General features: G+C 46.4%; 8 protein-coding genes and 1 long non-coding RNA gene across 26 annotated transcripts in view; 4 read left to right on the top strand and 5 right to left on the bottom strand.

Moving 5' to 3' along the window:
• Nucleotides 1-10,172, top strand: part of LOC146492462 (uncharacterized) — a 23,641-nt gene extending 13,469 nt beyond the window's left edge. The window contains exon 2 of the long non-coding RNA XR_014871959.1: nt 7,015-10,172. This is a non-coding gene — a long non-coding RNA (uncharacterized LOC146492462). The remainder of the gene's footprint in view (nt 1-7,014) is intronic.
• A 22,018-nt stretch (nt 10,173-32,190) lies between these two features.
• On the top strand, nt 32,191-35,890 carry LOC146492461 (uncharacterized). The gene is made up of 6 exons (XM_085148561.1): nt 32,191-32,341; nt 34,014-34,159; nt 34,848-34,912; nt 35,350-35,511; nt 35,594-35,698; nt 35,785-35,890. The coding sequence occupies exons 1-6, from the start codon at nt 32,225-32,227 to the stop codon at nt 35,823-35,825; spliced, it is 636 nt and encodes a 211-aa protein (XP_085004687.1). The 5' UTR covers nt 32,191-32,224; the 3' UTR covers nt 35,826-35,890.
• A 5,249-nt stretch (nt 35,891-41,139) lies between these two features.
• On the top strand, nt 41,140-53,677 carry mindy1 (MINDY lysine 48 deubiquitinase 1). 8 transcript variants are annotated; one of them, XM_085148534.1, is made up of 12 exons: nt 41,140-41,195; nt 42,421-43,025; nt 43,103-43,348; nt 43,485-43,675; nt 45,220-45,277; nt 45,554-45,618; nt 45,732-45,890; nt 48,472-48,574; nt 48,652-48,794; nt 50,675-50,869; nt 50,952-51,092; nt 51,787-53,677. In XM_085148534.1, exons 2-12 carry the CDS (start codon nt 42,710-42,712, stop codon nt 51,850-51,852), a joined length of 1,683 nt encoding a protein of 560 aa, XP_085004660.1. In that variant the 5' UTR covers nt 41,140-41,195; nt 42,421-42,709; the 3' UTR covers nt 51,853-53,677. The 8 variants fall into 8 exon arrangements, 7 of the variants coding, with proteins under 7 accessions (XP_085004660.1, XP_085004657.1, XP_085004656.1 ...); XM_085148531.1 differs by having other exon boundaries at nt 41,150-41,257; XM_085148530.1 differs by having other exon boundaries at nt 41,171-41,271.
• A 574-nt stretch (nt 53,678-54,251) lies between these two features.
• LOC146492459 (phosphatidylinositol 4-kinase beta-like) lies at nt 54,252-72,349 on the bottom strand. Its single transcript, XM_085148522.1, has 14 exons — nt 72,106-72,349; nt 68,361-68,823; nt 67,753-68,207; nt 67,257-67,649; nt 64,122-64,349; nt 63,792-64,040; nt 63,610-63,716; nt 62,700-62,804; nt 62,506-62,629; nt 62,307-62,420; nt 62,077-62,228; nt 60,153-60,285; nt 59,495-59,615; nt 54,252-58,931 (listed from the first exon to the last, which is right to left on the bottom strand). Exons 2-14 carry the CDS (start codon nt 68,806-68,808, stop codon nt 58,750-58,752), a joined length of 2,811 nt encoding a protein of 936 aa, XP_085004648.1. The 5' UTR covers nt 68,809-68,823; nt 72,106-72,349; the 3' UTR covers nt 54,252-58,749.
• A 5,118-nt stretch (nt 72,350-77,467) lies between these two features.
• On the bottom strand, nt 77,468-85,688 carry rfx5 (regulatory factor X, 5). 3 transcript variants are annotated; one of them, XM_085148523.1, is made up of 11 exons: nt 85,244-85,688; nt 83,656-83,810; nt 83,507-83,540; nt 83,342-83,424; nt 83,116-83,238; nt 82,892-83,008; nt 82,725-82,803; nt 82,345-82,543; nt 82,060-82,142; nt 81,838-81,978; nt 77,468-81,747 (listed from the first exon to the last, which is right to left on the bottom strand). In XM_085148523.1, exons 2-11 carry the CDS (start codon nt 83,775-83,777, stop codon nt 80,668-80,670), a joined length of 2,061 nt encoding a protein of 686 aa, XP_085004649.1. In that variant the 5' UTR covers nt 83,778-83,810; nt 85,244-85,688; the 3' UTR covers nt 77,468-80,667. The 3 variants fall into 3 exon arrangements, with proteins under 3 accessions (XP_085004649.1, XP_085004651.1, XP_085004650.1); XM_085148525.1 differs by having other exon boundaries at nt 81,847-81,978; nt 85,244-85,681; XM_085148524.1 differs by lacking the exon at nt 85,244-85,688 and adding an exon at nt 84,115-85,237.
• A 3,950-nt stretch (nt 85,689-89,638) lies between these two features.
• Nucleotides 89,639-92,729, bottom strand: psmb4 (proteasome 20S subunit beta 4). Its single transcript, XM_085148554.1, has 8 exons — nt 92,571-92,729; nt 91,152-91,278; nt 90,996-91,075; nt 90,777-90,923; nt 90,421-90,502; nt 90,127-90,243; nt 89,957-90,045; nt 89,639-89,761 (listed from the first exon to the last, which is right to left on the bottom strand). Exons 1-8 carry the CDS (start codon nt 92,693-92,695, stop codon nt 89,749-89,751), a joined length of 780 nt encoding a protein of 259 aa, XP_085004680.1. The 5' UTR covers nt 92,696-92,729; the 3' UTR covers nt 89,639-89,748.
• Nucleotides 92,730-97,411: 4,682 nt separating this feature from the next.
• LOC146492456 (uncharacterized) lies at nt 97,412-101,333 on the bottom strand. Its single transcript, XM_085148537.1, has 7 exons — nt 100,468-101,333; nt 99,814-100,158; nt 98,905-99,243; nt 98,730-98,831; nt 98,316-98,642; nt 97,615-97,944; nt 97,412-97,539 (listed from the first exon to the last, which is right to left on the bottom strand). The coding sequence occupies exons 1-7, from the start codon at nt 100,493-100,495 to the stop codon at nt 97,460-97,462; spliced, it is 1,551 nt and encodes a 516-aa protein (XP_085004663.1). The 5' UTR covers nt 100,496-101,333; the 3' UTR covers nt 97,412-97,459.
• Nucleotides 101,334-101,392: 59 nt separating this feature from the next.
• Nucleotides 101,393-108,745, top strand: LOC146492455 (BCL2/adenovirus E1B 19 kDa protein-interacting protein 2-like). Of its 8 annotated transcripts, XM_085148546.1 has the most exons (15): nt 101,395-101,509; nt 101,786-101,839; nt 102,430-102,536; nt 102,814-102,873; nt 102,950-103,039; nt 103,113-103,142; nt 103,218-103,268; nt 105,575-105,658; nt 105,742-105,903; nt 105,980-106,213; nt 106,292-106,394; nt 106,691-106,822; nt 107,923-108,009; nt 108,159-108,257; nt 108,375-108,745. In XM_085148546.1, exons 2-15 carry the CDS (start codon nt 101,799-101,801, stop codon nt 108,397-108,399), a joined length of 1,305 nt encoding a protein of 434 aa, XP_085004672.1. In that variant the 5' UTR covers nt 101,395-101,509; nt 101,786-101,798; the 3' UTR covers nt 108,400-108,745. The 8 variants fall into 8 exon arrangements, with proteins under 8 accessions (XP_085004669.1, XP_085004667.1, XP_085004670.1 ...); XM_085148543.1 differs by having other exon boundaries at nt 101,393-101,509; nt 103,116-103,142; nt 105,980-106,394; XM_085148541.1 differs by having other exon boundaries at nt 101,393-101,509; nt 105,980-106,394.
• A 6,717-nt stretch (nt 108,746-115,462) lies between these two features.
• cdc42se1 (CDC42 small effector 1) overlaps nt 115,463-130,000 on the bottom strand; it is a 16,382-nt gene continuing 1,844 nt past the window's right edge. For both annotated transcript variants that reach the window (XM_085148562.1, XM_085148563.1), the window contains exons 2-5: nt 123,421-123,779; nt 119,804-119,908; nt 119,255-119,326; nt 115,463-118,504 (exon numbers count right to left, since the gene is read on the bottom strand). In XM_085148562.1, the coding sequence (XP_085004688.1) occupies nt 119,258-119,326; nt 119,804-119,908; nt 123,421-123,570 (324 nt within the window). In that variant the 5' untranslated portion in view covers nt 123,571-123,779 and the 3' untranslated portion in view covers nt 115,463-118,504; nt 119,255-119,257. The remainder of the gene's footprint in view (nt 118,505-119,254; nt 119,327-119,803; nt 119,909-123,420; nt 123,780-130,000) is intronic.

Genomic DNA, 130,000 nt, shown 5'->3' with positions numbered 1-130,000 from the left:
GTTGGTATATGTATGATTTCTATACATTTTACGTCAGATAAAAACTTTCAGATAATTATTTAATAAAAGTGAGATATTTTAAATGACAATAAGAAAGTATTTCTTTGTGCCCCCCTCTCCCTGTTAATGCCCTACCTGCCCCCCTGGCAACACTTTGCTAGACCCGCCCCTGCACAGTTACCAGCTGTCAGCTACTTAGAAAAGGATCCTGGTGTTATTTGTCTCTCAGAAACAGTTCATCACTTCAACTCATCCATGTCACCTAAAAGGTAAACCTGTTTCTCCATCAGCTGTTCAGCTCTGATGATTCAGTAAGGACATCTCCTGGTTTCATCTTCATGTTTCCCTCTCACCACATATCCAAACATCATGACCAGCAGCTTTACAGCTGTGGCTCCAGCAAACATCAGCTGATACTAGAAATTAATATTAAATAAATTCTAACAACAGCTGATCAAGCTTAAACGTGCTGCTGTTGTTTAACGCGACATCCGCTGGTTTCCTCTTTCTGGCACAAAGTGATAAACAAACAAGAGAGACGATCAGCTGATCATTGATCAGTTTCATGATTGAAGTAGCAACAGGAGAGGGAGGGGGGAGAATGAGAGAAGAAGAGGCAGCTGTGCAGCAAAGACAGAATAACTCCAGCTTTGTGTCTTTTTTATTGTGTCTGAAGTCCGGGACAAACTGTGTTTTTTTCACCTCAACACGAAACGCGTAATATTTTCTCTGAATATGAGACGATTTCGTCTTTTTACCGGACAGTTGGAAACTCTACTAACTCACCTTATGAGTAAAATAAAGTTCACTATCAATAACATCACAGCACCACCCAGCTGTATAGAAACTCCATCATGCTAGCTCACGCAGTACGAGTTATTGTAACTGACTGTAAAAAGTCAGCACAATGAAAATAAACTCCACCTAAACTTGGTTTATATGTGACCCAGATAGACTGCAGGTCATAACTTCTTACCTGAAGTTCAGTTCACCTGACACTCGGACCGGCGGCCGCCTCGGGTCTCTGCTAACTTGTTAATCTTTCGTCAAAAAATAGTTTTCTGCGGCGCCTCTTTCGTGCTTGGCTCTCCTTCCTTTGCTAACATGATGCTCATAGTGCAGAAGCCGGTGCTGCATTCACTGACCCTCGGATATCTGAGCTTCACTGTGAAAACATAATCACACATTTGATATTTCATTGAATTTTATTGTTTTAGCTTCGGGGTGGCACCTGGGGTGGCCAGTCTGGTTGGGGAGGGGTGGCCTGTGCCCCCCCAGGCCACCCCGCTGGACACTGCCGTGAACACATCACTGCAGACACTGTTGGGTTTTCAGATTCCCTTCAGACTAATAACCAGAAACAGCTTTCCATCAAGTTCATCAGTTGATCAGCAAAGGAGGAGCTGCAGCTGACATCACACTGGCTTCGTTCAGCCCTCCAGGCTGTTTGCACCAGTGAAAAACAACCAAATATATGTAAAATAAAGGAAACAGGGTCATAAACTGTTTAGCTACCTGTTGAATTACTGTGCTGTCATTTCCTGCTCTCCTCTGAATCACCGTCTGGTTTCAGAGCGTCCACAAACAGCTCATCCTTAGAAGGCTCCTCTCTCCATCTCCCACTCACATCAGCATCCTCCTCTCTCGCCCACTCCCACTCCTCCTCTCTCGCCCACTCCCACTCCTCCACTCTCTCCACGCCAACACATCGCTTCACTGAGCGGCTGCAAACAGGTTACGCAACAGACGACACAGGTTTGATCTGCAGGAAGTAACCCGACCTCAGCGTTCACAGCTGGACCGCCGTGTGTGTGTGCGTGTGCGCGGGCGTGTGTGTGTGTGTGCATGCACCTGTGCGCGTGCGCGCGTGTAAGTGTGTGTGTGTGTCACACACTCTTTAAAATCAAAGCGTTCGGGCTGCTCAACAAAAATTAAACTGTTTGATGACGTTTTCTGATCAATAACACGTCCGATTCGATCGTTGGCTCCAGGTTCATGTTCAGACTGTATGAGCCACATTTACTGTTTGTTCTGAAACAAAACGCTGTTTCTCACCAGTGTCTATAATAATCAATAATCAGTATAAATACCTAAAATAAGGACACAGCAGAGACTCTGAGCAAACTCAGGTGTAAGCAGTCATTCAGCTACAGCAGTCCTCACACAGAGGCTGAGTGTGTTGTTTCTCTGTGTGTATGTGGGGGGGGGGGGGGTCACAGTCTGTTTGTGGGTCTTACAGTGTGGCTGCATGGATGGGGGCGGGGTCACAGTCCTGTATCAGCCTCACAGCTTGTGTGAAGAACCTTCCAGCATCCTGCTGCTCCTGCAGCTGCTCTACCTGTCACCAGATGGCAGGAGGGAGAGCAGGCCATGGTGGGGGGGGGGGGGGGGGGGGGGTTCTCCGATGATGGAGACTGCTTCCAGGGACGGGAGAGAGACACCAGCCTTCCTACTGGCAGTCCTAACAAGCCTGTTGTTCCAGCTGCCAAACCAGCTGTGAAGCTTAGCGTCAGGGTGTTTTCTGTGGGGCGAGGTGTCGGGGTCCTGAGGGGCTGCAGATGCCTTGTGCCTTTTTGATGCTGGTCTGTTGGTGGAGAAGGATGGGCCGTCAGCTAGGTGCCCACCCAGGAACACTGCTGACCCTCTCCACAGCAGCACCGTTCATGGTGAGGTCAGTGTGGTGATCTTTGCCTGACCTCCTGAAATCGGTCAAATCTCTGTCGAGCTGCATCAGCACGGCTGCCTGATGTGCTTCAAAAGCAAAGCATTAGCTCAGGTGTGAGGGCCACGGGCCGAACTGGGTTTGCTTTCTTTGGCACTGGAGGTATGATGGCGCTCTTGAGTCATGGCACGGCTGCCTGATGTGCTGACGTGTCCTGCACAAGTCTGTAAAGCTCGCGGATCTTATCTGGTCTGCCGCCTTGATGCTGGCCTTTCTCATCTCAGGTGTCCCGGTGGAAGCGTGTGCCTGGGTGGTGTTGTTAACCTCAAACCTACCTCGGGGTAGCCGTTCAGTGGATTCAAACCCACGACCATCCGATCCCCGACTCAGCTGTGGAGTGGCACCGTGACTGTCATGAACATAACTTCACGTGTAGGAAACACGCAGCCTGCTTGCCGTTACGTTATGAGCCAGCCCAGTGAGCTCTGACCTCCACCCAGTTCAAACTTGTCCGAGAACTTTCCGACATTCCTTTGATTTTCACGGTGACGGCTGTTCAAAGGCTTCACGCTGATGGCGCTCTGAGTGAGAGTGACGCCTCTGAGGTCAGCATGATTTGCTCCATCAAATCTAATTACTTATTTTAGGTTTTCACGCATTTTCAGAGCCACAGCTGCAGCCTTCAGGGACTCTGAGGCTCCTGCATTATCAAGCAGAGCATGCTGCTGTGCTTTCACCTCCACAGTGATGAATCAGCTCAACGTGTAATAAAACTGTAAACAGCTTTAAAGCACTGATTCCATGTTCTCAAAAAGTCCACACCTCTTTCTTTTCCTGCAGGAGTTCAGAAAGTGAAGCTGGACTGAATGAGAATGAAGGAGGAGAAAGTTTAGCTGTGCACCATCAGCAAACCCTCCACGGGTGTCCTGCCCTCGCCTCGTTAAAACTGATCACACTCGCCATCACGACGCGATGCAAAGCGATGTTTTGAGAGGTTTTACATCAGTGAATAACTCACCGAGGGATGCATGCTGTTCAGAGTGCTTATAACACGTCTGCAGGTGAACCATCCGAGGACGAGCCCCAAAGCTAAACCACTAAGACGATCTCATTAACCAGTCATCTAACAAAGTGTATGATCCTGTGCACCGTACAAAGTCTGTAAAGGAGGAAAACAGCTTTAGTGGAACTACAATGAGCCATGAAGACGCCCGTCCGGGCTCTCTGACCCTCGTCTTGTTTCTGACGTCTTGTTCCAGCTGAGCGGAAAGCCGCCGGGCATTTTCCACGCTGCTCAGAAATCCTGACTTCAGGACCAGGGGCGATTCTAGGATCAGAGCTTTGGGGGTGCTGAGCACCCAGAGAGCTGCCAGCTAAGATATACTTTACTCATCACAATGAGACTTCTTCCCGTCTCTTTTGGTCCCTGCATCCTCCCTGTCCTCATCATCTGTTGTCCTCGTCTCCGTTATCAGTCATCATAATTTTACCATCTCTGTGCAAGTCTGCAAATTTCTTTATTAAATCATAAGATTCTTAAATTCATCAAGTCTCTCTGTGCCTGGGTCACAAAACATGACATCACTGTTTTGTACATTTTAACAATTTAATCCCACATTTGTGAAACAAAAGAAAAACGCTTTTTAAAAGTCTGTAACAAAACCATCAAATCTGATCAAGGTTATTAAAATGCTGCAAAAGAAGAATGGATTGGAATAAAAAAAAATACATATGCTAACCTTAATTACTGGGAGAATAATGAATGATGCTCACAGTGAGTAAGAAGTAAACTGAGTGCATTTTTTGGACAGAGATTCACTTTTAATGTGTAAGTTTAATATAATACAGATACATAAAAAACACTCCGGAAACAGGATAAATTATTACAAAATATTAAAAAAGAATATAAAAATGGAGGCAACTTTGCCTGTGGTAGTATGTATAAAATGTATGAAACAATCTTTACTGCAGATACTAATTTTACTAATTTAAATACTAATTTTGTGTTGTATGTTTTATGAGTTTCATGCTTTCATAGTGGTCCTTGGGAGAGCTTCACATTTTATCAGGTGGTCCACACTGTAAAAAGTGTGAGAAACACTGATAAGTGTCTGTGTGCTTCTGGAAAACATTTAAAGCTGCTGTACAGAATCTTTGAAACAAGCTTAAAACATGTTTAGAAACAGAGCATCTGCTTCTCTTTACAGCTCCTCACTCCACCAGGATGTTTGTCACTGACAGTGTGCAAATGTGATGTACGTACTGCGGCAGTCACACAGACAACTGGACAGTCCAAAAGTTGGCCGACCTGTTACTGGCTGAGGTTTAGTAGAGTTGTGGCTGAACCACATAAAAATATATCATTAATTTTAATCTCCCCGATCAATGATAATGTTATGTTGGGATGTTGTTAAAGAGGGTCAAAATGTTTCAACCCAGTTTGTTTAGCAGCTTTAATATACCTGATTTTACTCAGATTGTGAGTAAAATCAGGTTTTTTCTCTTTGTCAGTTTAACAGTTTCTGCCTGTCACTGCTCCCTGTTTTCTTACCTGCTTCTTCCTGACCTTGTTCTTTCTCTCCCCTCTTTCCTCTCTCCCTCTTTGGACTGACAATCATACACAAAGAGATTCAATTAGATGAAAAATTACATTAATATGAAAATAATTCTATTAAGATCACTAACAAAAAGTCCTCTCAGTGTTCTTTCAACCAAAAGGCAAATAACCAAACCACATGAACATCTAATAAAAGATATAAACATTGAAACACTGATCCAACATTATTCCTGATTCACGGATCATTTGATTTTACACTTTTACCTGACGTGGATCCTTTTTTTGAAAAAACTTTCTTATATCCATTATGAACGCACGCGCACGCGCGCGCGCACGCACGCACGCACGCACACCGGGAGTTAAAAGGTTAATGGGCATCCAGTCAGTTAGCTAGTTAGGGTAAGGGTTTTAAATGATACTATAGTACCATTTAAAACAGGACAGTGGTAACAACAGCAGGCTACAGACAATGTTAAGTTTTAGGTTTTAAACAGGCTATAAATATTTCAATGGGAGCAACAGGACGGTCAAATGTCACTGATTTCACTACAGAGTAGGACGGATTGTAGGGCAGCAAACATCGTCGGAAAACACGTTTTCAACACTGCAGGTTACCTGGTGTAATGTTTTTCAGCTAAAAGAAACATGTTCTGACTCCTACCAACGATATAAAGAGTAACTGAAGGTTAAATGCAGCTAACATGTCCTGTTTTAAATCAGACACTTACACCTCCGCTGCGTCTCAGCCACCATCGCTCTGGCAGCAACAGCGCTAGAGCCAGAGCAGGGGAGAGCTGGAACAAACCACTTAGGGAGAGGGGGTTATCGATACTTTTGTTGTTAAAATGTTACGTCTCAACCAAGTTCTGTATGCTTTTTATATTTTTAGTTGTGTGTCACACAAACAGCAAATATTGTCCAAAAAAAGTGAGAAATCTTTGGGGGTGCTTTGATTCATTTTTGGGGGTGCTGAAGCACCCCCCTGTTCAGGACGAGGATGGGGGTTTATCCCTACACGTGGAAGCTTGTGCTTTTAGTGTTGAACTTGATTGTCATCAACCTGCCAGGCGGCGGGTGGGTGTCAGGTGGCCGTGGACACCCACCTTTGAGAACAAGGCGACATAGAGCTTGGATGCGTTCAAATCAAGGTCAGAGGTCAAGTTTTGTGTGAACTCTTTTTACTCTAAATTAGGAGGCCTGGAAAACCTCTTTGATAACCTCCTCCTCTCCAATTAGCACTCAGTGTGCATGCTTCAGATCCATGCTGTTTGGACGAGGACTGATCACCTGGTTTGTGGCCTGTAGAGGAGATGCGAATAGCAGAGGTTCAGTCCAGCTCTGTTTGACTTTCAGGTTTTGGATGCAGAGAGCAGGGAAACGCAGCAACATTTGAAGCCTGTTGAGCTTTAATCTGCATGTGGGAAGCAAATGAGGAGCTTGTTTGCAGAAGCAGTGTTTGAAAGGAACGACGCCCACAGACCCGCCCACAGGCTGCTGGCAGGAGAACAACAGGAAACACTGAACTTACAGAGACGTTCACAGCTCGGCTTTATAAAGAGACTCTCGGAAACACTTCTGTCCATCGCAGGTTACAAAGCATCACAATGCACATGCTCCCAGAAAGCACCGATGTTCCTGACCCTTTCTGTGTACGTGGTTTCAGGGTTCAGGTCATTTCTGCAGCTGTGCAGATGATGCTGTGTTTTAGTGTCGTCGACGGGGTTGTAACTTCTCTCTGAAGGGTAGAATAATAAGAGGTTCTTCACATTCCTGTTTCTGCTGTTTATCTCTGCAGGCTTTTCAGACGCCGACCTCGTGACTCCAAGATGATCATCTCCTCTGGACTGAGAAGGAGAATCAGCTTCTGAAGCCACCAAACATTTCTCAACATGGCAGACGACCTCTACAGCAGCACCTTCTCTGCTTCGGAATCAGACTTCTCCTCATCGTCTTCGTCCTCAGCTTCAGCCGCCTTCCTCACACTCGAGCAAAGGGCGGCCTTCGTTTTCGTCCTCATCCTCTTCATCTTCTTGGGCCTCCTGATTGTCCGTTGTTTCCGTATCCTCCTGGACCCGTATCGGAGCATGCCCTCCTCCACCTGGACCGACTACATGGAGAAGGACACCTTTGATTATCGGATTTCCTGACAGGCAGCCTGAGAGGCAGCAACCCTGACAAACAGCAGTTAAACTGAGGCGACGATCGCGCTAAGAAGGTGAAGCACAAACACAGGTGCACATTTTCCCACAAGGCGGAGAGAAACCAGACCGACAGGCCACATTAAAGATGCCTCTGTGACGCTTTGTTGGCTGCTAAATCAGCAACCAGGCCGTGTGTAAAGTTTATTTATTCTACAGAAAGTTGGTGAAAAAGAAAAGGGTGAGCTCCAAGTTTAATAAAAACACGACTTCACTTGAATCGTTGAATAACTTTGATGATGTGAGTGACAGTGTGGTTTGCTTCCACAGCACTTTAGTCTGATGTCAGGCCTCTAACCTGGCCTCTAACCTGGCCTCTAACCTGGCCTCTAACCTGGTGCTGCTGAGGCATTGTTGTTATATATGAACTGTGGGAAACGTGCGCTCTGTGTTTAGCTTCCGGTCGTCGCCTCAGTCTGCCCGGCAGGCAGCACGTCTGGGTAAAAATCTGCACTTGTCTCAAATCAATTATGTGATTGATGTGTGAAAGTAATGAAGACATGACAAGTCCTCAGATGTGGACAAACAGCTCATCAGTCATGCAGGTAAATTTACAGTTTGGAGTTTTGATTGGTTTGAGATGTGCAGGTGCCATTTTAGCTCAGCAGCCATCAACGTTTAGAAATCCCTGCACGCCGAGTGTTACAGGATTTCTACAAGCAGCGAGCTGCCTGCCGCGCAGCGAGTCAGGGCTGCCGTCTCTCATGGAGAAGACAGTTTTTTGGTTTTTCTTTTTGTTCTCTTTCTGAACTTTTATTGACTCAGACTCTGACAGCTGCTCACTGAGGACACGCAGCCTTATCTGGAGGAGGAGGCTCTGCTGATGCGTCTGCAGAGCCGAGATGTTTCCAACATCTCTCCATCGTCCTCCTGCCGGGCTGTTGCTTAGTAACTGGTGATGTCTGCAGCCAAAACACAGAAAACAAATGACCCTCAGCTGCTGTTTCACCAGTCCGAAGCCAACTGTCCGCCACAGCTGGTGCTGAGATCACATCCACAGGTGGGTCTGACCTCAGTCTCTGCATCCAATCACAGGAAAGAAGAACCGGAGTGATGAAGACTGCTCTCACACCTTCAGCCATCCCAGAGGAGCCAATGTGCTTCATTGTGACGTTTCTGGAAGTGTTTTTATGACTTTAACAGGTTCAGTTCACGCTGAACGATGACGTGCTCCTCTGCCAGAGGTGCAGAGCACACCACAGCTTAACCTGTGAACATCTGACAGTCAGAGGTCATCGTGACCCATCCAGGGCTGTGACGGCAGTTTGGGTTCAGCCTCATAAAAAGTTTGTATATTTGAGACTCTCGACCTCAAAAGACTTCACTGCCAGAACACCTGGGTCACATGTTCCCGTCTGGAAGGTGTGGTGATCATATTCAGTTATATGATGAAGGTTTAGTCAAACATGTTCAATCACCTGATCACATGGATTCATATTTCAGTAAAATAGCAGGTTTAGGTTTTTGTGCAGGAAGCATGAATGCTCTGTCTGCCAATCACAGCAGATGATGGTTCACTGTTGCATTTACCTTCATGAATCTCAGTTCAGACTCTGCCAGGTGGGATGAAGAAAAGTCTCCTAAAACACAGGATGAGAAATAACTCCTGTAAATTCTTCTATATGATCAGTTTATTGTGATAATGAACCCAACCATCAAACTCTGCGTCTATTTGGAGATGCAGACTTTCCATAAAGTGGCTGATCGAGGCAGGAAGGAAGTCATGATGTTAGGTGAAGCCCACTGTGCTCGAAGGTTAACCCTTTAAAGACTTTTTGTCTGCTATGCTTTTTGTTTTTGTTTCTGGAAGCACGACCACGTCTCCATTTCCTCTACGTGTTGCAGCCTGTTGCCAGGCAGAGAAGCTCTGCTACACGACAGTCTAAATCTCAACACTGGAGGACTTACTGGATTTAATGGTTTCTTATCAGAAGCAGACCTGCTGACACACTTATGGACGAGCTCGTCACAGTGCAGCGCTGCTCTCCTGACCAGACCTGCTGCTTCGGAGCAGCTTTAGCACCTGAGGGACTTCGAGGCTCGTCGTGCTGTAATCAGAGAAAATAAGTGTTTCTTTCATTTCCGTTGCTGCACTAAATGTTCGGTGCAGCTTTTCCTGCAGTTTGATGGGAGCAGAGAGAACAGCTGTGGAGGAGACGTCTTCCCACAGCAGCAGCTCTGCACTGAGGTGTTTTTGCTGTTCTTGCAGCGGCGGCGGAGGCCCTCGGGCCGCCTGCAGAAGCTCTGCTGTAAAGGGCTTCCTCGTGGTCGGAAGTCTCCTGTCAAGCCTGTGAGCTGAAAAATCCCCTCGAGCAGACAAACAGTTTGAAAATGAAAGGCCTCCCCTCTCCGGGTTTTCATCATGCAGGTCAGCTGAGGTGTGGATGGCAACGCGAAACAGACGGCATCGACAGCCAACTCCAACCCGGTGAGCAGTCAGGCGTCCCTGAAGATGTTTGTGATCCTCAGACTGGGACTTACGGGGTTTCCCGACCCACTTCCTGTGCCTCCGTGGATCCGCCTCCCACTATCCCTCCCTCTTCCTTTCTGTGAAACTCTAAAAGTCTCTGAGGCACTTTGGGGGGGTGCTGCCTGCCGGGGGGTGATTGTTGTCCCTGTGCAGCGGCGGGAGGCCTCTTCTCATCGAAGCTCAGCAGGGTCGTGGATCTGAGATCTTTGGATTTTCTTTTTCGTTCATTTTTAAAGTTTTGGGGCTCCCAGCAACGCCCTCCGTCACATCACAGACAGCAGTTTTGATTTCTTCAGCACATGAGTGAGGATCACTGAAGAGTGAGGATCACTGAAGAGTGAGGATCACTGAAGAGTGAGGATCACTGTTCGCTCTGCTGAAACGCAGAGTCGGTCCTGACGGTGTTTCTGTCAGAGTCACGCTGACTTTCACGGACACGTCCATGTCCAACAGCTCCAAACAGGCTTCAGACTCCATTTAAAATAAATAAAAATTCATATTTGGTCCTGAAATGATTTTTATAGTTAAAAATAAAAGAAGGACTTCAGTCCGACATTTCAGCAGATTTTCATAATTTGATCAACTTAAATTTGTTTTTAAATTTAGCATAAACATGTATCATCTGAAGAAGATTTGATCTCATAGGTTAAACTTTTTTACTATGTAACATTAATATTATTGTTATAATTCAAATATGACTTTGACATCATTATTGTGTAAACAGACTCATATATTCGTCTGAATCACGACTCAAACAGCGAAACACCAACGTGACGACAAACAAACCCGTTTCCTGTTCGAGGCTTCAAACGTTTCCTCACAGAGACGCTGGAAAGTTTCCTGCTGTCGTTTGTTTAACAGGAAGTTCTGCTTTTCCAGCTGGTGGCATAAAGCGCAGAGATCGCCATACGTCCTTTTCTTTCACACTGCATTCAATAATAATACTCATACTGTCTGTAGAGCTTACAGGTCACTGTATGTCACACAACACACGTACGAACACACTCAGCAGTAAACGAGTGCGTTGCTGAGTATATTACTCCAAATAGCTCACAAACACTTTTCTAATCTCTGCTTTTCTTCAGTGTCACAAATGCTCATGACGCACACCTGTGACGATATATCATATACAGTCTGTGCACGTGCACTTCCTGTATCCTGTAACGCACACAGCGACTCACTGCCAAACTAAGCTCCACCCCTCCCGTCCGTCCCCCTCCCGCCTCCATCAGTCGGTTTGCAGGTGAAGCACATGTTGCTGAAGCTTATAAAGAAGAAAAACTGCGATGACGGAGTAACAGAAGTGTGAGTGAGTCGCTCTCAGACTCTCATGACGCTACTGTCAGCTGCTGCAGGAGGCACATCTGTGCAGATGTGCTTTAAAGCCGTGGACACTTGTGCATGCAGTCTCGTGCACCTGCACTGTGGGGACGGAGACGTGGACACACTTTTGTTCTGTCCGTGGGGATTCGTGTGCTCTCTGAGTGGCTCCACATTATTATGCAGTGATGTGTGGAGTACCAGAGGCTCCAAACACGCATGCAGTCTGAGGGGGGGCTCGTTTCCTCACCAATGTGGAGCCGTTTGCACAGCCGCGGTAATCCTGTGTAGTTTATGTCTTATTTGCTAAATGGGAGTGACGCCAGCTCGTTTCCCTGCAGCTCTCCATCCGCAGGTGGAGCTGCAGGGAAACTCCCAGGATTACACTGATGGCTTCAGTTATTATTCCCTTCTTTCTTTGTGGACACGACAAAGACCCTGTGGCTGAGTCCAGGGAGAGCAGCGAGAGTCAGAGACGAGGGAGGCAGCGAGACGTTCATTAAGCCTCCGTGGATAAACACAGCAGGCAGGAAGTGTCGTCATTCGTGCAGCCGGACCTGAGAGCCAAATACAGGAAGAGTGATAATGACGGTGGGCCAAAGTATCCACTATGGTCGTGTCCAAATTCACGGGCTGCATCCAACTGAGTCTACGTGGGCCGGGTCCTCAAGAGGTCGGGTAGGCCGGAAGTAAACGGCTGTGAAATGTGATGGTCCAGCCTTCTGATCTGCGTCAGCGCTGTGTGGGTGGAGTTTAATAAACTCCGTCTGCTCCTTGCTATCTAAAATATAACAGGACACTGGAGTAAACTCTCGACAGTCTCACACTTCTGTTTTCTGTTTGACGTTTATTCAGCTGTGTGAAAACCACAGAGGAACGCACCCGATGGATTAATAAAGTTTTATTTTATCTAATCTAATAACTTTAATCTCAGCCAAACCGATTTACTCACGAACAAACAAAACACTGAAAAAAGCCCAACAATAACATTTTAGGTTGTCTAAGTGACTTATATATTACGTTTAACCCGAGCAGCGAAACTCCGCGGTGATCTGAACATGATGTGCGGGAGTTGTGTCGTTCTCGGCGGCTTCAGTGACCCTCGAGCTCCCGGCAAGCTATCGAGCTGGTGGGTAACAGACATCTCTGAAAACGTCGAAGCACTTTTACAAATATGTGATATCTTGATAAACCGAGCAGATATTTGATGTTTACACAGCTACTTTCTCGCCTGAAAATATGTTAAAAGTTTATTTTGTGACCCAGAAAGATTAATAAGAGTAATTGTAAAACTTAGCAGCAGCCGCCATTGTTGGAAACTGGAGTTTGGCTGGGCCGCGCTATGAATTCTGGGATATGGTGGGCCACGAAGGACACACCCGACCCATCCTTCAAATTCGGGGAAAAGGAGGACGCATTTGTCGGCTGCATTCGGAGGAGTCTACGAATTTGGACAGCCTTCGGCGCGTCGCTGTGACGTAATCGGCCTACAAATGCGTCCACAGGAGGATGCAGCCCATTAATTTGGACACGACCTATTTATCCACAATCTGATAAACCTTCAAAATAAATGACTGAAACATGACATCCTGTTACAGGAAGGAAGCTTTTATTTTTGTAACACTGACAAACAAAATGATCCAGATGTAGTTTGTTCTTCCTTTTTATGAAAACCTTCAAAGTAAAATCTCGGCTTCGCCCTGAAACTGATCAAACTTACAGCTAATGAACAGCTGATTTTGTGCAGTTTTATTTTCAGTGTGTCGTTGTGTTCATAAATGTTCGAGCATAACCTTAAAGTTTCCTCCAAACTGTATTTTTATATCAGAAAGTCTCACATTTCTTAATCATAGGCGAAACTTATAAATAAGATTTCATATAGAATCACAGCTTCAGTCATAAACTGAGTTTTTTCTTTTAATGTTTTAATAAAAAATTCAGCAGCTTTCAAATGAAACATGCATTTTGCATTTTTGTAACGTAAAGTCACAAAAACGTTGAATTATTGATCTAAACATTGTGTGTTGATTTACACAGTAAAAACATGTTAAACTTTGATGATCCACTTCTAGGAAATAATTATTCAAGCAGGATTTTCCAATGTAACAAAATAAATCCCAGTTTAAAAACACTGATGACTGAAAATGGCGCCCCTGAGCCTCCGTACTTCAGCAGACCCGTCGGTTTTCTTTATTTGGTCGAACTCGTCTGGCTGTCTGAGCCCTTTAATTGTTTTCAACCATCTGCTCTTCCTCCTCCTCTCCTTTGTCTCTGTGTCCTCCTCTTCCTCCTTGCCTTACACCAAGTCTGTTTACATTAGAAGCTCCAGCAGCTCTGTCGCTGCTGTTTTTACCCTTTAAGGGAGTCGGACGTCTGTTCTGCTGTCGTGTCTTTCTGTGTTCCAGACTTTGGGGAAGCAGCGACATCTGAGCTCATCTTTGCCCTCGAGCTGTAGCTTCACCCAAAATCTTTGTTTGTTCATGCTGTATTTAAAGGGAAAATCCACCTGTCCTGGGTGGGTGCACTGAGCACTGGGAGGGGGGCAAAAAGAAGCCCACTGACTGTGGGAGTGACGTGAAATGACCAGAAACAGACCAAAAAGCTGCAAAGAGACAGAAAACCACTCAGATATTGTGAAAATACACATTTCTAGTCATACATTTGCAAAGTGTGTCGGTTCAGCTTTGCAGCATCAGAACGAAGATAAACCTGAATTTCAGATTCTTAGTTCTGCTGGATTAAGTCGAGTAATATTCACAGTATTCCTGCACGTCCGATCAGAACATGTGTGCTGCAGTCATACGAATTATTACAGGTTATCTGTAGGATGCAGAGGGGCCTGAGGACCCACGCAGGAAGCACTGGTGGATTTTTCCTTTATGCAGCTCCTGTGGAAATGCCCTGAAACTGTGAAGTCTCTCCTTTTAAATGCAGTTTTTAAATCTTTCACAACAAATGATGTTTTCTATGCTCTGTGTCGTGGCTTTGACAACGTGTCACAGAAACAGCGGAGCGATCGCTGGCGTGTAGACGAATCACGTGTCCTTCTCTCTGCAGTGTTCCTTTACCTGGTGACAGCGTGAACCTTTTAAAGTCCAACAAACAGGTGATTGTTTCTCAGTCTGCACATGAATGTTGTGTTTTATTAATGCAAAGGTCTTAGTTTTGATAAAAACTTGGCGCTTCATGGACACGTGAGCTGCTTTTGTTCTCTCTGCACTCGGAAACAAACGAGTCTGAAAATCATTTCTGCTGTTTTTACATGTTGGGACATGAAAACTGGGAAAAGGAACATAGTTAAAAACACAGACAGACGTGCACACACGTGCACATGTGCACGCGCACACACGTGCAGAAACCTGCTGTGTGGATCTGACACCGTTCGCTCGTCTGAGGTTCGCTGATTTCAAACATCCATCACGATTTTGGCAGCTGTAAACATGAGCTCGGTGTTTCATTGGATCGGTGGGCGCTTCCTCCGTCCACACAGCAACAAAACATCAGAGATTTGGGGGAAAGGTTTGCTTTGTCACTGTGACACGACACTGGGGGACCGATCGGTTCGATGTGGAGGACCGTGGTACGCAGGGAGAGTCACTTTGGTGACGGCGTCTTCTGGATACGGGTCCAAAACTAAATCACGTGTCAGTGACTGTTGGTGGTTATGGTGAGGGGAAGTGGTTCCTGACAATGGGAAGTGGAGGTCATACTGGTCAGCAACCCTCCTCTGAGAGCATAACCATCTCCACAACACCATAAACACGTGACAAGCAGCGAGGGCAGTAAGGGGATGAGAGGTGAGCCGTAGTAGCCGCGGAGCGTTCGAAGGCGTTTGAGTCCAGGATGGGGGTGCATAGGATGGGAAGGAACAGCCTGAACACGTCTGTTATCAGGGTGATGTTATCAGGGTGATGTTATGTTCAGCTCCAGCCTTGAGACCACAGCTGGCGCCGATATGGTAGCCGCATGAAATTATGGTGGTTTCCTTTAGTGTGAACAACTGTGTGTCACTTTCACAGTCGATCTAAACGTCCGCCACTGGTCTCTCAAGCTCCCGTTGGAGAGCCGCGAGCTTCTCCAAGATGTTATCCAATTTCCTCTCAGAGAGCGTAGTCTGGTGGCGTTACAGCAGTCAGGCGATGACGCCTCTGAAGACCCGCCTTCTTGAAGTCTTCCCGCCGAGTTAAATGACGCAGTCTGAGGTTGGCAGGCAGTTTCTGGGGTGAGGCTCCTGAAACGCTCTTTGGTGACGGCGGTCGTGTTGATGTTGAAGGTCTTTAGGGTGCAGCGGGTTGTGAGGGCGATGCAGATGGGTGGGGTTGTTTGTGTCGCCGTACGGTGGGAGGAGCTGAAACATAACCGACACAAATTTCTGATCAAAACTGTTTGCATTTTCGAGAAGATAAGTCTTTATTGTGATTGCACAGTCATACCTACTACAAACACAAAGTTAGAAACTGTCACCACACAGTAACGTAATAAATAAAAAGAATGAGCGCATGTTTATTTTGTTTCTTTTGTTTCTTTTGTTTCTTTTGTTTCTTTTGTTCATTTTGTTTCTTTTGTTTCTTTTGTTTCTTTTGTTCATTTTGTTTCTTTTGTTTCTCTTGTTTCTTTTGTTTCTTTTGTTCATTTTGTTTATTTTGTTTCTTTTGTTTCTTTTGTTCATTTTGTTCATTTTGTTTATTTTGTTTCTTTTGTTTATTTTGTGTATTTTTTTCTTTTGTTTCTTTTGTTTCTTTTTTTCTTTTGTGTATTTTGTTTCTTTTGTTTCTTTTGTTTCTTTTGTTTCTTTTGTGTATTTTGTTTCTTTTGTTTCTTTTGTTTCTTTTGTTTCTTTTGTTTCTTTTGTGTATTTTGTTTCTTTTGTTTCTTTTTTATTTTGTTTCTTTTGTTTCTTTTTTTATTTTGTTTCTTTTGTTTCTTTTGTTTCTTTTGTTTCTTTTTTCTTTTGTTTCTTTTGTTTCTTTTGTTTCTTTTGTGTATTTTGTTCATTTTGTTTCTTTTGTTTCTTTTGTTTCTTTTGTTCATTTTGTTTCTTTTGTTTCTTTTGTTTCTCTTGTTTCTTTTGTTTCTTTTGTTTCTTTTGTGTATTTTGTTTCTTTTGTTTCTTTTGTTTCTTTTGTGTATTTTGTTTCTTTTGTTTCTTTTTTAATTTTGTTTCTTTTTTCTTTTGTTTCTTTTGTTTCTTTTGTTTCTTTTGTTTCTTTTTTCTTTTGTTTCTTTTGTTTCTTTTGTTTATTTTGTTCATTTTGTTCATTTTGTTCATTTTGTTCATTTTGTTTCTTTTGTTTCTTTTGTTTCTTTTTTTATTTTGTTTCTTTTGTTTCTTTTGTTATTTTGTTTCTTTTGTTCATTTTGTGTATTTTGTTTCTTTTGTTTCTTTTGTTTCTTTTGTTCATTTTGTTCATTTTGTTTCTTTTGTTCATTTTGTTTATTTTGTTTATTTTTTTATTTTGTTTCTTTTGTTTCTTTTTTTATTTTGTTTCTTTTGTTTCTTTTGTTTCTTTTGTTCATTTTGTTCATTTTGTTTCTTTTGTTCATTTTGTTTATTTTGTTTCTTTTTTATTTTGTTTCTTTTGTTTCTTTTGTGTGTTTTGTTTCTTTTGTTTCTTTTGTTCATTTTATTCATTTTGTTTCTTTTGTTTCTTTTTTTCTGTTGTTTCTTTTGTTTCTTTTGTCTTTTGTTTCTTTTGTGAGAAAAATGAACATTTTGGGTCATTTTGACCTCAGCGTTACTGAATCTGGTGATGTCAATGAAAACAGCAGAAATCTGATTATTTGATGCAGGGCGGTGTGATCGAATGCTTCGCGGTGTAGTTTTGATTTAATGGTACATGATTTTCAAAATAAAACGTTTCCTGTTTCAGTGTAAGGAAAACACAGATGACACAGAGACCTTTCTGCGTCTTTTACAGCACGGTGAAGCTTAAACTTTTGTCTCTCTGTGTTTTTATCTGCTCTTATTTTTTACGGTGACGTGCTGATGGTGTGTTTCAGTGCGTGAAAAGAGCTCCTCTATATTTTCTACGTGGCTGAAAGTTGTTGTGACTAAAGTGAAGTGTAGACTAATCTTTCTGCCTTCTGTCTGAGCTCTTTACGAGTCTGCGCTCTCGTTTTGTAAAGAAATAAAACTATTGGACCTAAACTGATTTCCTTCTCTTTCTTTGGCTTGATGTTGCTTAAATGTTGCAGGAGCCCTCGCTCTCAGGTGTAAGTACCTCCCTCTCATCCAACAGGCTTCTCTGGGTCTGAGGGCTGATGGACTCTTTGTCGAGTCATCGGTCTGTTGTCATGTGAGTCGTTAAGGTCAAGGTACGAGCGGCAGCTGAATCACCTGCCCAGGGACCTCTAAAATGATAGGTGGCTTATATTTGGTGTCACCTGTTGAGTGATGGTGGGTTACTGTGGATGTAGGTGACCCGTTCCCGTGAGCTTTAAGACTGAAGGAGCCTCTCGGAGTTAAATAAACATCGTGCTACCTTCAAATGAAGCACAGAGGGAGAACCGTTCTCCTACAGACGAGCTCCCTCCATCAGCAGCAGTGAAACTATTCAACATGTTCCCTAAAAGGAACCACACGTTACACCCACAAAGTCTGCAGATATAAATCAGAGGAAAGGTGGTTTAAAATGAAGGACTTTGACATGTGGCCATAAATAAATGAAAACCCATCGAGGACAGCAAAGATGCACCGCGGTTAATATTAAACTAACACTGCACTGGACCGTCGTTGGTGTCGCTGTTAGCAGCTGGCGGCGCTTTAATGATGAGCTCCTGTTCTTCAGTTTCACTGTGTTGACGCGGTCGATCGTTTCCTTTATAACTGTCAAAGTAAAGAGCGCCACACAGACTTATTAGGCTTCGTGTGTTTTCAACACAAACGTTGTTCAGATGTTGTGTGTTTGTGATCCCTCCTCACCCACTGCTCTGGGTTTCACGTCTCAGTTTGACACCTGCAGGACAAACAGAGCGGCTGGAGGAAGACGATGCTGCTTCATCATGTGGACGCTCGTGTGGAGAGCTAATATTAGCCTGTATCTCCATAATCTGCATGTGTGTGTGAGTCATCACGCATGGAGGCTGACAGATGGTCGACGGGTGGATGACAGAGTACAGCGCGCTACAGTGTGCCCAACAAACCCGTGAACTACACCCAGTATCCACTGATGAAGAAACAAACTCCTCCTCCTCTCTGACACGACCTCTGTGATGTCATCGTCTGCTCGCCACACCGCCATCGTGTTGAAGCAGTGAGATGACATCAGGCCCTCACCCATAACGTAGGAGTGTGTTTGCCGTCTACACACACGCACACATGCAAAATCACCACAACCTGGTGGCTTTCATATCAATCCTGTTCCCATGACAACCGGTCCTGAAAATAGTAGAGAGGATGTTTCTGACCACAAATTCACACACAGTGAACATTCAGTGTGTGTGTGTGTGTGTGTGTGTGTGTGTGTGTGTGTGCGTGTGTGTGTCTGTGTGTGTATAGGTGCTAGTTAAAACCACAGGTTTCCAGCTGCACTCGTCTTCCTCCCAGCATCTCGTCATCAGCGGTGGACACTGTGTGATCACAGAGAGCTACTGAGACATCTTTGTGTTTGTGACAAGATTATCCTTTTCCTTTTGTCATCCATCCATCATCTTCTTCCGATTATCCGGGGCCGCCTCGTGGGGGCAGCAGCCCAGAGAAGCCCAGACCTCCCTCTCCTCAGCCACCTCCTCCAGCTTGTCCGGGGAACACCAAGGCGTTCCCAGGCCAGCCGAGAGATATAATCTCTCCAGCGTGTCCTGGGTCTGCCCCGGGGCCTCCTCCCGGTGGGACATGCCCAGGATGCATCCTTATGAGATGCCTGAACCACCTTCGTCTCTGGCTCTTGACGAAGGCGGTCGCACTTTCTCCCTTCCCTTATCTTTCCTGCTTGGCTTTCTCATGTCTTTGGCTCCATCCTAGCCCGGATAGATTTGAAAACTGTGTTTTCATCTGAAAACGTGTCCACACTAGTGCTTTCAGTCGTTTTCACAGAGTTGTGCGTCGACATTGAAACAGCTGAAAACGCTGACGTTCCAGTCCTGCACAAAAGCAGCATGGAGCATGTACAAACTGATATTAATCTTTTTCAGGGCTGTCAAAGTTGAGCAAACCAAACAGCTGCTGCCCTCCGCTGTCTTTGTTTAATTGGTCACATGACTGCATCACATGACTAAAATGCATCATCGTTTTAGAAAGTCTGCGTTTTCAAGTGTCCACACTGTGACGGGGCAGCTCCGTTTTGAAATGTATGGGTTTTTGAGAGCGTTTTCAAAGCGTTTTTTTCTTGGGGAAAACTCCGTCTCAGTGTGGACGGGAGGGAAAAACGGAGAGAAAACGATGCGCGTTCAAACGAAAACGCATCAGTGTGGACGTAGCCTCTATCTAGTCTTGTCTACTGCTCTCCCTCTACCCTGGAAGAATCTCACAGTCTGTTCTCTAAAACCTAAAAGAGGAATTATGGATTTGATCAACTGGTCCCTGACTGCCATTGACACCCTCTTCTCGTTTATGATGACGCTGTTATCCATCCGATCTTCAATGATGGCTCAAGATGTCTCATCCTCCTCCTCCTTTGGCATTTTCCATCCTCCGCCAGTGGCGCAGACCACCAAGAAGGAGAGGGAGGTATCCAGGTGAAGCTTAGGCTTTTCTGGCGGCGGACTGTCGAGCGTGCTTTGTTACATTTGCTCAGAACAGCTCCGTGGAGGGGAATTTGTTTTCCACGTCCCTGCTTGGATACGCAGGGCCCGGCTCTCTGAGACCGTGCTGCCTCAGGACGGTTCATCCAGACTCTCCTGCTGACTGGCTTTTCATCCCCTCGGTGAGGGGAATCTACAAGCGTGAAGGCTCAAACCCCGAGTTTTTACGTCGTTTAACTTGAGCCTCTGCCAAAAATGATGCTTCCACCCCGCTGAACATGGCGCTTTTTAATGCCCGATCATTGACTAATAAATCGTTCGTGCTTAACGATTTTATATCTTCTAAAAAACTGGACTTCTTATTTCTTATCTCAGTCATCCAGGTCGTCGTAGTCAAAGGAGCTTGCAAAGAAAAGCGTCTGGACTTCTTTAAGTTGCTTGAAGACGTTTCACCTTCATCCGAGAAGCTTCTTCAGTTCTAAGGTCAAATGGTGGAGAGTCCCAGATTTAAACCTAGTGGGAGTTTCCCCCCACACAGGGACAAAATGATCACCTGAGCCAAGGTGTGGAACTGGGTGTGGGTCCCAATCAGCCAGAGTTTCAGGTGAGTTCATTGTGAAACCTGGCCCCACCTTATCATGTGATTCCTGAGGTCAGATGTCCCAGGATGTGAGTGGGCGTTAAGGCGTCTGGGGAGGGAACTCAAAACTGGATTATAGATGGCAGACAGTTGGTGTCGTAAACCACCGCCTCTGTTCAAAGATGGTCGCTCACAGTGGACATAGATGCTTCTTTCACTCCTCTTTCAAACCATCTGTCCTCTCTGTCCAAAATGTGAACATTGGCATCCTTGAAAGAGTGACCTTTGACCTTTAGATGCAGATGGACAGCTGAGTCTTGTCCTGTGGAGGTGGCTCTTCTATGTTGTGCCATGCACTTGTGAAGTAATAATAATAATAATAATGGATTGGATTTATATAGCGCTTTTCAAGGCACCCAAAGTGCTTTACAATGCCACTATTCATTCACTCTCACATTCACACACTGGTGGAAGTAAGCTACGGTTGTAGCCACAGCTGCCCTGGGGCAGACTGACAGAAGCGAGGCTGCCATATTGCGCCATCAGCCCCTCTGGCCAACACTAGTAGGCGGTAGGGTAAAGTGTCTTGCCCAAGGACACAACGACCAGGACAGAGAGCCCGGGGATCGAACCGGCGACCTTCCGGTTACAGATACGCTTCCCAACCCCCTGAGCCACGGTCGACCCCCGAAGTGGCTGTTTGGTCTCTCTGGTGTAGAGGTCTGGGCATTCCTCGCTGCTCTGTACAGCAAACACCACATTGTTAAGTCTGTAGCACCACCCAGCTGTATAGAAACTCCGTCATGCTAGCTAGTACGAAAAAGTCAGCACAACGAAAATAACCTCCACCTAAACTTGGTTTATATCTGACCCAGACAGACTGCAGGTCAAAACTTCTTACCTGAAGTTCAGTTCACACTCAGACCGGCGGCCGCCTCGCATCTCTGCTCCTCTTGCCTCCCCTTTCCCTCCTCCACCTGCTGCCTCCACCACTTGCTAATGTTACTGAATCTGTGGAAGCTCCGCGATGCCTCCACACGAAGTAACGAGTAACGAGTCTAAATCCCAGTAATGAGTAACGCGTTCCTGGTTTTGGCATAATAACTAGTTACCGTGCTCGTTACCACAATAACAACATAGTTACTGTAACGCGTTACTTAATAACACGCTGGTCCCTACACTGTGTACGACATACCCACAAGTTTGTTATACATGTACAATGACAATAAAAGACTATTGTGTTTTATTCTAAGAGTGCATCTCACTTTGGAGGAGTGGTGTTGTTCGACACGTCAGCTCTGTCTAGTCTGGGATCACCAGGATGTCTGGGACATGCAGATGCATCGAGAGCTCAGTGCAGTCACAAGAACACTTGTTGCAATAGTGCGGCTCACTGAGGATGGATGCTAAATGTTATGCTACAAACCAAGATTATGTTTTTGCATCATCATATGATGGGGTGAACACTAAGGTGCTGTAGTACACAGGTGTATGTGGAGCATACTACGTCCACTACCATGTCTACACACAGCCAGTGACACTGCAGCACTAGCTGTAAGTACCAACAAAGCCCTACTGCTGATAAATGTGCAGATGTCACCGGCTCTTGAGACCTGCACCCTTTCATAAACACACCACTCAATCCAAAACCTAACTTATATGTACCTGGTATAGAATCAGCTGTCAAACTCACGTTGGACACGTTCCTGCATTTCCTTCCTCAACCTTGTTGGACACGTCTTCTGCAGCTGATGCAGGCATGTGGGGATGGTTCAGGGACCGATCATGATCTTTTGTGAGACTCTGCTCTTCTTGCTCTTTGGGAGCGACTGGTTCACTCAACTCACTCAGGGGCTTTACATCATTAGGTCAAGACACTACAATAATCCAGCGCTTTGACCATCAGAGGTTGTTGGCTCAATGAGATGATCAGCAGCAAAGCATCGCTGGCTCAGAAAGCCATGGAAACGGTGCCATTAAACCTGGAGAAGCTGAACAAAGAGGAACGAGTTCTCCTGTTGTTGAAGATGTTTGGCTTTAAGTGTGTTTCTGCCTCCACTTGTGCTGGGTCACCAAAGAAATGACCCAGCAGTATAATTTGGAAACAGAAGCACAAACTGTAGTGCAAAAATAATTTAGCCAAACACGCTGTCACATAAGCGCACCCTGTGGCTTTACAACAGCATCGAGCTGTAAGGAAGAAATAATCCAGCGTATGTCTCACAGAAGGCTTCAGCAGCAGCTCGGGTCGACTGGTCCACAGTCAGGACCACACATGGGTGTGAGGAACCCTGTGAGCCCGCCAGGTTAACATCCGAACACCACAACAAGCAGAGGAAGCAATCTGTTCTTATCATCTTCATCACTTTCATGCATTTCATCACAAACACCTACTATATCACTATGGCAACCGCTGTGACCATGACCCTTTCTTTCGAATTGCAACCTGGTTCTCTTCTCTGTGCATGGACACAAACTGGTCTGAGTTCAGACGCACGAGGACAGTGGTCAGGTCTGAAGCCTGTGAGACACCCCCCCCCCCCTTTGGACTGTGGGATGAAGTTCACCCAGGCATGAGGGCAGCACGCAGCTCCAGCTCAGCAGGAAGGTTGAAGCTTCCTGCGGTGAGGTCATGGCAGAGGACATTACCCCTTAGTCGGGAGGGGGGGTTTGAGGGTATGATTGCGCTTTAATTATTCCATTAAATGCACTTTAATTTGCATCAGCGGGGGAGCCACAGTCACACATTCAGCCATTCCTCTCTGATAATAATGATGGAGTTCCTCCTTCCTGACTGTGTACGCTCTCATGATTATTTACTGCAGGAAAATTGCTCTCGTTTCTGCTGCTGTGTTATCACACGAGGATTCAAAGCTTTAATTAGGATTAATTCAGCCTGAATAGGAAAATTAAATGGAGGGGAGGGGGTGTCGCTGTATTCTGGGTCAGAATAACTAATAATGAACACGTCTGTCCAAGCTGCTGATACGTGACCCTTCAGCCTGTCAACCACTAAACTGCTCCAGTCACCCTGCTGCTCGCCTCAGTGGCACCGGGGGGGCACACATGAAGCTGTTATCAGATACGTGTATATTTATACAAGAGTGCAAACATCTTCTGTCCTCTCAGTGTTTGCACTCAGCAAACAAACAGGACGTTACCCTGAAGCAGGAAGCCGCTCGCCTTGCAGGGCGCTTTCATTACGGAGCTGTAAACAGTTTCAATCAGGAATGAATGAATTGTATGTAATTGTCATTGTGATTGTAATTATTCAACATGTTTGTACCAAGTTAGTGTAATTAAATTCATTTAAATTCAGGTTATGTTATTCTTCGGCACATCAAACGTCAGTCTTACATGAACTAGTCAAATATTTGTCCGATGATAATCTTGTGGAATGAACAAATGTAAGTTACGTGTGTAGTACATGTTGTGTTCATATTACATAACGTTCAACAAAAACAGATTTACAACAACTACTTACGTAACCCAGAAGTGACACTCAAAAAAAGGAAATCGGTGGTTGTTACATTTACAAAAGTCTAACTTGTCATTTGAGCAAAATCGTTTCATGTTTCTATGGTGAATCCAGTTAAATCATGATGAGATTCAACACCTTAGTTTGTTCTTCAGATGACCTGATACAGTCTAGGAAGAGCAGTTAGTTGCCTGCACTCACGAAATTCACAACATCACGCGAGATTTCAAACCACAGGACAATCGCTGTGGTTATAAGAGGCAGACAACCACACACACCACGTGTGCTGCGGCTGCTGTTGTGGTTTAACCTGAACATGAAGGAAATTCTGCATCAAGCATAGCTTTCCTGCTCTTGTTAGGTTTGGCAGCTCAGTGGCGTGGTGGTGGTTAGCACTGCTCCCTCAGAGAAGAAGGGTTCAAATCCACAATCTGGCCAAGTTTGCAAGGGCTTCTCTCTGGTTCCTCCTCAGTTAAAGGCATGCAGTAATTAGAGCAACAGCTGACTGTGACATATGTCTATGTGATAGACTGGTGACCTGTCCGGGATGCACCCAGCACTCACATTTCCACCATGTAAAGCACGTGACACGCATCAGTCGTAGGAGCAGCACCTTTTATTGAACCACATGTGTCTGTGTGATGAAGAGTGTGAGCTAACTTTGGAAACCCCCCCGAAGACCCTGATGGACTCGGACTCTGAGGAGCCTGATTGGACCTGCAGCTCCACATGAGGTTTTTAAAGCGTCCATCCACAGGACCACAAAGAGAAGAAGGAATCTAAGACCAAAAACCAAGCTGACCTTCATCCTCGAGCCTCTGCTCGTCTTCACATGTAAGTTCTGTTCTTCACGGGTTCAGTAGAGTTGAAGTTGAACGGGTTTGTTTCACGGGCTCACTAAGCACAGTCACACAGTCACACACAGTCACACACAGTCACACTCAGTATGATATGCAGTGAAACGCTTAGACAACTGCTCGTGACCTAAAATAAAAGACTAAGAATAGGAAATAAATATGACAATTAAAATAAAGGGTGAATTTAACGAGGAAAGAATAAAATAAAAATAAAATAACTGTACAACAAAATACACAATATAGAAAATATATGAAGCATATATGAAGAAATGCAGAAGAATAAGAGCAGCTGTACGAGTAACACACGTTCAGCTTTAGTTCAGTGGGTTCCTCCCTGTGCTGTAGCGCTGCAGCTTTAGATAAATGCACCACAGCTGATGAACAGACTTTGTCCCTGTTAGACTTGTAAGAGACAACCTGCCCACACATATCAGGACACTGTGACCAACACAGGGACACACGGATATTTGACCTGCCGGTCGATAGCTGATGTTCTTCTTTCCTCTTGTAGAGGATAGAATCAGCCAGGACAGCTCAGGAGACATCTGCTCACATCTGGATGAATCCAGGTGTGTACATGCACAGAGAGCAGCAGGTCAGCTGATCACAGCCTGCACACTAACAACATCTACTGGTCTAGCTGTACCTGAACTGGGACACACCCTTTGGTGGCTGGATTTACGTACTGCAGGGACACAAACGTGTCCTTAAAATGTCTTTTTGAGCTCAGTCTCCACTTTATAATATTCTGTGTGCAGCTGGAAAACTCCACTTGCACTGTGCCCCACAATCTTTATTTGTCACTGGTATTTAGCTAATGAGTAATCCCAAGGTTGCAACATAGACTGCCAACCCCCGCCCGCTTCCTCTGACACACATAGGGTCTTGGGTGGGGGCCACATAGGCCACAGTTGGAGGCCTTTGGCTTTGCTGGCTGTGCAGCCACCGTCCCTTCTTTTTAATTATAAAGTAGTATTTACAGACCACCACATACAGGAGCCTGGGGGACAGGTGCGTTACCCAGAGGTTGGTGGCTGGGGCTCAATTTTACATGCACCTTATACATTTTTTTTTTTTTGGGGGGGGGGGGTGGGGGGGCGGGACACTGTTGACAAGCTGTCAAGTGCTTATGTTGCAACTGTCCCCTAATTTGTAATAGCACTTCAGGTTTCATGCAATCATACTCATTGTTCACACCTCACATGCTCACGTCCACCAACGCATGCACCCTGTAGGGCATGTTTAACACAGACAAGCAGGGCGGGGAGCAGGCAGGTCTCCTACCTGAGCCCGGGCTGCGTGTGTCTGCATGGTCAGCACTTCCTGTTCCAACACACAGTGGTGGTTTTATGAACCTTATCTGTGTAGCCAGTTTAATTAAAAAAACAACAACTTCTAGATAACATCTTATTTATAGCGTGATCTTGACGTGCATCATTCAAAGCCCTACTTCTGTTGATTCTATTCACTTTATTCACTCACTGTCTTTACTGTTTCGCTAGCTTAGCTTAGCTCGTAGCCGACTCGCTAGCACCACGGCTACTTCACCTGTCCCTCCTGCACTTTCCTGCTCATCGTGTCAGATGTTTAGCTACTCCTCGGCCTCCTTTAGCAGTAATGATACTTGTAATAATAGATTAATAAATCAGATTATAGAATAATAATAATATAGAATAATAATAGATTAGATCATAGAATTGAATCATATCTGTTATTAACCTCTGTCTCTCTTCCACAGCATGTCTTTATCCTGTCTTCCTTCTCTCACCCCAACCAATCACAGCAGATGGCCCCACCCCTCCCTGAGCCTGGTTCTGCTGGAGGTTTCTTCCTGTTAAAAGGGAGTTTTTCCTTCCCACTGTCACCAAAGTGCTGCTCAAAGGGGGTCATATGATTGTTGGGTTTTTCTCTGTATCTGTTATTGTACGATCTACTGTACAATATAAAGCGCCTTGAGGCGACTGTTGCTGTGATTTGGCGCTGTATGAATAAAATTGAGTTGAATTAATAATGCAGCCTATTTGCAGCTCTGGAGTCCAGGAGACTTGGCTTCACACCCTTGAAAAACCCGCAGCTAGCCAGGCCCCTGCAGTCGATGCAGCCAAAGGTAGTTAGCTCTTGTTAAAATGTATTTTTATTTCTATTTTTATGTTTTACCCTGAGGAATTTGGGGGGGGGGGCTGCCAATAGACATTATCATGATAATGTACTGGATCTGAGGCTCTCTACAAAAAACAACTCCAAAAATCTTAGTGTTAGGGAAAGTTGTCTCTCTCCTCTCGCTACCTCCACCCTAGGGTGGTTGCCATGGTGATGTGAGAAGTGACGTCTACACATAGGGGATGTCTGAAACGTGAGCCACATATCCGACCTAAATGCTTCCCCCCAACTTTTTGACATTGTTTTACCACACACAATAAAAATGATTACTGTTGGGTGTGGCTGAGCCAGAGAGACGGCGCCATGTAAAACTAATTTGCAATTCCAGGTGTTTTGATAATACGTTTGGAAAACGTACAGTTTTAGCAGACCTAAAACAAACTAAAACACAGCAAAGAAACAACTTAAACATAAAAAGTCACAAAGAACAACACAGCATCCTCAACGGCACCAAAGAGTAAAACCGTGAAATGTTGAAATAAATTGAATGTAAAACATTACTGATCGTGTTGTTCACATGTAGCATACGTGCTGCTCATAACTGCAAATTCACTTTACACGTTCTTCATTTTTATTGATACAGCACCAAATCACAACAACAGTCGCCTGAACGCGCTTACATTGTGAGGTAGACCCTGCAATAATACAACAACTAAAAACCCAAGAATCATAAGACCCCCTGTTGTGAGGGTATCTGGGTCGAGTGACCCAGTGGGTTTGATTTTGTTTGTTTAATTCTGAGACTTTTCTATTATTATTTAGTTTCTGTATCTCTTGATCCCTAAGTTCTTTAGTATCTCCTGACTTCCAGTGTTAGGTTTTGTTTATATGCCTTCTCTGTGTTCAGTGTTGTCTTTTTCATGTGTCTGTCTCGGTGTCAGGTTCATGTTGCTGTGTTATGTTTCCTGTTTTATTTTGATAGTTCCTGTCCTGTGTGCAGTGTGTCTTTGCTTGCCTTGTCTCGTTAGGTCTGATTTGTCCCAGCTGTGTTTCCCTCCTGCCTCTCATTCCCTCTGTGTATTCCTTGGTCTGTGTTGTAATCTCCTCCGTTCTACACTGTGTGTTCTGCAGTGTTGGGACTAACGCGTTATTAAGTAACGCGTTACAGTAACTACGTTATTATTGTGGTAACGAGCACGGTAACTAGTTATTCTGCCAAAATCAGGAACGCGTTAGTCGTTACTGGGATTTAGATAGGGTCGTTACTCGTTACTTCGTGTGGTGGCTATCGCGGAGCTTCCACAGATTCTGTAACATTAGCAAGTGGTGGAGGCAGCAGGTGGATGAGGGAAAGGGGACGCAGAAGGAAAAGAGACCCGAGGCGGCCGCCGGTCCAAGTGTGAACTGAACTTCAGGTAAGAAGTTATGACCTGCAGGCTATCCGAGTCAGATATAAACCAAGTTTAGGTGGAGTTTATTTTCGTTATTCTGACTTTTTCCGTACTGCGTACTAGCTAGCATGACAGAGTTTCTATACAGCTGGGTGGGTGCTATGAAGTTAATGATGTTGAACTTTATTTTGTTCATAAGTTATTAGAGTTGCCAACCGTCCCGTCTGGTATTCAGAGAAAATATTACGCGTTTCTTATTGAGGTGAAAAGGAACAGTTTGTCCCGTAATTCAGCTACAATGAAAAAGGCACAAAGCTGGAGTTATTCTGTGTCTTTGGTGTACAGCTGCCTCTTCTTCTTTCATTCCCCTCCCTCTCCCGTTTCTACTTCAATCATGAAACTGATCAATGATCAGCTGATCGGCTCTCTTGTTTGTTTATCGCCCACTTTGCGCCAGAAAGAGGAAATCAGCGGATGTCGCGTTAAACAACAGCAGCACGTTTAAGCTTGATCAGCTGTTGTTAGAATTTATTTAATATTAATTTCTAGTATCAGCTGATGTTTGCTGGAGCCACAGCTGCAAAAAAGCTGCTGGTCATGATGTCGGTTTGGTTATCTGGTGAGAGGGAAACATGAAGATGAAACCAGGAGACGTCCTTACTGAATCATCAGAGCTGAACAGCTGATGGAGAAACAGGTTTACCTTTTAGGTGACATGAATGAGTTGAAGTTATGAACTGTTTCTGAGAGACAGATAACACCAGGATCCTTTTTAGGTAGCTGACAGCTGGTAACTGTGCAGGTGCGGATCTAGCAAAGTTTTGCCAGGGGGGCCAGGTAGGGCATTAACAGGGAGAGGGGGGCACAAAGAAATACTTTTCTTTCTTATTCTCATTTAAAATGTCTAGCTTTTAAAAAATAATTATCTGAATCTTACAACAAACGATTGATAGATTGATGCATATATACCATCAAAACAGTGAACATCACTGTCACAACTAGAGATGGATCGATCCGATATTACGTATCGGTATCGGTCCGATACTGACCTAAATTACTGGATCGGATATCGGAGAGAAATAAAAAATGTAATCCGATCCATTAAATATCAAAGAAGCACCTTACAAAACTTGCAACATGGCGTAACTCGGCTCATAACCGTAGCTTGTAGGAGCAGTGTGGTCACGTGATAGAGCGGCTGTGTGTATTTGTAGCCTGCTAGCAAACATTTCATCTCCGAGGAAGTTATCTCAGAGAGAAGTAAAGCAAGTGTGTAGTTCATCTCTGAATGTTTGTAAAGCATTCCCGCGTTAAGCTTAACAACCGATATATAGAGCAACTGCCTCTCTCTCTCTCTCTCTCTCTCTCTCTCTCTCTCTCTCTCTCTCTCCTGCTGCTACTTCAATCGTGAAACTGCTTAATGATCAGCTGATCGGCTTTTCTGTCGTGAGTCCGTCTCTCTTCTTTGTTTTTGGCCCACTTTGCACCAGAAAGAGGAAACCAGCGGCTGAACAACAGCAGCACTATTAAGCTTGATAAGCTGTTGTTAGAATTTATTTAATATTATTTCTACACCAGGATCTTTTTCTACAGCTGACGGCTGGTAACTGTGCAGGGGCGGATCTAGCAAAGTTTAGCCAGGGGGGCCGATAGGGCATGAACAGGGAAAAGGGGGCACAAAGACATACTTTTCTTTCTTATTCTCATTTAAAATGTCGAGCTTTTAATAAATAATTATCTGAATCTTACACCCAAAGTTTTAATCTGATGTAAAATGTATAGAAGTCCATTACTGTATATAATAACTGTTAAGTCTAATATACCCTAGTAAGCTGTAGTACTTTTTCCTTTGGGAAAGTACCATCTGTGAATTCTGCAATTCGGTCGAAGAAAGATGTTGAATCTATTTAATTATTCTTGAAAAATAATTTATTTCTGTGAATTTTTATCACCCTGCATCAAATTAAAGTTGATTACATTCATTAAGCATCATGAGGTGGAGGGTGGTTCCCTATTTTCTTTTGCTGGGAGTTTGCAACCCTATTAGTTAGGTTGCTTAATATTTCTGCTAAGTACTCTTTAAAATACCAGAATAGGGAGGATGGAGCAGGTTTAAGTTTATTAGATTGATCAGTGTTGCTGATCTATGAAATATTTTGGGTGCAGTGTGTTTTTTTTACATACAGGTGTAACAGAATAGCTTTAGTAGTGTTGTTGTTTTTTAACTTGAGTATAAACTTATACAAAATGCAGCAAGATATTAAAAAAAACGTTTTATTGATTAAAAAACACACTATATCGGATTCATATCAGTATCGGCAGATATCCAAATTTATGATATCGGTATCGGTATCGGACACAAAAAAGTGGTATCGTGCCATCTCTAGTCACAACAGCGTTTGTTTTCATTCAAAGGCTTTATGATTTTTCCTATAATGGCCAGTCTCTAGTCAAAACGCCCGGGCCGATTTTTTGTCCCAGTCCAGCCCTGTATGCAGCTCATCTGCAGTCTGCTGTTACCTACATCTTCCTATTTAGAAGGCAGAATTTCCGAGTTCTGAGTACAATCAAAGCACCACGACTGCAGTTTTTGTGTTGGATGTAAAAGGCGCACATGACGCTGTGACGTAGGCTAGAATCATGGCGGCAGTCAATGACGGTCCAGGCGTGGGATTTCTCTCGTGGAAATATGCACATTATCTTTTCCTTTCTATTGGTAGGTGGCACAGTGCACTGAGGCAAGTAAGCAAGCTAGAAGACTGGCAAAGTTATGGAAGCAACACATTAACAAGAGAATTCTGAGTAAAACCAAAGTTACTTTCCCTAGTAACTCGTTACTTTGAAAGTAACGAGTTACTAAAAGTAACTGAGTTACTTTTGATAGAAGTAACTAGTAATGTAACTAAGTTACTATTTTAAAGTAACTTACCCAACACTGGTGTTCTGTCTGCATAGTTTATTTGTCTTTTCAGGTTAGTTATTTTGGTGTTAAGCTGCTCTTAGTGCACTTTTCACCTCCTGGAGTCTGCTCTTTGGCTCCACCATTCCTGCCTACTTCACACAGACATGACTGCCTATGAGCAGCACTTTGGCGACAGTGGGAAGAAAAAACTCCCTTTAAACAGGAAGAAACCTCCAGCAGAACCAGGCTCAGGGAGGGGCGGGGCCATCTGCTGCGACTGACTGAGGCTAGGGAAGCCAGGATGAAGACATGCTGTGGAAGAGAGACAGAGGTTAATAACAGATATGATTCAGTGCAGAGAGGTCTGTTAACACATAGTGAGTGAAGAAGAAACACCCAGTGCATCATGGGAGTCCCCGTGGTTTATCCTGGTCAAAAATGACTCCAAGGTTCCTCACAGTGTTACTGGAGGCCAAGGTAATGCCATCCAGAGGAAGAATCTGGTTAGACACCATATTTCTAAGATTTTCAGGGCCGAGTACAATGACCTCAGTTTGATCTGAATTAAGAAGCAGAAAGTTAGTGGCCATCCAGGTCTTTATGTCTTTAAGACATTCCTGCAGTTTAACTCGTTGGTGTGTGTTATCTGGCTTCAGTGACACAGAGCATTTAATGGGATCTAAAGCTGTTCATTTGTTATGCATTAGGTAAAACCCGGACCATAAGTCACCTGGAGCAGTTTTACAAAATTCTGTGAATGTGATGCAGTCCTTCCTCATCATCATCACAGTCTCTGCTGTAGTCGCTGTGACTGACGATGGCAGCACCAGTCTGAGTGTCCTTGATGGCTGCTTAAACAAACCTGAGCGAGATCGATACACAAACAGAGGTTGTGAAATCACAGGAAGCCCAGAAACATCTGAACTGTGCGCAGAAAAACCTTTGTGTCCAAACAAAGCAGGTTTGCCTCTCCTGCAGCTCGTATAAAAGCTGAGTGGGTCAGACTTGGTGTCTGCAGACCATCGGCATTATGAATCTGTGGCTCAGCTTCCATTTCCTTGCAGCGCTGGTTCTCAGCAGCTCGGCTTTGACACCTGAGGAATGCAAACCGCTGGTGACGCCGCTGTCTATGGAGGACCCCTCTGTGGTAAGACTGTGGTTGCTGCCTCGGTCTGTGGGGTGGCCTGTAGAGTTCACAGGTGAACGTGGTGCTGAAGTCAGACTGGTTCAGACTGATTTACAGCTTCATCATTAAATAACTGCACCTCAGTGTCCACTACAGGATGGATCAAATACTTTTATTTGCACTTTGACGTAGCTGAGTGAAGCTGGTGGAGAATATTTGGTTTTCACTAACAATGTTTGTTTTCACCTGTCCCATTTGGTTCTTTTGGCATCAGAATTATTGTCTAAAGGCAAAGAAAGATGCCCAACAGATTTACTTTACCAAATGGACCATGCTGTGTTGGTCTATTTGATTCACCTTTGCTTTTACTGTTTGTTTTATTTTATTTTCACTTGCTACACACGGGACAGACATGACTGGGGAAAGAAGAGGGAAAGAAAAAGAGCGGGGAAGAGGGACGGGGATAAAAAAACTAAAACCAACAAAATAAGCAGACAAATAATACAAATATCAATCACCTGGATCACCTGTTGAGACAGAAAAAAGAGAAAACAAGCAAAGAAAAAGAGCAACATAATAAACAACATCATCGCGATGATCTATGTGAATATAACAGTAAATATGTCTGTGAAGGTTCATCCAGGTCGTCGTAGTCTAAGGAGCTTGCAAAGAAAAGCGTCTGGACTTCTTTAAGTTGCTTGAAGACGTTTCACCTCTCATTTGAGAAGCTTCTTCAGTTCTAAGGTCAAATGGTGGAGAGTCCCAGATATAAACCTAGTGGGAGTTTCCCCCCACAGAGGGACAAAAGGACCCCCAGATGATCCTCTAATCACCTGATTAGTGGATCAGGTGATTATCTGGGACTCTCCACCATTTGACCTTAGAACTGAAGAAGCTTCCCGGATGAAGGTGAAACGTCTTCAAGCAACTTAAAGAAGTGCTGAGAACCTTCACAGACACATTTACTGTTATATTCACATAGATCATTGCGATGTTGTTTATTATGTTGCTCTTTTTCTTTGCTTGTTTTCTCTTTTTTTCTTTGTCAACAGGTGAGGAATTTTATCCCACAAAAATTTTGGGATAAAATTAAGGCTCCAAAAAATGGAGCTCAGCATTGTTAATGTCCTGTTTGATCATCCTGAGTGACTGAAGCACATTTGAAACAACAGAAGTCGAGCCTTAAAGCCCAAAAATGTGACTAGTATCAAAAGGCTAAAAGTTAAATTACATAAAATCTCTTCCACTTCCATTATAAGTCAGGGTCGCAGGGAGACTGACGTCTATCTCCATTATCAAGCAAAGCAGGCACACCTGGACAGGTGTCCAGCCTGTGGCTAACACAGAGAAGTGTGTGGACAGAGAAAACATGCGAACAGGAAGAACCAGCCAGATTCCAGATCTCCTCTCTGTGAGGACGCAGCGCTAACCCCTGTGCAGACAGCGCCCTCTCCTGTGTCTCATTCAGTTATTGTCAGTAATAGTGATCGATTATTATTATTGTTGATTATGATTAGTGACTTTTTGACTGGTCAGTGAGATTCAAACAGGGATCTGTCTTCTTCAGGTGTGACAGCTTCCTGTTGGGTAGGAAGAACAGGATACGCAGCGCTGTCATGTTTTTGGTTTATTTAATAAAACTCATGTAGCAGGCAGCGTGTCAGCTGACTAGGCCACTTCCTTGTCTGTGCAGATGTATGGCAGGGTGAACTTCCTGGTGGGCTACACCAGTAACGACTTCTACAAAGCTATCCTGAACCTGACCGACAGCTCCTGGGTGAAGATCGGCCCCTCGCCAGAGCGCTCTGGGGAGGTCGTCATGTTGCAAGAAAACAGGATGTGAGCTCATCACATGCATCAACATCTGTTACCATTAAGCCCATCCATCCTGCACCAGAGGGTAGCAGAGGGCAACTGGGGAGACAGGGCAGCAGACGGTAACAACACAACAGGGGGCAGCAGGAGGCAACAGAGGTCAGCAGGGGGCAGAAGGGGGCAACTGGGGAGACAGAGGGCAGCAGACGGTAACAACACAACAGGGCGCAGCAGGGGGCAACAGAGGTCAGCAGGGGCAGCCGGGGGCAACAGAGGTCAGCAGGGGCAGCCGGGGGCAACAGAGGGTAATAAGAGGCAACAGAAGACAACAGAGGGAAGCAAATGGTAACGGGGCATAACAGAGGTCAGCAGGGGGCAGCAGGGGGCAGCAAAGGTCAGCAGGGGGCAGCAGGGGGCAGCAGACGGTAACAACACAGCAGGGGGCAGCAGGGGGCAACAGAGGTCAGCAGGGGGAGGCAGGGGGCAGCCGGGGGCAAAAGAGGGTAATAAGAGGCAACAGAGGGAAGCAAATGGTAACGGGGCATAACAGAGGTCAGCAGGGGGCAGCAGAGGTCAGCAGAGGTCAGCAGGGGGCAGCAGAGGTCAGCAGGGGGCAGCAGAGGTCAGCAGGGGGCAGCAGGCAACAGACAGTAACTGAGGGCAAGAGAGTCTCTGAAGTGGGCGTGAGTTTATTCTTTCTCTCTGTTCTCAGGAACGGAACCTGCATGACTTCAACGACGAACGTAACCTTGGAAGGAAACACCGCCACGGTGGAAAGTATGCAACCCACTCGGACCTGACACACTGCAGAGAAGCTGCAAAGCTTTGATGATTCTTTTTCCTGTTCTGTCTCATTTTAGATTAACGTTTTCATTTGTTTCCAGTAATATTGTTTCTTCCATTATCATATTTTCTGTTCAGTTTATTCAAACAGCTTGATATTTTTCTGTTCTTTCTTCTATTTAAGGTCCTTCTAGGGGATTTTTAGCTGCTTTTTTTTTAGATGATTGTACATTTATCCCCGGGTTTTTGTGTCATTTTCAGTTAAACTGTTTGTCTGATTTAATTGTGTCTTTTAATATTAGATTTTGTCTCTTTTGTAAATTGATCTCTGGCGTTTTCCTTCGTGAGGTTTTCAGTCCTCGAGGTGAAGTTGGACTTCCTGTTTCAGATGAAGATCATGTTGTTATTACATGAAATGTTTCTGTTCCCAGTGACCAACTCCACGTCTTCATTCTACTTGCTGCCGAGCTGTGACGGCTGCCTCGTCTTCATGATAAACAGCACGGCTAGAAACACCAAACATCTGCTTAAATTACTGAAGATCGATTTAGATGCCAGCGATGAGATCGCTGCTCATTCCCTTTATCTTCTGGGTAGGACGGAAATTAGCCACAGAAGTTAAAATTCTCATTTCAAATCCAAAGTGTTCATCTGTTTGAGTGTTTTTGTTTGCAGGCAAAGGGTCGACCCTGAAGGAGCCGGAGCTGGAACACTTCAAGCAGCAGGCAACGTGCATGGGCTTCTCCGGAGAGCCGCACTACATCTACAACCCAGAGAAAAGTGCTTCACTTTAACTGTTTGCACCAGAATCGGAGAAATCAGTCTGAGGTGAATCAGGTGATGCGACTGTCTGTTTCTCTCTGCAGGTTTCTGTGCTGAAGGTGAAGGTATCAAGGTTCCCCTTTAGAGAAACCACCTACCATCAAAAACCAAGACTTCACCTGAGAAAGTAAAGAGGTCAAAAACATAAAAGTGTGTCTGCATCTTTTATTCTGGGCTTTTCGATGTAACGTGGTTTAAAACCAAAGGTCTGCAGACTGCGATTACAAACACTGGTTTCTGCAGACGAGCAAACCGAAGCAATCACTGAGGAGCTGTAATCATGGCCTCGGTCTTTCACAGAGGCTATTTTTGGTGAAGCAGCCTTTCCAGGGCTGAGTGACACGTGGTGGGATTACAGTAATGACTCTAATATCGCTAAAAAGCGCAGAATCACTGCTTTCACAAACTGTTCAAAAGTAATTTTAAAAAGTGTTGTAAAACCCTTTGGCCAGCAGCGTGTTGGGGGTTAAAGTGTTAAGTAAGGGAATTGCCTGGTTACACCACCATGGTTAAACACAGAGGAAGGTACGAACTCTAACGAGGGTGATGAGGGTTTCATCTTAAACATTAGACCAACGAAGTCATTAAGTGTAATTGGATAATGAGGAAATGACTCAAGGACCATCTTCATGAGGGAGGGACCTAAGGAGGATATCAACCAATCACCTTGCAGTGATGGCAAGGTTACTTTTAAAATGTATTCCATTACAGATTACAGATTACATGCCCCAAAATATATTTTGTAATGTATTCCGTTACGTTACTCAATGAGAGTAACGTATCCTGCAACACGTTCTCACTCCCAAAGCATAACATTTTAGGCTAGGTGACAAATCGTCAACATATTACGTTTTCGGCTACCCACCACGTTCCTAAATGACGACCTCGGAAAAATGAGGAAATATGAGAACCGTATGGACTCTATCTACACATGTTCGCTCTTTTTCTTCAAATCACTTAGAAACACGCTATTTAACATCATTACAGTCATGGTTAAGGTCAGGAAAAAGGTTATGGTTAGGGCTAGGGATAAGGTTAGGTTTAGGGCTGGAACGTCTATTACCGCGGGAGCGTCATTGCACTGGATTTCGTCCATAACCCGCCGCGTACCATAAGAACGCCGAAAGTCTCCTTTTGCATTCCTCAGGAACGCCGCGGGACGTGACAAAACGTCGGCATGTTACGCCTCGGGAGTGAGAACGGGCTCTATCCTGATTACTTTGGATTACTTAATATATTATCAGGCTTTTTACAACTACATGAATGTGATTTATTACTGAAGGTTACTCTCCACACCAACACCAACTAGATGTTTAAATCTTAATATAAATGAGTAACAGGTGGACATTAGGTAAGGCTGCACTTTTTGCAGACATCTTGTGTAGAAAACTATTCCACACCTGTAAAACAGGTCAGCGGCCTGTTGCTAATACGTCGGGTTCGTGTCGGGCTCGTAGCTGAAAACTAGCTTTACTTTGTTATCTGGGTCGACTCGCTCACAGACACCTCACGGGTACAGCAGTCCATCCTCCCTGCAGCACGGACTACACTGCCTATCAGGCTGCATGCTGTAGGGCGATGCCTGTAACACTCTGCCTGTTGCCTTCATACTAAATCATTTTAAAAAATATTTCTTCACGTCATTATGAGACGCGAGATTGAAACACGAGCATTTGAGTCTCTTAATGCATGTTTTGTTTGGGTTTCCACCGGCGTGGAATTACCAAACATAGAGAGGGCATAGCCGAACATATGAAACAGGAAGTACCGCCGTGTAATCCCTTTATTTCGACAAAGTAACTGTATTCTAAATACCACCTTTTTAATCGGTAACTGTAACGGATACAGTTACTCACATTTTGTATTTTAAATACGTAACGGCGGCACGTGTACTCCGTTACTCCCCAACACTGTCGCCTTGTTAACAAAATGCTTAACATGACATTAACACGACTTTACAGTGAGAGGCCGTCAGTGTACGCGGAGGTGGAGGAGGAAATGGTTTCAAATAACACCCGAGACTGTTTTTATTATCAGACTGTTAAAATAAATGAATCTTTCATGCCTCATTGTTAGAAAGTCGTTCTTTATTCTTTATGGAGAATCAGACTCGTGTCCCTCCACAGCTGTTCTGCTGAAATCAACAGGAATGTAGATTTAAAGTTGAGAAGAATCGAGTTTACACAGACGTGATCATCCTCTTATTCGACCAAATGTCCTGCAAGATTGCAGAGGGATCAGAAGTCTTGTAAACAGCTCCTTAAAACAAGATCCTGACGAGGTCTAACTTGAACCTAACTCACATGAAACTATGATGGAGGACGATAGCATTGCCATAGCAGCAGCATTCAACTCAGCCAAAATTAAAGAAAGGAAAAAGAATTAGAAGAAGAAGTGAAAGAGCAAAACACACAGCTCGAAAGAAAAGCCATACAATTGGAAATGAAAGTGGCAGAACAAGAACGATATGAAATGGAAGTTACGACAGAACGGGCTAAAAGGAGGAAACACACCTCCCACACTGGAAGGAGAAAATGGACCCCACTCTGTACATCATCTGGGTCCCGCACCGTTAATCATCCCGACAGACCATCATGCAGTTTACCGGGAGGCGAGCTCTGGCGTTCCATCGAAACAGCATTTGTTAGATGTTAACTAACCTCAGTACTTAATCAGGATTTTGTTGTTACACAAACTTCAGGTGTTTAACTAACGCACTTATAAAAGTGTTCGGTGCATTCCTTAAAAACATTACATGTCTTTTCTTCTTAATTTAAGGGATGTAAAGAAAATGAAAGGTTTGTCCTTCAGAAACTATCAGGCAATGAAATATTCATTGTAATAAATCTGACCCCACTCACAATAACAGACACCAACCTTTACAGCCATCGGTAAAGCTCGAGATTCTCTGCACAGGACTGCAGTTCATTCATGACGTGGCCAATCATATTCCTAAAATAGACAAGAACCTCAAACACATCTGTGAAGATCAAATAACAGTTGCAACACTTTGTAATGTGAGTTGTTTTCAGTGGGTGAGACGAGGAGGCAGAAACAGCAGCGCGGCCACACTGGCACACCCTGAATAAACACGGTCATCAGCAGCCTTACGAGGCCGCCGTCTCACAGGAAGCAGCGTTCACACAACCTGCTGCTGCTTTGAGTGAGGGAGGTAAAGATATGAGGTCCATGTGTGCCAGCACGCTTCTCCCACACTCTGCTGAGGCCACGGGCGCGCACTGGTGACATCACTAAACACTAGCTTGTCTTAAAGAGACACCGCACTATTGTGACTGTTACATATTGATGCAGTGATTGGACATCTTTGTCCTAACAAAGCCCCGGGTTGGACGGTCCCACGGAAGATTTCTACAAACATTTCTGGGAACACATCGAGTTTTACATCGAGTTTTTTTAGAAACCTTTCAGACTTGCACTCTGCCGCCCACAATGAGACGAGGAGTTACCGTCTCTTTGCTTTAACAAAGCCTTTGAGTCAGTGGAGCATTGAACACGGTGGTTTTGGAGTTCAATTCAGAAACTTAACTTGTGGCTCATATCAGAGTATCAGCAGTTCAATCAAATAAGCTTCAACTTTATTTGGAGAAATAAACCTCATTGCATGAAAAAAGCCCGTTTAATCAAAGATACAAAGATGGGGGTTTGAAACTGACTTCCACGGCATTAACGGGACCTTAAAAATAAACGGGCTAAAATCCAAACACAGTGATTCATCCTGGTAATTATTTATTCAGTAAAATCAGTGGCCTAAACGTTCTTCTTATCACACACTTTGATGTTAACGAGCTTCCCGTCTATCTGTCAGAATCCCACCAACAAATACTGTCACAGGTCCGTAACACAATATTATGGAATAACAGATATGTTTTATATATCACAGAAAACCCTTGTTTTACAAAGACGTGTTTAAGAGAAATATACACTTTATAACTGATCTAACGGAGATTAATGCTGACTTATTGGATTATAATCAATCTGTACTAAACACAATTTAATCTCTCAAAATCAGATTTCCCCAAATTACACACAGCACTACACAAAGACTTACAACCCATAGTGCCACAATTCAAGAGCGTCTCATTCAGACAAGAACTGTGACAACAGCTTGATAAGAGGTTGTCTTACAGGTAAATTATTCCCCAGAAGAAAAAGGAGGAACCACATCCTACACAAATTTGATAAAATACTAACTCTGAACAGTGTCTCTAAAACTCTCTGTAAAACAAAAGAAACAGATTTGATGACATTTATAAAGAATTACTTAGACTATGATTTTATACTGATGATACACACCACAGTGAAAGCACAGAGCATCCATGTGTCGCTTGTTGTTTTATAAAAACATTCTTGGTGTTAAGATAACCTTTAGAAGATCATCTTTATTAGTCCCACACGTGAGAAATTTGTTGTGTCACAGCAGAAAGTGGACAGTACAAAGTTACAGTAGCAAAAATTAATAAAAACACTGGAATAGGATAAGAGTAGAATAAAATACTATATAATACGAATAAGATACTATATACAATAATAAAATATAACGTTGTCAGAAAAAATGGATGAAACCAACGATGTCTTCGGTCCCTCTTACTTTCTCCAGAGATAACATAACATTTGGCCAACTTTTACAAAATAAGAAGGAAGAACTAAGTTAGAATGTTATTTTAATGTACAAATGCAGATTTACAAAAACGTCCCTGAGGTTTTTACTTTCTTAAACAAATTCAAACTATATAATAATAATAATGGATTGCATTTATATAGTGCTTTTCAAGACCCTGAAAGCGCTTTACAATGCCACTATTCATTCACTCTCACATTCACACACTGGTGGAGGCAGCTACAGTTGTAGCCACAGCTGCCCTGGGGCAGACTGACAGAAGCCAGGCTGCCATACGGCGCCATCGGCCCCTCTCGCCAACACCAGAAGGCGGTAGGTGAAGTGTCTTGCCCAAGGACACAACGACCAAGAGACGGACAGAGCCGGGGATCGAACCGGCGACCTTCAGGTTACAAAATGAGCTTCCCAACCCCCTGAATCATGGATAATTAAAACATAATATATTTACCCTTTGTTGTTTGTTTTTATTTATCTAAAAGGCAGCATTTCACTCAACTTTGCATCTCAGACATGTGTACACATCTATGTCACTGTCAACATTCATTATCTCTGTTTTATGTGGTTAAATTGTTACTGTAATCACTCCTTCTGGCAATTCATTGTATCCATTGAATTTATGCATCTCTAGCTGCCATTTTTGTATATGTACTTGAAATAATAAAAAAATTCTAATAAAACAAAACAGAACACTTCTGGTTGGTTGGATTGGAGGCGGAGTCAACTGGATAGACTCTCCCTGCCCAGTTTTCGGTCCACCTCGGCTCGATTCGTGAAGCCTGGGTAATGGAGGCGGGGTTTGTACGAAAATGGTCAAAGGTGAGCGCACCGCCCGCCCATGTTACCGTGGTCCACAGATGTAACGCACTCTGTGGAATAAGGTGAGGGAGTGAAGGTGAGACCGGACGTGACGTAACCGAGTAGAAGTTGCTCTGTCAGGAGGGTACGAGACGAGTTGAAGCTGTGAAAACGTCACATTTTGTTTGTAACGTTTTATTTTCTTCATGTTTCTGATTGGCCGAACCCGACAGCGCGTGCCCGCGGGCTGAGAGGTGAGTGCGCCGCTGTGGCTGTGAATGCTGCCCCGCTCAGAGACCAAAAAGGACATAAAGTTAAAAAAGTCTTATCGCGTTTGGCTGTCAGTGCCAGCTAGCTCATGCTAAGCTAACGGGGTGTGTAACATCTGTACGGTTCGTGTTGAAGCGGCTTCCCGCTCCGCTCGGAGTTCCGCTTGTTTGGTTTCTATCCGGGCCCTCACGAGCTGCTGCGCGTGAACATTAATGACAATTTTACGACAGAAAAAGTTCACAGCTAGCCAGTTGGCTAACAGGCAGGGTAGGCTGCTGAAGCGGATTTGGACGGACGGTGGGCGGGACTTATGAACCTGGCGGAGAGGAATGTAAACAGGTAGCACGCGCGTTCACCTGTCAGCGTTCTCCGCGGATCCGCGCCGGACCCGGTAAGCTGACCGTTTTTCGGGAGGGGGAAGAGGGCACGGGCCCGGATGTCGGGGTTAACCGGAAGAGCGGGGTTAACCGGCCGCTCCGCAGGACCGGGTTCAGCTGAGGCTGCCACCCGTGTGTGTGCGAGCGTAGGTCACCGCCGGTCACATGGGAAACAACTTTCCTTCACGTCGGTCTTGGGAGTGAAGCAGCCGCCCCCCCCCAGTACAGGTCACCTGTAAGGCTCGGAGCTCAGGTGTACAGCAGCGGTCCAGGTGTCGGTCTGCGTTCTCAGCCACACCCCTGCTTCTCTCACGGTCACAGCTGTACCCCACAGCTCGGGTGGAGCTGCTTCCGTTCAAACAGCTGAGGGTGGATGTGCAGGTGTTTATCAGAGTTTACACCTGTGAGGCACACACAATGTTTCTGTGATGTCACAGATCTGAGAAAAGGAGAAATTAGTGGATGGAGGTGACGCTGCACCGTCACTTGGAATCCATCTTTAAATCAGCCTCATGACTGCACACAGCTGTGAGCTAACTCCACAACACACACACACACACGTGCGTTTGCTGACTTCTTCTTCTGTGTTTCCTCCTCAGGTGTGACTGATGTCAGAGGGCCGTGCTGCGTCTCTTCTCTGCTCACATTTTCTGCAGCCATGGTTGCTCTCAGGTAGACCGGTGTGTCTGTTTTCCAACACCCTTGGCAGGCGGCGGGCAGGCGATCGTTCTCTCGTGACGGTCTCCTGGCGGCCATGTTGGAGCGCCTCCTGCTGTCTTAAAGCCACCCGATGCTGAGGTCGAGTTTCTCTCGTGACCACGTCCGTCTAAGTCATCTCTCTCCACGTGTTGTCATACGGAGTCGTGCCTGTGAAGCCGTCAGCTGATCATGGAGGAGTCCAGGGAGCAGCCTGCCGCCATCGCTGACCTGGAGATGAAATGCGGATCAGAGGAGCCCACTGTCAGCTCACAGACTTTCTCCAAAGAATGCACCTTGAGCGTGACACCAGCGCACCTCAGAGCTGACATCCCCAACACAAGTGGCGGCGCCGCTGACAGCCCTGCGCTCGCCAAGGTCCCGATGGAGGAGGAGGAAGAGGCGACACCCACGCCGCCAGAATCATCGCCAAGTCCATCATCTGAAAACATGACTCTAACAATCGCCACCACCACAGAGGAGCCCACGGAGGCTGGGGCAGGACCAGGTAGAGGAGGAGACATGGGTGAAGGGCGGGGCCTAAGATGCCCAGAGGATTCCTCATGGTGCTTCTATTGTCCGCAGGTCTGGACGTGGAGGAAAGCTCCTCGGTGGCGACAGCGGGTGGCTCAGACGACCAGCTGGAGTCCACGGACTCGGCGTCATTCTCCATCCCCAGCTTGGAGCTGTCGGATGGGGTCGTGACAACAGGAAACTCCCTGGATGTGGAGGACGGCCTGTCGTCGTCGTACTCGGCGCTGGGTGCGGAGGGCTGCTCGCCATCCACCGAGGTCCCGAGTCTGCAGGACGAGGCGGCGCTGGAAGCTGCCGGTGAGGCGTCCATGTTACTGAAACGTCCTCAGCCTGGTGCCTGACTGCACTTCTTCTTCTTCTCTGGGTTTATTTTGTGATGACACCGTTGGTACTCCAGATAAATGTAACTTTGTTTAGCTGAGTGTGACTGCAGTTCTCCCCCTCTCCACAGGGGGTGCTGCTGCTCCTCCTGCTGTGGCACCGGAGCCTGGGCCCTCCATGCCAGCGTATTACCTGGTGAAGTGGATCACCTGGAAGGAGAAGAAGACCCCCATCATCACCCAGAGTGAGAACGGACCCTGCCCCCTGCTGGCCATCATGAACACGCTGTTCCTGCGCTGGAAGGTGAGAATCACCATCATTTACAGGGCGGAGCGGCAGGTGGATGTTCATCTCCACCCAGCTGCAGCACACAAATCTAAAGACAAGTTGCACTACGCAGGTACGCAAACACCTGCCTCAGAACCTTCAGGAAGTCAGGGCAGGTGCTTCCTGTTTGCGTCGTCATGGTAACATAAGAACCTGGAGGTGCATGTTACGTGTTGCAGCTGTTTTGAAGGGCGGGGCTCAGAGCTCAGGTTCCAGTCGGTCTGAGCTCGTTGTTGTCATCGCGGTTTGTCCTCCATTTCTAAGCAAACGCTCAGACTTGCGCCGAAGACCGGGAAAGGTTCAAGTCAGATTTCTAGCAGCTGAAAGGCGGCTTTGGTTCCCGGGGAAGCTGGCCTCGTTAGAAGGCATGGGAGAACCATTTCCTAGTAGTTCAGGTCCTTGAAATTGTTTTTACTGCACAAAAGGACGCGAACACGATGCTAAAGTTCAAGCACAAGTTCATCTCTGTGCCCACATCTGCACAGAGAGCATGCTAATGCTAAGCTAGTCAGACCATATGCTAACGCTAAGCCAGCCAAGAACAAGAGTGATGCTAAAGCTCAGTGTATGCAGACCAGAGCCTAGCAGCTAGCGCCTGAACTTCAACAGGTAACTTTCACATCATCCTGGTGCAACATCTGCGAGGAGCTCGTCCTGGTACTTTGACAGCAGGACGTAATAAGAATTTAGCAATTCTGATTCCATTATCAATAGAATCTATACTTATTGATCAGATTCGTTATCAAGTCTCAACAAACAAACATGTGGCCCACAGCATGAAATGAATCTGCTTAGATGTGATGATGGTCACCCTCAAAGCGGAGAATCGATAACGAGTCTGATCAGTAAGTATAGATTCTACCGATAATGGATAGTTCCCATGCACGCTGTCACAGTACCAGGATGAGCTCCTCAAAGATGTTGGGCCGGGCTGTTGTGACAGGTCGCCCCGAAGACGGCAGTGGCGGCATTAAATCACAAAGCCTTTGACTTTTCGTTGGAAGGGTGTGTCTGCGGCGCTGCAGTACGTGAAGCTCTTATAAGTGTTCTCCCGTGCTTGGTGGGGTCTACACCTGGATGCATCTAGAATAGTCAGTAACTCACAGCGCCCCCTAGTGGCAACAGGAAGTTAACTGTTAGAACCATGTGGTGCACTTGAATCCGGTGCTGTGGGCTCACCTGTGCTTCGCCTGTGGCGGCCGCTGGCCTCAGGTGGTTGTGCAGCTAATGAGACACTTTGGATGAACCGTTATGTGACTGTGGTTTCAAATGTTCCTCTGAGAACCAATCAGAGCACTCTAAAATGATGTAACTGTGTCGTAAACAGCGTTGATCTTTTTTAGTGAAGAGGAGACACCGGCGCTCACACTTGATAAAGTTTATAAATGAACTGACCTGTAACTGTGTGCGCGTGTGTGTGTGTGTCTTTGTGTGCGCGTGTGTGTGTGTGTGCCTGTGTGTGTGTGCCTGTGTGTGTCTGTGTGTGTGTGTGTGTGCGCGTGTGTGTGTGTGCGCCGCAGGCCAAGCTTCCTGCCCAGACGGAGGTGGTCACCACCGAGGACCTGATGGCTCACCTGGGTAAGAGCGACTGTGGGTAATGTATCAAACGTATGAAATTAAACGTGGCGGGCAGCATGAGCAGGAGGCGGGCGCTCGCTCGTAAACGTGGAGGGTCCACGTTAAGTAGACGATGAGTTCGCTCCTGGCACAGCTGTCGAATGAAACTGTCCGTGGAGGTCACATGGTACGCGGTCTGCAACACGCCGGGTTAAACCTGGCTTCTCACCTGTGAGTGTTTGAGCTGGTCGTGGCGGGCTGTCCTACTGACGATGTTCCTGTGTGTGCGTTGTTCAGGAGAGTGCGTGCTGTCCGTCACTCCCAGACAGAAGGCCGACGGCATGGAGCTCAACTTCCAGCAGGTACCAAGGAAGCACACGCACATGCTGGTTCTGCATCTCAGCGTCCCATACACGCTTTCAATTAGCACGCCGTTTTGGGGAGGAGACCATAACATGGGCGTGTGTGTTTGCAGAACATGAGCGACGCCATGGCGGTCCTCCCGAAGCTGTCTACGGGGCTGGACGTCAACGTGCGTTTCACCGGCGTCACGGACTTTGAATACACGCCCGAGTGCATCGTGTTTGACCTGCTGGACATCCCGCTGTACCACGGCTGGCTGGTCGACCCTCAGGTGAGTGCGAGCGTAAACGCAGGACCGTCCAGGTCCTTAACGAGGTTTTAACAATGCAGCGGTTTGACCCCCAACTCCTCCAGTCTGCTTGTTGAAGTACTCTTGAGCGAGGGATCAAACCCCGCAGTTTCTCCCGAACCTGTGAGCTCTGGATAAAATGCTCTGTATGATGAAGCATGTGATTGGCTCGTTCAGCCAATCCCCATGGGTACCGTCAGCTGATTGGCTGCAGATGAAGCAGGAACATTAATAAAATGTTCTGACATTAAATGATCAACACAATAGACAGAAAGATATTAGGATGTTTAGAAAATAGAATATTTATAGAAGGAAAGAAAATATGAACAAATGAAGGAAAGTATTAATAAACATGAATATTAATCAACTGTCTGGAAAAAGTGTTACGGCCTCAGCTGGGCCTCCTCCTGGAGGTGCCTGTGTGGGCGTGTCCTAGCGTCTTCAAGTTATCCAGTAAGAATGAAGGATGTGCGTAACTGATAGTCAGTGTTGTCGGTGCCAGACTTACTAGTTGTTTAACCTGGTTGTTAAAATGTTAATTGATTCCTGATGCTGGTAAAATATCATCTTAAATGTTATGCAGCTACCTGCCACCAGACAGCGCATCGCTGATGACACACCTGTTAATCTCTTTGTTAGAATAAGATCATAGTTACAAACAGCGGTTCTCCGTCAGGAGGACGGGGTCTGCCGTAGGAGAGAGTTCAGTCGTTATGAGGGGTTCAGAGCAGAGCCACTAGTCCTCCACAAGGAGGCAGCTAAGGCTGTCGCCTCCTGGGCGTTCCTGCCAGGCATGTCGTACCGGGAAGAGGCCCGGGCTTGGACCCGGGACACGTTGGAGAGGTTACATCTGGGCTGGCCTGGGAACGTCTCACGTGTCCCCAGATAAGCTGGGGGTGGCGTGGAGAGGAAGGGCCCTGCTTCCCTGCTGCTGCCCCCAGGACCCAACTTCAGATGAGCGGAAAAAAACGGATGTGTAATTTATTGTTTTCTTATTTTTAGACTTGAACTAGGGCTGGGCGATATGGCCTAAAATTCATATCGCAATATAATTTGAAGCATGTGCGGTAACGATATATATCACGATATATTCTTTTCTTCTGTATAACGTATTTTCCACACTATAAGGCTTAAAATCCTTTAATTTTCTCAAAAATCGAGAGTGTGCCTTATGTATGAATTCTGGTTGTGCTTACTGACCTCGAACCGATTTTGGCAGAAATCTGTTAAAAAAATGTTTTAGTACAACTTTGGTAAGCCGCACTGCTTGATGGATTGTCAGAGCATTACGGCTGCCGTAGTGAGGAGCTTCACGGAGTAATCTGGGTCCTAAACTCAGTCCGGTTCAGGTCCCAAAGTCAAACGAACACTGAGAGTTAAAAACGGTCTAAATTCTTTAATCTTTAATAAAATCATCAGCGTTGCTGCTTTATCGGGTGTAACAATTAAGTTTAACATCCAGGCATCCATGAAAACAGAATTTATTAAATTTAACAGAGTTAGAAGTTAGCAGGAAGTTAGCTCGCTAGTTTCCACCTAAACATTTCATACCATGTTCTGACAGATTTCTGAAACTAATTCAAACGTACAGCTCTGCTGTCACTTCCAACATAAATAAAGACAGAAACTAAACAGCAGTGGCGTTTGTAGGGTTACTGAAGTTGGGCTAGCTGGTATATAATGTTGTGCTACGTGATTGCTAGCGACACCGCTATGTTAGCATAACATTAGCACAGTGAAGCTGGAGGATGAACGCCAACTTTTTTTCCACTTGATAAAAGTTAACTTGAGGGATTCTGGTGGTCAGGGACAAATGCAATCGCATAGCAGGATGCTGTACACGGGCCAAACTTCAGTCAGGAGAACAACTGAGATTATTCACAATACGAGGTTAGTTATTAATATACTGCAACAACATGGGAACAGAGCAGCTGCAGAGAATTCATCATTAATGAATCAATGTTACGGAAGTGGAGGAAGCGCAGTTTTTGGCTTTCCCCATATTTCAACAGTGCTTCATCTCTTTGCTGTGACTGTCAGCATAATTTGCAGATGATATGGTTTTAGCCACGGCCATGCTTTCGACCAAAACAGGAGCAGCTTGATGACATCATCAACATGCGCTATCGCGATAGAGCGATATAGTCAAAATCTCTGTCGTTGGCCAAATTTATATCGTTTCTATCGTATATGGTTTCTATCGCCCACCACCAGTTTGAACTGAAGTGGTTGTCAAGCGTGCGTCATTCATATTGCACAGAATAGTGCGACACTTTTAGTTTAGCGGATGTTAATCTGTCATATTTGAGTAACACGTGAACATCTGTTGTAGTAACATGTTTTCATATCATAGTTAACATCAGTGTTTCTCTCCTTCGTTGTCTGGAGTGTAACGTGTGATGTTGATGCTGCTGCACAGTGAAGTGGCATGATTGCAGGTTTTTAATGTCCATGTGGGATTTGTATTTTTTGTCACATGGCGTGGTCAGACTCTCTGTGGGAGCTGTAGCTCTGTGGCCGCCCACAGGACAGAATGATGTAAAATTCCTGATTGTGTGTTCAGAGTCCAGAGATGGTGGCTGCTGTGGGCAAACTGAGCTACAACCAACTGGTGGAGAAAATCATCGACTACAAACACTCTGCAGAAAGCAGCCGAGTCAGTGAAGGTAACGTGTTTGTGCACAGTACCCAATATGTACACGATGGCCTGAACATAATCATTCTGCACGTCTGTGCCGGGCAGGCCTGGTGGCGGAGCAGTTTCTGGAGTCGACGGCGACTCAGTTGTCGTATCACGGCCTGTGTGAGCTCAACGCGACGGCCAGAGAGGGCGAGATCTCCGTGTTCTTCAGGAACAACCACTTCAGTACCATGATCAAACACAAGGTGGGGTTACAACCACTTCAGTACCATGATCAAACACAAGGTGGGGTTACACACACTGCAGTACCATGATCAAACACAAGGTGGGGTTACACACACTGCAGTACCATGATCAAACACAAGGTGGAGCTGTACACACTGCAGTACCATGATCAAACACAAGGTGGGGCTGTACACACTGCAGTACCATGATCAAACACAAGGTGGGGTTACACACACTGCAGTACCATGATCAAACACAAGGTGGGGCTGTACACACTGCAGTACCATGATCAAACACAAGGTGGGGCTGTACACACTACAGTACCATGATCAAACACAAGGTGAGGTTACACACACTGCAGTACCATGATCAAACACAAGGTGGGGCTGTACACACTGCAGTACCATGATCAAACACAAGGTGGGGCTGTACACACTGCAGTACCATGATCAAACACAAGGTGGGGCTGTACACACTGCAGTACCATGATCAAACACAAGGTGAGGTTACACACACTGCAGTACCATGATCAAACACAAGGTGGGGCTGGTAATGCACTTGTCTCCTTTTTTTTATTTTTTTATTTTTTATTTTTTATTTTTTTAACTTTATTTAACAAACAATGAGTACGACATACGAACAGATGAAGTATACAAAACAACAGAACATGAACACAAAAAGCCAGGGGTAAAAGAAAAAGGTAACAATTATAAGAATACACACAAAAATTCACAGATATTGTTTTAGAGCCTTTTTGTTGGCGGAGTCTGATATTGATTGTATGTACATTTCCACATCCTTAAAAAAATGACAGAAATATGGTGTTTTGTTAGTAAAATTACATTTATGGATAAAAAACTTAGCTAAAAGTATTAACAAATTTATCATAAAAAACATTTATCATACTTCTTGGGGAACTTAAAGAAACAGAATAAAACATTTTCCCATCGTAAAGAAAACTCCCTTAAAATATGGACAATAACAAACCTGCTAAATTCCTTCCAGATTCTCTGTGTAAGAGAACAGCACCAAAAAGGATGTGTCACAGTTTCTGGATGATCCCCACAGAAAGTACAATCAGTATTTATGTCCCTTTTAAATTTTACCATGTAGTGACTGGCTGGATAACATTTATGTAGAATTTTAAATGAGACTTTTTTCACCTTATTTACAATCAAATATTTATGGGGGATCATCCAGACTGTCTTCCACTTGATATCTGGAACATATTGGTTCCAATAAGATATTATATATGGGAGAGAGACGATAGCTTCTTGGAATAAACTACGTATTCTCTTATTGCTGTTACCAAGTTCCTGTGAAAAGCAGATTTTCCCTATTGGTGACTCAGCTGGATCAGGGAGAGTGACTGAGGTAGATATTGAGCTGTCAGTGTTTTTATATAACATTAAAGTCCCCGAGGGTACGGCACCAAGCACCATTGAGAATTCCTGAACACGGACTGGAAAATTATATAGTGCAATAAAGTCGTTGTAAGTAAGTAGTTGTCCCTCTTTATTAACCAGCTGAGCCACCAATAGGATCCCATTTTGGACCCAAGTTTCCAGGAAAAGTGATTTAGTTTTAAATAAAATATCTCTGTTGTTCCAGATGAGGTTTTTGTGAGGTGAGAAGTTGTGTTTATGAGGGTCCACGCTAAGAGGACCTGCTTATGGAAGGATGAAAGCTTTACAGGGAGTTTCTCAACACTGTAATTACAATTGAAAATAAAATTAAAATATGATAAGGTATAAAGTTCCAGATAGAGGTAGGGTTTTTAAGAAAATGTTTAGCCCAATTAATTTTGAAAGTGTTATTTAAAGTAGAGAAGTCTAAGACGTTAAGCCCACCTGATTCGTACTTATTCATCACAACAGTTTTCACTTGTCTCCTCTCTCAGGGGCACCTGTACCTGCTGGTCACGGATCAAGGCTTCCTGCAGGAGGAGTCTGTGGTCTGGGAGTCGCTTCATAACGTCGAGGGTGATGGAAACTTCTGTGACTCCGATTTCCGGCTGTGTCATCCTCCTCAGAGAGCTCCACCCACCCCCCACCTGCCACCCAGCGCCCAAGAGCAGCAGCGGCAAATTGACCAGGTGAGCTCACCAGGTAATATCGTTGCCACCGAGCACTTTGGCCCGTTAGCACGTCTCTGATGGGTGTTGTTGTGGGTGTCAGGACTACCTTGTGGCAGTGTCCCTGCAGCAGCAGCAGGGCGGGGCCCCGGGGCCCCTCAGTGACCTGGAGTTGGCCCGGCAGCTCCAGCAGGAGGAATATCAGCAACAGCAGCAACTCCAGCAACAGGGTTCAGTGCAGCAGGTAAGCTCACCTGGAGACAAGCCGGCAGCACTTGTAGGCCACTGCTATCACAGCTTAATCCAAAATCAGGACAGGACACACTGAATCACTGGTGTGGAGCCTTAAAGGGGGCATGAAGCTCTGAAGGCTTGTTTACATCACGGAGCCCAGCTCGTCGCTCTGCTAACCACCTGACTCAGGCTCTCTTCCACATTTATAAAGTGTTGTACAAACACAACATCACAGCGAACAGCCACTTCCTGCTGCAGAGACACAGTAAAGTGACAGCAGATCCTGTTTAACATGAACTGACTGCTGCAGCGATCCCTCACACTGATGGTCAGCTGTCCTTCCCTCTGAGGTATCGATCCTGTCACCTGTTAGCTCAGTGTGTTAGCCAACCACGTGATGTCACGCTGCGTACTGACAGGAGAGGGCGCTGTTTTTAAAACTTTCAGCACCTGGCTGAGTTACGTCAGTGCCTGAGAGCAGGTGTCAGTGAGCCTTCATGCACATAGTTTCATGTCCACTTTAAAACACCTGAGTCAGCGTTCAGAAGACGAGTGTGAAATATTACGTGGTTCTCTGACTGAAATGTTAGTAATCATGAAAAGGCAAATAAAGATTTCTTCTAAACACTTTTATTGATCTCAATAATGTGATAATAATAACCGTGATACGAGGTGGTTACACTGTTACTGTTACGGTGTTCCAGGTCAGAGGTCAGGGGGCACAGCAATCCAGGAGAAGAGACAAGGACTCAGACTGCGTCCTCCTGTAGACTCTTCAGCAACGCCGCCATCATTGTCTGTCACGCCGTCGGACTCCTCTGTGTGTCCGCGGCGGGCGGGTGAGGGGTCACGTTCGATGCCAAACCTCCCAGCTTCCCCTTTGTTTCACAGGTCAAAGGTCTTTAGGACGCGCTCTTCACCAACGTCTTTATTAACCATTAATATCGGACAGCGATGAAGTGATCAGACGGAGCTGTGGCTGAAACACGACCTATGACTCTGCAGCTGTTATTTCGCAGCTCCTACTCCTCTGTAGGCTTCCTGAAGTTGGCCAATCAGTAGAAAGTCTTTAAGGGGAGGAGCTAAAACAAAATGTTTTAGCTCCTCCCCCTTTAACCCAGTGCTTGCTAACCCCGCCTCCTCCTGTGGCTGCGGTTGAAGTTCCTGAAACGAATGGAAACACGATTCCTGCCTCTTTCAAACTCGGACAAATTTCACTTCGTACAAACCAAACGACTGAAAGCTGCTGGCTCTGTGAGGATATGCCCTCTGTGACATCACAAAGATCCCAGACTAGGACAAAACAAAACGTTAAGAATGGATGTTTCCTCCAAATCATTGAAAGTAAGATGTAATTAAAGATAAACATCTGAGCGCTGTTGTGCTGTTTGTGTTACTGTACGCTGAAGCTGACGAGCACCTTCAGGCGACTGTCGTTGTAATTTGGCGCCGTGAAAGTTAAACCATGACATCGTGTTCCCACGACGAGGACGGAAAAATGAGGGTTAGTCTGTTTGGCCTGACTGAAGGAGCCGATGTGACACGGCAGGCCATTATTAACCTCGAATGTGACGCAGCGCTGCTTTAGCTAAAAACGGGTCTGTCACTGGTGTTTCCTGGGACCAGTTTGACCAGAACCTCCTAAATATTCAGTCTGAAGTTGTGAAAGAAAAATAAGATCCTGTGATTCTCCGACTGGTTGTTTGTTTCCCTGCAGATTAAAACGAGGTCATTTGACCAAATTATGACATCAAAGTTTGGATTAAACACGTAAAAAAACATTTTAATATCACTGAGTTTTCTCTTTAAACATTAACCACGACTGATTTAATCACCAATAAATTTGGCTTAAAGGAACAAATGTAAACACGCGTTGAGTTTCATGTCCCACAGATCCATGATTGAGTCACTGACTGGTTTATTTTGTGTGACTCAGTTTTTAAACTTGAACTAAACTCTTGATATAAAACGTTTACCTGTAAATGATTTCGTGGCCGTCGTTCACAGTGTGTGGACAGACCACCCAGCCGTGACGTCGTGGCTGTTTTCTCTTAGATCTGCTGTGGAAACAAACCTGAAACTCAGGACGTTTTAGGTGAAAACCTGCGAACTGTTTGTCTCAGAGTTCAGACTTGGTGCAGTTTCTTCTTCAGATCAAAGAATTAGGAACTTGTTTAACGCCACAGCAGCGTTCCCGTCATGCCTGTCAGGGTTTTAGGCAAAAAGATGGACGTACCTACTCTGACGCCACCTGCTGGTTAGTGAGATCGTCACTGCAGAACAGCAGTTCACCTCTTTGAAACCAGGCGGGTCCACGTCTCACAGATTTGTTCGTGTGTCATTAACCATCCATGCAGAGCCTACTCACCTCTACAGGGCCTGAAGTCTTTGCAGCTACAGTTATCGCCATCTGGTGGCCTTCAGATAGAACGCAGGCACTTTCTCTCTGGCTTATTTTTTCACCTCCATGTTTTTATCGTCTGTGGTATTTTATTTATTAGCTTAGTTTTCTTTGTGACTGTTGGCCCGCCGCTCTGTTCAGGCTTTGTTTAATCTGCCGTCCTGTCAGATCGTCAATAAAAACTCTGAATTTGACTTCAGCTTCATGGATTTGTTCACAAACATTGACAGATTTTGTTTTTGTTATTCTGGATCATCACAGACAATGTCAAACATTTGAACACCATCGCCTTTACAAATGATTAGTTGGCAAACTAGCTGGTGTTGTACTGCATCTGAGTGCTGTGTTGAGCTAATGCTAATGGACGCCTGTGATCACAGAAAAATACGAATTGTGACTTTATTTTCTTACTTCAAAGAGTCTTTCAGATCAGAGGCGTCCAACTCCAGGCCTCGAGGGCCGGTGTCCTGCAGGGTTTCGAGCTCACCCTGGGTCAGCACACCTGGATCACATGATTAATCCATTGCCAGGCTGCTGGAGAACTGCAGGACATGTTGAGGTCATTTAGCCGTTTAAATCAAGGACACATCTCCTGCAGGACACCGGCCCTCGAGGCCTGGAGTTGGACGCCTCTGGTGTTGATGTTCGTAAACATAAAATATGAGATGCAAAATTTCAGATTTGACTTTCTTTAAAGTTAATTATGCACCAGTTAGAAAAGTGATTTAAAACCAGTATCTTACAGACTGAGAAAGCACACAGTGCAGGTCAGAAGCAGGTTTCAGGTTTATTGAATAAGTTGCCATGCAGTTAGTCAGGACGTGACAGATGGACTCTACATGATGAGAAACAGGGACACGCCTCCAGTCGTCAGCTGGATCTTAACGATTCAACACATTAATGCTCGTCGCTGCAGAGGTGCAGACTCAGGCTACGTTCACACTGCAGGCGAAAGCGCATCAAATCCGACTTCTTTGACCCTGTGCGACCCTCTGATCATGGTGTGACAGTGTGAACGGCACAAATGCGATCTGGGTCGCTTTCATATGTGGTCCTGAATCTGATACATATCCGATGTTTTAGAAAGCGACTGCTGTTTGATGGTCACGTCGCATTAAATACGTCTTTTAAGTCACTGACACAAGACAGACGCCGATTAACAGCGCCGGAGAAGACATCGTGAACGCTTCCATCCAGTGAAACTGTTGGGAAGACAGCGTTGGAGAAACGGGAATATTTTATTTGTACTGTATAATCTGCAGATTCTGCAACTATCCTAAAACAGCAACAAGGATCATTATTAGGCCAAATGTAAATAACACAATAACTTTATAACTTGAAGCAAAATTGGGAAACGTAAAGTCTGAAACAGTCAAACAACACTGTTGGTCTGGGTTAGGGTTCACACTAGAGCGCGTTTGCTGTCACATTTTATTTGTAGTGTGAACAAGCAGACAGAAAAAATCGGATCCAAAAATCTGAGTTGAGCTTTAAGACCTGCAGAGTGAACGTAGCCTGACATTCTGTCGGAGGCGAGGAGCGGCTGCAGGAGAGGGTCAATAACGTTTAAGTGCCCAATCAGTGCACATAAAGTCAACCTCGTGATTCAGTGGCTTCATGGACCCACTGCTCTCATTTATTTACACTCATCTTCATATAAAAGTGCTTTTCCACATAGTGCGACTTTATATGATTTGGGGTAAATGAATTGTTGATCTCACCCCTCCTCACCCCGTTTCCTCCCGTCTCCTGAGATGATGCTGTTTGTGAATTACCTCAGAAATCACTCAAAGTGTTTTCATATAATGTTTCTTCACACAGTGAAAAGTATCGTGGACCGTGACGTTAGCGTCGCATTTCCCATAGAAACTCCTCAAACACCAAACACTAACATGGCTGCTGGATGACTCCGTGTTTTAGTAAAACATTAACAAAGAATCCTTACAAACGACAGAAACGTTTCATAAATGCACTTCTCACACTGTGTTCAGAGCTGATGACAAAGGCAATGAGGATGTTCAGCGGCAGGGACGAGTTTCAATGATCCGTTCTCCCCACTAGCCTCCAAACTGCAGCTAACGCCATCGTTTGGCTCGACCTTACAGGCGTCTCCACCTTTTCAAACAGCAGTATCACTTCCTAATGACTTTACTTTAAATTTAAAGAGCTCCTTTGTAGCGCTTACATACGGGACTTGAAATGTACATAAATGCAGATGAGTGAGGAGTACTGGAGTGTTGAAACGTGTCCCTGGAGCCGTCAAACCGAGGATATAAAAAGCACTTCTGAGGTCCCAACGTCCCCCTGTTGCATTGATAAGTTTGTACCTTCTGTACGTCTCAAGGCATCGATTTTTCTCACGGGAAACAAACTCGGTTCGTGTACAGATTCACAAATAACGAACGACAAAGAAAGCAAAGAGCGTTTGCTAATCTGGTAAACTTTAGACACAGCTGCACGTAAAACAGTGAGCTAGTTAGCGGACGGTGGCGCTGCGTTCACGACAGAGCTGTGGTTGTCCTTTTACAGTGGTCAGAAACTACAAACACTGGCTTTATTCCAGCAAGACCCAGTTCACTGTCCGCCGGCTCAGCTTCCCCTTTTCACAGTTAAACATTCATTAATAAACAAGAATAAAAACAAAAAAACTGTCATAATGTCCGAGCGTCGGGTGACTATTTTAGCCCCGACCTGATGTTAGCTGATTACCATTCCTGTGGAATAATAATCAAACTGGAAAGATTTTGTGTCGCTACCTGCTAATAATCAAGTGCATCTGAGAGTAAACTTACATTTTAATCGTTTTAGAGAAAACTGCCATGACACGTTTCACTGAAATTAGCTCCAGCTATGTAATCGGTTAACTGCTGTATTAGCTTACCGTTTAGCTAGCTGTAAAAATGCTTCATGTTTGATTTCAGTCATAACTGGAACTGCAGCTCAAAGCCTCCAGTGAACTGCTGCTGCCCTTAAACAGCGGGGAAAGCTACTATTTACAGGAATGACAACTGTTAGCTAGCAAACGCTAGAGGTGCGCACTGTAGAAACACACAGGAAGCCGTTTCTATGTGTAAGACGCTGAAATAAAGCCAGTGTTCCAGCATTAGAGCGACAGCAGCAGCGCTAAAGCTAAAACTGCTAGCTTTCGCTCAACAGTGAGAACACGTCTGTGTGTAAAAACATTCACGTGTTCAACTGATCGTCAGTCTCAGCGTGCACAGAACCGCCTCTTCTGACTGGCCAGCATTAACCAAGGGAATGTATATTGGGGCCAATCAGAGAGGAGCACTGCTGAGCTCTAAGTACGTAAATACAGACTCACATAACAATAACGCGTTTAGTCCAAAGTGATAATAATGAGTATAATTCTCCTGATAAGAATCTTTTGGCTCAGAACGGCCACTTACTGTGCACTGACATTATCACTGTATAATCTCTAGCATGTGCACCGAGCTGACAGAAACACATGAACAACAAAACTTCAGTAACTTTTTCTCAGAAATTGGACCTAAAAAGATGTAACAAACATTAAAATAAAAAAACAAAAGTAAATTTTTTTTTCACCAGACACTCGTCACATTGATAAAGGTTTAGTATTTTCTTATACTAACAAGACAAAACTATTTTATAAAAGCTCTCAAAGGCAACTTACTGTGTTTTTGTGCTGATGCTAGTTGGTCAAAGGTTTAAACGGAAAGTGCAGTTCATAAGAAAGTGCTGCCCCTCTGCAGACTACTGCAAGTCAGCCAATCAGACGAAAGTAGGCTTATAGAGAGACAGCAACTAAAATGGCGAGTTTGTTATCTTGTTACAAAACGTACTTATTTTAGAGAGGAATAAATAAAAAAAGCAAAAAGTTTTAGCCAAGACACTGTCAGGTTAATTGCTAACAAACTGCAATGAGAGAAAAATCAACTTAAGTGTATAATAAACGTATACTCTCTGCTGCTAGTAGTTTAGTGGTTATTAGCTAGTGAGAGAGCATAAACTACAAAGTATACTACAGCAGTGAAAGAGTAATGTTATTAGGAAATGAGGACAGGACTCATTTATTTCTTTGATTAGCCTTAGCTAGGTATTAATTTTGTTAGCTAGAACAGGAACATTAGCTTAAAAACACATCTCCCCTAGTAATTAAAAAATAATAATGTAGTTTATTATAGTAATGGCCATATTTCTAATAAATATTCTGGACTTTGCTCCTCCACAGTCGGTGAGTAATTCTCCATTAGCATAGCTGGCATGACAGTGACTGTTAAAAACCAAACAGCTGAATAGATATTTGGGAAAGTGGTAAAATAACAGTTTAGGAAAAAGTGAAATACAATGAAATAAAACAGGAAAATGGGCAGCAGTGGTCACTGGCTCAGGCTAACGGACGTTCAGGACAAAAGAATTTGAGCTTGCCCAAACCTCGACGCGCTTACAGTTGCTAAAAATGTCGGGAAAAGGCTGACGATGAGCTGTGAGAAATGTCTGGTGAAAACAGGAATGCTGCTGGAAGATAAAGCGATAATCTGTAAAGGAGCGTGGATACGTCAGCCTTTCTGTGAGCGTGCCGAACGCCGAGTTCACGTTGTGCTTTTTCCTCGTAGCCGTTCTGATTCGGAGAGCAAACTCCTTCGACCTCTGCTGGTGTTCGCGTCCACTCGGACTTCATTTAAACAAGAGAAGGTTCGTGCCGACCCAGTCAGACGCGTCCTCGGGCTCACCCTCGAGTTTCTGAGGAGTTCTCCTCTGAGTCCATTTTAAACTACGACGTTGGGAGGAAAAAGAGGGCGCCTTCTGGAATCTCGGGCTTACGATTACGAGACTTTTATCTTTGGAAAAGGAGCTTCTGTAATTACAGGATGTTTGCTGGAAAGAACCAAACGCCTTTCTCAGACGTTTTCCTGTCAACAGACGTGGAAACATTGAGCTGTTTTTAGCTGAAGGATGGGTGAAGTAGTGGTGGTTGTGTCTGTAAACGCTCTGCTGCTGGGCAGTTTAGTAGTGATTATGGGCTGGTTAATAAAGTCGACAGCAGTGACGAGTTCACGCGTGTGACGAGCGGCAGGAAGTCAAATCTGCCGTGCCGTCGCTTCGATTAGCTGCAGATGTAAATCCATAAACGATGTGATGAAGTGGTTTCCGTCTCTATCGAGTCTTCCAGCAGCCGCTTCGACCCCGATGACGGTGACGAGGCGGCTCCATCGAATCCAATCAGGCGGCGGCGCAGCGAAACGTCTGCCGGCTCCGGCCACCGCCGTCGCTCAGTCCAGACGGGTCACATGATGCCGTTGGTGACATACTGGAAGGAGTCATAGAGTTTGGTGGTGATGGAGCGCACGGACCCGTCCACGAGCTGCTCCACCAGCAGCTGCAGCTGCTCCTCCGTCAGAGACATGTGGAAACGGTCCTTCAGACCACGGATGGTGCTCGAGCCGTGGAAGCACGGCAGGTGGGAACCTGTGGGGTTAAAATAACTTTGTTAACAGCTGACTGGCAAACACGTCCTTAAACCCACACCGGTCAATTCGTGCACTCTGGACCTCCGCCCGAGTCGCCGACAGCGCTACGATGTGACGCAGGAATTAGTTTGTTGTTGCAGCTTCACTGCGAGGCTTATAGGGACCAATAAGAGAACTCCTTAACCTTTGTTAGCCGGGCTGCTGTGACGCAGTGCTGGCAGTAATGACTCTGAATAGTATATAATATCACTGAATAGGCTGTAGGCTGCAGCTGCTAGCTGTCTGCTAGCTTGGCCTCTGCTGCCTGGAGTTAGGTGGAGCGTGACTCAAACTCAAACATGAGCTTTTGTTCTGGATAATAAAACGTTTGGAGTTTTCAGCAGGGACGAACTTTGTGGCCGGACCTGCTCCCTGATGGTGTGAACGTGGATGTGGAACAGAAAGTATCCCCGACCTACAGACTGAGACTGACTGGACTCGTACTGACAGCTGTATACGGGGTTAGGCTTAGACCGCGCGTGTGTGCCGTTCTCAGCTGTAAGAAAGGCGCAATGCTGTTACCTTGCTGCATGATCTCCACGATCTGCAGCACCTTCTCCATGTGCTTCCTGGCTGCGATCAGACCCTGAAGCATCAGCATCTTGTAGTAGTTGAACATATCTCCGTTCAGCCCGCCCATCACCTGAAACACAGCAAACACCGGGCATCAGGACAGCCACCATGTTAAACTCCACAGGAAGCTTTTCTTCCACCAAAATAAAAGTTTCTGTCATCAGGAGCCACGAAACCCCGATTCCTAGAGTCCTTCAGCGATCCACGCGTGAATCAAACAGAAATTCATCCAAATCAAAACTAAACCTCTGCAGCGCCCGGCTGAGAAACCACGACCGAGCCGGCTGTGACCGGTGGTGCTGAGGGCTCAATGCTGAACAGGACATGTGGCATCTCCTGCTGCTGACAGCTGTCGGACACCAGAAAGGATCCTCAGCAACTCTGAAGCTCCAAAAACAACATGAACGATTCATCTACGGGTCAGCAGAGAGCCGGCTTTGAGAGGCTAAAAATCCCATCCAGACGCGCAGGGCGGCCCTGCGTCTGCGTGCTGGTCTGTTCTCAGTGACAGGTAAATATCAGGAGACTGCACCCGAGCCCAAAATTGTGATCAACCTCTGCCCGGGATCATCTCCCTCCAACACATCCTCGGGCTGTTTCTACTCACGTCCACGAACTCCGAGGTCAGCTTGAAGGCAGACGTCTCGAAGCCGAGGTTGCGAGGAGAGCTGGAGAGGATGAAGCCAAAGTCGATGTGGATGATGTGGCCCTCGGAGTCCAGCAGGATGTTCCCGTTGTGCCTGCGGGGATCAGAGCAGGTGTTACCGAGCGATTCGCATGTAGGATTCTCTACATGCTGCAGAGCTAAGCAAGGAAATTCTTACCTTCTCTACACACAAATAAATCAAATATATACACAAAGTCACACTTTTTAAAAAAAAGCATAGACAAATAGAGCAAGCACTGTATAGGAAAGGGCTGAGAGTGGTCAGAAAGTAGAGTCTGCAGGATGTCAGTGTAGATGTACATGTAGTGTGTGCTGTGGGGGGAGGGGGTGCCTCTTCAGGACCCCGTTGTTATAAGGCGTCCCCTCCGGTGATGGGAAAGCAATCCCACACATGGACCGTGACGCTGTAATGACAGCCTGTAGAGCCTGCTGTCCCGCCCTGGGTGGTGCAGTTCCCATAACACATGATGGAGTTGTCAGAATCTCTCCACCATCATCAAGAGGTGCACGACTGGCAACGCATGACATGTGACGTGATGCATGTATAGATGGATGTATAGATGGATGTACAGGTGTATAGGTGGATGTACAGGTGTATAGGTTGATGTACAGGTGTATAGGTGGATGCACAGGTGTATAGGTGGATGCACAGGTGTATAGGTGGATGCACAGGTGTATAGATGGATGTACAGGTGTATAGATGGATGTACAGGTGTATAGGTGGATGCACAGGTGTATAGGTGGATGCACAGGTGTATAGGTTGATGCACAGGTGTATAGGTGGATGCACAGGTGTATAGGTGGATGTACAGGTGTATAGGTTGATGCACAGGTGTATAGGTGGATGCACAGGTGTATAGGTTGATGCACAGGTGTATAGGTGGATGCACAGGTGTATAGGTGGATGCACAGGTGTATAGATGGATGTACAGGTGTATAGGTGGATGTACAGGTGTATAGGTGGATGTAAAGGTGGCTTTTTTTTTTTTTTTTTTTTTTTTTTTTCTCCTACTGTATCATGCTGCTGAGTGACTGCTGCTCCTCAAACACATTTCATTGCAATGTTGACCCTGTGCTAACTTGCATATGACAAATAAAACTGAAAACTGAAACTGTGTAGGTGTATAGGTGGATGTACAGGTGGATGTACAGGTGTATAGGTGGATGTACAGGTGGATGTACAGGTGTATAGGTGGATGCACAGGTGTATAGGTGGATGTACAGGTGTATAGGTGGATGTACAGGTGGATGTACAGGTGTATAGGTGGATGTATAGGTGGATGCACAGGTGTATAGGTGGATGTACGGATGTACAGGTGTATAGGTGGATGTATAGGTGGATGTACGGATGTACAGGTGTATAGGTGTATAGATGGATGTACAGGTGGATGTATAGGTGGATGTACAGGTGTATAGGTGGATGTATAGGTGGATGTATAGAGGGCTGCATTGACAGTCTTCAGTAGAACGGTTCTGATGATATGCAAACTGCAGGGATGTAAAGGACCTGGAAGGTTTCTTCATGTTTCTTCATTAGATGTTCGGGGCTTTCGGGGCTTTCGGGGCTTTCGGGGCTTCGTCCTCGTCAGGACCTTGCCTCTGCTGGTAGAATTGCTCAATGTTGGTTGGTGTTAAGGGTGTTAAAGCAAGCGTGGAGCTCTTTCAGCTCATCTGGTAGTGCACTGTCGCTGGCTGTCACCCTTTTTTGCAGCGTTTAATGGGGCAATATTGTCAATGCATGTGCTGAGGTTGCTAGTAATCACTGATGTAAAGTCCTCCGAATCCACAGACCCGTCCTCACTCAAGGCCGCAGTCTTAACCTCATCAGCAGGGATAACGGTCACTGTTTTTATGAATGTCTCACCTGTCTTTGACCTGCAGCAGGTAGCAGATGAGGCTGTAGCCGGCGCAGCTCTGCACGAAGTTCCTCTGAGCGGTGAGGAAGGCCTCTGTGGTGAAGCTGCCGTGTTCCTGCAGGAAGTAGTCGAGCAGCGACAGCTGACTCTGCTTCCTCACCTGGAGGACACACACACGAAAACTGCGTTTCAGTCTCACAGACAAAGAAAACTAACTTTCCCAGAATCCCCTGCGTACCTGGTGCAGGGAGACGGCGTTGAGGACGGGCTCGATCATCCCGCTGTCTGAAGACATGACGAGGATCTTGTAGGGTTTGATCCACAGAGGAACGCGCTCCTGCTGCCAGATGGACTGACCAAGGAAACAGACTCGGCTTCAACATGGAAGCAGTTTAACCATGTACCGTTGTGTGCACGTGTCTGTACTGCGTCTGTACCTGCAGCTGTCTGAGGACCTGATAGGCCAGCAGCTCCTGCCTCAGATCGTCCCCACACTTCACGATGACCGACAGCAGCCTCCAGGTGTGCAGGTGGCCGTACGGAGACGCCTCTCGGATCCGCCTGAACACAAACGGCGTTAGCGCGAGGAAGACGTTGTGGAGCGTTCGCCTGCTCGGCTTCACAAACCCACCTGACTTTCTCCTCCCAGGGCTCTTTGAGGGCGACGGCCGACGGGTCCTCGGGGTCCCTCCTGAATGCGGTGGGAGTGTGAGCAAGGTTCTCCGATAGCCGCCGTCTGAAAAACAAACGAGGTCGGAGCGTCACGGCAGAACGCACAGCTGAAGATCGAAGCTTCACGGGACTGCTGAGGCGATGTCATCCTCAGAAAGAAGAGTTCCTGAACGTGCTGCTCTTCAGATCTGCAGTCCTGGACAACAACTCATCATAATTACATCTGCACACCAGGTGATGTTGGTGTCCTATCAATGTGGCAACTACAAAGAAAGCTTCTATGGGAAACTAATAAGTAAGAAAAAGGTCCAGTCTCTGTAGGCAGCGAGGAGAACAAACTCCTCCAGATCACAACACTGGCGGGGTCCCTTTATTGCTTTAATTACTTTAAAGACAACTTCAGATCACATTTTGTTGCTGGTAGTTATTTTTGAAGCTTCCTGTGGAGCTCCTTCATAGCTTGAATTTACTGAAACTACAAACACATAATTGTAGTGTGGGGGGTGTGGTCTGTGGCTCAGCTTCTAGGGAGGGGTGGTGCACTGGGTTCAGTGGGGGAGGCTGCTCCAGAGGCTCCTGTTTGAGCAGCACAAAGGCCTAAAGGGGGAGGAGCTGAGAGCAGAAAGCTGCAAGTGAGCGGGCATCAACAGCAGCGAGACCGCGGCCGCCAACAGCCTGGAAACACTAAATTGTAAACATGAAGTGCGAGCCATGAAGCGCCGACATGCACGTTGGCGTCGTGCTGGGCAGAACCAACACTAGCTTGTGTTACACGTAGCTTACCACGGGTAACACGGCGTAATATTTCGTTTGAACTGCCCACGTTTCTGCTTCTAAGCTCCGCCTGTGGAGGGCGACCTGCTGTTTACCTGATGTCTCCGGCGGCGATGAACACCGGCTCTTTGCTCTCCAGACTCGTGATGCTGTCGACTGAAAACTGACTGATGTTGTCGCTGCTGCTGGTCTGAGCCTCCATCTGCAAACACATGCTTGTTACTGTGCTTCGAGTACTCAGGGTTCACTGCAGCCGTACGGCGACGCTTTCACATACCTCCACCTGCAGCTGCCCGATGTCATCGGTGGCCCACGCCTCGTCGTCGTTGTCGTAGTTCGGGACGGTGGAGAAACTTCCAGCTCTGTGTTCCGATGTCATACCGCTGCTGCCGTTAGCTGCGGTGCTGCAGTCCAGGTTCTCTGCGGAGCGGGCCGAGCGTATCCGCGTCTCCGGGATGCGAACGGGAACGGGAGACGTCTCGAAGCTGTCGCAGTCCAACACCTCCACGTAGATGATGTACGGAGCCTAAAGGAGGAGAAGGAGCAGCAGTCAGAGGACACTGGACAGATGTTCTCTGGCACATGTGGCGGCTACACCGGAGGTCACCTTGTCCTTGGAGTTTAGGACCACGGCCTGCGTGTGCGGGACCCTGCACACGTGGTGCTGGTGCTCGGCGGTGGGCAGCCACACTCGGGCCGGCAGCTTGTGGTTGAGCAGCGACAGCTCGGAGATCAGACGCTGCGTCTTCTGCTCTTTGGTGGGCAGCGTGGCGAGACGCTTCCCGATGCACAGCAGAGACTTGATGAACTCCCTCTGAGGACGGAGACGCTCGGGCTGCAGACGCACGAAACACGAGTCATCGTTTCTAACCACACACACACACGTTCCCTGATGCTCCGCCCACAGAGGCATGTGAGCGACTCATCGGCAGCTCGAATGGGCCGTTCAAATCATTTCGTGGTTTTATCTTTATGATGATTGTGGCTGCAGGGGAGGGGCGGTGCCAGGGAGGCTGGAGGGACACGATTGGACTGATGAGGTTTCCCTTTATCAGTGATGTCAGAGAGAAGCGTGCAGCTGACGTGGGCGCAGAGCCAGAAAAGCGAACGCCATGTGTCGGGTTACAGTCCTCACAACGACGGTCAGCTGACTGTAGGTCAGTGAGGCCGTTAAAACCAGGATGTCAAAGGTCAGAGAAGACAAACTGCCATCGAACCGTCACAGAGAGAAGCGTGTACTCATTAACACTGAGCATGACACACGTTCAACGCCACCGATGATACCCGCCCCTCCACGCCGTTTCATTACTGATGACACGTCGGTGTGGGAGCTGAATCTTCAGCCCTGAACCACGCAGACTGGGACCATTATGTGAAAGGAGGAAGGGGTGTAAGCGTTGGGAGACAGCGAGTGTGGTGGTACCGCCCAGCTGCACCGAGGCGCGGGGAGTCGGGGAAAAGTGAAGAAGCGAGTGAAGTGATTTTATTTTCAGCCATTTTTCACAGGACAAAAACTTTCAGCTCGTGTTTCCTCCCATGTAGCAGTGCAGCCATAAAAACACTAAATGCTTCCCTGGAAAAGGCTGAAGTTCAGTATCCAAAGTGTGTTTGAATGGCAGAGACGTGTGCATGCAGCTCAGCGTCTCAGCGTCTGACAGAGTGGCTCAACGTGTGACGACGCTGCATTAAAGGAGAATATTTAAAAGGAGCTCGTTTTCTCTCTGACTGTCAACACTCATCCTCTGCACCCGTGAGGAGGAGGAGGGAGGTTTCTCCACCTCACTTTGAGTTTCCATCAGACTGATGAAGAGCTCTGCTGCTCTTCCTCTCTCAGTGAAAGGGGTCAACCCCCCAGACTGAGACGTACAGGTGACATCACTCACAAAGGATCAGCTGGGAACTCAGATCTGTAGATGAAGGCTGGGACTTTCTCACTACAGCTTAAATCAGAGCGAGGAAGCGCTGCAGCTATCAGTTATTAATCAATCGATTATCCCATTCATTAATCATTAATAATCAATATTCTCTCTAAAATGCAAACCAATGTTTTAAAGTTTACCTGCAAACAACATCTGTAAAAACAGCTTAACATTTCTTAAATGCAAAACTTTAAACTCCCATAAACTGAGGCATGTGTGCTTTCACTGCGTGAGTTTGGGTCGTGGTCACTGCAGAGGCTGTCGGGGGCGTGGCCACTCTGCGCTCATACGCTGCTGCCTAATGCATTTCTATTGCAGCTCTGTTTGCAGGCGCAAACGTGGGTAAAACGTTTCCATGGTGACACAAAGCCTCGCATTGAACGGATCATCGAAGCAAAGGACAGATTAGTCGATGAATCGTCGCAACTCTAATGGACACGTCCGCCTCGAGGTCTGCTCGCTCCCATCGGCACCGAAAACGTGAACACGGGTCAAATCTGTGAGGGGAGGGCCTCCGCAGAGGAGCTGCATGACCAGGTGAGTCAGCTGACAGACACCAAGGGGAACCAATCAGAAGCCTCAGAAGTGCCTCTGATAATAAATCAAAGTAAATGGTTTTTGTGTGTAAAGCTGCAGCTGACGACTGTCGCTGTGATTCGCTGCATTTATTCGCCTCCTCGTGACTGCAGACGTTTTGATTTCACCTTTATGCAAGCTTCAGGAACACATCAGCACCTTCACTCTGATTGGTTCAAATGTGACGCTGATTCAGTTCAAGTCAGCGTCACATTGAACAGGTTTACGTTCATTAGATTGGTCAGTGTTGCTGGTCTAATATAGTACTTTTTGCAAACAGGTATAACTTTAGTTTTGTTTTTTAAACTTGAGTATGAACTTATACAAAATGCAGCAAGATATTTAAAAAAACATTTTATTGATTATAAAATTCACTATATCGGATTTATATTGGTATCAGCAGATATCCAAATTGATGATATCGGTATCAGACATAAAAAAGTGATATCGTGCATCTCTAGTACCTGTAATACCTACAGCATGTTCTAATCGCTCTAATAGGATATTATGGTCGACAGTATCAAACGCTGCACTGAGGTCTAGCAGGACAAGCACAGAGATGAGTCCACTGTCAGAGGCCATAAGAAGATCATCTGTAACCTTCACTAAAGCTGTTTCTGTGATGAGCTCTGTGGATGATGCAGCTGTTTGGATTTTTGATATGAAAGCATTTGTTTATGTTTAAGTTGTTTGTTGCTGGTTTTTAGTTTGTTTTTTGTCTGTTTGGAAGCAGACACAGTCTCTATGGAGATGGTTTTTGGGGGGTAGCAGGAGGAGAGAAGCTGCAGAGAGGCGTGTAAGACTGCAGCTCTGCTTCCTGGTCCAAACTCTGGATACTCATATTTTAGGGGGTTTAATAAATTTGTCCATATTTCTAGAAATGAGAGCTGCTCCATCCAAAGTGGGATGATGCCGTCTCTCCTAACAAGACCAGGTTTCCTCCAGAAGGTTTGCCAATTATGTATGAAGCCACGCAGCAGCAGATCTCAGGGCTTATTTGTTGATTATAGTACTGGGGTCAGTAACCTTTGACTCTACAGCAGCGGTGTCCTGCAGGTTTTAGATGTGTCCTTGATCCAACACCGCTGTTGACCTCAACATGAACAGAGGCTGGTAATGAACTGATCATGTGATTCAGGTGTGCTGACCCAGGGTGAGATCTGAAACCTGCACCGGCCCCTGGAGGCCTGGAGCTGCCCACCCCTGCTCTAGAGGAACAGCACCACCTGAGAGAATCTCTGGCTCACCTCTTCGTGGACCGCCTCCACTTTTGGGTTACTGCCAGTCCGTCGGAGACCAGCGCCAGGTCCATTGCTCGCCATGGCGGCGTCCGACTTGGATCTCTGGTGGGTCCTCCTGGACGGGGAAACAAACACCTCGGCTTGTCCCTGTCCAGGGCCGAACACGGAAGAGGCCTCGGCGTTGCTGCCATCGTGTCTGTGATGGCGATGGCGGCGGTGAGACGGCGAGGACGCGGGGCTGTCAGATGGGGCAGGGTTGAGCTCGTCGGACAAGATGAGCTTTCGGAGTTTGGTTCCTCTGGAGTGGCGCTGGGTGGAGATGTGCATGTCGGAGGAGTAGGCACCGAGCAGCCAGGCAGAGAGCAGCGAGAAGGTGATGCTGGCGCTGCAGCGGTGGATCTACCGGACACAAACACCTGCGTGAGAACCCCCCCCACGCAGCGGGTCACCGACCCGTTCTCTAGCTAACGTTAGCTGAGCTAGCTTAAACTTAGGGACTCACCAGGTACGGCCGGATGGCGTCGCCCACCTCTGTGTCCATGTGCACGTACATGTTGAGCAGCTGCGGCAGGTAGAAATCGACCTCACTGTCCGGGAAGCTGAAGAGGCGGTTCCCGATGTACGCCTGCACACCCGGCTCCTTCGACTTGTACAGGTAGGAAATCGCCATGGAGACGTCGAACAGCTTGGACTCGAACAGGCGCAGCAGCCACGACTGCTTTGATGACGACGGTGGCGAGAAAGGTTCTGGCCGAGCCGAAGGACGCGGGTCGGGCTGGGACGGCGTGTCGGTGTCTTCCTCATCTTCCTCTTTGATGGAGCCGGCGTCTGGGCTGATGAGCTGGGTCACGGCGCCGCGCTCTGCCACATCTGCCGGGTGCTGCCGCTGATCGTCCTGCAGCTTGACTTTAAGGAGCACTTCCTGGCACGCCTTCAGCGCCACCTCCGGGTCGATGACTGGAACAGCAGAACAGAGAGATCGATATGGAAACTAGCAGAGGATTACCGTGATGGCATTACTGTGGCCCCACCCACACCGCGCTCCAGATTCATCCTAAGCAGTGAATATTTTGGACAGCTCATTGGAAAACCGTTTCCTCTCCTTGTTACCTTGCTCGACGCCTAGGTCCATCTCCATGGCGTCCTCTGAGATGACGTCCAGCGGAGGACTTGGTCCTCGCTGGTCGCCGCCACCGCTCGACGTGCCTCCGCTGCCGATGCCCTCGCTGGCGCTGCTGCTACCGAGGCTGCAGGTGCTGCCGATGCTCCCACTAGGGGAGGAGCTGCGGGGGCTGGCGCTGGGAGAGGAGGCCTGATCCCCGTGGGTGGGCGGAGGCAGCTGCAGCTGAGGGCGAGCGTGACGGTGATGATGATGGTGATGGTGAGTGAGGAAGTCTGAGGAACTCTCAGAGCAGGAGGATGAGGAAGAGGAGGCGCTGGAGGGGGAGGAGGGGCAGGAGAACGTGGTAGGAGAGGAGGACGAGGCGGGGGGAGGGGGTTGTGCAGAGTGGGAAAGGCGGAGCGAGCGCACAGCCGGGGACCCTTCGGCGTCGGCCATTTTGGAAGAGGAGTCCTACAGAGAGACAGAGGGCACGAGTCACATGACACACCTGAGAGGATTCAAGGTCCCCCTACCTGTTCACCCCCCAACACAGATCAGCGAGGACGAGGTCACGTGACTCCTCCTGGCTTCAGCTCGTCATACTTCCTGTTTTACAGGAATTCAATTTTATTTATATGGCGTCAAAAAAAGTCGCCTCAAGACGAAAAGTTTATATAATTATTTATTGTTGTGCAAACAGTCTGCAGAACGTCATTAATGCAGTCTGAGAAGTAACAAAGTAACAAACCTACAAAGTAACAAAGTAACAAAGAAACACCGAGAACGACTCAGTGTTTGTTTGTAGGTTTGTTACTTGTTACAAACACGAGTCCTGAGATACAGAGATGCTTTCTGTAAACAACCATGTGACTGACAGGTGTGTCTCACCTGCTCCTCCCTCTCTCTCCCTCTCTCTTTCTCTGTTCCTCTCTCCCTCTCTCCCCCCTCTCTCCCCCCTCTCTCTCTCTCTCTTTCCCTCTCTCCCCCTCTCTCTCCCTCTCCCCCTCTCTCTCGCCCTCGCCCGCTCTCCCTGTCCCTCTCCCCCTCCCCCTCTCGCCCTCTCTCTTGCTCCCTCTCTCCCCCTCTCTCTCCTTCTACCCCTCTCTCTCGCCCTCTCCCTCTCTCCCTCTCCCCCTCTCTCGCCCTCTCCCTCTCTCGCCCTCTTTCCTTCTCCCCCTCTCTCCCTCTCTCTCCCTCTCTCGCCCTCTCTCTCTCTCCCTCTCTTCCCCCTCTCTCTCGCCCTCTCTCTCTCTCTCTCTCTCTCCCCCTCTCTCTCCCACTCTCTCTCTCTCCCACTCTGTTCCTCTCTCTCGCCCTCTCTCTTGCTCCCTCTCTCCCCCTCTCTCTCCCTCTCCCCCTCTCTCTCTCCCACTCTGTTCCTCTCTCGCCCTCTCTCTCACCCTCTCTCTCGCCCTCTCTCTCTCTCCCACTCTGTTCCTCTCTCGCCCTCTCTCTCTCTCCTACTCTGTTCCTCTGTCTCTCTCCCTCTCCCTCTCTCTCTCCCTCTCTCTCTCTCTCCCTCTCTCTCCCCCCCTCTCCCTCTCTCCCTCTCGCCATCTCGCCCTCTCTCCCTCTCTCTCTCCCACTCTGTTCCTCTCTCGCCCTCTCCCTCTCTCTCTCTCGCCCTCTCTCTCCCCCCCTCTCTCTCTCCCTCCCCCTCCCTCTCTGTGCTGACAATCAAGCCAAACACCAACATCAGTTGAAACCAGATATTTACTCTTCAGATAAAAACACTTTTTTAATTGTAACATAAAATCAGACTAAATGTTTATTTTTAGATAAATATAAAAACATATTTGTTAACTTTCAGAGTAAAGAGAGAAACTGTCTGTAAATGGCACCAAACTGTATTCAAACTGAGCCACACTGATGGAGCTCCACAACTCTGTTCCTGGTGTTTTGTTGACATCTCTTGATGTTCCCACAGAAACAGCCTCTGTGTTTTTCCTTATATGCATCCACAGCTGTGCCACCAGTTTACTCACATGGACTCTACGAACCAATCAGAAGCTTCTTCAGCTCAGAATCGTCTGCAGTTTCTTATTAATTAACAATAAACTTAGTGTACATGTACTCCTACATTTGATAAAAGTGATAAAAATAGAAGCTCTGTCTCTCTTTATTCTGACATTTAACTAATTCAAAAGATATTTCAATATTTATTTATCCAAAACAAAACAAGTTTAAACTGATGTTTAACAGTAAAAAAGTGTATGTACTACACAACTATGAATACACTGCTGTGTATTAAAAATTCTCTTGTTTTGCATAGAAATATATTGAAGAACACACAAAGAAAGAAGCCTCTAATGTCCACCTACACCAGTACATAACTGAAACCGGTGTCGTGCTTCATTTAGCCGTGTAGGGAAACAACTGAATAGAAGATATGAGACACATGTAAGCTGAGACTCTCTAAAGAAACAGCGTTGTTGTTGTTCGGCTTTTCATTTCACCGTTTGTTGATTCACTCAAAGACCAAGTAACGTAATATGGGTCAAGTGATCAGTTTGACACCAATCTTTCGTGATTCACCGTCATGTTTACATTATTTGTACAGTACGAATGATTTGCTTTGGTACCTGGTCAAACTTCAGCTCTCCTCTGTCTGCAGAGGCAGGCAGCAGCTTCCCCCCCCTCGCTCACAGGCGTCAGTGCTGTGCTCAGTTGCTTAGTGTCTGAGCTCGGATCATACCAAAATTAGGGGCCATTTACGCTCAGTCCTAAATTCCCACAGTGTGCACTATGTGCTTCGAATATTGTGTGTAATTTTTGTTGTATACAGTTGTCAGTCAGGCATCTAACTATGAAAAAAATTACACTCCAAAATACCCCGGGCTTCTGAAAAAACAACCACCACCCCCGCTCCGCCAGTGGGCAGATCAACCCTTTAAATATCCTGTAACACTGTTCAATACTGGAGGGTGGCCAGTGCCCCCCTTGGGGACGCACCTGTACAGGGTACTTCAGGTAGACCAAAGATGCTTTAAATCATTAATTATTACAGACGGGGTCTGTTCACCCCGTCATGTCACATGCCCCGCCCCTTTCTTTGTATTAATGCAGGGCTTCTGTTGTGATTTAAACTGAATTGAAAACAGATGTGATTCTGGGCAGAGCGAGGAGTGACCGAACACGTGGCCCACTGTGTGGGTTGCTGGCTGTGCGGAGCAGCGTGGGACTGAACAGAGTGTGGAGACTAAACGTGAAGAGTGAAAGCAGAGCTGAGGAGGTGAAGCTGCAGGAATCAGATGTGTTTGTCAGCTGTCAGGTTCATTTTCACATGTAGGCGATCAGCTGTTCAGTCTGTGCTGCACTCACGCACATTACTTTGTTCTTCTGTGATGTGTTCGCTCTTCTTATGTGCATTTTTTCATTTCCCCGCATTGGTGTGATCTCAGTCACTGAAGAAAGCCCTGAGGGTACTGCTGCTCGGTACTGTGGCCTGTACTCACAGTACTGCATGTCACGGGTACTTAAATAACACCCTGTTACTGCGGACACGTCACGCACGCTCTCGGCGCACATTAAAGACTCGGTTTGGTTCGGATCGATTAATCGGGCCTCTGATGCAGAACTCGAACTATGAAGGAGGAGGAGGAGAGCCGCTCCCTCCTGATGAAAACAAACCGGAGGAGGCAGCTTAAGCCCGGAGTCTAACCCGGGCCTGCCGAACCTGCTAACAGCTAACAGCTAACCCGAACAATAACAGAGGCCGAGGCGGAAAAACGAACCGAGGTCAGCAGCACCTACCCGGGTACCGAGGCGCTTTCAGCCCCCTTCAAAGCTCCGACAATCGAACTTCAGTCCGCCCCGGGCTGTCCCGGTACGGTCCGGTTCTTTGATCCGGGTCCCGGTGCCGCGCTTAGTCCAGGATTTTAGGGTCGGTCCATCTGCTCTGGGTTTGTGGCCTGGCTCGGCTCGGCTTGCTTTAAAACTGCGGTGACGCAACATCCGTAAAGACAGAGGCCGTACATAACTATCGGAGCTTCCGGTGGTCTTTACACAATAAAAGCACGTAGAGGAAAAAATAAAAACCAGCTGAAGACATCCGGGCCACTGACCGGAGGACAACATGGGGGACGGTGTGTTGGGGGACGGTGTGCTGGGGGATGGCGAGCGGGGAGGGGCGCGTGGATGGTTTGTTTTGGTCAAGGAAACTCGTCGCTTTGCCAACATTAGATGAATTAAGTTATACTTTTATTCTTTTCCACTGGATTTTTATCTTTGAGGGGACGACTGGAATGAGGTGGTCTTTGTACGAACGGAGCACATGCGGTCGGTCACACCTTCGAGCTGTGGGCCGTCACCAAGCAGTCCTCACGGTGTGGAGCTAACGGACACTTCTCTCACTTTAATGAGAGAAACTGCTGTTATTAGCTGTGTCTGTGTTAGAAATACCCCGTGACAGAGTAACATGAAACACTCAAACACACGTTCTTGTTTCAGTCCAGGGGTCGATGTGGAGGAAATACCTCCGAGTACACACTGATAACAAACTGGACTGGGTTAAAAACACCACTGCTCTCTACAGGAAGGGCTCTGAGCTCCTTCATGAGTCTGTTGTGGTCAGTGCTGTTCTCTGTGCTGTTGCATGCTGGGACAGCAGGCTGAGGCTCGCAGATGCCAGCAGACTCAATAAACTGATCTGTAAGGTCAGTAATGCTGTGGGGTTGGAGCTGGACTCCCTTGGGTGCTGTCGGAAAGGCGGATGTTGTCCAAGATAAGGAAGATGCTGGATCCCATCCACTCCATGACGGCCTGGCCAATGAGATTACCCATAGTGTACCACCCGACACAGGAACCCATCCCTGCCTGTAGATATTTGTGTACGACTCCTCCATCTAATGCAGAGCACACAGAGCAGCAGTGACAGCCTGTAGTTTGTTCTTTACAGAGAAAATAACAAAGTTTTACAGCTTAGAGTATCATATATATTTGTCTGTAATGTTCTGGACATTTATAGTTGAGCTATTTGTATATATGGGAGTTACTTCTAATATTTTGTAACTTTGTAATATTGTCTTATTTAATTTTTTATCATTTATTTCAATTCAATTCAATTTTATTTATATAGCGCCAAATCACAACAAAAGTTGCCTCAAGGCGCTTCATAGATACAGAGAAAAACCCAACAATCATATGACCCCCTATGAGCAAGCACTTTGGCGACAGTGGGAAGGAAAAACTCCCTTTTAACAGGAAGAAACCTCCAGCAGAACCAGGCTCAGGGAGGGGCGGGGCCATCTGCTGTGATTGGTTGGGGTGAGAGAAGGAAGACAGGATAAAGACATGCTGTGGAAGAGAGACAGAGATTAATAACAGGTATGATTCAATGCAGAGAGTCTGTTAATACATAGTGAGCGAGAAGATTTATGCAGTAAAGGATTTCAAAAATAAAATGAATAATTTTGAAGACAGATCAGTGACTACAAATGGGGTCAGAATTCATCATGTAAAAATGTTCATTTTGTTTACATGACCTTTATATGATGAATTCTGACCTGATTTGTAGTCACTGATCTGTCTTCAAAATTATTCATTTTATTTTTGAAATTTGCATTTTGTTAACTTTTTGTCTGTTTTTATTTTATACCTGGTTATCTCTGTGTGAAGCACTTTGTGATCTTTTGTCTAGAAAGGTGCTACATAAATCAAATTTTACTTATTTTAAAGGGGTTATTAAATGTGCGAGCTTGCATTTAGCTGCGTTTCTGACTCATTTCTTTCAACATTCGTTTGTCCTCGAGCTTATTTTTCTCTCTCACGTCAAACAGTTTTGAAACAAGTTTCACTTCTGATTTCATAAAAGCTAAAATTCAGCTATTGTCCTGTCACCACTTTCCTCTGTACTCATGTTTATTAACCACATGTTATGCTCTGTGATAAATAGTAATAAATCACATGTTTTTGACTCTGAGATTATTCTGAGCTTTCATAGCGGTGATATTTATCAGGATCTGTAAAGACAGCAGCTATACGTGACAATAAGCAGCTCCTGCCCCTTAGGTGGGTTCAGGCTCATGAAGCTTTTATTTTGAAGTTAGACCAGCGTCATTTCTGCAAGTAGGTGCTCTGTTTTGGTTCTGTTTCCGGTTGGTCCAAAACTATTTCCTTCCTGTCCTCCCACACAAAAGCCCTTTCATAGTAAAAGCCTCAGGTACTCAGATTGTAAACACACCCCCTGAATGCGCGCTCAGAGCGCCCCCAGCAGGCTGGCAGCGGAACAGCACGGAAAGTGGGTCAAAGGTTAAATCAAGAAAATAAAGTCTGCGGGTGAACTTGATGGAACATCTGCAGACCCTAAACATCTGTCGCAGCTGCTTGATTATGAGAGTCCATCAGTGAATTATAATCATTATAATATTAATATTATTATAGCATTAACTATATGAGACCACATTGATCAGTTTATCCACCTCCGTGAGATGAATTATTAAACGGATGTCACTGTGGTTCAGTCCAGCTGTTAGCGGTAACGGAGCAGGTGGTCACCGGACCGACACGAACTGGTTTACCGAGCGCGCAATCAGCGGATGCGATCAGCGCTTTTTAATGACGCGCTCCCAAAGACGTCCAGACAGTTCACAGCACAGACACAACCATCAGCACGTCTGCAGGGGAAACAGCTTCCTCACATCACCTGACTGACTGCATTACTTCATGTAGCAGTGAGGAAAAGTGAAGCCCCCGTGTAAGTGAAGGACGTGGAGATTTGTTTCCTGTGGACGTGACGTTCACTGCGTGGCTCGGGACACCCGGGGTTCTGCCAGAAAGCGACCGTCCGTATTTAAAGCGCTAAAAGAATTTGTTGGCCTGTAATATGTGAGATATATGTCAGGTGTGTCCCTCGTGAACGATGTCACTTCACCTCGAGCCACAAACAACATTCCTGTCACAACAAATGTTTTTTGCACTTCGTAAAGATTTCCGTTTTCTGTGTTTCTGCCGGAAAAAGAAACATTGTGTCGATTTTCAGTCCACTCTGTTTACGGACATTTCCTTCAGTTATGACACGAAAATCCGTTTATTCACTGTTTATTTTTCCGTTAAGAGAAAAACTGAAAGTTCTGTTTATGTGACCATTTACTTCTTTTCACTGTAACTTCTTTATAATCTTACATTTCTATACGATTACAACCATTTTCTCAAAATTTGGTAGAAGAAAACTTTTTAAATGAAGCTTTGCTTAGTGCACAACATCCGTACATTTAATGTTAAATGTTCTTTTATCCTCCTCAACTCAGAAACTATATTGAAATATAACGACAGCATCCATCGTGTCATAAAATGACCAAACAGCCAATAAACGAACAAAATAATTCACAATCTTTCAAGTCTGAGGATTTCTATTTGCTTGTGTTCATGTACACACATGCACAGTGTTTCCTTCAAACAGGACACCTGACAAACACAAAATGTAACATTTAACAATCTTTGCACATTTGATGATATCCAGAGTACCTTTATGTTAGAATCAGTGCCTTACTTCACCTCAGTGTGCTTTACATCCATGTCTGTCCAATCAGGACACCGTATACACATGTAGTCAGTAACTTCCTTGGTAACGATGAGGAAGTGTGATAGTGCTGCGGTTTGGGGAAGGCCTTGAAGGGGCCTGGCGACGGCTCTCGGGCCGGGCAGAACCCCACGTACTAACGAGAAATAAAGGAGCTCTGTGTGGGATTAATCTGGGCTCTAATCTGAGCTGCTGTTAATTTGTGATTAACTCAGATGAATGTATCCTCAGCAGCAGAGGGGACTCTTGGTCGTCCTTTCCTGGGCCGTCCTCATGTGAGACAGTTTCATCGTAGTGCTTGATGTTTTGTGCGACTGCACTTTTGGGACACGTTCAAAGGGGCGATCGTGGCTCAAGAGTTGGGAGGTCGCCTTGTAATCGGAAGGTTGCCGGCCTCGCGTCTGTCAGTGCGTCCCAGGGTGGGTGTGGCTACAATGTAGCTGCCATCACCAGTGTGTGGATGGGTGGATGACAGGGTGTGTAAAGAGCGTTGGGGTCCTTAGGGACGAGTAAAGCACTTTACAAATACAGAGCATTTTTAGCATTGTTACGGACTGACTGACCTTCAGTTCTTAAAGTAATGATGGACTGTTGTTTCTCTTAGTTGATTGGTTCTTGCCATAACATGAAGTCTAACCGTTGTCAAATAGGGCTGTCAGCTGTGCACCAACCAAGAAACTCCACATACAAACCCTGACAGGCTCACCTGTGAAGTGAAACCCTCTCAGGTGATCATCATGAAGCTCACTGAGAGAAGGCCGAGGGTCTACAGTGTGTCAACAAAGGGTGGACACTTACAGGAGTCTAAAATACAACATATCTGGAGTTATTTATCATCTGCTTCTTTGTTACATAATTCCACGTATCCTTGTGTCATGTATTTAACTTCTTCAGTTTGTATCTACAATGTAGAAAGTAATAAAAACAAGATGTGTCCAAACCTTTGGCTGGCAGTGTAAGTAAAGACGTCATCATCCCTCACAGAACAATCATTTCAATAACTTCTCTCCCCTGACAGTCAGACTGAAACACAAACCACTGAACAATGTGCAACAATAACCTCTCACCACCTACGCAGCTCAACTCTGAGCCCTGTCTTACTATTTATATTTCATTCCTGCACAGTTGGTGTGGACCACCCACAACTTCACTGTGAACAATGGCAGTTAAGGCTTTTTGATTCTTATGTCTGCGATTGTCACATAGGCAGAAAATCAAGCTCTTCTTTTGTGTTTTCACTGTTTTCGATCAGCAGCTTTACAAATAACATGAAACAAGTGAGAAGAGAAAGAACACATTTACAGAAATCATCTTTTAAACCCATTTTAAATACTTCAGGTCTGTTTTAGACTAAATTATAAAATTTTAACCAAAAAAAATCTGATTTCAGACTCAAACTAGAAACAATCAGCTGATCATTCAGCGTATCAAGGTTTGTCCCAGAGGATTCAGGTTTTGTGACCAAGTCCTCTTTGACCCTCAGATCCTGTGAGCAGCGAGGGACCCTCGGGAATGCTGATAGCATTTTCCAAAGATCCGATTAGTCATCAGGAAGTGATTGAATACCTGCTGAAATGAAAGGCGGAGACCGGAGAGTAAGTTAACGTCACGTCTTTATTGCGTCACGTAGGAAAATAGATTCACATTAAAGTTCTGGCTTCTGTCCTCATCACGCTTCACTTTCTCTTCACAACAAACACAAGCAAAGCTGCGTCACGCCGCCTGCTGAGCAGCAGGTTCATCCTCCACCGCTCCCGAAGTAAAGTGCAAAACAAAAAAGCAACAGAAAGGAGAGGGGGCGGAGTTACGGAGAAACAAACATCCAAAAGAGAGACCAGCAGCCACGGGAACACATGCAGAAACTGATGGCGTTTCTCACGGCAACACCAGGAAGAAGAAAATCTGCACATCAACAAGCTCAACAACCGACAAAGCACAAGGCAGAAGGAAAACAACAGGAAACGCCAACGCCGCTGGTCACAGCTACAGACAAAAACCCGGCCCCCACGCCAGGGTCGCTCCCGACAGCGCCTCGTCATCTCGTCACGTTTCGTCAGGGAAGGTCTCTGACCCGGCGAGGGTCAGTGATAATCAGCTGTTCACATCTCAGAGGGCTGTGCCTCGCAGGGGAGCCGCTCTACACATGTACAGCACATATAAACAAGACAGGAAGTGACATCAGAAGGCGCCGTCAGTCTGGCCCCTCGGAGTTGACGCCCTGCTACCCGGATCCCGATCGTTTAATCTTTGATTATCTGACCCGTTTCTGGTTTAGTTTGGAGCACTGCGGCTCCACAGTGAACACCCCCCACAGACAGCAAACCCAGGCTCCCAGTGCTCCCAGTGCAGACTGGGCCAAACTGGGCCATAGCTGCTTAACTGGGTCACCCTGCAGCCCTTCAGGGATCATCAAAGAGGAAGCAGGTCCACTTATTCAGATGAACCAAAGCTTCTGGGGTCTCAGGCTTCGTCGTGCTGCTTCACACCTGGTCGTTTGGACAGCAGGTGTGAAGCAGCTCAGGTCCGCCTCCCCCTCGACTTTCTCTCCCCCTGATTGGCTCTCTCACAATCACCGTTTATCTGAACGCCTTTGGAAACCGACTCTTAGACTCGCGTTCTGAATCAGCTCTGCTCAGTTACTCGCGCTGTCCCAACTTCAGCTCTTTTTGCATCTTTGTCAGGTTTCCCAGTTTGCCCAGTTAACCCAGCAGCTCCTGCACAGGGAACAATCTCTTTGGGTTTCAGTCAGAACTGTTTGATTCCCAAAAGCAACATTTAACATCAGGTCTGCGATAAAGTGATGAGGACAGAGTCAACGGTGACTGGCAGCAGAGCGACTCGTTGGTCAACTCAGCAGCAACTTTGCCCACAGAGGGTTTTTGTTTTTCTTTCTGGAAGCATCTCGGCCTCAGTCCACCTCAAAGGAAGCAACAGGGACCAGTTCAGGACCAGCAAGCCTTCCCAGTCCTGGATCAAATCCCCACTGAGGTCCCAGATCAGCATAAACAGGTCCCGAGAGGTCCAACGTTTCGTCAGACGCTCCCGGAGTAACTCAGCATCAGTTCTCTCTGACAAACGTGATGCGACTGGAAGGACTGCTGTAACCACAGTCCAGGTCAGGTGACTCGCCTGTGGCGGCCGTCAGTTTATCGTACAAACTTCGTCTGAAGTAAACTGAGGCCTTTAGAGAGACTTAAACCGTGAGATGTAACGACTCTGTGCGATCACTTCAGCTCTCACTCGTATTTTCCTCTTTATACTGTTCAACACTTAAACTGAAGCGGCCGTGGTGCGGTCGGCCTCTCGTCAGGTGCAACCACAAACATTACTCATAAATAGCTGTGACGTAGTCTCTGAATAACAACAAACTGGTAACACACACGGACTCTGTACACAGTGCAGGAGTCAGTCGGGGCCGCGGCAGTTAACAGGACGCCGAGACGTGCCAGTCGGCCGAGTTTACACCATGCAGTCATATTTACATGCTGGCGCTTAGTGCAGTGCTGCCGTGTGCACCTTCCCATCATGCAACACGTGTGAATTAACAGTCAGGATTTTCGACGTCCCGTTAACTGACCCACAGCTCTCAGAGGACAGAGGGAAGTGAGGACACACACGTGAACACGCCACATTCACACCTCCAGACGCGAGTACTGACAAACGGGGTTTTTACAAGTCTGAGATCACAGGATGGAGATGGCGAGGACGGCGGCAGTGCCGAGCCTTGCGGGTTTGTAGCACCAATGATGAAGACGACGCCCGCGGGGAGCGAGACGCCGTCTGACAGAAGTGAAGAACAACACTCAGCAATGTGACACTTCCAGAGTCCTCCTGAAGGAACCACAGAAGAAGAGCAGGAACCACTTCCTGCTACGAGTTTAGGGCACTTCCTGTGGCCGAAACCTTTGTTTTGGGTTATTTTATTTATTATCAACATCAGCGTCTCGACATGGTCGTGTCACACTGCTGATCAGGACAGAGCTGCGGTGGCGCTCGCAGGGAGCTGGTTAGTGCAAAGGGTGCGTGGCGTCCTACGGGCTCTAAGTGGGTAAATTATTCTGCACGTGAGCGTTGGTGGAGGCGACTTGTGCTTTGCTCCTTGTGCCTGAGCTCAAGCTTCAAACCAACCGTTCGATCCGTGAGGGCCAGATATCGTGCCGCTGCTGCGCTCTGTAGCAGGCGGTGAAGGTTTCACAGTTCACAAAAAGTAGTTTCTAGTTAAACAAATGTGCTAATTGACAGAGAACAGATGGAAGCAGGTTTGCTGTGAGTCGTCTGGCCCTGACGAGCACTTTTAGAGTCGGTGACGGACGATTAATAATTTAAATCTAATCAAACAAGCTGAACTAATAAATAACGTCGCATTCAAACGTTTGGATCAAACGGCTTCTTTTTGGGGGGACTTGTTTTTCTCTCAAGCACATTTAAAAAAAATCACAAACACGATAAAAACACAAGGCTGTTCAGAACAGGGGGGCGGAGCCTGTGCTCCCCCAACGGCGCCTCCTGGAGGCGACTGGAGGGGAGCAGAGGCTGAGCGCATTAGGAGGTGGTTTCTCAGGTTTAACACACAGAACCTTTACAAGGCTCTGACCCGTAAGTACCAAACCCCGCCTCCTCCTCTGCACGTTTAAGGTGAAGCGAAGCAGCAGACCAACAAATGTTCAGAGGAAGTGCGGCCGCGAGATGTGAGTGTTCATGTGCGCCCCTGACTGGCTGTGACGCAGCCGATCTGGGATCTCCACCAATGAGAAGACGTCAGACGGCGAGGCTTTGTAGCGAGTGAGGTAACAGGGTTAGTGCCCCTCCCTCTGTGAGGATGTGCTGCCCTCGGCTTCCTCTTCCACATTCTTCATCACTGTGGCGGGAGAGGCGGAGCCAGCAGAGGAGGTGGAGGGAGGAGGCGGTGGCGGCGGTGGCGGCAGTGGCGGCGGTGGCGGCGGTGGCGGCGGCTGCACCGGCGTCAGCGTGATCTCCACCTCGCCTTGCTCCTCGTGCAGCGTGGGCAGTGGGAGGGGAGGTGCTGGCAGTGCGGTGGGCGGCGTGGTGGCGCTGTTGTTGTTGCTCGGTCGTGGAGCTTTCTGGATGACTTCCACCATCTGGGTGCGCCCTGATGGCGCCAGCTCCCAGCCCTGGTTTCCCGGGCTCTGCAGCAGCAGCAGCGGCTTGCTGTGGCGGTCCACCTCCGGAGGGCACTGCACCACCACGCCACGGTGCTCCACCGCCGGCAGCGCTCCCAGAACCATGCCGGGCGGCTCCTGGATCACCAGCTCCAGCACGGGCTGCGAGGAGGCCGACGAGGAGGAGGCTTTCTGGATGACGCCGCCCGTCACAGAGCTGATGATGGAAGGAGGAGGTGGCGCAGGTGGTAGGGGTGGAGGAGGAAGAGTAGTGGGCGGGGCTGGCAGGGAGTCCTCGGGGCGAGGTTTTCTCGGTCGTCCTCGTTTCCGTTTCACGGGCGTCGTGTTGGCGGGGGTGCTACTGCCGACGGCGCTGCCACTGCACACCACCACCTCCAGGGGACGCTTGGCTGCTCCACCTCGAACCTTCTGGACCACAGAGGTGGGGGCTGAGGGGGCATGCTGCTGAGGGGGCGGGGCGACCTTCTCCCTCTCGTAGGACAGACAGCTCTGAGGCAGAATCATCACAGGAATGGGGCCGCCCTGCTGCTGCGGCAGCGTTGCCATCGCGATCACCTTCACCCCGCCACCACTCGTGGCGGCGGTGGCGGTGGGGCCTCCGTGTCCAGACACCTCCCCTACACCAGAGGCGTCTTTGGGAGCCAGTGAGGGTGGAGAGGAGCGGACGGTGATCGTCTTTTCTGGGATGGAGCTGCGAGGGAGGATTCTGGGTAACTGCTTGATGAATGCTTCAACCTGCGGACAGAGAGACGGAGGTCACCGATTGGTCTGACTGAAACAAACACGCCATCCTGACTGTATCTGTGATGTCTGTGTTTCGTTCACCTCACTTACCGCAGGACGTAGAGACGAGGAAGAGCTGGAGGGCGGCGAAGCATCCAGGGAGGAAGGTTTTCCAGACGAAGCCGATTTGTCTCCTGATTGCGATTTCAGCGAGGAAGAGGAGAAAGAGTCTCCGAGATCCTTCTGTGGAAGGAGAGGCAGACAGGAGGAAATTAGCAATGTGATGCGTGGGTCGGTGACATCACTACCTGCTGTGAAATTAACCTTCTGATCAGGAGCGCCATCACCATCAGCTCTGGACGCCAGAGGAGTCTTCTTGATGACTTTGTGGGTTTTAGCTGGACCGCCTGCACAGAAAACAGCGCAGTCAGTGGCGTGCTGACATCATCATCATCATCGTGTTCACCGCCATCATCATCATCATTATGTGAAGGTTTCTCTGTGTGTCAGAGAGGGGGGGGGGACTGGACAGGCTGAGGGACTCTGGGGTGTAACACACACACACACACACAGAGACACACACACACACACACAGAAACACACACAGACCTGCGAGCGCGGCGGAGGACACGAGCTCAGCCTGACTACAGCGAGGGTTGACGATGTGCTCCTGGATCAGGTAGCGAGCGATCTCCACCACCGTGTCGAACGAGCGCTTCAGGATCTTTTGCGCCCAGTCACAAATCAGCTCGCACGCCGCCTCTGTCACTTCCTGTTTGTAGGTCTGGACCAGCTCGGTGAGCTCCGCCTGGAGACGAAGAGGAACAAACAGTATTCATCACCAACAAATTGCAAATAAATATGACTGGTACTGCAGTACACAGGAGTACTGCAGCACACAGGAGTACTGCAGCACACAGGAGGACTGCAGTACACAGGAGTACTGCAGTACACAGGAGTACTGCACAGGAGTGCTGCACTTTGAGTACCGGGTCATTCTTCAGGTCCAGGTTGGGCAGCAGAGGCATGTTGAGGACCGTCTTCCTCCTGATGCCGCTGTAACAGTACGTTTCGGCGGGTTAAGGAAGCTAAATGTTACTCCTGGCATTCCTGACCTGAGACTGGGTTCAGGTTTTCTTTTATTCTGAAAGGATATTTGGACTGTCCTCGGCCGCCGAGCCGTCTCGCTTTGATGTTGGGAAAAATGTCTCTGATGATCTTCCCAAAGTTGGCGGCGCTCAGAGGACGCTGCTGCAGGTTCTCACAGTACCTCCTGCAGGACAGACGCACAGTCAGGAAAGCATCGGAGCGCCATGGCAACCAGATCTATGTCAAACCACCCCTGTTACAGGGTCACTGTGTGTGTGTGTGATTTCTGACTTGTAGGTCTCGTAGACGTCCTGTTTGGGCAGGCAGGTGTCCGAATGCTCCTCCAGGTGACTGCGGATCCAGTTACAGGTGTGGAGCTGGTCGGCCGTGTTAAATGAACTTGAATCGCTGCCGCTGAGAACACAAGATTTACAGAGGTTCACCCTTTCTGACAGAAAAACAGTGAATCAAACTATCAGGATGAAAACAAAGGAGCCAAACGGAGAAGCAACGTCACCTTTTGTCTCCAGAACTCGGTCCAGAGGGCAGCTGCAGGTACAGGTACAGCTTGTCATTGTCAGAGAAACGCTGAACATCTTGCTGTTGAAAAAACCCCACAGTGAATGAATCAGACCTGAGGTGAGCACCAAACCAGACTTTAACCTCACATCAAGTTTCTTACCAGGATCTGCTCTACTTTGGTCTGAACGTGTTTCCTGTAAGAGGACAGAGGACATGCTGATCAGATCCATCACCAACACCACACAGGGACAGAAATTCTAATCCCCATTTTCACACACAAACACTTCCTGCTTCATCGCTCAGACTTACGAGATGTTGCTCTTCAGTTTCTGCAGCAGCATGCTGGGCTCAGTGTCACCCTCCCCTGTCTCCAGACCGCCCTGGCCCCGCCGGGAGGCCTCGGCCCGTTGGTGACACTGGTCCTCGGACATCAGGACCAACTAACCAATGCTGTGAAACACCATCTGAGAGAGACACAGGAAAACGCACACTGTAAGGACAAAAGCAGCAACTGAAGCCAGCTTTGTGGATGCTGTCCAGTCTGCCGTCTGCCTGCAGCGAGCTCTTTATTCTTTTTTTTAATCTTTGCAGAGTTTGTCTGCAGTTCTCTTCTCAACTAACTCTGCTGTGTGTATTCCAGCCCACTTGTCAACTGATCGAATTGTGTCATCCACGCTCAACAATGTGCAGTCAGGATCTTAGAAGACTGACCGCGGACCCCCCCCAATAATGTACATGGACAGACACATTTAAAACCAGCCTGCCCACCTGCAGTTCCTCTGAAGTTCAGCAGAGGGGCCAGCATAGGGTCAGTCCCCACAGACTCCCATAGCTTTCCAGCAGAACTAACCATGTTTAATAAAATATGATGAGACACGAACTGTGTTCAGGAAACAGTTTAAGAACTAATTTGATCAACTTTGGCCTAAAAATCAACAATTAGTTACTAGGACATCTCAGGATTCTTTACAGCTGACCGCACGATGATAAACATCTGGAGGAAGCTGTGGCTCTCAATGCAGTTCACAGTCCTGCTGCAGTGTTGGGGTCCAGCGGGCCCTGAGGTATCACAGCTGCCCAGCTTTACTGTACAGGCCTGCGGGGTCCAGAAACCGCCAAACACACCCCTACTCGGACCCCTCTGGGGACTCCGGTTTCACGTCCCATCCATGCGGGCCCTCGATGCTGATCCAGCTAGAACGGTTTAATTTTACCGTCCAGGTTAAAAAATCTGGATGTAAACAGCTGCAATCAACCCACGTTCCGGGTCATAGCTCTGCGGCGGCTGCGCGGCTGGCAGCCCGACCGCGGGCGGTAACGGAGAGACCAACGCCGGCTGTGTTACGGCAATCCCCGGAGCGGGGGAGGAGCAGCACGGAGCCCGCTACCGTTATCAGGAGTCGCCGGTGTGGCCGCAGTGTTTACAGCGCCGGTGGTCATGTGCTGCCATTTACAGCGCGCGCGCGCACATACACACACACGAGCCCAGCTGAACATATTACTCCGAAGCTAGCGGGCTAATGCCGTCCGCCGCGTTAGCTACCGGAGGCGGCCCAGACTCGGTGGCTGGGTTGTACTGAACAGATGTTAGAACCGTTTCACGACTGTCACGCGTGCGTGAATCGGCTCCCGGTTAGGATGCCGGTGATGTTCCGGATAACAGACATATACGGGCTACCTGCATGCTAATCATCATAGGGTGGCTCACAAGCTAAGCTAGTAGCTAACTGATAAGCATTAGCTAGTAAGCGCTGAAACAGCCCGTTAAATCGTTTCAGCGCGATCTTTTTCATTTCCAAATAATTCTTGATAATGATACATAAATTCTGTTATTACTGTATAATCCAACAAGCGAAGCCCGCTTCACTATTTATTTTAAAAAAGAAAAAGAAAGTACCTGAGCCAAGATACAGCAAAATTCCCCTTTTCAGATTTTTTTGTGATTGGACGAGTTTGTTATGTCTGCCTGACTACAAACCCAGCGTCTATTCCCATTGGTCAGTTCTCAAAAATCTACCCAGACACCAAAAGCGGGTTTAATCCTATTCGTCGAATAGAAATGTTTTTAGAACAGGAATTAATTTGATTGGACGCCTTTTCCTGATCTGCCCAGTTACAAAATAGATGAATTCTTCTGTCGAATTCTGCATAGCAACAGCGAAAGCGAAACCAGCTCACACAAAACGTAAAATTGACATGCATGTAGAAATGTTAGGAAGAAGCAGGGAGCTCACGTTCTCCAGTCTGAAATGATCATTTAATATTAATAAACTGAATTCTCATTAACCACATAAAGGATATGGTTAAATATTATCTCAAATTTCTTAGGGTAAAAAATCTGTTTTTTGCGTACAAACCCCAAGAATTTTATTGTGGATAAAAGATTAATTAAAAAAAACAAAAAAAAACACATTAGAATAAAGTCAACCATTCAATTCAATTCAATTCAATTCAATTTTATTTATATAGCGCCAAATCACAACAAATGTCGCCTCAAGGCGCTTCATAGATACAGAGAAAAGCCCAACAATCATATGACCCCCTATGAGCAAGCACTTTGGCGACAGTGGAAAGGAAAAACTCCCTTTTAACAGGAAGAAACCTCCAGCAGAACCAGGCTCAGGGAGGGGCGGCCATCTGCTGCGACCGGTTGGGGTGAGAGAAGGAAGACAGGATAAAGACATGCTGTGGAAGAGAGACAGAGATTAATAACAGATACGATTCAATACAGAGAGGTCATGTTAATACATAGTGAGTGAGAAAGGTGACTGGAAAGGAAAAACTCAATGCATCATGGGAATCCCCCGGCAGCCTACATCTATTGCAGCATAACTAAGGGAGGATTCAGGGTCACCTGGTCCAGCCCTAACTATATGCTTTAGCAAAAAGGAAGGTTTTAAGCCTAATCTTAAAAGTAGAGATAGTGTCTGTCTCCTGAATCCAAACTGGAAGCTGGTTCCACAGAAGAGGGGCCTGAAAACTGAAGGCTCTCCCTCCCATTCTACTTTTAAATACTCTAGGAACAACAAGTAGGCCTGCAGAGCGAGAGCGAAGTGCTCTAATAGGGTGATATGGTACTACAAGGTCATTAAGATAAGATGGGGCCTGATTATTTAAGACCTTGTATGTGAGGAGCAGGATTTTGAATTCAATTCTGGATTTAACAGGAAGCCAATGAAGGGAAGCCAAAACAGGAGAAATATGCTCTCTCTTTCTAGTCCCTGTCCGTACTCTTGCTGCAGCATTTTGGATTAACTGAAGGCTTTTCAGTGAGTTTTTTGGACATCCTGATAATAATGAATTGCAGTAGTCTAGCCTGGAAGTAATAAATGCATGAACTAGTTTTTCAGCGTCACTCTGAGACAGGATATTTCTAATTTTAGAGATGTTGCGCAAATGGAAGAACGCAGTCTTACATATTTGTTTAATATGTGCGTTGAAGGACATATCCTGGTCAAAAATGACTCCAAGGTTCCTCACAGTGTTACTGGAGGCCAAGGTAATGCCATCCAGAGTAAGAATCTGGTTAGATACCATATTTCTAAGCTTTTCAGCGCCGAGTACAATGACCTCAGTTTTATCTGAGTTAAGAAGCAGAAAGTTAGTGGCCATCCAAGTCTTTATGTCTTTAAGACATTCCTGCAGTTTAACTAATTGGTGTGTGTTATCTGGCTTCATGGACAGATAGAGCTGGGTGTCATCTGCATAGCAGTGAAAATGTATGCTATGTCTTCTAATGATGCTGCCTAGGGGAAGCATGTATAATGTAAACAGAATTGGTCCTAGCACTGAACCCTGTGGAACTCCATAATTAACCTCAGTGTGTGAAGAGGACTCTCCATTTACATGCACAAATTGGAGTCTATTAGATAGATATGATACAAACCACTGCAGTGCAATACCTGTAATACATTCAAATGCCATGCTATGGTAAAACTATGTTGAACAGCTGATGCAAATCAGTGATTCTACTTTTACTGAGGACATATTTAGCTGTTTAATCTTCAAGAAATCAAGGAAAACAGCTCTCTTTATTTTGTCACATGAATTTTCCATCATACAAAAGAGAAAGTACACAGAGTAAACAGGAGCAGACAGGAAGAGAAAGGTTTGTTAGTGATGCTGAAACCCCTGCCTCTCGTCTTCATTCAAACGTGCTGCAGAGAAACATGAACACAAACATTAGTCACATCTACAGATTGCAAATAAAGCTTTGTTCACGCTGCTTACATATGACTGCTCACCCAACCATCCAGGCTGTCATGTTGTCAAGTTTGCAGATGACACAGCTGTGGTTGGTTGCTTCACAAACGATGAGACCGGCTACAGGAAGGAGGTGGAACACTTGGAGGACTGGTGCAGGAAAAACAATCTCTGCTTAAATGACAAGAAGACGAAGGAGATGATTGTGGACTTGAGGAGGGGAAGACACACACACACACACACACCCCTGCACGTTGGAGGATCTGCAGTCTAAGTAGTACCCAGCTACAAGTACCTGGGTACGTACCTAGATAGCAACCTTACCTGGAAAAACACTTCCAGCCTGATCAGGAAGGCTCACCAGAGGCTCTACTTCCTGAGGCAGATGAGATGTGTGGGAATGGAGAGCTCAGTCCTCATCTCCTTTTACAGATGTGCGGTGGAGAGTGTTCTGTGCTCTGGCATCAACATGTGGCACAGAAACTGCCCTGTGGCAGAGAGGAAAGCTCTACAGAGAGTGGTCGGAGGCAGCCTCCCAACCGTCACAGACATATACACCTCCAGATGCAGGACGAGGGCCACCTGTATAGTGAAGGACCTCACTCACCCAGCACACTCACTTCTTGTCCCCTCAGGCAGGAGGCTGAGGAGCATTAAATGCAAAACCACCAGACTGAGAAACAGCTTCATTCCAGAAGCTGTGAGACTTTCTCAATACATAAATGGACAAGAACTGATATTGTAGCACCTTAACCACTACTGACACCGTCACTTTATCAGTGCTGGACATCATGGTCGTTGCTGCTGTAGCTATACTCCATACTGGTACTCAGGTTGTTGCACTCTATTTATTTGTACAACTTATTATTTGTTATTGTTTCTTTCGCTCCGGGACCGTGTGCACATCATTTCATTCCACCTCATGTAAACATGTGATGCGAATGACAATAAAGAATCCTTGAATTCTGATCATCTGGACGCAGCGTTTTCAGTGGGAGAAACGTTTCGTCACTCATCCAGGTGACTTCTTCGGTCTCAGCTGACTGCAGGTTTCCCCAATCTTATAAACAGTACATTTGCATAATATTGGGGAAACCTGCAGTCAGCTCAGACTAGCTAGCAAGCGCTGAAACAGCCCATTAAATCGTTTCAGCGCGATCTTTCTCATTTCCAAATAATTCTTGATAATGATACATAAACCCAGCGTCTATTCCCATTGGTCAGTTCTCAGAAATCTACCCAGACACCAAAAGCAGGTTTAATCCTATTCGTCGAGTAGAAATGTTTTTAGAACAGAAATTAATTTGATTGGACGCCTTTTCCTGGTCTGCCCAGTTACAAAACAGACAAATTTTTCTGTCAAATTCTGCATAGCAACAGCAAAAGTGAAACCAACTCAAACAAAACAAAGTTGACATGCATGTAGAAATGTTAGGAAGAAGCAGTGAGCTCAGGTCCTCCAGTCTGAGCATTTTATAATAACTGAATTCTCATTAACCACATAAAGGATGTGGTTAAAATATTTACACAATCTCAAATTTCTTAGAGTAAATAATGCTTTTTCCCTACAAACCCCAAGAATTTTAATGTGGATAAAAGACTAATTCCAAAAAGTAAAAAAACAAAACCCATTAACCTCCTAGAACCTGCGTCCACATGTGTGGACATCACATTTTGGGTTATTTAGACCAAAATACTCAATTTTGCTCTACATATCCACTTACAAGGACATTATACTGCTTGTGTTCTATCAAAACTAAACAAATATCTTCATGTGTGGCTCTCATTTTTCTTAGAAACAAAAATTAGGTTAAAAAAAAAAATCTGGTAATTCTTTGTATTTACATTCATCGGGTCCCAATCAGCCCAAATTTCAAAGAGAAATTAAAAATGCTGCTGTGGAAGAGTTCGGGTCTGAGGAGATTAAAATAAATGAAACTCTTTAAATCAACGTGCAGTGGTAAAAATCTGTGGAACAGTTGATATAAATCAGTGATTCTACTTTTACTGAGGACAAATTTAACTGTTTCATCTGAAGATCATCTTCAATAATCTGCAGATGACAAATAAACCAAGGAAAACAGCTCTCTTTATTTCTTACATTTATTTTCCATCATACAAAAGAGACAGTACAGAGTAAACTGGAGCAAACAGGAGGAGAAGGTTTGTTAGTGATGCTGAGACCGCTGCCTCTTCTCTTCATTCAAACCCGCTGCAGAGAAACATGAAGAAAAATGTCACATCTACAGATTGTAAATAAAGTTTTGTTTGTATCTGATCAACATTTTCATCACAGTGAAGTCAGGTGTTCTGCTATCGACATATCAGTGGTGGTTACTCTCAGAAACAGTTTTTAAACTTGGAGGAAAAATCTAACTCTTCCTCGTCTTCTGACCTTTGACCCTACCTGACCATGTGGGCTATGTCCCAGTTGGTTTCAGAAGACAGGGGTCCGAGGATCTCCACGCCCTCTTCGGTGACGATGGCGATCTCGTGCTGAAATGAAACAGAAATAAAATTGTTACTTTCTCCGGATGGCGTCCGGTACACCTGAGTGTGCGCGGCGGTGCGACTTACTCTGTTGTAGGAGCGAGCATCTCTGTAGTACAACACCTTGAGGCACCGCTCCACCAGCTCCCGTGCCTCCTGTTTGGTGATCTCCACCTTGTTCTCCACCACCTCCCTCATCAGAGGCTGCACACAGATTCAACACAGCTTTATTGTCACATGTCCAGCACAAACACTCCATCACTGGTCTCCTGGGTAACGCTTTAATGCCTCAGCCGTTAGTCAGCTGTATGACCACACCTTAAAAACCTTCAGACATGATCAATCTTCTAAAGCCAGCAGAGCGTTACAGCTGAAACTCACCTGAGCCAAGTATGCACCAAAGCCTGTAGCCACTGTGGGAGCCTCATAAGCCACGCCCAGTTTGTCCACGTAACCTAGGAAACTGGAGAGAAGGAAGTCGGCAACCTGGTGAGAGAAGAGCTACTTCCCATTTCAGGTTCACCTCTAACAGGTAAACATGCTGAAATGCATCCTGGGAGTTATATACTTCTTTTTTTTAAATAAACCGCCGTTTCCATGAGCACCAAAAACATAAAACATTAAAGAAACAAAACTGACCTAGAACTAAAAAACAGGCGGTAACAAATACGAATGCAGCTGGACTGGTCTGCCCCCAACCACCCCCCCGCCCCAATGAAGTAGGCGGGAAGTCTCACCTCTCCCCGTTGTAGAAGCCGCCGATGACTACGGTATTCCACAGTGGGTTCATGCGGCTGCGGCGGTTGTACATGACGCGGGTGAGCCACGAGTGCACGGCCTTTGGGCTGTAGCTGTGCCCGTCACCTAGCAACTCCTCATCGATACTGACGGGAAACGACACCAGTGAGATGGGAAGGGGGATGTACAAGTGTGTGTATGTGTGTGTGTGCGCTTACACCATCTGCTCGATGACCTGTTTCAGGTGTTGGTAGTCGGCGTAGTCGCCCGAGGCTCCCAGGATGGTGCTGTTGTTCACCTGTGGAGGAAACACCAATATTCAAGTTGCTGAAACAAGCAGTCGGTCAACTGACCTCTGCTGGTGGCGGCATCACCTTCATGAGGCGGGAGATGTTCCTGAAGCGAGCCAGAGAGCCATACGAGCCCAGCATGTCTGCGGCGATCACCACCCCGCCAGTGAATTTCACACCAAGTACCGATGTTCCTGTAACCATCGGGTTCCTGTGGAAGGACGGGACACAGTTACTTTAAACAAGTCCGATGGTGGTGTAATTAGCCTGTGCGATGGAACGTGAAAACCCAGAGGGCAGAGAGCATGTCCCACTGAGAGGACATCTCAGCTGGCCCTGGAACGCCTCGATGTTCCCCCCAGATGAGCTGGGGCCATTGCCCCGCGGCTCGACTTCAACTAAGCAGAAGAAAATACCTAGATGCTTTACTGCCTCGATATTTTAGATGTAGAACTTTTATTGAAGTGGTTGTCATGAATTTTCGAACAGTGTGCATCGCTACTAATGCACGGCACAACACACAAACAGCACGCATGTTTCTTCGTTGTCTGGACTGTGTGTGTGTATAGATATATATATTCTAACACACATGCATTGTGAACTTATATATTTCACATTGCATGATGAAAGGTGTCACACAGTTGAGCAGCATGATTCTGCCTTTGTCCAGTTAATGGTCGTCAATTTTAACTTGCTATCGAAGTGATTCTTACTTTTAGACTAGCCTAATCTCTTTCCTCTTTTACTCAGCTAAGAAACTAGTTGCCAGGAACACGCCTACATGTAGCAGAAAATAACTATGCTACCCACAATCCTCTGCTTAAACTTCTGATTGGTGGAGGGCACAGTTACCTTGGAAGTGATAATACACACACACAGTATGATCTGAACAGAAAGGACTCGGCTAAATGAGGTCAGAGGTCATTCTCACGGGAGCAGTAGTTCATTCGCCTATAGCCACTCTGATTGGTTAGTTTCTAAAGCATCACTCTGTTGATAAACAGAGTAAATTGCGCCCTGCGGATAACGTGTCTGCTCTCAGTCACCCACCCGTTACCATAGTGACGTAGGCAGACGCACCCTCAGGATGCTGAAAGCTCTGCGTGGACAAGCCTGGCTGTGTTTCCCGTAAACCTCCACACTGCAGTGACAGATCACTGACGCCTATCCTCGAGTATTGCTGCCTGGGTCACAATTTTAACCCTGTTAACTCTGAGTGCCCGTCCCAAGATGGCGCTAGTGCCAGTAAACAGCAGTAAAGCTGCTCGAGGAACGGGTCCACGGAACTCAACTAACCCTGTTGTTGAAACACGAGAGCTCAGGCGTGACCCGTGGGTCTCCCGTCGGCGCTGACGTTACTCAGCGGAAAGGACGGAGAATACCCAGCGGTTAAATCAGTGTAAGTTAGCTTAGCATTAGCTAGCCTCCTCCATGATGATGCAGCACTCAAACCGAAACCCCGAAACCGGCACCGGCCCCGGAGCAGGACCGCGGCTCACTCACAGTGTGTGTCGGACCGGTCCACAAGCTGTGCCCGGCCCGCTACTGCTGCTCCCGGGGAAGGAGTAAAAGTGTCCCGGCTTCGGACCGTCCTCCCACAGACTCAACTTCACTCCACCAGACTCCATGTTAGATACTGCCGGAAGTGACGACAACGCCCCTTCTTTTAGGCGATTAGCCGGTTTGATGTCACAAGATGGCGTTTTACCGCCGCCTACTGACGGGAGGAAACAATACAGCGCGTCACTAGTGAACCTGAACTAAAGTCTTAAAATATTCTAAAACCATAAATTTTAACTGGAATAATTTCTTAAAATTATAATAAAAGAAAAAACAATTAAAAAAGCAGCCGTTTACTGGTGTTTCCTGTGTTGCTGCCTCATTCTGATTGTGCTGTTGCTGATTTACCTTTAATTTGAAGATAATGAAAAAGAATATCTTTAGCTTATCTCTGCTCTGATTTAATAACACACAGTGGCAGAAATAAATACTTCAACATCTGTCTTTACCCAAGTCTGAAAAAATGTGAAGTAGATTCAGATTCTAAATGTGAAAAGGAAAATAATTGTGGACGCAGCCAACTTTTGAGATGAAATTCAGAATAATTTAGAAATACTAAACTGCAACAAATACAGACTCAGAAGAAAGCTATTTCTGAAGTGCAAAACCTTACTGAGTATAGGAGACGGTGACGAGCCCAGGTTCCAGAGAGGGAAGGTTTGCCAGGTTGGTGAGCTGAAGGAGGTGAGATACCTGACCTTTTTTTTAAAAACTGTAAACATACAAACACGAACATAAAAGGAAAGGAAGGAACAAGAGGTCATGGGATGATTATTAACAAAATCAAGTACAATAGTTACTTTTGCAGTAAAAGTAAAAAATTGTATGATCCAACTGTACAATCTCACCGAGTCTGCTTCAAGAGCCAAACAACAACACCATCATTTTCTTCCTGGGTCCTTTGGAGCCTTATAGCACATGTCATTTGCTCTAATGTATGTAACTGTTTCATAACAAAAATAAATAAAATGCCTGTTAAGGGGCATTTCTGAAGCCAGCACTTTGTGTTGGTGGCTGACATAACTTTCAGAAGGTATTTATCTGTATTGTTCAAGTGATCTGAGACAAGTTTTACCATGTTGTGGAAAAAGAATGACCAGTAGGACAAGCGAGAAAATGCCCTGAGCGGTGCAGTAAAGCAATGGGCTCAAACGCCTTCTCCTTCAGGGTCAACCGCAGACTCTGCATGGGCTCCACTGGTGGCTGAAGAGAAGAGTGGGCGGTGTGGGGACGGACAACAGAGGTGAACTAGCAGGTGCCTTATGGGCCTTGTAGTTCTTTTCAGCTCCCCTTTGCCTCAGGCAGTTGTCAATCGTGAAAGTGAGGGAGGTTAATTCCTCAAAAGAAGCAGGTTCACTGGTCTTTCATCTGGTCATTTAGTGCAAAAATACAGCCCACTGTGATGGTACTCATAACCATTCAATGGTCACTGATCAATGATCATGGCAATTTGCATAGAATAATCCTTTAATTGTCCCACAAGGGGAAATTTGGTTGTAACAGTAGCAAAAACACACAAAAAGAACCGGACACAGGTGAGAAACACAACTTTTACATATTTGCATCATGGACAATAGTTACCAAAGCAGAGTCCTGTACAGTTATTAAAATTAAAGTACAGATAAGTGGCAAACAGAGCAGGATACTGAAAGATGTTTAAATAGTTAAGAATATTTATTAGAAAAGTGCAGATTGTGTGATTGTACCTGTGCATTAAAACGTAAACGTGTAACTTCCAAACAGTTAGCGTATATAAACTGAGATAGGTAATGTGCAGCTATAACAGTAGTAGTTGTTCGGTTGATTAGTGCTAGTTACAGCATTGATGTAAACATCTATGTTTGTTGGGAGCAGCTTTGATCGTAGAGTCTGACAGCTGCAGGGAGAAAGGACCTGCAGAAACGCTCCTTCATGCATCGAGGACGCAGCAGTCTGTCACTGAAGCAGCTCTGCAGCAACATCTACATGCATGGGCTGGGAGACTCTGTCCATCAGAGATGTTATTTTGGCCAGAGTCCTTCTGTCTCCCACCACCTGCACTGGGTCCAGGGTGCATCCCAGAACAGAGCTGGCCTTCCTGATGAGTTTATTCAACCTCTTCCTCTCAGCTGCCAATAAACTGCTGCTCCAACATACAACACTGTAAAAAATGACAGATGCCACCACAGAGTCATAGAAGGTCTTTAAAAGTGCTCCCTGGACTCCAAATGACCTCAGCTGCCTCAGCAGGTAGAGTCTGCTCTGACCCTTCCTGTAAAGAGCATCAGTGTTGTGGCTCCAGTTTATTACTCAGGTGAACACCCAGGTACCTATAAGAGTCCACTATCTCAATGTCCACTCCCTGGATGTTCACCGGTGTCAGTTTTTTCTCAGTGCACAGAACTCCTGCACAGAATCTCTCACTTTGTGCCCGCTTGGTTTTACAGGTCGGCCAGTGTGACACAGGCTGCTCATTCTGACTGCTTTTATGTCTTAAAGCTGATGAAACCTGATCACATGATGAAAAGTTGATGTAGTATTGTTGAGGTTTTTGTGCTCATGTTTAGTCCTGTGATGACTTCAAGGAATCCTGAACATCTCAAACACGAGTCTGACTGAGAATAAGTCAATGAGCTCAACAAAAATGTTCTCTGTGTCGTTTGTGGATCCTCCACTGGAGCTCCTGCTGAGACCTCCTTCCACATGGAGCTCTGAGGCTGATTCTGGTCACAGGATGGAGGACACACCTCAGAAGTGCTGATGGCTTTATATGGCCTAATGCTTTAACCTGCAGCAGAGCTGTGAGTAAGGTTGCAGGTGTCTCTTTATATTAACAAAATAACGTGTGTGTTAGTCACCGTAGGGAAATTACTCCTCTGCATTTTCCCATTCACCCAGTGAAGCAGTGTGCAGGTACTTTGCTCAGGGGTTCCTCGGGGGAGTCGAACCCCCGACCTTCCAACCACGGGGCAACCACTCTACTTACTGAACTAGCCTTGCCCTAAGAGAAAGCGCTGCAGAGATGAATCAACATCAACCATCTTTCAGTGGTGTCAGTCTGAGGCCGGACTCACAGTCTGAAATAACTTTTATCACCTCTGTCAGGGCGGTACGTTACATCGAAAGGATGTTAAGTTCTAGTATTTGTAAGGACAAGAGAGGCATGATAATAATAATAATAATAATAAAATAATAATAATAATAATAAAATAATAATAATAATAAAATAAAATAAAATAATAATAATAATAATAATAATAATAATGGATTGCATTTAGATAGCGCTTTACAATGCCACTATTCATTCACTCTCACATTCACACACTGGTGGAGGCAGTTACAGGTGGAGGCAGCTACAGGTGGAGGCAGCTACAGTGGTAACCACAGCTGCTCTGGGGCAGACTGACAGAAGCCAGGCTGCCATATCGCGCCATCGGCCCCTCTGGCAAACACCAGTATGGACAAAAACAAGACACCCCCCATAAGCTTTAGTTACAATATTATATTTGGTTAACATGTTGTGATTGTTCAAATATGTTACTTTCCTTGGTTGTTGTAAAATAATGTGTGCCCCAATCTCCAATAAGACAGTGCTGTAAGCGTAGTTATTCCTCTGTTACACCACAAGAGGGAGTGTTCCCTGAAACGAGCAGCTCTAGTGGGAGTAAATAAGCCTGACCACTAACCATAATGCAATGCACCTGATAAGAGCTGTGTGACTGTACAAATGTGTAACGATGTGCTATGTCTACACATTTGCATTTACAGTAAAGGCAAACTCACAAAGCTACACTAGTTTCAACTCATCTTAATCCAAGTGTGCAACATATTATCATTTGTTTGTCTTCAGTTCTTAGTATATGTTCGTCTCCTTAGTTATGAGTCTTTTCCTGTCCTGTGGTCTGTCTTGTCCTCAGTGTTTTACTTTCAGTTGTACGTGTGTGTTTGTGTCTAATTGTGTTCTAATGATCTAGTTTGACCTGCTGTTTCCTGTTTTATTTTGAAGAGTCTGGTGTTTCCATGTTTAACGGGTTAAGTTTTACTTCCCCTGTGGCATCATTATGTTTATTCCCCTTCACCTGATCACTTCCTGTGTGTATTTAGCCTGTGCGTTTTCATTCAGTCTGTCAGGTCGTCAGTTTTCCTCCCTCCACGTTACCTCAGGTTTAAAGTCATGATTCTGTTCAGGCCGTGTTTCCTCGCGTGCACCTGTTCAGAATCATGTTCATGTCACTTTGTCGTCACAGTTTAGCTTTTAGTTGTAGTCCTCTCCCCCTGCTTCATGTTTTTTCAGCCTAATAAACGCCTCGCCTTTTAAACTCAGCGCCGTCTCCTGGCGTGTCTGCACCTGGGTGCTCCTCTCACTCCCACATTCAGACGTTAGGGAGATTGTCACAGTCTGTGGAAGCAGACGATCTCCCTAACTGGTCCGATGTCCTACAGTTGTTTGTGGCGGTAAGCACAGACCCAACACATATTTCACACTCGACACACTTTATTTCCCGGTTGCTGCTACAACACCCTGGGCTGCAGCTAGCAACGTACAGAACAAGAACAACTCAGGACCCAGTTCATTCTTTGCATACATGATGGAGCGGCGGTGCGTCGGTCTCCCCCGCAGACATGCCACAAACCAACGCCTGCTTCATGTCAGCTAAACACTTTTTATCATGTGGATCCTGAGAAACAAACATGTTCTGTCGTCTGAAATACTTTAAAAATGGATGACGTTTAAAAACCTTTGAATCCCGTCGTCTCATTTCCTCCTTTCCTTCGTTTGGACTTTTAAAATCTTTCTTTACTGATTGATACTGAGTGCAGTTCACCGAGAGCACCTGAGGGGGAGCCAGAGATCAGACAGACCGGGGCCCACGATATCTGATCAAAGGAGTCTTTTCTCCATGTTCTTCATCATCAGAGACGTGATTGAAATCTGAGGAAGGAGCAGACAGATGGTCAGACAGCAGGAAGAGACGAAAACAACAGAAACAGGAAACCTTCCTCTGACCTCTGACGTGGAGCCTCAGACTCTTCGTCCTCACGACTCGTTCTTCCTCTTTGATGGTGCACGTATACTCGCCACTGTCGAGCACCGTGGGCTCGCGCAGGACCAGACTGAGGTTTCTGTTCTCACGAGGATCTTCGTCCTCCATCTTTGTGCGGCCACGGTACAACCAGGTCTGCTTCTCCAGACAGTTCGAGCCGCTTTGATAGACATGGACAATCATGGACCACGGCTCATGACGGCTCCACTCCACAGTGGCGTTTTCTGGTGGAGGAATCCAGGTTTTCCAGGGCAGCACAGCATCGACCCCCTCTGACACCTTCACCTGAGGGACTGAAAGGACAGCCAATCAAAGACCAGATCACAGACTGTATATAAAAACATACATATCCACCGTGATGTCACCCAGATGTTTGTTGACTCCATGTTTTGTCATTTTGGAGCCAAAAATGAGCAGAAGTGTTGATAAGAGAACCCGAGGAGTAAAGCCTCTGGGACGTCCTCCACTTTCTATTTTTCTGTGTCCTCTTAAAGCTGCAGGCTACCTGCAGTATCTCTATATGGCGCTGACATCATGTCAAATATTCAAGTGTACACACAGATGTACAGGACGTCCAAAGGGGGAAATTATCTGAATTGTTTCTGTGTCAGGCTGTAAACATGTTTCAACCTGGGAGTCTAAGGGGACTGCAGCTCGGTTTTACCTTTGACTTCCAGCCTCAGTCGTTTCTCATCCAGCACGACTTTGCCCCTGCAGAGGGTGCAGAGGTAGATCCCGCTGTCTCGCCTTCGCGGTCGCCTCAGGGTCAGACTGAGATCTCCTGATGTCAGCGGGTCCTCCACCATCTCTGTACGGTCCATGTATTTCGCGCCTGGTTTGCTTTCGCCGTTTGAGTACTCATGAACTGTGACCAGTTTGAAGCCAAGCCTGGAGCGCCTCCACACCACTGTAGCACCGACTGGCAGGTTAGGTGTGGTTTTAAATTGCAGGTGAACAGACTCCGCCCCTTCATCCACCTCCGTGGTGGAGACTGAGAAGAACCAAAACCAAAACATTAAATATGGAAGCTGAACCTAAACCACAAGATACCAAAACGTAAAACAAATGGAAAGCTTACCCATCTTAAAATAATACCAGAAATATGCCACAAAACCTCCGCCAGCAACCAGACCGATGGCCATGATGCTCAGCAAAGCCGTGGCCCAGGTGGGAAACGGTTCTGTTGGTAAGAGGCACAAATGTGAGCGCGTGAACCGCCTCCCTCCCTCTCACCCGCGTCCCCTTCCACTCACTTTTGACGTGCCGCAGGGCTACTTTCTGCCTCAGCACGTCCGTGCCCGTGTTGACGGTGCAGACGTAGTGGCCGTTGTCTCGCTCTGAGGGGTACTTCAGGGTCAGACTCAGGTCTCCCGTTTTCAGTGAGTCCTCGTGCATGCGCGTGCGTCCACAGAAGAATTCGTCCTGTTTCTTCGGCAGCTCTGCGCTGCTGTTCGGGAACACGTGGACAATCATGGGGATGGGCTGGGAGCGGCTCCACTCCACGGTGGTGTCGGCAGGCAGCGGAGATGTCGTTTGGCAGGGCAGTCGGATGAACTCGGACCCTTCTGTCACCTCCACCTCCAACATGCCGACTGAGAGGGTCAAAGAAAAGGTTAGTGTGAGGGGACGTCGGCCTTTTTCAAACGACTTCATCACAAACTATCATTACGTCCATGAGTTTGTTCAACATTTAGTTTTGTTTTGTCAGCACAGCTTTAACCAGCTGCTCCGTGTTGTTATTCTTGGAGCCTAGAGCAGCTTTGCTTGAGCATCAAGATCATCCTTCTTTATCTGATCCCAGCTGAGAAACCATGAGGTTCCTGATCTGCAGCGTCCTGCTGAAATCACACCAACAGCTGCCTGAAGCAGCTTTACATCGTGAGGCCCTACAGCGACACAACTCTTTATACTCTGACTCGTTCTCGAGGACCGAACAATTCAAAGTTTGTGTCATCCTGGTGGGCGGGGCTACAGTGACCATATGTTAAATGGACAGGTTGTCATGTGCTTTCTGTCTAACGTTCACACTGTGATGATGCTGGGTTACTGTCATCAACTCTTTGATTGGTCCTGTTGACCTGCCCCTCTGAGGTAAAGCTGAGGTCTGTGGTGTGTTAAAGCTTACGTGCCTGAGCTACTTTGACTTCAAAGAGAGTGCTGACCTTTGACCTGGAGCTCTACGTCGGTCAGCTTCAGCACGTCTTTCTGCTTGCTGATGATGCAGCCGTAACTTCCGGTGTCAGACAGCTCGGGTTTGCTCAGAGCGAGGCTCAGGTCTTTGGGGTCCGCCTCGTTCGCCCTCATTGCCGTGCGCCCACGGTAACGCGTGTTCTGACCGTCCGGCTCGTCTCGGTCTTCGTGCCGCCTGTGGACGGTGCTGGGATCGAGGTCAGGGCGGGTCCATGTCACTGTGGTGTCCTCTAGTAAAAAATCTACCCGGCAGGGCAGAAGCACAGACTCCGCCCCCTCGTACACTTCCACTTTTGCAGCCAAGGCATGCTGGGAAACTGGGACACACGCACAACAGTGTTTTGAACTTTGCTGTCACTGTTTGGGAGAGAGACAGAATCTACCAAAATAAAACAGGAAGTGCACTTAAGACTTAAAACTCAGGAATGAAGTGAGAATAACCCGATTAGGGAGGAAATAAGCGAGAAAACTGAAAGTAAACTGAACAAAAATAGAGCTGAACAGTGCAGGTTAGGACCACAAACCGTGCGTTGATTCCTGATAAAAGTCTGTCTGATCCGCTGTGACCCAAAGCTGCTGCTGAGACAGCAAGAGTCAGAGATGACCCACAGCCCACACCAGCTTACCGAACACGAGGATCAGAAAGCCCCTCATCTTCCTCGAGTAAGCGTCGTTTTAAGGGCTGGCTTTGTCCAGAGTGGATCTGTAATGGTGACGGGCGGCTCGTCGCTTCCCCAGGAAACAGAAAGAAAAACAACCTCCAGAGAAGAGGCAGCGGGAATGTGAAGCTTCCAGTCGAGCAGCTTTCTGCAGCAGGGAGAGATCGGAGCGTCCCATCCACAAAGTGCTTTTGTTGTTTGTGATGAATCTCGTCTCCTCCTGATCAGGCCAACGGCTGTCGTCACCACGTTTACTGACGGTGTTAGAGGGGAAGGTGTGCGATCGTGAGTGTGCAGGCGTAGACACGAAGACTTAGCCTCGGGTCAGGGTGGAGGAGCAGGCGGTGCCCATGTTAACCACAGTGTTACTGTAAATATTTAAACCTTTCAGTCTGAGCCAGCAGTCCTGACCAAAGCGTAACAGACTCACACATATGTCTGTGAAGGTTCTCAGTCATCCAGGTCCTCGTAGTCTAAGGAGCTTGCAAAGAAAAGCGTCTGGACTTCTTTAAGTTACTTGAAGACGTTTCACCTTCATCCGAGAAGCTTCTTCAGTTCTAAGGTCAAATGGTGAAGAGTCCCAGATTTAAACCCCAGATATAGACTCACACAGACTCACACAGACTTCCCTGGGATCTTTTAATGTTCTCATGAAGCAGTAATACCTGAACCACGATGACACACATGCAGCAGGTAGCGACCTGCATGCTGCAGTTTCCACACCTGCATGTCTGCTTGTACAGTCATGGTTGCTGTGGTAACGGGGCGGGCCTCCTGTTGCACCAACAAAGCGGCCACACCTCTGTTGTCCTGTTGGCTAAAAGTGCAGCGAGAGACGGGCGAGGGAGGGGCTGAGGTATCAGAGTTCACTCATAAACTCACTGTAGGCAGGTGTGATGTCATCAGGTGAGCCTTCAGTCACACACAGGGACTCCCAGGTGATCTATTTACCCTGAACCTGTCTCACCTGTCTGACTTCACCTGGCCGTCGTCGTTCTGAGGACTCGCTGTAAGTCTTTTGACTCTTAAACTTTATCACAGGAAGTCTTTTTCTGCTCAGACTTTTATTTTGTAAAGTGTTCTTTGTCTTTGTTTTTGTTAGATAACAGCTGTGTCAATAAAGATTACTGACCTGAGCCCAGATCTCAGATCTGAATGCAGCAACGTTTCAGCTGTTACAAAGTGCTGATGTTATAATGTTTCCATGCTAAACAGCAGAAAGCTAGCTTAGTCAAACCTGATCTAGCAGCAGGCTCTGCACTAACGCGCTCTCACTGATCCTCAGCAGCAGCAACAACATGGAGTCACGAGAGGAGGAGCCTGATGAGGAAACACAGAGGTCAGAGTTCATTTCAGCCTTTTGATTTCCTTCAGTTTGAAATGTAATCAAACATTTAACAAACAGATACGTCCAGCTGTAGTGTTTGTAGCATCGTTATGACCGGGGCTCCTGCTCCTCTGCAGCCAATCAGAACAAGGGCTTTTAGCGAGGGGAGGGGCCCTGAAGAGACAGGATAGCCTCAGTCACAGTCTGAGTCACCTTTAAAAACTGTGATGTACATGTAAAATAATCAAGCACATAACAACAATTTAAGAAAATAAGAAAAGCCTCGTGAGAAACCGAAGCAGAGGTCATGCTGATGTAAAGAGAACAACAGTGTTTCAGACACGTGTGATGTTAGCGAGGTGGAGATGTGAAGTTCACCACAGTTTAGGAGCAGACTGAAGACTGCTGTTGATCACAGGCAGCACACTCTGGTTGCTGTGTGCTACTGTCGGCTGTAAAGCTGCAGCGTTAGAGAAACAGGAAAGTGTGTCAGTGTGTGACTCTGTGGTCGGGTCACGCCACAGTGTGAAATATAGGCAGCGTTACTGGACGAGAGAAAAAAGGATAAACAGAAGTATCGCTCAGTGTGCTTCTGTGTGCAGATCAGCTGCTGAGAGCATCCGAGCAGCCAACAGCACAACAGATGAAACGACCTCTACGACCACGGCGACAGCTGTGAGCGCCACGTCTGCTGCAGACGGTCGATCAGGTACTGACAGAGCCGCCAGTGTCACACACTATTCAGATACACTCATTCATGCTGACCCGCTGAGAGCCAACATGTAGATTCATTCAAACAAATGAACATCATCGGTGAAATGAATCATATCTCACTGCTGTCTGTGACTGACGGAGCTTTAGAAACTCGCCCTGAGTTTGTGTCAAACTGTTTCAGTCGTCTTTATTGTGCATGTTTGGTTTGGTGCACAAACCTCTGCTGGAGTGAGCGGGCGAGGTCTGAGGTCTGAATCTGCATTTCTCTGCAGACGACGAGGAAACGGGTGACAAACCGCTCATCTCCACGCCACGTACAGAGCGGTCAGCAGGTATGGAGAACAAACGGTACGTCCTGGTCTCGGGCCAGTCCCTGTCATGAACTCTGTGGTGTTTTTGGTCTTAAAGATGAGGAGGAGGAAGAATGTGGGGGGCAAATATCTGCTGGAAATGAGGAGGCTGAACAAGGCGATGCGTGTAAGGAGGAAGACAAGGAGGGTAAGGAAGACTCATCCAGTCGTTTTTCCTTCAGATGACATTTTCTCTTCTCAACATATTCACGATTTTCCAGCAGATGAACTGCAGCAGGTGTCCGAGCCAGGTAACTCTGACAGCTGCTCCTTTATTTTCTTCTTCTTCTTCGGTTCCTCTCTGATCGTTTCCTGTGTTCTCTCAGGCGGTGACGACTCGGAGGATAAATCACTGACAGCCACGAGACAGAGACCGGGTACGCAGACCATTTGTTGTTTCTGAGACGATGAACTTTTCTCTGCTCTTTTGATGCCACGAGAAAGAAAAATATATGAAAGCAAATACAGGGATTCAAAATAAATACATGTCGTAGCTTAACGCTGCGCACAGGAGGAGAGCAATGATACAATATTAATAATGAAAAAACATCAAACTCACTGAGGAATCCATCAAAAATACTGAAATCTAAAATAAGCCACAAATAGCTGTAGTAATGAGTGTTGACTCAAGGATCCAGCGCCGAGCTCAGCCACACCCTTAAATACAGCTCCCCTGATGATCTGCTGCAGCTGCTGTGGCTGCCTCGAGCGCACAAACACTTCCAGGGATGCGATCCCTCAGGCGACCCAAATCATCCGTGAGCACACACGGAGAGACGAGGGGAAAAGCAGAGGAAACAAAACACCACACACAGAAAAATATACATGTATACAAAGATACACGAGCCCTGGGCGCCTAGACCCAGGCCCCGACACTTTGGTCTTGTTGCTGCCTGGTACCTGGTTGCTCTGTTTGGAGCTCTCTCCCTCCAAACACCATCCTCTAACCACAGAACAAAGAAAGGCTGCCCACATCACCCATCAAGCTGTCAGCGGGACTCATCCTCCCTTAGGTAGTCCAACTAAGCATGACAGGAAAGAGCAATAAGGAGATAAGGGATGCAAGGAAGAGAGCAAGGAACCAAAATAGGAGGAGGAAGCAAACATGAGGCTCAAGGCAGTGAAACGTAACCAGCTACAGCTCATGTTTGAGCTATGCTGAGCTGTGCAAACATGGCCAAGCAGCTGTTGTGGCAGCGATAATGACAGACATTTACAGTAGCTTATCACTACTGTGGCTGAGTACTAGCAGCAGTTACTACCGAAGGACGGGTCCTGCTCAATCGCTGCCTCGAGGAAAGAAAGACAAATCAAGATCGATTTATATTTGAAAAGTAATCCTTTAAAAAGAGGAATGAAAATTTAAAATACATGTTAAATTATAAACAAAATAATAATAATAATAAAGACATTATTTTGTTATCTATGTATATGTTCACAGATGTGAACCTGAGTGAAACTCGTCCACGGGCTGTAACACGACGTCGGCCCCTTTGCAGCTGTAACAGCTTCAGAGTGTTTCTGGAAGTTTCAGGCTACGTTCACTCTGCAGGTCTTAAAGCTCAACTCCGATTATTGATCACATCCGATTTTTCTGTCTGCTCGTTCACACTACAAATAAAATGCGACAGCAAACGTGCTCTAGTGTGAACGCTCAAAGCGGCCGCATGCACAAAAGAAGACGTCACACACGACGCGCTCTGTTTAGACCCAGAGCAAACTGATTGCTGTTTTAGAGGAGCGGTGCTTCAAAGGATAGCTGCAGATTTCTGTCAGAATCTGCAGATTATACAGAACAAATAAAATGTTCCCGTTTCTCCAACGTTGTTCCCGACAGTTTCACTGGATGGTCAGGAAGCGTTCGCGATGTCTTCTCCTGCGCTGATAATCGGCGTCTGTCTTGTGTCAGTGACGTAAAAGACGGATTTAGTGCGACATGACCATCAAACAGCAGCTTTCTGAAACATCAGATATGTATCAGATTCAGCACCACATATGAAAGTGACCCAGATCAGATTTGAAAATATCGGATTTGTCCCGTTCACACTGTCACCATGATCAGAGGGTCGCACAGGGTCAGAAAAGTCGGATTTGATGCGCTTTCGCCTGCAGTGTGAACGCAGCCTTTGACCACATCTTTCAGAAGCGCGTTTGTGAGCTCAGACAGTGATGCCGTCTGATCCCCCCCCCCCACCAAACTTTACACTTGGCACAGTGCAGTCAGATTCATGCATCACAGTCCCAGATGGAGAAACGTGATTGGTCACTCCCGAGAGCACGTCTCCACTCCTTTACAGTCCAGTGGCAGCATCCTTTACACCCCTGCATGCGAGGCTTTAGTTGGTGCTGATGTAAGACTTGGATGCAGCTGTTCATCCTTGGAAACCCTTTTTGATGGAGCTCTCTACGTGCTGTTCTCGAGCTAATCCGAAGGCCACGTGAACTTTGGAGGTCTGTTGGGCTTGACTCTGCACACACACCTCAGCATGTGCTGCTCTGTGATCTCATGTGGCGAGGCAGGCAGAACCTGCAGCTTTTAGGCTTTTTTCCTTCAAAAACTAATGTTTGCGCTTACTTGCTTTAAAAAAATGAAAATAAGAATCCAAACAGGCCCTCATTGTCGGGTGGCTGTCATTAGTAAACAGAAACATGTCCCTGTTGAGCGTGTCCTCTCTTTCTGCAGCTCCTCCCAGCACTCTAGCTTTGACCAGCCCACCACAGGCAAAGAAGAAAATCCTGGTGGCTCCGACTCTCAGTCTGTCATTAGGTAACGAAACAATAGCTGGGATCTCTTTAAAACTCCACAGTTCTCGTTTCGTGGCGTTTCAGCTCTTTGGTGTTGGGTTGCAGGTCGCAGCGGCTCCATGGTCTCTGATGACCTGCCTTCTGTCTTCCTTTCCCCCTCCCCTGAAGATGAAGACGACCAAGCACTTGACTTTGATCTAGATGCTCTAGAGACGCCCTCAGACAGCGAATCGCTGCCCTTCCCAATGTATGACCTGGACCTGGAAGGTGAGGGGTCATAGAGAGGTCATACAGGCCAAGGTTTGCGAACAGCTGTTTATCTTCTGACCTGATCGTTTCTCAGATGACCTGCGGCGTCTTGGTGTTGCCTCAGGCCACCACAGAGGTCACAGGTCTGACCCACAGACTGGTTGCCTGATGGAAACAGACCAGAGCGGACTGGGTTTTCTGGAAAGGGAGGATGTGGTGGACAGCCATGGCACCAGGTGGCGCTGTTTCACTACAGGCGACCCTCCACAGGAGAGCCGGGTCAACATGAGCGTCCTGGAGCCGTTCCTCAGGGTGCTGTCTCATGGAGGTACTGCTACCTACCTGTGCACCGATTTACCTGTTTGTCTCATGCCCCTCACACCTTTAACACCTGTTGGCCATTTAGGTTACTATGGAGATGGTATGAATGACATCATCGTGTTTTCCTCCTGTTACCTGCCAGAAAACTGTCTGGAGAACTACCAGTATGTGATGGATAATCTGTTCAGGTAATGAACACACATTGGCCTCTGACCCCTGACCTTCACCTCTGCGTCACTGCTCTTGCCTATCCCACAGTGAGAATCAGACTCAAAGTCGTGGCGAAGAAAAACACGGATCAAAAGGCTGAATTTGTCTTAGTGCACAGACCCACTACGGGTTCCAGTATAACACCAGTAAGAGTCTTTGTGGCTGTGATGGTGCTGAACTGGTTTAGCTGTCAGATAACTGACCAGAGGCAATGCAGCAGATCAGTTCAGAGCTTCGATCGACCACCTCACCACTGCCTCTCTGCATGTATCAGGTTCGTAGTGGGCACCCTGGAGCTGATGGTGGCGGAGAACTACGTGATTGTGTATCTCTGTGCTGGAGGTCAGAAGGACAAACTGCCAGGAATCAGCTGGCTCAGAGAATGCTACACCACCATCGACCGCAGGTAAGACAGGTCCGAACATCCACCCATCTGTTATCGTCTGCTCATCCAAAGCCAGGTCACGGTGGTGGCAGGGCACTATTCATCCGTTACACTTCCCAGTTTCTGTGTTTTGTCTCACTCCCGTTTCTTCTTGTTGCATGTTGAAGCTCTACTTGGAACCTTGTTAAGATCCAACCATGCAAAATACGAGTTTTTGCCATTTCTTAAACTTTTGATCAGGACTTTATCAATGGGCACATATTTAAGCTTTCACTGATGTGTCCAAAGCTCAGGGATCTTTTTCATTGCTAAGAATGCTTACTCAGCCTAATAAATAATAAAACACAGTTTCAGATCCAGCGTTTTCACTCGTGGCTGAAGGAGAGGGGTTTATTATTATTATGAATATCTGGAGGACATCGTCTTCATGTCATGAACTGATTTTCAGGTGTGCCAGGCATCATGTTTAATCTATTTCCTCCTTCATTCACCTGTTTTCAGTCTTTTAACTTTTGTCTTTTATTTCACAAATTGTATTTCATTGTTTGACCCTTAACCCTGGCATAGGCCCTAACATCCATGACCCAGAAATGGATAAATGGGAGACCATGGCTGGATTGATGATTGGATGTTGGTTGGATGGTTGGTTTATTACAGCGGTCCCCAACCCCCGGGCCTCGGACCGGTCCGTGAGTCGTTTGGTACCGGGCCGCGAGAGTTGAGGCTCAGGTGTGAAATGTTTGGTTTTCAGGGTTTTTATCGGTTTTCAGCGTTATTTTGTTATCGTTTTTATCGTTTACTCAGTTTTCCTGGGTCTTTTCACGTGTGTTATGAATAAATCTTCTTTTTTTCAGTACCAGTACTGGTTTTATTTTGTTGTATTTATCCGCGACACCTTAAAGGCCGGTCCATGAAAATATTGTCGGGTATAAACCGGTCCATGAAAATATTGTCGGGTATAAACCGGTCCATGAGAATATTGTCGGGCATAAACCGGTCCATGAAAATATTGTCGGGCATAAACCGGTCCATGGCACAAAAAAGGTTGGAGACCGCTGTTTTATTCCAAGTCCCTAATTCTGTGTTTCTTTATGATTCTTTTGGTGATTTTCTGCCTGCAGGTTGAGGAAGAACTTGAAGGGTTTCTATGTGGTTCATCCCACCTGGTACATTAAAGCTCTCATCACCATCATCAAGCCCTTCATCAGGTGCACACTCTTCATCACCACCCGTCTGACACAGATCATTGTTTTGCTAGTGAAAGCTTATGAGCATAAACGAAATGAAAATGCTGTTTTCTTGGACAGGAAGTGGTCATATCTGAATGACTCAAACTGTCTTTTTATTTCATCCTCAGCACCAAGTTCAGCAGGAAACTTCAGTTCATCAGCAGCTTAAAGGAACTTTCTAACATCATCCCCACTGAGCATGTTCAGATCCCAGACTGTGTCAAGCAGTGAGTGACATCATTATTTATTCAAAGCTGACAGATTAGACGTATGTTTTATTTCCTCATAAATGAATTAAACACAGGAACAACCTCAGCTGAACACAAGAAATATTGACCCCGCAGGTATGATGACAGCCTGTCCAGGTGAGACTCCAGGTGGCGCTGCAGAGTCACGTACGTGTTTCTCTGACATCCAGCAGCATCGTATGCACTGTGTCAGCATTTGGGCTTCCTGAGTGAATCGCCGTCACTTCAAGACTTCTAACTTTATTGACAGTCTGTGTGGTGAACAGTGTTAATGGGTCCAACATCTTTATGCTGTTGCAGTATGAGCCAGGAAAGAACAAGTGTCCCCTCAGATACATGACTTCATTTTAACTGAAACATTTCCCACAGTTACAACCTGGTTCGTAGAACTTATTATTAGGACGAAAGCACAATGATGTAAAATGAACAGCAGGTTCTGTGCGTCCTCAGAACAACACGCCAACATTCAACATTCATACAAAAAAGTGTTTTTGAGCCAGAACTGTCAGAGATTTCAATGTTGGATATTCTGAATCAAAGGGTTTTATTTTATAAATGTGTTTTTAAGGTTTGTAACACATTTCCTCCAACTTTCAGTGTTTTCTGTCAGAGTTGAACCTTCAACCATGTCTGCAGTCAGGGTTGCCTTACAGTGCTGCTAAATAAACTCCCAATAGCTCCACAATCTGGGCTTTGTGTCTGAACTCCCGCTTCCTACTTCATGAGCGTAACTTTGCAAGATTCACACTTCAAAATGTTGCTATTATAAATATGTTATTATAGACACAGTGCTGATTCTCAGCTGCTGTGATCCTGAAAACAGCAAATAGCGTGCACAGTCACTGAGTCTGACTCACTGCTGGTGATGCAAACGGCTCGATATCCCAGAATCCTCTTCTGCTTCTCACTCTGTCACATCCTCTTTATCGAGGATAAGTGGAATACAGATATAATTTTAAACAACTGGATATAACTGGCTCATTTTCTGTGTGTTCATCACGTTAGTTACCTGAATGTGACATGAGGGATAATCTGCAACCCATCTGTTAGCAGAGCCTGATGTATGTTTGCTGCTGAAGTAAATGTCTTTTGTAGTGTGTCACCACCTCACGCGTGATCCCGACTACCAGGAAAAAAGAAAATCCCGAGAGCCGAGCTGGTTTGTCTCAAACAGCTTGTGTGGACGCTTGAACACAGAGACCATTTATAAAGAAAAGGAAAACATGTCTGTGGGTGTGTGACTGTTCCTGTTTCACTGCTTTATGGGGACACAGTCACCTTGTGGCCCAGAACCTTCAGGTAACGTAAATCTGACAGTTACAGTCAGTCCTTCACTGAGATTTGCTCTGAAGTGATGGAAACACTGCTGTGTGTGTAAGTGGTCTGTATGAAACCAGCCGCTGGTCAGGAAATGAAGGCTGACAGGAAGGAAGTGAGGTCACCGCTGAGGAAACTCCATAAACAGGAACACAGAGCCGACTGTGTGCGAGTCTCGAGCAAATGTTTTTTTCTCCATCTGTCAAAGACTAAACACAAAGACTGTCAGCTGGGAGGACTCAGTCAGCTTTAACTCCTTATACTTGCTGTATGTTGTGCTTCTGCACATAAATGAGACCATGCAGCCCTGAGCAGCGGCGACGCAGCGGCGACGCAGCAGCGCATGCAGCAGCGTACGATCCATTACACTTCACAGGTTAGTGCAATATTTAACACAAAGACAGAAGATAATTGGCTGCATTTTACAAATTAATCAGAAATCTATCTTTTCACCGCCCTCAGTGACTTCAGGGCAGCCAGCAGTTGATCTGTCTACACACATACAGATACACACTGAGCCGGGTGAGCTGACGAAGTCAACGCCAGGTGCTGATAATCGATTATCAGATCATCACGGAGCTGCTGAGGGTGACGGAGCACAGATATGACAGACATGTCTCTGTTTAGATATCTAACGATTTAACACAATTCAGCCAAGCTTTGACAGCAGAACGGTGGCTGAGCTGTCGTCCCTGTTGGACAACATCTCCCACCGTGCAGGAGACTCTGACAGCACTGAGCAGCTCCTTCAGTGGCTGCAGCCCCCACGGTGTGGGAGACATTTCACAGGTCTCCCCACGGCTGTCAGACTCCACAACAAAGACTCCAGCTGATCAAACACATCCACACATGTGCAGTAACACTAAGTGCAATAATCTTTCTGGCGTCGTTGTATTATACTCATATTATATATAGCATTTGTATTCTATTTTATTTGATTGTCTATAGTATTCTACTCTATTGTGTACAGTCTTATTGACATCTTATTCCAGTGTTTTTCTCTAATTTGTCTATACAACTGTCCACTGCTTTAACAATCCCACGTGTGGGACTAATAAAGGTTATCTTATCTTAAGATCGCGAGAGCTCTTCAACAGAGTGTCCTCTAAATGAGCAATGAACTGCGAGGACACACAGTCCCGATCAAAAGTGAGACAAAACAGCTGTTCTTGGAAACAACAAACTGAAACAGGCTGTTTTACAGCTGATCAAAAAAGACCACACCTCCAAAAACCCCAAAACAGAAAGTTGCAAACATGAACTCAGGAAAGAGCAGCTCCAGCTTATTGTTGATCAGATGTTCGCTTCAGCATGCTCGATGCAGCGTGAGGTGAGGGGTTTGTCCATGAAGGGCATCGACCGTCTGGAAAAAGCTCGGGGAGCTTTTCGTACGAACTCTTACTGAGCCTCAGGAATAATAAAAACACATTTTTGGCTGAATGACGGGGTTATTATTACTATGATTGAAGAAGAACATGTCAAGAACTGATTTTCAACATAAAGGTAAAATTATAGGCTGAAGCATTTCAATTCAATTCAATTCAATTTTATTTATATAGCGCCAAATCACAACAAATGTCGCCTCAAGGCGCTTCATAGATACAGAGAAAAGCCCAACAATCATATGACCCCCTATGAGCAGCACTTTGGCGACAGTGGGAAGGAAAAACTCCCTTTTAACAGGAAGAAACCTCCGGCAGAACCAGGCTCAGGGAGGGGCGGCCATCTGCTGCGACCGGTTGGGGTGAGAGAAGGAAGACAGGATAAAAGACATGCTGTGGAAGAGAGACAGAGATTAATAACAGATACGATTCAATACAGAGAGGTCTGTTAATACATAGTGAGTGAGAAAGGTGACTGGAAAGGAAAAACTCAATGCATCATGGGAATCCCCCGGCAGCCTACATCTATTGCAGCATAACTAAGGGAGGATTCAGGGTCACCTGGTCCAGCCCTAACTATATGCTTTAGCAAAAAGGAAAGTTTTAAGCCTAATCTTAAAAGTAGAGATAGTGTCTGTCTCCTGAATCCAAACTGGAAGCTGGTTCCACAGAAGAGGGGCCTGAAAACTGAAGGCTCTCCCTCCCATTCTACTTTTAAATACTCTAGGAACAACAAGTAGGCCTGCAGAGCGAGAGCGAAGTGCTCTAATAGGGTGATATGGTACTACAAGGTCATTAAGATAAGATGGGGCCTGATTATTTAAGACCTCGTATGTGAGGAGCAGGATTTTGAATTCAATTCTGGATTTAACAGGAAGCCAATGAAGGGAAGCCAAAACAGGAGAAATATGCTCTCTCTTTCTAGTCCCTGTCAGTACTCTTGCTGCAGCATTTTGGATTAACTGAAGGCTTTTCAGTGAGTTTTTTGGACATCCTGATAATAATGAATTGCAGTAGTCCAGCCTGGAAGTAATAAATGCATGAACTAGTTTTTCAGCGTCACTCTGAGACAGGATATTTCTCATTTTAGAGATGTTGCGCAAATGGAAGAACGCAGTCTTACATATTTGTTTAATATGTGCATTGAAGGACATATCCTGGTCAAAAATGACTCCAAGGTTCCTCACAGTGTTACTGGAGGCCAAGGTAATGCCATCCAGAGTAAGAATCTGGTTAGATACCATATTTCTAAGCTTTTCAGCGCCGAGTACAATGACCTCAGTTTTATCTGAGTTAAGAAGCAGAAAATTAGTGGCCATCCAGGTCTTTATGTCTTTAAGACATTCCTGCAGTTTAACTAATTGGTGTGTGTTATCTGGCTTCATGGACAGATAGAGCTGGGTGTCATCTGCATAGCAGTGAAAATGTATGCTATGTCTTCTAATGATGCTGCCTAGGGGAAGCATGTATAATGTAAACAGAATTGGTCCTAGCACTGAACCCTGTGGAACTCCATAATTAACCTCAGTGTGTGAAGAGGACTCTCCATTTACATGCACAAACTGGAGTCTATTAGATAGATATGATACAAACCACTGCAGTGCAATACCTGTAATACCTACAGCATGTTCTAATCGCTCTAATAGAATATTATGGTCGACAGTATCGAATGCTGCACTAAGGTCAAGAAGGACAAGCACAGAGATGAGTCCACTGTCAGAGGCCATAAGAAGATCATTTGTAACCTTCACTAAAGCTGTTTCTGTGCTGTGATGAACTCTGAAACCTGACTGAAACTCTTCAAATAAACCATTCCTCTGCAGATGATCTGTTAGCTGTTTGACAACTACTCTTTCAAGGATTTTTGATATGAAAGGAAGGTTGGAGATTGGCCTATAATTAGCTAAGACTGCTGGGTCTAGAGATGCTTTTTGAGTAAAGGTTTAACTGCAGCCACCTTGAAGGCCTGTGGTACATAGCCGATTATTAGAGATAGGTTGATCATATATAAGATCGAAGAATTAATCAATGGCAGGACTTCTTTGAGCAGTTTTGTAGGAATGGGGTCTAAAAGACACGTTGATGGTTTGGAGGAAGTAATTATTGAAGTTAACTCAGAAAGATCGATTGGAGAAAAAGAGTCTAACTTAACATCAATGGAACTAAGAGTAGCTGTAGATAATATTACATCTGTGGGATGATTATTGGTCATTTTTTCTCTAATGATAAAAATTTTATTTGTGAAGAAGTTCATGAAGTCATCACTAGTTAACGTTAAAGGGATGGTTGGCTCAAAAGAGCTCTGACTTTTTGTCAGCCTGGCTACAGTGCTGAAGAGAAACCTGGGGTTGTTCTTATTTTCTTCAATCAGTGATGAGTAGTAAGCTGTTCTGGCTTTGTGGAGGGCTTTCTTATAAAGCAACAAACTATTTCTCCAGGCTAAATGATGATCCTCTAAATTTGTGACACGCCATTTCCTCTCCAGATTACGAGTCATCTGCTTTAGGGTACGTGTTTGAGAATTATACCACGGGGTCAGGTACTTCTGATTAGAGACCTTAGTTTTCACTGGAGCTACAGTATCCAGAGTCGTACGTAGTGAGGAGGTGAAATTATTAACAAGATAATCGACCTCTGTTGGGGTAGCGTTCAGATAGCTGCTTTGCTCTGTGTTGGTACAGGGCATTGACGATGATAACAGTGGCTGGATTATATTGTTAATTCTGTGATCCTACAAAATAAAAGCCTGTGTAGTCTCCATCTGTCTGTATAAACATGTTGTGCTGCTCGTGAGTGCAGACGGACACCATTTTCCTTCAAACACAGTGCTGTGGACGTTTGCTGCTGAGTTCAGATATAAAACAAACATAATAAAAGCGTTTCTGCGGCTCGGGGCGGGAACGTGAAGCCGGAGCTTTTCTGCGCTGGAACATTTATGACATCACACGTGTTTCCCACACAGCCTGTAACAAACCAGCTCCGACCGCCTCCATGTTTCCACTCGTCCTGCTTCCTCCTCAGTGCTCGGCTGGCGTTTCCATAGAAACACCTAGTTTAACCATCATCATTACAGCCCTGCGGTCTGTGCACAGCTGCATGTAATAAAATGTGAACGCAGCCTGTGAACGGGGTCATACGTGTAGAAGCACACGTGCTGCCCTGACTCTGTGTTTCTCATGCGCCTGTGCACAGACTCACGCTTCAGAGAAAGCGATGCTGCGGCCGCCATTAGACCTGTTTGAGCTCATTCATAGTTTCTGTCAGCACCTCAGGTCCCGTCAGTCCTGCTGTTCCTGTGCTGACACTAGCCAGGTGAGTCTGATTCGGTGAGCTCGGAGGAACGGCCCAGTCTTTTACAAACGCCTCTCACGTGTCTGCGCGAGTGAGTTTACACACCTGTGCCTGGAAACACCTGCATTTAAAGATTAAGTGGTGTGGCCCAATGCTTTTGAGTGCATTTAAGACCTCAGTGCTGCTGGCTAACAGCGTGCTGGTGGCGACTGTGCTTGAAGAGAGGAGGAACATTAGTAATCTAAATGTAGGCACTGCGACCGGGAGCTGCGAGGATGGAGAGCAGTTGGAAAGGAAGCAGGGCCAGCAGCAGTGGAGTTCAAGCTGTGGGGCATCCTGACGTGAACAGTGTTGTGAAGAGAGCGTCAGACAGGATCATGCATTTGAAAGTGGACATTAAATCGGTGATGTTGTCAAAGTGTTTGCCCCACAGCTCAGAGGTCAGTTAGAGGAGAGAGGAGGAGTGTCCCAGGGGGAGAGGGTGCTGGGTGGGCATGGTGCTGAGGAGAGGACTGCAGACAGGTGAGAGGGAGAAACACAGGGTCATGCACACGAGTGAGACATGCACAGGTGGACTACAGCCACTGCAGTCTGCATGTATGGACTAAGGTGCTGTTAGCTAGAATGTGGCTACTCTGCAGGATGGTGCTGCGCAGAAAGACAACCACACATGTGACGGCTGCTCTGAGGGCTGACGGAGGACAAAAGCAGCTTCGGTGTCTTTGTGGATCAGAGAAAGCAGACGATTGGCTGCCAGAGAGGAAGTCAGGAATGGCAGAGAGACAGTGGTGTGAGTGACAGGTGGGTGGAGGTGACGGTGGAGCCCCGTCCTGTCTGCAGTGGCGATGTGGACTGACCGACCCCTGACCTGAATTTAAACATTTGTAAGACATCCAGGCCTACGAGATGAAGCCTCGTCTCCATGACGACAGCTGAACATGTTTGCTGTGATTTACTGGGAACAAAATGAACCGTCGACCCTCAGAGTTGTTCCCACGTTTCAGTACTTTAGGATCGAAGTGTCATCTCCAAATCGTTGTTTTGTACTACTCTTAGAATAAACTTTCGTCACACGAAGCCACAAACAGGTTTATTCAGCCATCATGAGACACGCGTTACACAAGAAGAATAAAGGTGTTTTTGTGCCTCTGCAGGAGGAGCCGCTTACACAACAGAAGACGCCACACAAACCTCTCATTCATATCACTTTAATGTTTCCTTAATAACCTGTGATCTCGGTTTTTACAACGGTGGAGATGATGTGACAAAGTCAGGTTTCGTAAACACGAGGAGCTGCTGTAGATTTCATTAACGTGACTTTTCCTGCATGCAAAGTTAAAACCTTCCAGATCTTTGAACAAATATCCTCGTAAACCGAGCTCACGAGTCTAATGATCCAGTTTATTACTCAGTGCACAGAAGAGTTTCACATCAGGCATCTGCACATAACGGAAGCAGCTTCAGCTTCGACTTCAGCTCGTTCCTCAGATCTCGCCGGGTGGGCAGACCGTCATTGGACCAGCAGGAAGTGTCATGTTTCACGCTCGCAGCTTTAAAACCCCCACAGCTCGCTGACTGACAGTTCCCTCAGCCAATCAAACGTGAACACAGCTCAGAAGAAATCGATTAAAACTCTTCTGCCCAATCATTTGCATTCACTTTAATCCCAGCGCAGCTGCAGGGGGGCTGCTGATTGGCTGACATCAGAGTTTATCAGTGCCAGACGACAAACAGCTGCAAAAGTAAAAGTTGTTCTGATGAAGACTGGTTTTGGACAGCGTTCCCACCGAGGCTCTTCCAGAGAAGCTGTGATCAGTACTCTCTATGCAACAATAGAATCAGCGTCTATCACAAAATAAAAGCACAGCGTGACACTCGGTGGTTTCCACCTGAAGGGAAAGGACTGTCGACAGGAAGAGGCTTCATTTCCCAGAATCCGAGAGCGAGAATGAGCCACGACGTCGACTCCAGCCTGGAGACGCTTTGTAAACCGCAGTCGGGACGGTTTCTGACGTGGTCAGATTTTTGTAATCAAATCATTATCTGTGCACGACTCCCAGATCCAAACAATCCCTCGTATGCTCCCGTCTCTTTAAGACAGCCCTCCCTAAATCCCACGGTCTTCTCATTGGTCAGTGTCTGGAAACCTGCAGAGTTATAAAAGTAGAACGATGGAAGCTGAGCGTTCAGAGCAGCCTGGACATTTTCTCTCAGGAGGATCAAATACGTCTGATATGACACAAAAAAGGAAGAAGATGCGAGTTTCAACTAGTCTGGGAAAAAATTCACAATGAAACATCTCAGGCTGAACATCTTGATCTTAAGAAAACATCCTGATCTTCTTCAGGCCTTGGTGGAGGTTCAGGTTCCCAGCGTGAGTCTAGAGTGAGAGCAACAGTTCCTGGAGCTACAATGATCCAAAACAACGACGCTCCACAGGAAAACAGTTTGTCCCGGGTGAACGTGTTGGAATCAGAGACCCATCCTTCCTTTGTCTGAAACAGTCCCTGTCTTTGAACCAAAGTACAACACGTTCAGGTTTCAAGTCGAGTGTTGACACGGGTCAGAGGCGTTCCTCACGCTGGTTGAACGGCAGCGTTGACGCCGCATGTCTCAGTTTTTGGCGGGAAGCTGGAACGAGCCGAGTCAAATACTTTTACAAGGATCAGCAATAACTCCTCCCACGCTCTGCACAGTTCACGAATGCACCAGAGGCTCGGGCACTTACGCTCCTGTCGTCGCCATTGTCGCTCTGTGGTTTCCGCGGTAACCAGTCAGTTTCCCCTGACGAGTCAGCGCTGCTGTTAGAGCATCCGGGCACAGGACAGCGTTCATGAACGGCGCGACTCGAATAAATCGACCAATAAGACGTGGCTCACTGTCACCGTGATGCGTTTGTGTGCGAGCAGAAACAATCAGCGCCGGCTCTCACTGGCGAACACATTTAATAACTGGATGTGAAACAGGATGGGCTGGTGCACACAGAGCTGGGACACAGCTGGACCAACCTGCACGTTGGTGTGATTTACAAAAATAAATACGGACGAATCTTCAGCTCTGACAGAAGAGCTGGAACGAAACATCAACATCAACGTTTTCATCAGCAGATGTTTCAAAAACTACAAAATGATCTCTTTCAAGACCACGTTAAACAAATTTGGTTTGTGAGCTGAGATCAACCTGAACATCTGGATAACAGCTGAGCAGATGTGAGACAGCCAATCAGGAGCAGCAGAAGAGTACACACGTTTAAAGCAGTAATAACTGTGACAGCTTACAGACCTTTCAAGCAGTGCTACAAACAGGGAGCTAAAATATGTCATCTGAAGCCCCGTCTGGGGTCCCTGAACCACAGTTTGAGTAACACAGTAATTGGATGAAGAATTTAAAAAGTGTTAAAAATAAAAACAGAGAACTTTCTGAATAATAATGATAATTTTTGGTGTTTTTCTAGTGGAGGTTTAGGACTGTGGGTCCAGTCCTGCACGTCTGCATTTCTATCGTTGTGAGGACCCTCCATGACACAATCTGCAGGTCCTCACATGATCTAACAATCACACAGGTCCCCACAAACACAGACATGTAAGAGCACCAGCATACACAGCAGTCCAGTGTAGCAGGGATTCATGGGACTTTCCCGTCTCCTAAAACAAGAGTCCTTTAAAAGCACCAGCAGCGTCCTGGGAGACGACATCAGGTGATGTAATCGCTTTGGACACGTGATCCCTGAACATACGCACGGTTCAGGATCTGCTGACGAAGCCCCAGAAGGTGTAGTGATCCTTCAGGAGCTGAATACTAAACAACGGGCCATCCTCAAAACGAAGTCCAGTAAAAAACACTCCACAAAAAAACGTGAAATCTTAAATCGAACAGTTTGGAGCCAGAAAACGTTTTCTTTCATAAATACAGACATCCTGTCATTTGTTTGAAAACATTGAATGGATGCTGGGAAATGGAGTCTAATGAGGTTAATACTGACAGGGAAACCTGTAGTGACCAAAAATATTAGTTTTATTCTGGGAACTGATTATCAGTCTTTGTGAGTAAAAACCCCACAGTTATATCAGGCTAGTGCCTCCTGTAGGTGTTCGGGGTTCAGCGCTTTGCACAAGGGCACTTCAGTAGGGTGGAGGAGGGAGTCAAAGCACCTGGCTGGCAGTCACGTGCTAGAGGCGAGGCTCAGTGTGGAGAAGAAAGAGGTCGGTCAGCTGGTCTGGGTCAATATCATCACTCCTAGAAGATGAAAGACACAGGAAACGTCAAACGGTGCTGACTAGTGTAAAATGTGGCAGTCAGCGCCCCCTACAGGCAGAACATCCTTCAATACAAAGGGTCCATCCTCTGGGGATCAGGATAAACATCTGCACACTTCCACAAACACGTGGAGGAACAGTGAACTGACCGATGCTGGAGGTGTGCTGCAGCATTAGAAATATGTAATAGTTACAGTTTAAGGGTGATGCCCTCTACTGGTCAAATGAATGGTGACAAAGGACAAAGTGCGGGGAGGTGGCGACAGGGTCAGAGTGTGCAGGAGGGGTGTCGGGGGGGTGGACGGTCGGGACACCGTCGGAGCACAGCACCACAGCTGGTTTTTGTTTTTCTAAGGACAAACAACTGTAGTTCTGTTTCATCAGGTTGTGTCTGCAGTGACCCTGGAGATCAAACAGGTGCGAGATGCACACTCAGGTTTAACGCAGGGGTCATCGCTGCTTCATCGCTAACAGGAAGCTCGGGCTCAACCACACTAAGGCTGCCAGCTGTCTTTCTGTTTTAACCTACTCAGGGTCACTTTGTTTCGTTATAGGTGCAGGAGATCTGCTTACCACGGCACAGGAAACCCTACAGTCCTGGACTAAATAATAATGATAATCAGTCCTTACTTTACTCATCTTTTCTAAAATGTGATTTTTAACAGCTGCTGCTGGAACATCTTGTGATGCTGAATGAGCTCAAATGAAGAGAGAAGCTGAGCTGGTTTACCGGCTATAACAGGCTGTTCCTGCCGTTCATGTTCGGGCCTTTAGACCTCATCTGCTCCTGGACCGACCCCGACTGTAAAACACAACAACAGCACACATGTATCAAACACAGAAGAATCATGATGAATTAAAATGACACAGTCACACCTTCTTTATAACCAATAAATCCTGTAAATGTTTAAGTGTAACACTGAACTGTATTTGGGTCTTCTCATCTATACAGAGTGAATATTAAAATGCTGTTGCTCTGTAGGGGTTTACACCAATAGAGGCTGCTGGTTCCAGTAGAGGCACAATCCCAGTCTGGGGTCGACGGGCGACCCGCGGTAAAACTCGAGCACGCTACGGTTCAGACTGAAGTGCGACAGCTTCCATCACACCTGTAACTGGTTTCTGTTCAGAGTGACGGTTTCACACACGTCATCGTTCTGCTCAGTGTTTTACTTTGTTCTCAAACGTCCCTGTTAATGTTTTACTTATCCATGTGTACACACACACACACACACACACACACACACACAGTGAGTAAACAGGTAACATTGTTACTGACCGGCTGCAGGCCCTCTGCCATCTCTCCAGAGCCGATGTGTGTGAGGTGGATGAAGTTAGTCGGTTCTCCGATCATGCTGCGATCAATCTTCCTCCTCTTCTTCTTCTATGATCACATAGACACACATTATTAAAGAGTCTCTGATGTGTGTTTGTCCATATTTGAGCCAGATGAAAAAACACCTCCTTCATAAACAGATCATGGAGTTCCACAGGAAACATTTTCACTGCTATGCAGATGACACCCAGCTCTATCTGTCCATGAAGCCAGATAACACACACCAATTAGTTAAACTGCAGGAATGTCTTAAAGACACAAAGACCTGGATGGCCGCTAACTTTCTGCTTCTTAATTCAGATCAAACTGAGGTTATTGTACTCGGCCCTGAAAAGCTTAGAAATATGGTATCTAACCAGATTCTTACTCTGGATGGCATTACCTTGGCCTCCAGTAACACTGTGAGGAATCTTGGAGTCATTTTTGACCAGGATATGTCCTTCAACGCACATATTAAACAAATATGTAAGACTGCTTTCTTCCATTTGTGCAACATCTCTAAAATTAGAAATATCCTGTCTCAGAGTGACGCTGAAAAACTAGTTCATGCATTTATTACTTCCAGGCTGGACGACTGTAATTCATTATTATCAGGAAGTCCTAAAAACTCCCTGAAAAGCCTTCAGTTAATCCAAAATGCTGCAGCAAGAGTCCTGACAGGGACTAGAGAGCGATATGCTTCAGTCTGTAAACAGCATCTGTCGGCTCTCTGTGCTGCGTTCACAGACAGTCGGAGTCTTTCCCCTCTGTAGTGTTGTAGGTCTGCCTTACAATATGAAGCATCTTGAGGCGACTGCAGTGGACATTTGACTCTATAGAAATAAAACTGAAGTGAATCTGTTCCCAATAATCCAGCTGTGTTTAAAGACATCTTAAGACTTAAGAGGCTTATGCTCCTCAGAACTCTCCAGAGCTCTTATCTAATGACAGCGATGGGAACCCAGGTCGAAGTTCAGAGGTCAAAGGAAAATCCAGAATTTGAGGAAAATTAGAGAAGAAGGAGCAAGTTCAGAAATGTAAAAGTGTCAAACACAAATCAGACTCAAAGACCTTTTCTAAGTATGCGAGTCCGTACTCGTGTACTCGGCGAGCACGGACTCGCGATTTGTACAATTGCAACACCAGCGTACTTGATGATGTCACAGGTCTGGAGCCTCTTAATTTAACACACACACACCTGTTTCATGTAAGTTGGCAGTTTGTTATGAATTATAGCAGACGTGTGTGTGCTGTATCTGTTTAGAATAAATAATAAATGAGGTAAACAAAGACGTTGGTGCTGATTGGACAGAGAAACTTTTCCTCTAAAAGTCATAAATGTGTCTCGACTGATCGTCTGGTCAGCTGAAGATTCCCGGGACTGAAGAATCCGTCGTCGGAACGTCGCAGCGTCTCTGCAGATCAGTGCTTCGTAAACAGACACGGGTCCCGCTCGGCCACGCTCCCCCGTCTGAACGTGAATCATCGCCGCTCGGCTGGTGCGCCGCCTCCTCCGCGGGGGTGGCGGTCGTCATGGCAACGTCAGGAATAAAACAACTGCTTGGTCGACAAACTGGACGAGTCACGCTTGACTCAGCGGGAGGTTAAAATAACAGCCGTCAATCATCCAATCAGTGCGAGGCGCACCGGGGTGCCTCCTACTTCCTGCTCCACCTGAACCAGGGGACCCACATTTATAAAACCCTAACCCCCCAACCCCCCAACCCTTACTGCAGCACACGCTGCTGTCATCAGAACAGCCCTTTACTGTCATTAAATTGTCCATTTTACAGGATTCTTGTGTCCGTTGTTCAGGTTTCCTTTTGGTTTCTAAAATAAAATAAATGACACAGTTTGTGGGATTTGTCTGTTCATGTGTTTGTTACGTGGGCCTCTGTCCGTGAGCAGCGACCAGCCATGTTTGCAGTGGTGTGTTTGACACTCTGCGTCTCCCACAGACTTAAACACACGTCTGTGTCGTGTTTTCTGTGTCTGTGCTCCTTCTGCAGGCTTGTAGGTACGTTGCATTTGTTTACAGGGTCACACATGTTTTTAATAAGATCCAAAGTCTGTGACAGACATGTGAGTTTGTCTGTTTTAACTCGTGTCACATGACCTGACCTTCAAACAGCAGTGCAGACACGCTCACTTCAGTCCCAGACACCAGTGTTGTGGTCGTTCCCTTGTGTGGATGCTCTCCTGCACACACCCTTCCTCTCTGCCTCAGGTTATTTCCATGACTCTAAAAACTTGTAATCAAAGCTTTTTCTTGATGTTTCTGAAACGTCAGAGATCAAAGTGCAGAAACTGATGTAAGGTTTACAAACTGAGCACGCTCAGTGGCTTCACAGCTTCATTACGTAACCCTGAGACGCTGCAGAGCAAACAGCAGAAGAAGAAAACAAATCTCCTGGCAACGTCTGTGTTGAACAGCTAAACACTACCCCCACCCTCGTCATCATCATCGTGTAATCAGTGAGTCAGAGCAGTCCGAGCTGCTGCAAGTCTGGAAGGATCATAGCCAGGATCAGCTCACAGACCTCCAACATGGCCGACATCATCCGTCCTAAGCAGGCCAGATGTAAAAGCTCCGCCCCAAAAAGACCTTAAAACGACGTGTTTGCTCGTTGGAGCGGCTGTGGAACTTACACAGGACCTGATTTGATGCTGTCACGTGTTTTGGAACATGGGTGAAATATGTGCAGTCAGCCTCACGTTACACAACATCTTTAGTGCTGACGACAAACTGAGCATGTGCAGAAACAACTTCTCTTTGATTTAATGACGTCTACGTTACTCGCACCGTCACAACTTTATCACAAACAGCTGCACAAAGAGGCGGGGAATGTGAAAATACGCACAATAACGATGAAGTCAAAACGTCCACCAAAACCTTCTGTGATAAACTTTGTGCGGCTGGAGTTCAAACCGGCCCACTTTAACCTACACAGACTTCCTGAGTGAAGTCAGCGCTGGCATCGGTGCGTCTCGCTGTGTTTATTAAAGGTGTATTGTTGCAGAGCCACAATGGAACAAACACAGAGCTAAAAATAGAGCCAGAGGAAGGAGGGAGGAGGAGGCTCTCTGGAGAGAAAGGCCACAGCAGCACTTCCTCCCGTCACGGCAGCGTCGCTACCATCAGGAACCTTTTATTGGGTGTAGCGTGGAGATCTGTGTTTGCGTTCTGTTTATGTCACGTGAAGCAAAAACAGAACCGACGGCTGCAGAGGTCAGAGGTCACAGAGAAAAGGGAAGCTGTCCATGTGTGTGTGTGTGTGTGTGGAGGCCACAGTAACTCTGAGGCCTCGTGGGGACATTTGTGGAAGAGCACACAAGCCCCGCCTTTACCTGTGCAGCGTCACGTTCACATAAACAACACCGATCACATAGCTGTCTACTTCATTTACCTGCTCAGCATCAGCCATCCTTTCAGCTGATGGTCCAAGTTACCAGTTAACTTCAGCTTTGAAACATTTTATCCGCTAACGTTAGCTAACATTAGCTAACATGAATATTTGCACAAACACTGGACTTAGAATCACATGCAGCATTTAAAGTTATCAAAAGACAGCACGTCTCACCGGCGGTGGTTTAGCTACCACGCAGCAGCCCATCTTGTGCCAGAAGTCGCTCATGCCGAGGCTCGGTCTGTCCGACGGCCGGACGCTGCTCTCTGCTGCTGCCCTGCAGGCCAGAGGAGGAACTACAGCCTGAGGGTAATCCTGGGGCATTCAGGCCAAAAACTTGACTGACGACAAAGCTCAGATGGCTAAAAACCCCAAAATGCCGGCGCAGGCTGGAGTTGGGATGTCCCCGATTAATTCAACGGCTCTTTAGCAGCTGAAGAAAAAAAAGTGTTTATTCTACAAATCCGGTGAAAAAAAAAAAAAAGGTCAAATCCAAAGTGTGGAGAGTTCAAAGCTGCACGTTCACGCACGATCTGTGGAGAGAGAAACGTTCATCTGATTAAATGACTACTATCATCATCACAGCTTTAACAGCAGGAAGTTCACAGGCTCCACCTTCACTTTACACCTAGCTACACATTTATATCCAGCCTGCTTTATTTTGAAAATCCTGTATGGATAGATTAAGTTAATAGAAACACCCTGCTGGCTGTCAGAGACCATTTGATTAAGTTTCACAAATATTGTCAGTTTGATTAAAACACTAGAAACAGTAACTAATCATGCTGAAAATACTTCAGTTATTACTGCTTACATAAAGGCTCTCTGAGCTCTGCAGGTTCAAACATGAACGGCTGAAACTCTCACAGCCTTCACATCTCTCCTGCTGTGATTTCCTGTGAACGCTCACATGTCCTTACAGCAGCGCCAATGCAGAGAGGGAACAGCAGATTTACACACAGCGATGAAATGACTGCGAGCCCAACATCTGAGACCCAAAACCCACAGAAAATTCCCCCAAACGTCCCCACATGGCAGGAAAACAGGAACGCAGTGAGACACCCAGCTACGCGGGAACCCTCAGAGACGTCAACAAGGCAAACACATCGAGCATGACTAAACACTGGGTGTGTCCAAACACACAGTCCTGCTGTGTGTGTGTGTGTGTGTGTGTGTGTTCTTCTCAAGCTGATCCTGAAACTTGACTCCAGCTGTTGATTAAATCACAGTTCTGACCTTTGACCCCTCAGGTGGGACATTTACTGAGCGCTGCAGATCAGTGGAGACCGACGCCGAGGGAGCGCTCGTGCACTTTTATTATATATATTCTAACTTCTTACACACAGAACGTGAAACAAATTATTTCTACTTCATTTTTAGAGAATCTAGAAACGTGTGGAAACACTGCCAACACATCTTTGTGTCACGCTGCAGCGAGCTCTGTGTGCTGGTTTTTCAGATTAATAAGACGTGTAAACTCCTCCCACACCTTTCACGTGTGAGCTCATGAGCAGCACAGGCGTGAGACGCTGTTTTTACGTGGGCATGCGGCCCGATGCTACACATGACTGAGCGTCTGCTCTGGACTCAGTCCAGCACATTTCAGCAGACGATAAGGAAAGAATGTGGAGGCCAGGAACATGTAGCTTCACGCTCCACATCCACCCTGATCAGCAGCCAGGAATGCAGCCTGTGGCTCCGACTCCTGACGGAGGCCCAGAGAGGATGTCCTGCAGTCTGTCACTCGAATCATCCTCTGTCACCTGACCTGCAGGATCAGAGCAATCACCTGAAGTTCAGCCTTCAGGTTGAACTAATGCAGCTGTGAGCTGATGACCTGACGCACTACATTTCCCTGTTAGGAGCTGCACTCAGACCTCTAATAGGGCTGCCACGATTATGTCGACTATTAAAATCGTCGTCGACTAATTTAAGTCGTTTGAAGCTTTGTAAGATCCCAAAACACGCAGGAATAAGTAGTAGGATTTAAGAGTGTAATAACGGACTGAAACAGAAGGTGGCAGCACTGCATGTACAAGGATGCCAGCTGCCGTTAAACCCCAATGAAGAAGAAGAAGCTGTGTCCAAATTCAGGGGCTGCGTCCTTTGAAGGCCGATTAAGTTACAGCGACACGGCACAGATGGTCCAAATTTGAAGACTGCCCCAAACGCGGCCAAAAAATGCGCCCTTCATTTCCCCGGATTTGAAGGATGGGTCGGGTGTATACTTCGTGGCCCAACCTATCCCAGAATTCATAGCGCAGCCCAGCTCAGTTTCCAACAATGGCGGCAGCTAGTTAGTTTTAATATTACTCTTTTTATTCTTTCTGGGTCACAAAATAAACGTTTAACATATTTTCAGGCGAGAATGTAGCTGTGTAAACCTCAAATATCTGCTCAGTTTATCAAGACACCACATATTTTCAAAAGCGCTCCGACGTTTTCGGAGACGTCTGTTAGCCACTAGCTCGATAGCTAGCCGGGGGCTAGGCTAACTAGAGCCGTGAGAACAGTGAACCCCCCGCCGTCTTTCGCTACTCAGGTTAAACATGATATATAAGTCACTTAGATAACTTAAAATGTTATTGTTTGGCTTTTTTCAGTATTTTATTTGTTCCTGAGTAAATCGGTTTGGCTGAGATTAAAGTTATAGTTTTTACACAGCTGAATAAACATCAAGCAGACAGCTGATTATCAGAAGTGTGAGATGCTGGAGAATTTACTCCGGTGTCCTGTTATATTTTAGATAGCAAGGAGTTTATTAAACTTCACCAAAACAATCTGCAAATTTCATTAAAATTTAATAAACTATCATCTTGTCTTTATTTTTAGTTAGCACATACCTGAAACACTTAAAGCTGTAAGCTAATGATAGTTATATAAGAGCAGATGCTGCTGGTGCAATAAGCTGTAGTTTTACGTCCAATGGATGATGATCTGATTAGTCGACTATCAGAATAATCGTGGCAGCTCTAACTCTGGATTGTTGTGAATGTGAGCTGGGAGAAAAACACAGCTACAGCTGCTTTTTTTGTCATGTGTGACGTCTAAACACGTCGCTGAACCGAGGCGAACGTTTGGGTTTCTGTCGGTGATGTGAAATCGACAGCTTCATCCTGGAAAGTCTTATCCCTGTGCCTGAAATCAGAAGTCAGGCCTTTTCCTGCAGGAGTGATGTGAGCGGAGGTAAATGTGTAAACTGTGCGTTTGTGTTTGCTAGCAGGAGATCTGTCACGTGATGCCAACGCGAGGAGGAGGAACAGACTCTTCCTCCCTCGTCTGGCTGCAGGTGGTGGGCCGGTCTGATTAGAGGAAGTGAAACGAGTCTGTTTAACAAATGTGCGAGGAAGTTTAAGGTGGAAGTGAACCAGAGGTTTCATCTTTATCTGACATCAGGACAGTTTCATCTGTGACAACAACAGAAACTAACCCGCAGACATCATGTGATCACCATCGTCGTCACAGCTGACCACCTGATCTGACCACCTGATGTGACATCAGCTGAGCGTTCATCAGCCCGGAGGCCGAATCAGCTGAAGCAACAACAACAACAACGGCCCGTTTGTCTGTGTGGGACGACGGCCTGCAGGTCACATGACAGAGGAAGGCCTTTATTTAAACACATCTGCTGAATGACCTCTGACCTTCATCAGCTTCTGCTTTTTCATCAGTGGAAGATTCTTTGTGTTTAGTTACTGTGACATTTTGACTGAACAATCTGCTGTAAACATGCTGCTGGACCTTTCTCCTTGAGCTCCACAGAGAAGCTTCACAACCATCCTCCTGTTTCTGAACCTGTTTCAGCCTCTGAAGGAGCTCATCCAGCTCCTGTCTCTTTAAGACCTCCCATCTGATTGGCCATCTCCTGGAAGCTTGCTGAAGGGCAGCACCTGTGTGGCTGGAGCACATGCTCACTGTTTTCTGATAACGTACGATGACACAGAAAGGTGTGACATGCTGACATCACAACAGCGTTCAGTCTGAAGCCTAACGGGTTATTGTCACACAGTGGACTCAGCGTTGGACACAAACACCCCACAGCTAAACATGCTCGTCCTGAGCAAGTGTGGCCGACCCTGCCTGCAGTCTAACACTAACACATATTGGTCTTCTTTCATTTCAGTCGTGCTTCTCCAACACGCTGGCGACACACGACTCCATACTTCAGGTAAATTCTTAGATAACAGGCAGACTGAAGTGCTTTATTTTCTGCTTTCACTTCCTCCTTTCTAAACTGAGACTCTGGCTTCCTGCTGATGCTTATCTCAGCTGATAAGAAGAAAAAACACGGTGCAGAGGAAGGTGACCGTTTACACCGCTACGACAAAAACAGGGAAATAAATCAACGAGTCTGTTTGGAAACTAAAGTGATTCAGCACCACAAACACACCTGTGACACACCTGTGACACACCTGTGTGATCACGACAACGTCACTCACACGCTTCAGTCCATGAAGAGCATAAAGGTGTCTGTAAGGTCAGAAAGCGCACGCACACACACACACACACACACACCTTTATGAAGTAATCGAGGGTTTTTAAAGACACCTCTGTGCTGAACTGGGACCCAACAGAGTACCTTCAGTACTGCAGTAACATGGTCACATGTCCATGTACCATCTACTCCTAACGAGCTGCTGATGGTTTGGAGACTCCTGCAAACTGAGCAACAGTCTAGTTAATGTAAAAGGCCGACTTCTCAGTTTCTGGTATTGACTCTGCAATAGTCGGCCTCATCACTGATGGAGACAACAGGGAGTACAGAGGACTGACCCAAGACTGGTGCCAGCTGAACTACCTCCAGATCAGCACCAGTAAAACCAAGGAGCTGGTGGTAGACTTCCACAGACACAAACATCCTCCACTGCAACCACTGAACATCCAAGGTATGGACATCGAGGCTGTGGACAGCTACAGGTAGCTTGGTGTTCATCTGAACAACAAACTGGACTCATAACTGAGACGCCCTCTACAGGAAAGGACAGAGCAGGCTGTACCTGCTGCAGAGACTCAGGTCGTTTGGAGTGGAGGGCCCACTCCTGAAGACCTTCTATGACTCTGTGGTGGCCTCAGCCATCTTCTATGGTGTGGTCTGCTGGGGCGGCAGCATCTCTGCTGGGGACAGGAAGAGACTGAACAGGCTGATCCACAGGATGCCCTCTGGACCCAGTGGAGGTGGTGAGTGACAGGAGAACGGTGGCTAAGCTGTCACCCCTGTTGGACAACATCTTCCACCTCATGCAGGAGACTCTGACAGCACTGAGCAGCTCCTTCAGTGGCTGCAGCACCCACGGTGTGGGACGGAGAGATTTCACAGGTCTCCCCACTGCTGTCAGACTCCACAACAAAGACTCCAACTGATCAAACACATCCACACATGTGCAATAACACTAAGTGCAAAACTCTTTCTGGCATCGTTGTATTATACTCAGTTGTATATAGCATTTGTATTCTATTTTTATCCTATTGTATAGTTTATTCTATTTTATTCTACTGTATATAGTATTTTATTCTATTCTGTACAGTTGTGTACTGTATTTATTCTTATTGTATTCTAATTTTTGCTTCATAACTTTTGCACTGTCCACTTCCTGCTGTGACAAAACAAATTTCCCACGTATGGGACTAATAAAGGTGATCTTATCTTTATCGTCTTTATCGACGTCTCAGCATCATCGCTGAGCGTCCTGACTCGTGCGCTGGAGTTCAGACAAACTGTTCAATGCTAATCCCACAGGTCATGTGAACAGATGCTCGCTCATCAGAGGAAAATGATGAGTGTAAGTGTGTATCATCGACATACGAACGGTGGGATGATTCTTTCTGTACTAATGCGAGCGTGTAAAGCTTTCACAGTAATGGGACAAACCTGAGAAACCACAGAACCGTTTGTTAGTGCACATCTATGACTGCTGCATGAAACATGAACACTTTGTCCCTTTAGATATGATAAGAGCCAATCAGTCCTTATTACGAGGAGCTCAAAGGTTCATTCATCTGTTTGTAGTTAGGGTTAGGAGTCTGAATGGATCCAGCTGATCCCAGCACGTTTCAGACAAACAGACCAATAAAGCGTCTGCACTGATTTCATCTCATAACCATGTTTTAATGAAACGCTGCTCGTTACTCCACATTCACGCTGACGACGTGTTGTTGTGTAGATGATGAGATCTTCACAGTGACGAACTTTATTCTGAAATTGTTCCACAGTTTGTGTCACGTTAATCAAGGAACATGAACGCGTGTGAACTTTACATCGACTCTTCTTAGACAGCACGTGTGCTCGAGGCGGCAACACGTTGTTTCAACAATGCAACTCTGTGGCTGCTTTCACACCGTTTATACCACGGCAGCAGCTTCAGGTCTGAATCACAGCAACACCGTCCTCCACCTTCACACCGGCGTCTTCGTCCTCAACCTCCACACCGGCGTCTCCGTCGTCCGGAGAGCTAAACGTGAGCCACTCTGCTGTGTCTACTTTAAATCATTCAATGAAAAATAAAAGTGTCCAGATTCACATCAGCCACGTCTGTGGTGAGCTGTCGCTTCACACCAAACCAGATGTTTCTTACAGATGTTCCTCCCACCGAGGTTTCAGCAGCTACAGAGAGTCGTCATTAGAAGCTAAAGTTGGGTTGATTTGAAGTCTCAGACATCAAACATGCTCTGCATGCGATTATTGAGTGAAAGTGATGAATGATGCTAATCGCGAGCCTGACAAGGCTGCATTCCTCTCCCTGTAAGCAGCTGATGC

Source organism: Neolamprologus multifasciatus, chromosome 22 (genome assembly GCF_963576455.1).
Source record: "Neolamprologus multifasciatus chromosome 22, fNeoMul1.2, whole genome shotgun sequence".
NCBI classification, from domain to species: domain Eukaryota; kingdom Metazoa; phylum Chordata; class Actinopteri; order Cichliformes; family Cichlidae; genus Neolamprologus; species Neolamprologus multifasciatus.
This window is presented reverse-complemented; position numbering and strand designations above follow the sequence as displayed.

Bases quoted from the DNA above. Each gene is read 5' to 3' on its own strand.
- mindy1 (XM_085148534.1), top strand. From the start codon at position 42,710: ATGGAGGAGTCCAGGGAGCAGCCTGCCGCCATCGCTGACCTGGAGATG. The intron at 45,619-45,731 runs GTACCAAGGAAG...GTGTGTTTGCAG, and splicing joins TGGAGCTCAACTTCCAGCAG to AACATGAGCGACGCCATGGC. The intron at 50,870-50,951 runs GTGAGCTCACCA...TGTGGGTGTCAG, and splicing joins AGCAGCGGCAAATTGACCAG to GACTACCTTGTGGCAGTGTC.
- rfx5 (XM_085148523.1), bottom strand. From the start codon at position 83,777: ATGTCCGAGGACCAGTGTCACCAACGGGCCGAGGCCTCCCGGCGGGGC. The intron at 82,143-82,344 runs GTCTGTGTGTGT...TTTTCTGTGCAG, and splicing joins GTCCTCCGCCGCGCTCGCAG to GCGGTCCAGCTAAAACCCAC. The intron at 81,748-81,837 runs GTGAACGAAACA...CTCTGTCCGCAG, and splicing joins TACGTCCTGCGGTAAGTGAG to GTTGAAGCATTCATCAAGCA.
- LOC146492456 (XM_085148537.1), bottom strand. From the start codon at position 100,495: ATGAGGGGCTTTCTGATCCTCGTGTTCG. The intron at 99,244-99,813 runs GTCAGCACTCTC...TGACCCTCTCAG, and splicing joins CGTAGAGCTCCAGGTCAAAG to TCGGCATGTTGGAGGTGGAG. The intron at 98,643-98,729 runs GTAAGCTTTCCA...GGTTCTTCTCAG, and splicing joins CTGGTATTATTTTAAGATGG to TCTCCACCACGGAGGTGGAT.
- LOC146492459 (XM_085148522.1), bottom strand. From the start codon at position 68,808: ATGGCCGACGCCGAAGGGTCCCCGGCTGTGCGCTCGCTCCGCCTTTCC. The intron at 67,650-67,752 runs GTGAGTCCCTAA...TGTGTCCGGTAG, and splicing joins ACGCCATCCGGCCGTACCTG to ATCCACCGCTGCAGCGCCAG. The intron at 63,717-63,791 runs GTATGTGAAAGC...ATGTGTTTGCAG, and splicing joins TCGGGCAGCTGCAGGTGGAG to ATGGAGGCTCAGACCAGCAG.
- psmb4 (XM_085148554.1), bottom strand. From the start codon at position 92,695: ATGGAGTCTGGTGGAGTGAAGTTGAGTCTGTGGGAGGACGGTCCGAAG. The intron at 91,279-92,570 runs GTGAGTGAGCCG...GTCCTTCCACAG, and splicing joins GGACCGGTCCGACACACACT to GAACCCGATGGTTACAGGAA. The intron at 90,924-90,995 runs GTAAGCGCACAC...GTTTCCCGTCAG, and splicing joins CAGGTCATCGAGCAGATGGT to TATCGATGAGGAGTTGCTAG.
- LOC146492455 (XM_085148538.1), top strand. From the start codon at position 101,799: ATGGAGTCACGAGAGGAGGAGCCTGATGAGGAAACACAGAG. The intron at 103,269-105,574 runs GTACGCAGACCA...CTCTTTCTGCAG, and splicing joins AGCCACGAGACAGAGACCGG to CTCCTCCCAGCACTCTAGCT. The intron at 108,010-108,158 runs GTGCACACTCTT...TTTCATCCTCAG, and splicing joins ATCATCAAGCCCTTCATCAG to CACCAAGTTCAGCAGGAAAC.
- LOC146492461 (XM_085148561.1), top strand. From the start codon at position 32,225: ATGAATCTGTGGCTCAGCTTCCATTTCCTTGCAGCGCTGGTTCTCAGC. The intron at 34,160-34,847 runs GTGAGCTCATCA...CTCTGTTCTCAG, and splicing joins ATGTTGCAAGAAAACAGGAT to GAACGGAACCTGCATGACTT. The intron at 34,913-35,349 runs GTATGCAACCCA...TTCTGTTCCCAG, and splicing joins AAACACCGCCACGGTGGAAA to TGACCAACTCCACGTCTTCA.